The following is a 144,179-nucleotide window of genomic DNA, read 5'->3' on the forward strand; positions in this document are numbered from 1 at the left end:
AAGAAAGGAAGCAAATGGGGAGATGCACTTTGCAGGGGAGTTTTTTGCAGTTCGCCATTTGTATATTATAAAACCAAAATTGACCAGATCTGAGGTTACTTAAATCCTGCATGATACCACTAGACTTGGCTGCTAGCTACTGTTCAACGGCAGCCACCCTATGAAAGCCAGTGTGGTGTAGCATTTAGAGCAGGGGTAGGGAACCTGCGGCTCTCCAGATGTTCAGGAACTACAATTCCCATCAGCCCCAGCCAGCATGGCCAATTGGCCATGCTGACAGGGGCTGATGGGAATTGTAGTTCCTGAACATCTGGAGAGCCGCAGGTTCCCTACCCCTGATTTAGAGCTTCACAACAGCATCCTCAATGCCTGAGTTTAATCACCAGCTTGCTATGTGATGTTGTGCCTGTCACATACTTTCAGCCTAACCTACCTCAAAGGGTTGTTGTGAGTAAAAGAGGATGATATAAGCTGCTTTGCTGTTCCTGTGAAGAAAGGTGAGGTGTATGTGACATAAATAAATAATAACTATAGGTGGAGGTGGTAGGAAGATAAAAAATAATTTGGTCAGTGGTTATGAAGTAGAGGATGATGAATGGAAAGGGGAGAGGATATGAAGGTGGCCAAAGGAGGCAAAGGGGAAATAATATAGGAAGAAAGCTACCGAAGCTAAAGTGATGTGCCCCTCCACCAGAATCCTTGAAGATTCCTAGCATTCAATAGGACTTGACTCAATGGCTGATACCACACAACTGTGCCTTAGTTTTTTTTTTTTTTTTAGGTAGAGGCTGCTACAGGGTAGAAAGTTGGATACAGAGGGGCAGATAAGGTAGGTTTGCTGTTGGGTGAGAAGAAAATAAGGAATCAGGTGCCTCACACCTTGGGCATGGTTTGGTGTGCAGGAAAGTACAGAAACAGTATAATTAAGAAGCATAATTCAAGACACAATTTAGAATTTTTTAAAAATTGTAAAAATGTGTCTTTGTTAAACAGTGCATCTTCATCGATGGTGAAAATTATGCACAAGCATCTATCACAAAACAGAGTAGGGGCTTTGGAAGATATAATGGATGTTTATACGAGGCATTGGCCTTTTCCTCACAGATCTTAAAAACATTTTCAGGCAAGAAATAAAACATTTCCTCCATGGAGTTCTGCATTATCTTTCCCCCTTACATTCCAAAAATGTTTTATTTCCAGCCTGGAAATGTTTCATCTGAAAACCCTTTTACAATTATTCTTTTGTGGAAACATTTTCAAAACTTCTCCCCTTGCTTTGTGGGTATATTTAAAACATTTTAACTTTCCTGCTGCATTTTCCATGCCTCTGTGCCACGCCCAAACTTCCCCTCAATGCCATTTTACTGCATTCTTGAGCTCACTCTGTTCCCTTTCACCTCTTTATTTTTGTCAGTTCTAACTTTTTGGGGAAAAAAAACATCTTCAAAGCATTGATTACACACAGCAACAGAGAATGCATCAAGTCTTCGAAGTATCAATTCTACAAACAGCAAAAGAGAGAGGAAGATTGAGGGAGAAAACCTCTCATAGTGGCCATGGAACGTTTCGAGGGGTGAATGTGAACAAATGGGGGGGGGAATCAGAAACGTTTTACAAACATTCTCTAAACATTTTAGGTGACTTGTGCAGAAAGGGCCATTGTCTCTAAAATTCATTATACATTCTCCTGCCCCACCCCAGTCTTTATGTTATGGTCACATCCTTTCTATCTAAACTGATCCTTAAAAATTAAATTTCAATAAAATATTCACAGTATGCATAAATATGTAATGAGGAGATAAGTTGATGGCAACACTGTAGCTACCAATGCCTCTGAATACTGATAATGAATATGGCTCAGCATAATCTAAGTCTCATTATCACATTGTTTTGCAAAAACCAGAATGAAAAAATGGGAATAACAAAGAGTATTTTAGAGAAGGGCTATTTTATTAATCGAACCATATTTGCTTTTCATTAAAGGGACAAAGGTGAATAAATACAAAAGTCTAGCAAGAATTTCCCGCAATTTAGATTTTTAATTTGAGGATGGAGGACTCATTATCCTTTCACCTTTAGGTACCAAGAATATTAATCTTAAAGTGACAGTTCCTGCTTTAAACTCTGGTCAAGAGCCCTGCCTGGTGAAGGTTCTGCTCTTAGGCTGAATAACAAATTAAGTACAATTAATTTGCTAAAATGCAATTATAGGATGCAAATTCTAAACTGCCAAAATGCATTCTGCCTAGTCCATAATCATGCAAAAACCCAATCAGCTCCCAGTACACATGTATGTAAATTAAACAAGGTGATAGCAGCACTTCTTGAAAATAATTATATCTTCTGTATAGTATTTCTGTTAAAAATCAATTTCTTACCTTACAATCTTTTCAGTAACTAAATTTAGCTTTGCGTAATCATCATACATCTTTGCTGTTTAGTTAATATCGTAATAATAATAATATCGCTATCATCGCATTAACACACACAAAGTTGATGGCTTACTTAATGAAATGAAAATGGTTTGAGTTCACCAGAGGATTTCCACAAACAGAAAGGATTTTCATCAGCAGAACATTTCTATACCCAGTTCTCCATTACAGCCTAGTGTGTCTAAAATACAGTAATATGACAGTGTGTTAAATAATGCTAAATCAGTAGGTGTACTTCCATTTTTAGCAGTTTTTGACTATTTTTGAAAACCTCAAAAGCAGAATATTGTTTGCAGTAATCATTACAGATTACTTTTTCCTCTACTCCTTGTACTGAATTTTCACAACATGCTCCTATATATAATAACGAATATTTCCAATGTCACATCAGCTATCACATCCTCCACTGTACTTCAGTACAGTGGCTAAGACCCTGATTCAAATACCACTTCAGCCCTAAACTTCTTATGCGGAGCTAGGTAAACCATTCTCTCTATGTTCCTGCACATGAGAATAATAATGTTGACACACCTTAAAGGGTTGTTATCAAGTTCAGAACTGGAATTGATGATTCATAAATCCAAATCACATAAAAAAACCCAAAATGTTATATTGGCTTTTCTTGGGTTTTTCTTTTACCAATTGGAAAAAAAAACAGTTGGGTTCAAAAAGTTAAATAAACCTGAGCCCCCTCCGCACAGGCAGAATATGGCGCACTGGGGACGGCAAAAACGCCGTCCCCAGGGAGCCATTCACACAGGCTGCCATTTTCTGACCTCGCTTGGGAAGCGAGGTTTTTGGAAAACGGCGGCTTGGAGCCGCTGCCATGCGAATGGCAGTGGCTCCAAGGTGCCTTCCCTCCCCCCTCTCCACTGTTCACTTACCGTACTGTTCACTGCAGTCGCGCAGGGCGGGGGGGTCCCCAGGCCTTCGGCGATGCGCCAGATGGCCACGGACACGGCAGGTCGGCCGGGCGATGGCGCTCCGCGGCGCCATCTTCCCGGCTGTTTCTGGGACCATGTGTGCGAACGGTCCCAGGGGGGTTGGGTCGGCGTGGAATATGCCAACCCAAGCACGATCGTCGCCGTGCGGAAATGGCCCTGGAGCCAAAAAAGCCAGAAAATAATTGCCTTTTTGGAGTTTTTAAATCTCTCTTCCCTCCCCTACCATCTTCCTCAAGGACTTGGAAAGTGCTGGTGGGCCAGTTCTCCCCCTCCATGGTTTCCCAAGCCCCTCCACAGTTTCCCAGGGTCTTGGGAAATTGCAGACATGGGTAGAGAACTAAAAAAATACAGATCTGGCTTTTTAACCTGAATATTTTTAGTAACAGCCAAATAAAGCCAATGCTTATCAGTTTTATTTGACTTTACCAAAAATCTCTGGGTTAAAAAAAACCAAACCCAAAATTTATTAGTGCTCATGCCTATTCAGAACATGTATGTAAAGCACTTTGTATATTTTAAATTGCTATGTGAAAGCTCAAGGAGATTGTTGTGAAGAAAAAATGGAAGTTGGAAGAATGATGTTATAAGCCACTTAGGGTACAAATAAGATGATGTTATCATACCATAGATGTGCAATAGTATATTTGGGGGAAAAGGAATGTTTGGTGGAGAATGGTATATCAAAGACATAAGGAGGTACACACCCCACTCACCACACACACAACAGAAAAGACACTAACAAATTCAGGGATGACATCACTACACACTGAACCCCTGAGCGGCAGGTGGTACAGGATGTAGTAAGTATGGATGGCAGGAACATTCATCAGTGGGCAGAAGATGAGCATACAAGCTGGTGGGAGGGGCAGTGACTGGGTGGGTGGAAAGGTAAGAAAGGAAGAAGGTAGGACCTTCCAGGACCTCTCTGTCCAGAGCTTTTAAAAATCTGGAACTGCTCCTGAGAATATATGGAAGATAAATAGTGTAGCATCATGTAATTATAGTTGATGGTACCAACATCTACAATTCAGGGGTCTTGTCTAAGAATGTCAACTCGAATAGCACTGAAGTCCAACTCCAGTTCACAAGGAATCTGTCCCATGCTATCTTAGCTGCACCACTGCAGATTCTGCGTTTCTTTAACCTATTCCCCACTTGGCAGAAGCAAAAACAGTGGTAGCTTCCATTACTCATTGGCATCTGGACTACTGAAAAGCTACATCCCTACACCAGGGACCCTGATACATGTATCAGAATATTTAGTAGAGTTGGATGTCACTAGTTATGTTTTTTAAAGATCTAAAACAGGGAAAAAACAGTTACAGATCTTTTTCCCTTTACTTTCCACATTGGTCAAAAGTAAATTCTTGATTTTTGCAAATCTTTGAGAACTTTTTGGTATTCAAATAAACTGCAAGCGTTGACCTGCAGTACTACTGGGCAGAAGTCTATTGTACATTAGTTTTGGAATTGTAAATTAAACCATAATGGAAAGGATGGGATGAATTGTCTTTGCCCATTATTTTCTTCCCACAAAACTTCATGTCAAATGCTGAAGATTTCTCTTTCTTCCTGCCTTCCAGTTCTCCCCACATACAAATTTCAGTTAATATTCACAGATAGTCTCTTTCTCCCAATTCGTCCACTAATCTCATTCTATGTTCATACACTTTTACATCCTTCTAAGTCCACTAGTTTCCGTGGATTTGGAAGAATTAACTGTTCAATGCTAAGAGCACCTTCCTTAGAGTAATCTCCACTTGATTAGGTATTCTGACTCATAGACCTGCTTAGGATGGTGCTGTGCATCTCCAATCTAAATCTGAATAAACATTATAATCTGATATGATGAGTATGGTTGGATGAACTTGTTCAAAAACTGAACAAATGGGACACACCATGGAGGTGAAAAGAGAGAGAGAGAGAGAGTGAGTTGTGAATGTCTCTAGTCCTTACTATTCCCTTCATTTTCAAGGTAACAGGGGGGAAAAGAACTCTAGTGATAATACTGGATAGAGGTCTAATTGGCACCCATCACCCCATCAGTCTTTCTGCTCTATCTCAGACCAGTGATCTGTAGTCCATATGAGAACATAAGAACATAAGAACATAAGAACATAAGAACAAGCCAGCTGGATCAGACCAGAGTCCATCTAGTCCAGCTCTCTGCTACTCGCAGTGGCCCACCAGGTGCCCTTGGGAGTTCACATGCAGGATGTGAAAGCAATGGCCTTCTGTGGCTGTTGCCCTCGCAGCACCTGGATCAGTTAAGGCATTTTGCAATCTCAGATCAAAGAGGATCAAGATTGGTAGCCATAAATCGACTTCTCTCCTCCATAAATTCGTCCAAGCCCCTTTTAAAGCTATCCAGGTTAGTGGCCATCACCACCTCCTGTGGCAGCATATTCCAAACACCAATCACACGTTGCGTGAAGAAGTGTTTCCTTTTATTAGTTCTAATTCTTCCCCCCAGCATTTTCAATGAATGCCCCCTGGTTCTAGTATTGTGAGAAAGAGAGAAAAAATTCTCTCTGTCAACATTTTCTACCCCATGCATAATTTTATAGACTTCAAATCATATCCCCCCTCAGACGTCTCTCTCTCCAACCTAAAGAGTTCCAAACGCTGCAGTTTCTTCCTCAAGTAAGGAAGGTGCTGCAGTCCCTCGATCATCCTCGGCGCGCTTCTCTGCGCTTTTTCTATCTCTGCAACATCCTTGTTGAGATGTGTATTTACCAGAACCAAACACAGTACTCCAAGTGCGGTCACATTCAATAAAGCTTTATATATAAGGGCATGACAATCTTTGCAGTTTTATTCTCAATTCCTTTCCTAATCATCCCCAGCATAGAGCTTGCCTTTTTCACAGTTGCCATACATTGAGTTGACATTCCCATGGAACTATCAACTAAGACGCTCAGTCTCCTTTTCCTGGTCTGTGACTGATAGCACTGACCCCTGTAGCATGTATGTGAAGTTTGGATTTTTTGCCCCTATGTGCATCACTTTGCATTTTGCTACATTGAACTGCATTTGCCATTTCTTAGCCCACTCACCTAATTTATCAAGGTCCGCTTGGAGCTCCTCGCAATCCTTTGTGGTTCTCACCACCCTACATAATTTGGTATCATCTGCAAACTTGGCCACCACGCTACCCACCTCTACTTCCAGGTCATTTATGAATAGGTTAAAGAGCACTGGTCCCAATACGGATCCTTGGGGGACACCACTCCCTACATCTCTCCATTGTGAGAATTTCCCATTTACACCCACTCTTTGCTTCCTGTTTCTCAACCAGTTTTTAATCCATAGGAGGACTTCCCCTCTTATTCCTTCATTGCTGAGTTTTCTCAATAGTCTCTGGTGAGGAGAACAGTCTCTGGTGAGAATAGTCTCTGGTGAGTTTTCTCAATAGTCTCTGGTGAGGAGAACATTATGTTAAGGCATAAAACAATCTTCAGAGTTTTAAAAAACTCTGCTATATAAGAAAAAGGAACTTTTTGACTAGACAAGTGATGTAAACTCTTTATTGGAAATCAAAGTGTATCATTCTTCAGGAAAAAAAAGAAAGAAACTGTGCTGGTATAATTCTCTGTTTCTTCTTCTGTCAAATAGTTAAGATCCCATGACCATTATGCTTTGATCTTACTCATAGCTTTGCTATCTCTTTGAAGCAGCATGGCACAAACTCTGGGCACCAGCTTATTAAAGCACAAGTTATTGTTAAAAGCAAATTCCAGCTGAGTACAAGCTGATTCAAATAAGATCCCTTCAAATTGTTTACAAAGAGTACTGTTAAACTGGCAGGGGGAAAAAACTAAAAGAAAAGCTAGCCTGTAATTTGTTTTGGAATGGTTTTAGTCACTTATGAGAAAGTATTTGGCTTTTCTTTAAAATTATTTGGTTTTTCTTTTAAAAATGTTTTCAGTGGCTTGGAACGTATGCAATGAGAGCTCAGCAGTGCTGATAGGAGGGGCTTTTAAAAAACTGTTTCTTCTGTTCCAATCTGTACTTCACCTGAAATCCTGCCCTTGACAATGAGTAGACCCCTGCTAATAGAGAGGAAATGACATTGAGGTCTAGAATGGGAGGGAGGGACGTGAAAATTTGTTTCCTTTTTTTCCACTGGTATAACAGGCAGCAGGTATTGAACATACATCAATAACCCCTTTCTTCATTATTCTCATAGAGTTGCATACTATACATAGGAGACTTCTCAAAAATGATATCCCTTGCGTTGGATAAAGGTAAAGGTAGTTGCCTGTGCAAGCACTGGGTCATTATTGACCAATGTTACATCAAAACTTTTACTACGCAAACTTTGTTTACAGGATAGTTTGCCTTTGTCTTTCCCAGTCATCTACAGTTTACATCCAGTAATGTGTAGGATAATCAGTTACTATTTTTCTTTCACAAAATAGTTCTGAGAACATGTCTTGAGTCAAAGCCTATGTATGGACTTGTTTGGACTGTGTTACTTCAATTTCAACACAGGGTTTGACTCTGAAGACATGTTCTCAAAACCATTCTGTGACAGATAAATAGTAACTGATTATCCTACACATTATACAGCTGCACACCTGGAATTGCTGCCATGCACACTTGAAATCTCTCAGCAGAATGGTTTTTTTTGTTCAAGTATGTGGTAGGATTGTATACCAAACCTTTTTCTGGCTGGCTTCTTCAAACAGGCCTGCAGAGAAGGTGGTAGGTAGCACTGCAGAGAAGGCAGCAAGTCAGGAAATATACTCTGTTACACCTGCATATTACATCAATGGGCTGCCCTGTATCCTTTCTGCAGGTGTCGATTGCGAGTACTGGCACTTTAAAAACAAAACAAATCAGCATTGACACAGTGTGTAACAGACTTTTCTCTGTGATGCACCTCTGAAGATGCCAGCCACAGATCAGAGACGTAGCTAGGAAAAATGGAGCCTGGTGCAAAATCAGAGCTTTCTGCCCGCCCCCCCAACCCAGCATGGCCGGCTGCTGTGATGCTGGAATCCACCCCCAAAATAGAATCACTTTCAATGGTGTTTAGACTAGGGAGCCCAGTTTCTCCTTTTAAATCCACCTTAAAGGGAGAATCTGGGGCCCCTAGTTAAAACAACATTGAAAGTGATGTTGTTTGGGGTGGATTATTCCCCTCCCTGAAACAGCATCACTTTCAATGTTTAAACTGGGGACATCAGATTCTCCCTTTAAATCCATGCTGAAGGGGGTAGAATTTAAAAGGAAAATCTGGGAAAATTTGAAGGGTGCCTGCTGTCAGGGGTGCAATTGTTAAGGTAGCAGCACCAAACTTTCAGGATATCTTTAGAAGACTCTCCTGATGATACCACCCAAGTTTGGTAAAGTTTGGTTCAAGGGATCCAAAGTTATGGACCCTCAAAGGAGTAGCCCCCATCTCCTTTTAGCTCCCATTGGCAATAATGGGGGATGGGGCACCCCCTTTGGGAGTCCATAACTTTTGACTCCCTGGACCAAACCTCACCTAACTTGGGTGGTATCATCAGCAGAGTCTTTCAAAAAATCCCAGAAATTTTAGTGCTGCTAGTCTAAAAACATTGCCCCCTATGGGCCAAAAACTTAAAAAAACAGTAAAAATACAAAAAATCCACAAACCTGAATTTTTTGTGTGAACCCCCCAGGAGTGCACACAGTGCTATGTGCACCCCAAGATCCCCTGGTATCTACACCTCTGCCACAGATGCAGATTAGGACAAGATCTATCAGACCACAGCCACACAGCCCAGAAAACCCACCACAACCAAATCAGCATTGGTTTTTGTATATTGTTTTTTTGGTTAGTTCCATGTATTACTGAAGGAAACTCAGCCTCCTTCTGACCTCCATTCCATTCTGAGAAATTAGTATAGTAGGCTTGGGATTATGTATCTTTCTCTGTCACTGAAATTTCTAATGCCAGGTCCATAATAATAAGACTGCTACCCTGCAATATTACTTGGTAGCATGCAAAATGGGAGGGCAAACTGTTGTCTTAAAAGGATTCACTCCTCCAGGTTTCTTGATCCTCCACCAATCACAAAGGGCTGAGGGTGGTGGTAGAAATATTCATTCAGGAAACTTTCTCTTTTAGGACAATCCCTGTGTCAAGAATTTCTGGCATTGATTGTGTTGACCTGCTATGGGATACCATGGAGAGTTTGAGTGTTCTATTGATGTACTGGTCACCTAGTGCACTAGTGGGCAGCCTGTTGATACTGCTGGAGGTGGTTTGCAATTGGGCCTTGAGGTACCCTACACTTATAATTCTGGGGGATTCAATGCTAGAGCATCACAGCAGTATCACAAGCAGTGGATCTAGTGTTAGTCATGGCAGGACTCTCCCCTGATCACTATGGGATTCTCACCTCAAGAAGGTACATGCTAAATTTGATATTTGGAATGGGATTAAATGTGGTACTGACCTCTATAATAAAAATAGTGCCATGGTTGGATCACTTTGGCCTTAGAGCCTGGGTGAATGTGATTGTCCCCCTCTTTGTCTAGATAACAGGCTTATTAATGCCCACCTGCAGAGACACATAGATCCAATGGGTTTCTAGAATGCTCTGTGGGATACAACGCCTACTGGTGGTTCCCTTGATGAACTGTTGGAGGATTGGTCCTCTGAAGCAATCAAGGTGTTTGCTCCCCAATGCCTTCTAAGATCCTTAGTATGTTGATGGGTTGCAGCTGATGAAACAAGAGCTAAGATGGCTAGAGTGAGTTTGGTGAAGAACTCATGAAAAGGCTACTGGAGCATCCTATGACAGTCAAGGCAGCAAAGAAGGACTACTTTGCCCTTCTCAATTGCATCCACCAGCTCATGCCTTGCATAATTATTTACCATTATTCATTCTTTAACATCTCTGCCTATGTGATCCAAAACCAATGATTTGACTATTAGTTGTAAGGCATTTGTAAGCTTTTTCATAGATAAAGTCTGCCATGACCTTCTGCCAATCATTGATACAGTAAAAGAACTGGAGGGCCATCTTCTGGTCTAGTATTGCACCAAATCAGTCTGCTCTCAGAAGCTGATGTTGACAGAAAGCTAGCAGATGTGAGATCTACCTGCTGTTCTCTTGATCAGTGCTCCTCGTGGCTGGTGAAGGCCTGCTGTAAAGTGGTATAGTACCCCCTGTTGGATATCATACACCACTTCCTTGAATAAGGAGTGTTCCCATGGAGTTTGCAAGAGGTGGTGGTATACCCGCTCTTAAGAAGGCCATCTTCAGATTCTGCAGATTCAGCCAACTACAATACAGTTTTGAATCTGTCATTTGTGGGTAAGTTGGTTGAGAGAGTCATGGTGGATCAGCTACAGGCATTTGTGGATGACTCATTGACCTTCAATCCTTTCCAATCTGGTTTCAGTCCTGGCCATGGAATGGAGACTGTGCTGGTCACCATCACAGATGAGCTTCATTTACAGCTAGACTGAAACGAGTCAGCACTGCAGGTGCCATTAGACCTCACCGTAGCTTTTGACATGGTTGATCATGATCTTTTGACCCACTACTTTGCTGATGCTATGGCCCTGAAATGGCTGATCTCATTTCTTCAGGACCAGGAATAGATGATTGGGGAGGGGAGGGGGGGTTTACATCCCAGCAACAGCTACTAGTTTGGGGAGTGCCACAAGGGGCTATATACTTTCCTTGATTTTATTTAACATCTACACTTGGCCCTGGAACAACTGGTTTGGAACTTTGGGCTGGATTGTCATCACTATGCAGATGACACTCAGCTTTTTCTGGGGATAAAGGGCTGGCCAGCTATTGCTTCTATGGCCATGGCACAGTGGCTGGAAGCTGTGGCTGGCTGGATGAATCAGAGCTGACTGAAACTTAATCCATTGAAGATGAAGGTCCTGTGGCTAAGCCAAGGGAAGCAAGTGGAGGGTTTCCATCTACCATGCTTAGACAGAGTGACTCCAACACCTGCCACATCTGTCAAGAGCTTGGATGTGACCTTAAAGTCCACATTATCCATAGAGGTCCAGGTTGCACAAAAGTCATGTTTTTTCCACCTTTGCCAGGCCAGACAGTTGTCCCTTTACTTGTCCCAATCAGATCTGGCCACAGTGATCCATATGGCAGTCACCTCCAGGCTGGATTACTAACTCACTTTATGTAGGCCTGCCTTTGAAGTTGACCCAGAAATTAAGACTGATTTAATTTCCACACTGTTTCTCCAGTTAGAGCAGCCACAGCAGATGCTGCTCACCTCATCTCTCTGCCTGCCTTCTGCCTCCGCAAGAAAACTGTCCCAATGGAACTTATTTTCGAACAACGTTGTTTTGATAGATTCATGAGAAGGGATTGCAGGAGGCAAGATCTGCGAGATCAATCTCCAGCCTGATGTGAATGAGATTTCAGTGGGAGAGATTTGTAGCTAGAGACTAAGCATGTTTGGGTGGAATACAGTTGCACAACTTTTGCATGGCAGCAGCTTCTCTCCCTGTCTGTCTCATTCTTCCCTCACTTCTTTACATCCACCTGCCCTGGTCCAGGGAACTTCCCCTTGGGCAGGCCTTTCAGCCGCGCTTCTCCTTCTGAGGGTGACTGAGGGGCAGCTTTGCCTCCCAGGCTCCTCTTCCTCCTTGTTGCCCCCTTCTGGTTCTGCCCACTGAGCCTCAGCGGTGTCAAAAGGTCAAACCTGAACCCTGGTGAGCAACTGATTAACCCACCTGACTCAAGAGCACAAGGTCAGGAAGCCCCCCTTGCATGCTAGCCACTGATTTACCACCATGGCTGGGCCACCCCACTGGTCACCGAAATGGGCTCTTCACTGAGGAGGGGTGTCCCAGTTGGAGATAGAAAGCCCTGCATGAAAATTCCCGCCAGGCTCCTGTTTCCCACAGGCACTATGAGAGGCTTTTTTCAGTAGGCATTTTTAAACTGATATCCTGCTTTTCTCCTCAATAAAACTGCTCCTACTAAAACACGCACCTGACTTTCCTGACCTTTCCTCTCCCATCAGTTGCCATGCTACAGAGGGAGGGGGTGCAGTCCCAGGTGCATTTTACTTGATATCTACCCTTATTTTCCCATAATAATCTCAGGGGGATAGATAATTCTATTATACATTTCTATTATAAGCCTGTCTCAGAAAACGATGTTAGTAGGGTTGTATATTCCTCCACAAAACTTAACATGCCGGACCTTCTTTGTTGTAAAATGGTTCACCTGGGTACTAGTGCCCATAGAAGCATACTGCCTATAGGGGCATGGGGTCACCCATGTCTCCCGGTGCATGCCTTTCAGTCATGTGGGGGGTACCAGGCACAGGACCCTCCTTGACGAAATGATGTGTGCCCCAGCAAGCCCTGCCCCCTGCATGGAGGTGGGGGTGGAGCTCAGCGGTGGACTGCTGCAGTGCCCACCTGGGTTGCCAGCTGCCACTGAACCCCGCCCCCAGCCTCCGTGCAGGCTGTTTTTGACCTGGGGACAGCAGGAACCGGCCTGCAGAGAGGAGGGGTAGGGCTTGGTCTAATGTGGAAGCATACAATTTTCTCAACCTCAACTGGCCATACTAACATTTTTTTTCTGAGACAGAGTGTTGTTCTGTTCAAAATCCTTCATCTCAGTTCTAAATTGTCATCAATTGTGAGTGGCATCTGCAAACACTCAGGAAAGATTTTTTTTTGTTCTCAATTGGCTCATTTTGTTTCTCTTCCAATTGGCTCACTTTATGCATATGTGTTGCCATACTAGCAGAGCTGGGAAACCAGGAATCCCTTGCATGCCTCTAAACCCCTGACCATTGATGGTTCAGGTAATTGTAGAGTATTTCTTGAACAACTCCCTTACTTTCCAATACGCTTTCATCTGGTCCTGACCTCCAGGCAAGATCCCAACTCTCTTGGATACCTTCTACACTGATTAATATTTTGTCTTGGTACTACTGACTCTTTCTATCCTGGCTGATTCTGCCGACAACCTATGAATGGAAGAACACCATAAAATGTCACTATGCCAAAAATTTATATTGGCATGCTTGACAATTTTTGGGTCATGAAACAAATTTCCCCATACATGGTATATTTTCAAATTATACTTATGGTATTATTTTATAAAGTTCAAGCATGCACCCACCAAGAAAGCACTTCTTTTTAAAATTACTTTAGGGAATTAAGACTATGCAAGTGCAAAATGGACATATAAGCTGGTAACATTGTCAGCTTGCATTACAAGCCAAGATATGCCTCAAAATACAGTCTAACATGACAAGCTGGGTGAATTCATACACACAGATACAGGCAATTCTTTTTGAAATTCAGCAGCTTAATCTATTTTCACTCCTAAATAATCTACTTAAACTGTAATTTGTATAGTACTATTGAATTATTCTATTTGGACATCCAGGACAGAGACAGATATTTATAGACAGACTTTATACCAGAGATAGTCAAATATTTTCAGGCAGCTACAAGTGGCACTCTAAAACTCCTGTCCTCTAACAAAGCACAGTACAGTGTTTAAAATAGTAGGTATACCAATTATTTTGGATTTGTTTCCTGTCCTACTCAGAACCCATCTTGTATCCTTGCATACTTTTTTTTCCTCGTCTGATTTGTATTGGCTTTGTGAATATATTATTGATTTATGGGTCTGATTGCACACTTGCTACAGGTGTATGTAAAAACAGAGTTTATAAATATCACCAGGGTTTGATTTGTGAAAAACTCTTGATTAATACTCTAAAATAAACAGTTCAGACATCCTAGTCAGAAGCTGTTTTACAGCTTGCATGTTTGATATCCCACTAATTAATGTCCAGTTTTCAATTCCCTTTTTTCCCTCAACCAGCTACTCTAGGTTTGTGTTCTGCAAGCTGTTGGTCATTCTGATCATAGAAATAAACACCGATTATGAAAAGAAGCTAGCAATTCCCCAGTGCTAACACAGTATAATAAAATTATAACACAAGTCTTAATAGAAATACAATTATGATAAAGCTAAAGAAGGGGAAAGGAAAACAAGACCTGGTTTACATATTCATCTATGGAGATATCCTGCATAATTCACATAAAATAATGTAACACACAAGTACTTCTCATCCAGGCTTGTAAATGGAATTATACTATAACCTATTCTGTATAACCTAATAGTATAACCTAAATTATATAGGTTATGACCTTATATAACCTTATATAACCTTATATAACCTTTTCTTATATAACCTTATATAACCTTATATAACCTTATATAACCTTTTCTGTATAACCTTATAGTATAACCTAAATTATACTATAACCTATAACCTATACCTATAACCTATAACCTAAAATGGACACCTAATATCAAAAATGTCATTAAAAAAGCACAACAAAGAATGTTCTTTCTGCGCCAACTCAGGAAGCTCAAACTGCCCAAGGAGCTGCTGATACAGTTCTACAGAGGAATCATTGAGTCTGTTATCTGCACCTCTATAACTGTGTGGTTTGGTTCTGCAACCCAACAAGATCGACACAGACTTCAGAGAATAATCAGAACTGCAGAAAAAACAATTGCTGCTAACCTGCCTTCCATTGAGGACCTGTATACCGTAACGGTCAAAAAAAAGGCTGTGGTTATATTTACTGACCCCTCGCATCCTGGACATAAACTGTTTCAACTCTTACCCTCTAAACGTCGCTACAGAGCACTGCACACCAATACAACTAGACATAAGAACAGTTTTTTCCCGAATGCCATCACTCTGTTAAACAAATAATTCCCTCGATAATGTCAAACTATTTATTATATATTTATTATATAATTACTCCAGTACTTTTTTTTCATCATTCCTACACCCATCTCCTCCCAATTATGACCGTATGACTATAGCTCCAGCTGACATTTCATTTTATTTTATGATTTTACATTTTATGTTTTTATTACTATTGATTGTTTCCTGATTGCTTACTAGACCTATATGACAATCATTAAGTGCTGTACCTTATGATTCTTGACAAATGTATTTTCTTTTATGTACACTGAGAGCATATGCACCGGAGACAAATTCCTTGTGTGTCCAATCACACTTGGCCAATAAAGATTCTATTCTATCTATTCTATTCTATTCCTTGGAGAAAATGACGCAAATTTGATGACTATCTATTGTCGAAGGCTTTCACGGCCGGAATCACTTGGGTGCTGTGTGGTTTCCGGGCTGTATGGCCGTGTTCTAGCATAGGAGAGAATGCTGCTAGAACACGGCCATACAGCCCAGAAACCACACAGCACCCAATTGATGACTATCATTCCATATGTGACATGTCACATATTACCTTATTACAAGTAGAATGTTTGTGGACTTTTCACACTCTTATTTTTGTAATTTGTATGTCAGTATTGTGTCTTTTCCCCCTTTTCTGCATGTGTTTTGTTCACTCTAATGGTCACTTTGATGTTTAATCAATGTACCTTCAGCTTATTTCCCTGCACATTAAGTGTAGGGAAATAAGCCAGACATAAAATAATGTAATATCAAAGGAACCACTAGAGGAAGCAAAACACATGCAGAAAAGAAAAAAAATGGATGCAATATGAGGACAGAAGTGACAAAAATAAGTGTGGAAAAGCACAACTTTTTCAGGTTTTTCTTTTACCGATAACAACTTCACCACCCAGGTGTATTCACCTTTTCCAACACATATGGAGATGGAAAAAGGCTTTTTTTTGCTTTTCAAATCTCCCTCCCCCACAATTTTTCAAGCCCAAGTGGGCTTGAAAGCCAGTGGGAGGTGGAAGAGAGAAATCTTATGCAGTGCTGAGGAAACTCAGTGCCACATAAAGAATCTGTCCCCTGCCAGTGTTTTCAAGCCCTGCTGGGCTTGAGAAGTGTTGACAGGGAAAGAGTCTTCAACTGTCTGCATGCTTGGGAAATGGCGGAAGGGAAAACTGAAAATTTTCAGGTTTGGATTTTTTTTAAAAAAACCTGGATGTTGTCTTTATTCAGCTTTACCCAAAAATTCAGGGTTAAAAAAACTCGAATCCAAAATTTACCAATATTTTTAATGTTGCTCAAGCCTTTCCACAAACATTACCAGTGTTAGACAATTTACAGCCAGAAGTGCAATACAATATAGGTATATTGTGACTAAGACACATGTTACCACTTTTTCACTGTATAAATAAATCTCTGACTGAGTGGCTTTTTCAAATCATGAATTATATAAGGCCACAGTCGAATTAAGAGCCATTGGTGCAAGAATGTATGAGAAAGCATGAAGATAAACCACATGGTATAAATTTATTTATTTATTTATGACACTTAATGTTGTTTGGTTTAAAGTAAAATAACAGATAAATACCAACACTGCTGCTTCATAAAGCAGGAGAGAAGCCTCGCCTGCCAGAAGAGGGGAATTATATCGACTGTGTCTGGTGACAGACCTGGACTACTGCCTACTTGGTTTTTGCTTTTGTTTTGCTCAGCACTATTGGGATTGCTGGCAGCAAGAGGCAAGGTGCTCTTTGTTCTATGAAGGACTGTGGCTTTCAAGGCAGCTCTGCAATTAGCACCTGACCTCACAACACAGCTTGCTGGGATATAAAACAGGGGCTGCCTGTGGCAGGCTACCATAGGTGGCAGAACCACTGAAGGGGTGGCTACCCAAAGGTTACCCCTTTGAAAGAGCCACTTTGGGGTAGAGCGAAGGTGAAAACCACTCTCTTTGGTCCAGTTTCTTGGTTGGTGGGAGAGGTTGGACTGATAAGAAGGAGGAGGAGTTTGGATTTATATCTCCCCTTTCTCTCCTGTAAAGAGACTCAAAGGGGCTTACAATGTCCTTTCCCTTCCACCCCCACAACAAACACCCTATGGGGTGGGTGGGGCTGAGAGTGCTCCAAAGAACTGTGACTAGCCCAAGGTCACCCAGCTGGCATGTGGTGGAGTGCACAAGCTAATCTAGTTCACCAGATAAGCCTCCATAGCTCAAGTGGCAGAGTGGGGAATCAAACCCACTTCTCCAGATTAGAGTGCACCTGCTGTTAACCACTATACTACACTGGCTCCTTGAGTGTTGTTCTTAGCTTTTTTAATATAATCGTTAAGTTTTGGTGTGATTTATTTAGAGGTTTTTTCCCTTTTGGAGTTGGAATAATGTGCTTAGACAAGGTAGGAGGGAGGGAACAGTCATAGGGGGCCACCATTACTATGGTGACTGGCAGGGAGAGGTATGGCATTGGGAAACAAAGGAGAATGATTAAAAGGAGGAGTGTTACACATATTAAACCTAACACACCTTCTGGTCTGCCTCCCATCCAGGAGTATTTGGGGATGCCTCCTAGCTTGGACTGCCAGGTATATAAAGGAACACCTTCTCCCACATCAACCTGTTCATGCCCAAAGGTCAGTAGATGAACCCTTCTGGTGGTATCTCCACCTTCAGTGGTAAAAAAAGGTAAAGACCTGGGATATGACTTTTATACCAGTGGCCCTTGAGGTATATCAAGCATCTTTATTTTGCATTTAGTAAAGACACATCTATTTTCCCTGACCTTTGCCTGAAGAGATGGTTTTCTTCTTCTAGTAACAGGTATTTTTAAACAGGTTTTATGAATTTTTTTAAAATTAATTTTAATGAGTTTTATAAATTTTGAAATGTTTTAAGAGATTTTATGGAATTTAAATGAGTTTTATTGAGATGTTGTTATAGATTGCATTTGTTTTTAGGTTATCAGTATTTTATCATTTTTATCTTATGTTGTAACCTACCCTGTGACCTTTGGTATGGCGAAGGGTAAAAATACAAACAAACAAACAAACCAGGGTTGTGCACTGGTTAGAATGTCAGATTAGGATACTGGAGACTCAGTTTCTTCCATGGAAACTTGCTGGGCAACCTTGTGCCAGTCGCACACACTCTACCTAACCTACCTCACAGGGCTGACAGAATCCTTCCAGCTTTCCTGCATCCCCTTCGAACTAATGGTTTGTAAGGGGGATATTGGGTAATTGGAGTGGAATGGAGGCTAATAATCTGATTTCAAAGTAATCTCAGATGTAATTATAATCTTTTTTTCCAGTATTAATTTCGTACCTCTAGTGGAGTTTCACAGTGATATGCTGTGATTTAAGGGGTTCTTACTGTCAGCAAAATGTTTTTCCCATGTGACTGTTGTGGTTTTTTCTGGGCTGTGTGGCTTGTGAAAGCCTTCAACAATACGTTTTGTTTAAAGGACTACAATGTTAGTTAAGCTGATCCAGTCTCTAGTTCTCCTTTAAGATCACAGCAGGGACTGCAGTTGTTACAGCCTATATGTAATATACTCCCATATCATTATGAGAAGGGATAGGAAATGTCATCTTTCTCTTCCTTAGCTGGCTTTTTAAATATCACTTGGTTGGAGAAAAATAATCAATGAGCACTTTCAATTCCTCACTTGTTTAAAACACTATTTCTTTGCCAGTGAGATACCGGTGCCCTTCAGCAGGGCTACCAACCTCCTTTTCAAAATAATGAAGGTATCACTTCTGCAATATATCTTTTCTCAAGCAGTGTGCTGCCTAAAATTTTAGAGCAATATTAAGAGTAAAACCTGCAGTCTCTGTGTACCAACATGATGTGCTGCCACCAACTATGCTACTAAGGAAAAGCTATTAAGCTATTGCAGTGATCTGACAGCTAGTAATATTGAACTATATGTCCTGGGGTAGATCAGAGCTCAAATAGAACCTAGATTACCAAGGAGTATATTTGAATACAAAAACATAAGTGCCATCATTCAGCTTTGAAAATTAGTATGAACAGCAAGCTCTGAAGTTAAAGAGAAACAGCTGAAATAACATGACAATCACGTCCTCTAATTTCTAGCATTTTTAAAAGATGAATTGATAAAAATAAGAGATGTAAAGCAGAAGCACAGCAGAAGCCTAAATTCTAAACTGCAGCCTTTCTTATTAATTGCAACATAATTTTATGGTAGTTTTTACACATTTATTTTTCTTATTTATTTTAATTGGAGTATAGGAATGCATTTGTCATTGGAACAACATCTTTGACTTTTAGCTAAAGGCTATCAGAATAGAACTCGTATAGTTCTGAGACAGTTTTTGAACTTGGTTCCTGGAGCTACTTGAACAGTGTAAGCATTCAGTAAACATTAGCCATGAATGTACCTTATATTGGTCTATTAAGGTAAGCATTGTATGTTCTGACTGGAAGCATCTCTTCAGGATCTTGGGGACAGATCTAACTTTACCTAGTACCTATTGTATGTTTTATATTGGAAATGATGTGGGTTTCCCCGATAGACAAAATAGTATCTCCCAATTGTTTCAGACAAGGAAATTGTGCAGTGAGGCAAAATGAGAGGTCTTCTCAGTGCTCACCACAGTCATGTTTTTAATTGGTCACTATGGCCGTTTCCACACGGGCGGAATATGGCGGCCTGGGGACGGCAAAAACGCTGTCCCCAGGCCGCCATTCGCACAGGGGGGGCAGCTGCTTTGCAGCCACGGCGCCGAGCCGGCTTTTCCAGAGTGTGCTGGGAAGCGCACTTTTCTGGAAACGCCGGCTGGAAGCCGCTGCCGTGCAAATGGCAGCGGCTTCCCGGTGCTCCCCCCCCCACTCCCTCCCTGCACTTACCTTGTCCCCGGGCCTCTGGCACGTCGCCGAGGCCTGGGGACATGCCCCCCTGCCCTGAGACGCTGGAGTAGGTGCGCAGGGCCGGGGGGGCGTGTCCTCAGGCCTCGGCGACGCGCCGGAGGCCCGGGGGCCTGCCGGGTCGGTCGGGCGACGGCGCTCTGTGGTGCCGCTATCCCGGCTCTTTCTGGGGACCGCTTCATGGTCGGTCCTTACGTCGGGTTACGCCGAGTACGCCGACCCGGCCGCTTCCGCCTTCGTGCGGAAACGGCCTATGTGTATGCAAACTTAAAAGAACCTTCTATATGATTGTTATGCAGGGCACAAAGTGGGGTTTTTGGATCCAATACATGTCTTCCATAATCTGTGAAGTATTCTCTTCTGGTCAGGATCCATGAATTGTGCATTTGCTACTACCGTTCATGCACTTCTACTTGTACTTTCTCACAAAAGATGATCTTTTGAAAACGATCTTTAAGCACTACAGAAGCACCACGTGAGGAGCCTTTTTGTGAATCCATTCCATGATGGTCTTACAATGTATAAAGACTGGCAAGCACATCGGTGAACTGATCATATAGGTATTTCCCATGATCTTTTCTCCCACCCTGAGGTGTTCCAGTTCTGTGAACTAGTTTTTTAACCAGAACTTTTTTTAATTGAAAGAATTTTATATGAAATAAATAAATAAATAGATGACTCTTTTTTTAAAGATATGTGAACTTTTGATATAATTGTGGCTCTCTATAGTAGCACTATGGAATAAACTCATGGAGAAACATTTCCTATGGTGCTTAGTGTAACAGCACTAAGAGTAAGGTTCTTTTGTTTATGTGAAGACATCTGATTTTTCATATAAAGCTAGGAAAAAACATGTAACTTAAAAAAAAGTATGGTAAGGTTGAAAACAGGATCCAATAGGCACTTTTATGTTATTTCTTCACAGTTATTCTCATCCTTTCTAAACCACCCTAAACCTCAATTTATGGCTTTGTAACTAATGAAAGAGGGTCTATTCATTGAGCCATCTATGATGTGTTAGAACATATCTGCCCCAAGGTTCAACTGATGATATTGCAGCAAGATGAGGAACTACAACTGACATCAAAGTTTACGTGGCTGTTCGTTTTGAGCAATATATCTTTCAGAAGGGGAAAAAAAGATTAATTCTTCTGCTAGCAACTTTATAACCAACTTCAATCAACAGCTGTTGTAAGTGTGAGATGAGGAATACGAAATCATATGTGCTATAATGCTACCATTTTCCTTATGAGGTCATATACATTTCTTATCTGATGCAGACCCAATCTATAACAGTAACTAGCATTTCTAATCTCACTTTCTCTCCTCTGTCCAGAACATTCAGAGAAAATATCTGATTTTCATGGCCAGTTAGTATACTTTATGGAAGGGGACAATGAACAAATCCTCCTTTTTCTAGGCAGTCTTGCAGTGAATCTTGAAAAGAACACCAATTAAACCCAAGTTTTTCGGTATTCTTCTGAGGAATGTTCAAGCTTTGAAGTTTGCATTGATCATACTAGTAGCTGCTTTGCTGCACCCTTTCGCTTTTAGATGTGACTATGTAAATTATTGTGCACATTTTAAGCTGGTATGCAGTTTGAGGAATTGGGTCATTCTCAAATGACAAATATTTAGTTAACTGCTATTCCTTAAGATCCATAAGATCCCAGCTGGCTCAGAGTAGTGGTCCAGCTACCACAGTATCCTGTTTCATTGAGTGTTCAGTCTAAAAATCTAAGGCCAGCCAAGCCTGGAAAACGTGGACTGTATATACAGACGTAAGGCAACGTGGACTGTATATACAGACGTAAGGCAAATGAACTTATTGGTATATGCAATGGACATAAACCATTCGTAGAGATATATTGTTCAACCAGTTGCCTTGACAAGCTACATTACAGGACACAGAGGAACCTAACTCACCCACTACTCCAACTGTAGCAACAGAATCAGCTGAGTTACTTCTTAGGAACATTTGCTAAGCTAGAACAAAAAACTCAAGAACATAGGGCAGTGGTGGCGAACCTTTGGCACTCCAGATGTTATGGACTACAATTCCCATCAGCCCCTGCCAGCATGGCCAATTGGCCATGCTGGAAGGGGCTGATGGGAATTGTAGTCCATAACATCTGGAGTGCCAAAGGTTCGCCACCACGGACATAGGGCGAGCCCTCTTCTTGACCTTGCATCCTAGCACTGGTGTAACAAAATCCAAACAGGGTGGAGGATAGGATTTCCCCTTTCACAAGTTCCAAGTGCAGGGAGTTATTACCTCAGGAATTATTCCTTACTGATGTTAAGGATCTCCCTCAAAATCAGCACTAGAGCCTGTATTGCCTTACAGCTCCACAACAAAAGTTTTTATTTAAAATAAACAGTAACGTCAAACATTTATTTGGTAGGGTTGAGGAACACATCACATACACACACACACACATACACAAAGATCTATGTATAGTCATTCAAACTGTTTGTTAAGGCTCCCAGATGGTCCTGTGGCCAACAGTGAGTTGTTTGGGTCCCTGCTTAGAATCCCCGTGTCTACTGGCTTAAAGTAAGAAGGGTAACAGCTCTCTCCTCAGGAAGCTGATATTCCACTTCAAACTGAACAGTCTCCCTCAGGCATTTTCCTGCAGCCAAATCTAGGAGACGTCCCCTTAAGGAAGAGTAAACAAGCCCCAAAGACACGTTCCCAGTGTCACCCTAATTTTATATATTCAGTAGCCCTGACACGTTTTGGGCTCAGAACCCTTTTCTGGAGTCTCCTTCACTCCAACTCTACCCACAGAAAAAGAAAAAACAACAACCCAGAATTCCAGCTGACTCTTTTCTCCTCTCAGGAAATCCCCCCCCCCCCCCCCCCAGCCAATCTGGACCAGGCAGGACTTAACTATTTCAGTTTAGTCACTCACTGGAAACCACTTCCCAAATATGGGCATTTGTCACAACTGGCAATCAGAGGTTGTGGACAAGCCCTTGACCTTGCACCCTAGCACTGGCATTCAGAGGTTTATGGCATCTGAATATGGCTAGTAGCTCTTGATGGACATTTCCTTCATGAATTTTTCAAATGACCCTTTAAAGCCATCTATAAAATCCGTCTGTTTGCGTAATGGTGTGTGTTCTTTCATTTCAGTGGAATATCAGTTCTTTGCACTTTGTTGCTGCTTCAAATAATATTGCTGAAAATGTATCTGATTTTTTTTATAAAGGATGTGCTGTATTCCATGGTCTGCCAAATTCTAGCTCTACTGAAAGAAGCACAAACACCCTATTTTTTTTTGGGGGGGGGGTGTTCTAGCTTAGCAAAAGTTCCTAAGAAGTAACTTACCTGATTCTGTTGCTGCATTTGGTGTAATGGGTGAGTTAGGTTCCTTTGCTATTTAACTTGTTTTCGCTTGCCAATTTGGCATAGTTCCCCACCAGTCCCCCACCTCCACCCCAATTATGCCTGCTTGCCAGACAAATTCCACCAAATTCTCAAAGATATAATTAAAAGCTACATTTAGTTAAAGTAAATTAGGAGTTACAATAAAGTGGAAAGAACATGTGAAATGAATAATTAACATGGTATAGACTTCGGCATCATAATTAAGATTAACTACTGCATATATTCAAACTAGATTAGCACAACCATTGAAAGCAGCAATGAGCTCAGTGGGAAGAGTCTATACATTCACTAAATAATGTGTTATGAAGAGTGTTCCAAAAACATTAAGCATAAGGTTGTCATATATAAGATGATTAAAGTTTTACACAAAAGAAGCTGTAATTCCAGTAAATGAAGTAATTTCATTTCCCTGCTGCTTCCACCTTTAGGAATATACTGTAAATGGAAAGTGGCTCAATATGAAATCTTGCTAAATAGAATATGAATCCCCTTGTCTCTAGCTAATGAGTCTCGGATACCTGCACACACAAAAAAGTTCTGTGTATTTTAATCGCTGGTTGCACCATGATTTCCACAGGAGACCCACTTTTCATTTAAATTAACACTTCCATTGTCTTACAGTTAACTACATTAAATGTCAAAGTTTGATTCACCGTATCGTGTATCTCTCTTTTAAGAGAATGCAAAATATCAACCTGGCTTAGAAACAATAGCATATCTTCCTACTTTCTTTTAGGATCATATAGCATTTTAAAGCCCAGGAATAATTCCTTTGGTGTAAATAGTACTCATTTCTATATTTCTTGAGCTGGTATCAACAATGACTATATTCACATTGAGCCATAATGTGCAGAAATAGAGCTGCAATGATAGGCCTCTGAAAACTTTATGTTAGTGATATAGTGTTATGGTATATACAGAACATGTGACTGAGATACTACTAACACAATCAGGAAAGTCACTATGCAGTGTAGAGCCCAGGAAGACCACAGGAAGAAAAAAAATATGTTTAAATTTGAAAAAAACTCTGGAATAAAGTTACCTAAGGTTTATCTGTCTAGGATGGTAAAACATTATTTTCAGCAATCCCTTGGGGTGTAGATTTATATCCCTCTTTCTCTCATGTAGAAGACTCAAAAAGACTTACAATCTCCTTTCCCTTCCCTCCTCACAACAAACATCCTATGAGGTGGGTGGGCTGAGAAAGCTCTAAAGAACTGTGACTAGCCCAAGGTCACCCAGCTGGCATGTGTTGTGCACAGGCTAATCTGAATTTCACAGATAAGCCTCCATAGCTCAAGTGGCAGAGCTGGGAACCAAACCCGGTTCCTCCAGATTAGAATGCACCTGCTCTTAACCACTATGCCGCTGCTGTAGTGGTTAAGAGTGGAAGAGTCTGATCTGGAGAACTGGGTTTGATTCCCCATTCCTCGACATAAGCAGTGGAGTATAATCTGATGAACCAAGTTTTTTCCCCACTCCTACATATGAAGCCGACTGGATGACCTTAGGCTAGTCACAGTTCTCTCAGAACTCTCTTAGCCCCACCTACCTCACAAGATGTCTGTTGTGGGGGAAGGGAAGATTATTGTAAGCCACTCTGAGACTCCTTAAAGGTACAGAAAAGTGTGGTTTAAAATCCAACTCTTCTTCTATTCTCACTTATTAAAGTTTTAATATTAACATCTTTTATTAGAATTTCTTACATTCAAAGAACTTGTTGGAGTATTAAGTTTTGCATGTGTCACTTGAAACCAACATTTCAGAAGTCTAAAGTCTAGCAGAACCATAGCATTCAATACAAAATCCTAGCTGCATTCAGAAGAGCAACTGCATACATTCTTTTAAAAAAAATTGATTACAGAATTTCTTCCAAATCTTTGGCCCTTTCTGCACGAGCGGAATACAGCGCCCTAGGTATGGCAAAAACACCATCCCTGGGGAGCTGTTCACACAGCTGGCACTGCTGCATCGCAACAGCGCCGGCAGCACCATTCCCAAGTGGTGCAAAGGCACCGCTTTTAAATCTCGCTCATGGAGCGAGGTTTTCCAAAAGCGGTGCCTTCCTGCCGATGCAGTGCGAACCGCACTGGCAGGAGGGCGCTGCTTTTGGCCCCTGTGCTGTGCGACAGGAACTTACGTTGCCTTCTGTGAGCAGCTTGGGACGGCTGCAAAGACATGCCCATGCTGCCTTCTGACCTCTGGGGGTCGGAGGGCAGTGTGGGTGTGTCTTTGCAGCCATCCTGAGCTGCACACAGAAGGCAAGGTAAGTTCCTGTCGCACAGCAGAGGCATCTGGACTGCCTGCATGGATCCATGCGAGCAGTTCCCAATGCTCCACAGGCAGTTCCCAATGCTCCACAATGCTCCAGTGGAGAGCCACTGCCTTGGCCATGCGGAAACGGCCTTAGTTTCTTTTTTATGTGTCCAGATCCTTCAGCTTCCTTCCCAGAGCCTCAAAATCCCTTCTGATGTCCTGAAAGATACGTCTTGCTGTGTCATTTGTCTCCACATGGATCAAAAGGAAGGGGGAGTGGTCAGTGGGCTTAACAAGTCTTGTCAGCCTCTCAATGACATCACGGGTGTTTGCCCCAGGGAGACAGCATACCTCTCATGACATCTTATCAGGCCTGCAAATCGCTGCTTCTTTTTCCCTCAGCAGGGAGTCCCCAACCATGCCTACATGTCTCCTCTGATGTTTTGCAGGGGACATTCTATGGGCTGAACCATCTGTGACAATGGAGAATAGTTCTAAAATTGTATTTGATATTAAAGAATAAGGAATTTATATAACCAGAGATTCAAGACGGTTTTCTGTCTAGGCCAACTTGTCATGCAGGCAAGAAAAGATCACATCACTAAGAAAGATCTTGTCACTAAGGGCTAAGATGTGACAAAAGACATATCTTGTAGACCTGTTCGGCATAACTAGCTATATAAGATGGATTACATGAATAAACACAAGAATGAAGAGATCAAAGGTTAGAATAGAGATTAATCGGATCAGAAAATTGAAAATGTGTTTTTCTATATTTTAATGAACACTGAAATGATAACGAGCCGCTATCTTCTTCAGATAGATCCCTTATGAATTATGACGTGTGCATTCTTTGTATCTATAAGAGACAAGGTCTTTGGTTAGGTGTGACTCTCTTAGAGGCACCCTGTGTTCTGCATTTATTTATGTTTAAAGCCTGATTCTTTGGTATTATTTCCTTACTAGTCTTTATAAACATAACTGCGCAGGGCCAGATATGGGGTTTGGCCTGACACAACTGTCATTTGCACATTCTCGGAGGTCTGACTCAGTTGCTCCTGTGCACCTTCCTTATCCACGCTGAGAAGGGAGAGAACGTCAAATCAATTTTGTAGACTTAAGCTCAAAGAATGCTCCCTAGTCCCTCTACTTCTTTGTATCACATTTTTCCAATTGCTCACCTCCAGCCTTTAAGAGCTGCTATCTTCCTCAGATAGATCCCTGATGTGTTCCTTACCCAGTACTGTCAGCTACACCGTGTCGACAAAATCTTCCTTTTTCCTAATGTCTTGAAGCGTAGATACTTGTGCTTCAAGTTGCTGGACTTTCCCTTCTAAGAGAGCAACCAACTTACGCTTGCTGCAGGTGTAGCTATATACATCCTCAGGCAAAAAACAAACAAACATTTTACAGCTGTTGCAAGTAACTACAGCAACTTCCCCCACCAGCCATATTTACCAGTTAAGTAGTACAGGGCCTCCTGTAAGAATTACTCAACCAAAAAGTGCTCTCCTTACTTGTTTAGACAAGCCCCTGTTTACTGCACTCCAAGGACAAGACCTAATGGCTGGCCACTTGTCAAGACTCCAATGTACCTTTTTCTATCCCTCAAAAGATACATTATTACTGAGTAAAACAAAAACAAAACCAGAACTCATGTAGTGCTTTCTGTCCCACTCTTCTCCACTGCTACTCCTCTCCGCTGCTTCCAGAGAGTGAGCAACAGAGCTAATAGCAAGCCACACCTCTCAGCAAGTCCCACCTCTCAGAAGCCTGGGACAAGCACACAGCCAGAACAAAGAAAACAAAGAAAAAAACCCTGTTAAAAACACACTGTTAAAAGATTTGGCTTTAAGAAAAGCCCTAACATACAAACCACGTAACCCACTGGCAGCCAATTTAAGTGTGGTATTTCTTATTTGTATAATAAGGAACAATGCTCATAACATACAATAATATAATTCACTGTTGTATCATCACATGAATTATTTTTCTCTTTTTTCATTCAATAATCTAAACTAAACCTTTTCTCTTTTTTCATTCAATAGTCCTTTCAAAGGTGTATCCACATTCATATAAATCCAAATTCATATAAATCCAAGTTCTTGCAATTGATAACAAAGTTCAGTCATAAATATTGCAGTCTTCAATTCATTGCTGGCAGGAACGCATCGCACGAAATTGCGCTCTTCGGTGCCTTCATCAGTGCCATAAAAGAAAAGCCCTCCAAAAAGAAAACCAGTGCTCATCTAGTGCTTTCTGTCCAACTCCTCTTCTCCACTGCTGCTCCTCTCCACTGCTTCCAGAGAGTGAGCAACAGAGATAACAGCAAGCCAAACTTCTCAGCAAGCTCCACCTCTCAGAAGCCTAACACTTTCTGTTCCACTCCTTCACTGCTACTCGTCTCCACTACTTCCAGAGAGATGTATATGTGTATGTGTTCTTTTGTCCTCCATGCCTCACCCACCTCTCCTTGAACCTGCAAGCACTCATTTCCCAATTTATTTTACTTGCCCTCACTGATGGTATCAGACAAAACCAAACTGATTACATGGTATCATCCCATCATCACTTTACTGATTGATTTCCCATTTGGCTAAGAGAGTCTAGGTGACTTTTATCACCAGGAAGACTAGTAAGATGTGCCAAAAATAAAAGAAAACTCTCTTCATTTCTTTTCAGAAAACAATTCACCCTCCAAATAACCACTTCCACTCTGAAAATTGAAATGAAAGTACATTTGGCACAACCTTAGTTGTAACAGGTAGGTTGTTCAAGTCAGACCCACTATCCCTGGACATATATTGAGTGCTTATAAGCTGTAACATCCACAGGACATTTTCCTAATTCTATTATGAATAGTCATATTCTGTCCACATTCCTCTGGGAAATTCTATGCACTGAAAAAGTTCTTGAAAGCCTCTCCCTGGTCTATTACAACTGAACTATTCATTTTCCGGACATATAATTGTTGGCTCATAATTTTTTTAAAAAATGAGTGGCACATCTTTGTCTTCAGAATTAAACTGAAAATGTTCTCCTATTCTTCTTTTTCCGTGGTTGATTATGCAGTGTCCTTTGTATCATGTCGCTAGACAACTTCTACAGGTGGTTGCACAAGTGAAAGGAGACAGATCTTAATAATGCATTGTTTAATTTACTACACAATTTAGGATAAATGCTAAAAAGAACCTTGATTTTCATCTTCCCTCCCATATTCAGTATTTTTGTTAGCACCAATCCCCTGGTGTATCATAGCACAAAACATTCTTCTATTCATACATATATATACATGTGATCCTAAACTTATCTACCTTAAATCAGTCTCATAAGTCTCATACATTTCTTTTTGGAGTAAAAGTGGCGTTAGACTTAAGCTCTCTAGTGCACTTATGTACTTCTTTGGTTCTCTTGAAAGTAAGAATTTAGATGACAAGAAAACTCTGTATTAGTTTTCAGTTGCAATATTATAGTGTATCATATTATTCAAAAGTATATTATACAAACAATGGAATACATAAACCAAAACCTTGGAAAATATTGGAGTTTGGTGCATTTTATTATGTTAGTTCTGTAACCATTCCAGTTTGTGTTTTTACGAAATTTCTTTGTTTTATTCTTCATACAAATAATATCCTCCCAGAATAAAGCCTACTCCCAAACAGAAATTCACATGTACAGGACATAACACTTTTTTTTAAAAAAAAATCAGCTAGAACTGGAAATATGCTTGACAAGTAAATATGTTTTTTTCTATAAAAATACTAAGAAGGTCAAGTTAGTTCCCTGTGCAAGCATCAAGTCATTATGGACCCATGGGGTGGCATCACGGTTTTTACTAGGTAGACTATGGTCCCTTCCGCACATGCAGAATAATGCGTTTTCAATCCATTTTAACAACTGTTTGCAAGTGAATTTTGCTATTCCGCACAGCTTCAAAGCGCATTGAAAGCACATTATTCTACATGGGCAGAAAGGGCCTATGTTTATGGGCGAGAGACCACAGTCCCAAAATAAAGCACGCTGTAGTTTTTCTTCTAAAAACATAAGACTTTATTGAGAACTGAAGCATGTGAGGGATAGACGATTTCTGAGGAATATAGAAAGAACCAGACCTTAAATCCCTGCTGCCCTTGGCCCGCCCCTTGCTGGGCCCAAGAACCACAGTTACAGCAATATAACAAAGGGAAGAATACCACCATTCAAATACAGAGTTACCATTACAAAAGACAGGGACCTGGCCACACCTTGGAGAGCTGTGGCTGCATTTTAAGTTTTGTTTCCTGGAAGGCTGGGAGGGGGGGATAAGCCCTGCCAGGGTGCCCATCCTGACATTCCACCCCCCAAAGGCCTCCCTCATGGATGCGGGCATTGCGGGTATGCTCTATGGAATGCCCATACCAAGTGTGGTGCGCTAACATGCCCAGCATCCACCCAATTATTCATCCCCTCTGGGAGATGGGTCCAGGCCACCAAGTACTGCAGTCTCTTCTGGTAGACCCCGGAGTCTAAGATGCTGCGCACCTCCTAGTGTAGTTCCCCTCCTACCCGTTCTGGTGGAGGAACCTCTTCTTGTGTGTGCCATTTGTCCGGGGAGGGGGTGCTGCCTTCAACAGGCTAATATGAAACACCGGGTGCACCCTCCGGAATCTCTTCAGCAACTCCAGTTCAGCCGTCACTGAATTAATCACTTTAATTACCTGGTATGGCCCCAAAAACTTCTGCTCTAGCTTCCGGCAAGCCCGGAGCCCCCAGAGGTTCTTTGTGGAGAGGTACACTCAATCGTTGCTTCTTATCTGCCTGCTCTTTATAGGCCCATTTCACCACTTCGCCTTCTGCATGGGGCCCCAAGCCTCCTGGATAGACTGCACCCACCCCTGAAGCTCTACTGGTGCTCCTGACATATCTGACAAGAATGGGAAGGGTTTGGGCTGCTGGCCCGACACTACCTCAAAGGGGTTTTTCCCAGTGCTGCTGTGCATGGCATTATTGTATGCGTACTCTGTGAATGGGAGCAGGTCGACCCAATTGTCCTGGTGGTATTTAATGTAATACCTTAAATACTGCTCTAGTGTCTGGTCCGTGCATTCTGTCTGGCCATCTGTGGGTGTGTGAAATGCCAAGGAAAGGGCCTGCTCTGTGCCTAACAGCTTTAGGAAGTGCCGCTAGAACTGAGAGACAAACTGACCACCCCTTGGCAGACAACTTCCTCGGTGCTTTTAAGGCCGCCAAGTTCTTATGGTCCATCCACACCTCAAACGGGAATTGAGCCCCCTTCAGCCAGTGGCGCCAAACACTCAGAGCCAGCTTAATCACCCCTGTCTCCTTGTCCTCTACTGTCCAGTTTAACTCCATGCCAGAAAACTTGCAAGACAAGATAGGCGCAGAGGTGCAAATGTCTGTCCTTCCCTTGTTGTATCAGAGCTGCCCCCATAGCCTTGTCCGAGGCATCTACATGCACTACAAAGCGTTGTGAGGGGTCACCGTGCCAGAGCACGGGCTCCGACCCCAGTTACCTACACTTTACCTCCAGCAAGTTTAGCACTTATTTTACCAACTTTAGAAAGATGGTAGGCTGAGTCAACCTTGAGCTGGCTGCTTGAAACCAACTTCCATCAGGATCTAGCTCAGTTTGTGAGCAGAGCTTGGACTGTAGTACTGCAGATTACCCCTCTTCACTATAAAGCTCCTTAAGCAAAATAGCAACATAATGTTATTCTGAAATAACCCAGAATACAGTAATAATAATCAACTATAATAAAATTAAAATGTAAATCAATAAAAAGGAATTATCAGGAAATAGAAAACCGTGCTGACCAATCAGCTCCAGAAACAAACAGATGGTGTGTTGACCAGTGCATGGATAAGCACCTCAGTCTACAACTCAGGTGCGACACTTTCCAGGACAGCTACAATTCACATGGTAAAGGGAATCAGAATCCATATGGAGATCTATACAAACAAGTTCAATTCAAGTGGTCCTTTCTCATAAAAACTGTGAATTAAAATTTGTACAAGTTGGCCATCAAAAATATAAATGCTTGTGTAAAGTGCTTGTTTTCGTTCTATTATCAGATTTGTGGTGAGCAGAAAGGACACATGTCCTTGGTGTAAACTTTACAGCTGGCCCAGCAAATATACAAACTAGATTTATGTGTATAGTCATCAGAGATTGGTCAAGGGATGCTGCTTGAAGCTACTATTCTAGCCACTACCTTCTGTCATCTTCTCGCTAGGCACTCTTATTACCCAGAGAGACTAATGCTCCTTTCCCTATCATTTTTGACATACAGTGCAGGAATCTGGGCATGCTCACTGGGGCTTTCTGAAGTCTTATGAAAGTGAGTTGAGATCCATGTTGAGATCCATGGAGATCCATGAAGATATCTTCTGAGATGCTGTATCTGTAGGGCAAAGATATTATGGAAGAAATACATTTTTGGAGGGTTGTTCATGTCTGATTTTTAAAATATTAATTCTGTAAGATAGCACAGGACATAGTTCAAAGAATCCTTGAATGAGTTCGAGAGGTAGGATACACATGTTTTAATAAACTGACTGACTGACTGACTGACTGACTGACTGACTGGTGTTTACATCTGAAGTCCTAAATGTTTTGTGGCCAGGGTAGTTTAAGGACTATCTCCTTCCTTATTGTCCAACTTATTAGTTAAGAGTTGCCTCACAATCCCCGGTCTCTGTGCCCCTGACTTTAGGTGGGTGGCAACCAGAGACAGGGATTTTTTTAGTAATGGCAGCTCATTTGTGGAATGCCCTCCCTTTTTGAGATCCTGCTAGCACCTATATTCATTTCTTGTAGGCACTAGGCCAAAATATTTTTCTTCACTCAGGGTGTGAATTAAAGGGTTGATTTTTTAAACACCATTTATACCTTGAAACAGTTTACTTTAATTGGATTTATACACCGCCCTACCCCAGCCAAAGGCTGGTTTCAGGGAAGCTTACATGTAGTCAGCATATAACATATACAGTCAATACATAATACTCACAATCTATGAATAATACATAGTACAATAAGCAATGTAAATAATTTAAATCAGTAAATAGTTAACATTTACAAAATATACACCTTTCATTTTCCATTTCAGGCTCCAATGGTGGATAAATTTACCCAGACAAAACTATAAATAAATCAAAAATAATAAATTAAGAGTTTCCACTAAGACCTACTAGGCCAGTGGTTCTCAACCTGGGGGTCGGGACCCCTTTGGGGGTCCAACGACCCTTTCACAGGGGTCGTCTAAGACTCTGCATCAGTGTTCTTCATCTGTAAAATGGATAAATGTTAGGGTTGGGGGTCACCACAACATGAGGAACTGTATTAAAGGGTTGTGGCATTAGGAAGGTTGAGAACCACTGTACTAGGCCCACCCATCCACCTCCCTTCTCCAAATATACCAAGTTAGACCAAAAACTAAAAGGAGGTGGCCACGCTGTTCCTCAACAGTCCCAAAATGGGCAGCAGCCAAAGAAGCTGCTGCCTTGGATTACTGTTGCTCCTTAAGTGGCTGCCCAGCCCCATTTCCTCAGATGTTAGGAACAGGGTGGGGTGGGACTCACAAGTCTTCTGGCTGCAATTCCACAGGTCTTGCAAGCAGGTCTTTTATGCAGGCAGCAAGATGGACCCATCTGGCAGGCAGGCAACAGGAATGGGAAACTAGCTGTACCGTAGTCCTCTCCCTCAGAATCAGCAAGGTCAGGGTCCAGCGACAGCGCCATCTTGGATCCCCTACTCTTTGGCTTCGCCGGTTTCGCAGTGGCTGGCTTACAGGTATGAGCTGGTTTCTGTAGAGGCTTGGCAGTGGGTTTAGCTGGACAATGCACTAACAGGTGACCAGGCAGAGTCCCAATCGATGACCAGACAGGTGACCAGACAGAGTCCCAATCGATGGCGACGAGCTGATAGAGATTCACTGGGAGCCGTCTGGGCAGATGCTGGCATTTTTCATGGTGCTGGCGGTGGCTGACCAGGGCGGCATTGGCCAGCTCGGTATTCGTAGGGCTTGAGGCTGCCAAGTTTTGCATCTACGTTACCAGCTTCCTCAATCCAATCCGCCAGGCACATGGGTTCCCCTCTCATTGTAGCCCATTTGCGTACTTCAGGGTTCAGGGCTTCTTTGAAAGCCATGACAAACATGGGATCAAGCCAATTGGAAATCTTACTTGCCAAGGCCCGAAAGCGGCTGGAGAATTCAGCAAACAGAGTTGTCCCCTGGTGTAAATGAAACAGGTCGCGTTTGGCCTGTTCACTCAGGTGTGGGTTCTGAAAGCGCTGGCGGAGTGCCGTAAGGAAGTCACATAAGGTGGCAAGTTCAACCGCTTCACGGTTAAACAGCTCCACATACCATTCTGCCGCATCTCCTTCCAGAGTGGCTGCCACGTCCCTAATCCTGGTTGCATCATCTTGATATAAGTGAATGTGATCATGCATATGAGCATCGACCTGGATCAGGAAGTATGGCAGCATCTGGGGTGAAGCATCAAAATGTACCACCAGTTTGGACCATGTTCCATAGGGCATGAAGGCAGGTACGGACGGCTGTTGCTGGTACAATGGCACAACCGGCGGTGGACCTGTGGGGACTGCATATGGCCCTGTGACAGGTGACTGCTGTGTGGACACCGCAATCGCTGGTGGGGCACTTGCAGCTGCATGGGAATTGGTGCCTGCTGCGACGGTTGAGAGGATTGCCGGAACACCTGAACAGGGTGGAATAGTGCAGAAAAAGTTGACTGGGAAATCTGTGATGGTGCAGGCGACCAAGAATGGGGCTGGACTTCAGGCCCACTGCTAGTCCGGCCGGTTCGAATTGCTGGTGTGGACACCACTAGTCCTGAGGCAGACGGTCTGCCCGACCACCATATAACACATCCTCCAATCTGTCTTCCACCTGCCGAGCTCTAAGACACATAGCTTCCATACAGTCCTGCATCAGCTGCAGACGAAGTTCCAAATCCTTGCTCCTGGAACCGGTCGAACAGGAATCCGACCCAGAGGATGAACGTGGGCAATCAGGGGTAGCAGGTTGAGGCAGCTTCTGAAGAACTGATGAAGTACTCTCATGCTGCACTCGTGGTACAGCCAACTCCTTCAGACAAGCCCCCAGTTGCCACTCCTTGGCTAGGTGGGAGCGCTCCTGGGAAATCGATCCCACTCCCCTGTGGACCAAGCCGGCAGGCGGGGCGGCACGGGCCACTCACTAGAGAAGCGGACACCAGTACGTTTGTATTCTGTAACCAGTTGAGGAGCAGCAGCACCACATTCCAACTAGTAGGCACCAGCACCCCTGAGCGAAGGATCCGATGATCCAGCTGGGGCCAGCCAGGTGGCACGTCCAAACCAGGGTCAGACCAAGTCAGTGGGAAACATCTGATGGAATCACGGCCGGGCTCCTGCAGCATCAGCTGTTGTGATTGTCCAAATTGCAGCCCTCTGACGACCCGTTCCGTTGGTTGAGGAGGTAGATGCGCAACAATGGACTGTTGGAATGGAGGTTCAATAGGGCACTCCGTTCCACCTGTCACACCCGCCATGTGCTCCAATACCTCATTATCAAAATCCAAAAGAGATTGATTGGATTCTTGAGCTTGTTCCAAGGGAGTGGGCTCCCCATTGTCAAGGGGCGCCCAGTCCACCCTTGATAAAAAGCAGTAAAAGCTGGCAACAGTTTAGCCGCCAGACTAGGAGAAAGCCATTCCTCCCCCATCGTTGGGGAAAATGCAACATGACCAAATCAAAAAGAAAAGAAACAAAATAAAAAGGAGATAAAGGAGAACTTTCCTAATGTCAAGAGAGGTTGAGGAAATTATCAGAAAAAAGAAAATGTCTTTTAGAAAATGGAAGTCCAGTTTGACTGATGAAGAATATGAGAAAGCCCCAAACAAGAGGCAGATATCATGGCATCCCACAGGCGAACAGGACTTGTTCCTGTGCAGCGGGCCTACCCGAAACAACTGAACACGTGCTCCTTCATTGCAAAGATTTGGCAGTCTATCGGTTGCTTTTTCTCGAGGCCATCTTGAAGAAAATTTTCAGTGAGATCAGCAGACAATGAAATAGTTTCACACTCCTGCTTTAGTTGACCATCATCCACACACTACTGAATCAGTTGCCAGGTTTTTAACAAAGGCACTTGGATCAAGAGTGAAACCTTTGTGTAAATTTTAGTCAATTGGTTTTAACATAATCTGTATTTTACCACTCTTTATATGCCATTAAAGGTTTTGTATTTGTATTTGTAATATGAGAAAGAACACAAATGGTGGCAAAAGAGAAGCAAGTTAGCTGTAAGGGAGGCAAAAAAGGATCATGAGGAACGCATGGCTGTGAACATCAAGACCAGCAACAAACAGTTCTTTAAGTACATCAAAAGCAGGAAGCCAGCAAGGGAAGCGGTAGGCCCATTAGATGACAATGGAACAAAGGGTGTGCTAAAAGATGGCAGGGAGATTGCAGAGAAGCTGAATGAATTCTTTGCATCTGTCTTCACCCAATAGGAGGTGAGGAACATTCCTGCACCTGAACCAAGCTTCTTAGGAGGCGAATCCGAGGAACTTGCGAAGATAGTGGTAGACAAGGAAGAAGTTCTGGCAGCCATTGATAAACTAAGTGTTACCAAATCCCCTGGCCCAGATTGCATTCACCCAAGAGTTCTTAAAGAGCTCAAGCATGAAATTGCTGATCTTCTCACTTTAATATGCAACTTATCCCTGAAATCCAGGCTCCATTCCCTGAAGACTGGTAAGATGGCCAATGTCACACCAATCTTTAAGAAAGGATCTAGGGGGGACCTGGGAAATTACAGGCCAGTCAGTTTGACATCTGTTCCTGAAGAGTAAATGTAGTAGAATCTATCATTAAAAGATAAAATTGCATAAAAGCAATGTAGAAAAGCAAGACCTGCTGTGAGAAAGAGTCCCAGCATGGCGATTTGTGCAGAGGCAAATCCTGTCTTTACCAAACTTACTAGAGTTCTTTGAAGGGTGTAAGAAAACAGGCATGTGGACAGGGGTGAACCCGGTGGACATTGTTCACTTGGATTTCCAAAAGTGCTTTTTGACAAAGTTCCTCACCAGAGACTGTTGGAGAAAACTCAGCAATGGAAGTAAGAATAAGAGGGGAAGTCCCTCCTATGGATTAAAAACTGGTTGAGAAACATAGGGAAACAAAGAGTGGAGTGTAAATGGGAAGTTCTCACAATGGAGAGATGTCGGAGTTGGTGTCCCCCAAGGATCCGCTTTCTTTGGGGACCAGCAGTGCTCTTTAACCCTATTCATAAAATGGGCACCTGGAAGTAGGGGTGGAGTAGCGTGGCGGCCTATAAGTTCTGCAGATGGATACTCAAATTATGTAGGGTGGTGAGAACCACAAAAGATTTCTCGCTTGTAAGAGCTCCAAGCGGACCTTGATAAATTAGGTGAGTGGGCTCCAGGAAAATGGCAAATGCAGTTCAATGTAGCAAAATGTAAAGTGATGCACATAGGGGCAAAAAATCCAAACTTCACATACGCTGACAGCAGGGTCAGTGCTTATCAGTCACAGACCAGGGAAAGTGGGATTTAAGCGCTCTTTAGTTGATAGTTCCAGCTGGGAATGTCAACTCATTGCACGTGGCAGCTGTAAAAAAAAAGGCAAACTCTATGCTGGGGATAATTAGGAAAGGAATTGGATAATAAAACTGCAAAGATTGTCATGCCCTTATATATAAAGTGCAGTGGTGCTAAGCACCATTGGAGTACTTGTGTCCAGTTCTGAGTCACAAGATCTCAAAAAAAAGGATATTGAGGAGATAGAAAAAAGTGCAGAGGAAGGGCAACAAGGGATGATTGAGGGACTGGAGCACCTTCCCTATGAGGGGAGAGGCTGCATGCCGTTTGGGACTCCCTTTAGTTTGGAGAGGAGGCGGCTGGAGGGGGGGATATGGATTGTGAAGTCTACAAAATCATATGCATGGGGTAGAAAATGTTGACAGAGTAGAATTTTTTCTCTCTTTCTCACAATACTAGAACCAGGGGCATTCATTGAAAAAATGCTGGGGAAAGTTAATTAGGACTAATAAAAGGAAACACTTCTTCTTCACGCGAACGATGTGATTGGTGTTTGGAATATGCTGCTTACCACAGGAGGTGGTGATGGCCACTAACCTGGATAGCTTTAAAAAAAGGGGCTTGGACAGATTTATGGAGGAGAAGTCGATTTATGGCTACCAATCTTGATCCTCCTTGATCTGAGATTGCAAATGCCTTAACAGACCAGGTGATCGGGAGCAACAGCCACAGAAGGCCATTGCGTTCACATCCTGCATGTGAGCTCCCAAAGGCACCTGGTGGGCCACTGCGAGTAGCAGAATGCTGGACTAGATGGACTTTGGTCTGATCCAGCTGGCTTGTTCTTATGTTCTTATGTTCTTACTCACTTGACTAGACAATAAGTAGACTTGTTTGAAACAAAGATTTCATTATTGAAGGCATAAGATGAATCAGAAACCACAGCAAGGAAAGTTCTGATTCCCAAATCAAACTTTTCACAGTATATTTCACACTCCCTTCACACACACACACACACACACACACACACACACACACACGAGTTAGCAGTTGCAACAGTTGTGAGAACAGCGAGCACTCGGCCTTCAGAAGCCAGACACAGAGAGATAAGCACCTGTGAGAAGAAACAGAAGAATTCATGCAGACAGTTACTACCTATCCCCCCTGAAACACAGTGTTCACACTTGGGTTGCTGATGCTCCTTAAATGACTACCCCGCCCTGCCCTCTTCAGGTGTTAAAAATGGGTTGGGGTGGGACTCCCAAGTCTTCTGGCTGCAGGCTACAGTTTCATAGATCTTATGAGCAGGTATTCCATGCAGACAGCAAAATGAGCTGGGCTTTTGAAATGCTGGATTTAAGTAATATCTTTTAATGTTTCATTTTTAATATTTTTATTTAGTAAGCCATATCTTTCAGGTTCCTGGAGATGCAGACTACAAATGTTTTAAATGAATGAATAAACACAAGGTGTTCATAGTTGTTTTTTTTTAAAGAGTGCTAAGTGGAAGCATTTCTCTAGATAGAAAACAGAGAGAGCAAAACTGATTTCAGGTACACTTCTAAAGTTTTTTATTGATGATTCTTCTGAATTGTTCATTATTTTTGTTCATGCATTAATAGTGACAGCAGTATCTTGCTCAGTTTATAAACAGTTCATTTTCAGATTCTAAAGCAAAGGATATACTTTTTAGCTAGAAAAGCCATCTACAGAATGCAGCACTGTAAATATGTTTCTGATCAGTTTGAAAATCTCAGTGACTTTCCGTGTTTAGTTTATCATCATATGCATCAAAAAACCCTCTTTCCGTCCCTAGGGAAGTGTTTAGAAGGTTTAAATAATATGCAGTCTGTTCTTGCAATGATATTTCCACCATCTGAAAATAGAAATGTCACAAACAGAAGAGAAACAGTGATGCAGGACCCTTCTAAATGGCACCCAGAAATAAACAAACATGTATATTACCAAATCCCAGCTGTTCTGCCTCTCACTGGTTGTGTAATGCCAGCAAATTAAATCCTACAACAGAGAGTGGCTTGAAAGTAACTACAATATTTTGCTTCACAAGTACTCTTTATTCACACTTTATTCACACTTCAAGTCTTCATTCTTGAGTCAGATGAGAGCGAGTATAACACTTATTGTACATTTTCCCCAGTTTTAACTAATTTCCAGAAGGAGAGCTCAGCTGGAAAGCTGCACCCGATAGCTACATCTGCAGGACAATTGCAGCTTAGTTGAACCAGGACATATTCATAAGTTAAATGTTACATGCCTAATTTGCAAGACTCAAGGAACATCTTACTTGCACCCACACAGTAAAAGGGGAATGGAAAAGCTGAAAAATGTTATCCTGTGCATTATAGATGCCTATCAATGTTCCCAAGGAGGCAATCTGTTCACCTATCTTCATAACTCCATAACACTGGAATGGCCTATTTCCTGGTTGATGCTTACTTTATAGTCTCCAAACACAGGGTAGAATGTATGTATGCAGGTTCTTTGGAAAACTGGAATTCTACAGATGGGGATTCTACAATGGAATTAAACCAAAGTTCAGAATTCTGGCATGTGGGGAGGAAAATATCCACTTTTCCCAGGCACTTGCTTTGGGACTTCCCAGCATATTGGAGTTTGATTGAAAGCTTCTCAGATCAGCAAGATTTGAATCAGGCTCCATATGCAAAGTGAAGAGAAAGGGGAGTGCTTCAATACAGAAAACAAGCTGAACCTGTGCTGACATAAGACTCGAAACACTGAATTCACCCTATGATCTTGCACGCTCATTCATACACTTGGGAGTCAACATGTCTAGTTTCATTACTAGTTTGTCACATTTCTTGAATGACTTGAAGCATCTTGATTGCTAGAAAATGGAAAATTTCTTCTTCACCCTTAAATCTAAGCCCAAAATGTATGCCAAAATGGTTCAGTTATTCCCACAGTGGCTAGAAAGTTCAAATTTGATAAATACATACCTTGAGACCTGAGTATATAAAAAAGGAGGTAATTTGTAAGCCTTCTGCTAGAAACTGGGAGGAAAGATTATATTACCAAGTGGCTAAATATTTCCAAGCCCTCAGAAAATGGAAAATTACTGTATACTGGCATATAAGACGACTTGGGTGCGTAAGACGCATCCCCCCCCCCATTTCTTCCAGTGCTGGGGTAAATATAGGATTTTAAGTGCACATACTTCCGCCGTAGGTGACTACTTTGCGGTGAGAGGCGGCGGCGACACCCTGTGTGGCCTCGGCCTCAGGAGAGGCAGGCCGATCGTCGCGGGAGCGGGACAGAGCCCCGGCAGCGGCAGCGGCACCCTGGGTGGCCTTCCTTGGCCTCGGCAGAGGCAGGCCGATTGTCGCGGGGGCGGGACAGAGCGGTGGCGGCGGCACTCCAGGTGGCCTTCCTTGGCCTTGGTGGAGGCCAGCCAATCATTGTGGTGGTGGGACAGAGCGGCAGCGGCAGTGGCGGCACCCTGGGCGGCCTTCCTTGGCCTTGGCGGAGGCCGGTCGATCATTGTGGAGGTGGGACAGAGTGGCAGCGGCAGCATCCCAGGTGGCCTTGGCCTCAATCGTCAAGGAGCGGGGCGAAGGAGTGAGGCTGTGATGGTGGCAACACTGGGATCCGCCCCAGCCGGAGGCCAGGTGCGACAGGGGCAGGACGCCTCCTAAGCTCCCTCCCCCTCACTCTCCCCATTGAGTCCCTCCAGCTCTTCACCAACTCCACGCGTGTTCTCCCAATCTTCTCCCCCTCTCTCTGTCCTCCATATGCCTTCCCTCTCAGCCACAACACCCACTCCTTTCCCCACCTTCCACCATACCATCTCGTCTCTTCCTTTTTTCCTCCTTTTATTCTCTCCTCTTCCCCCAGCTGCCCTAAAAGGAAATGTTTGCTCTGCAGGCTCAAATCCTGGGTGCCATTTCAGCCTAAAAAGTACATAGTTGTACTCAGTTGGTCCTGCTGATTCTGGCAATATTTTTTTTTGAGGAGCTATCTTTGTAGCTACACAGACACACATAAAAGACTGCTATGAATCACCACTGAAGTTGCCGATCGAAGTGGGCAAGGTAGAGTTTTCTTGTTTCGACTTCAATGAGGGTGGAAACAAGCAGATGACTATGTAACGACCCAAAGGACCCCCAGAATAATATTAGTAAATATATTTTGCTTTAAAACATATTGGCAAAAGCCAGTTGCCAAAAAGCACCCCTCTGGGTGTAGGTAGCTGCATGATCACTTTTACTCACCAAAGCCACAAAGGTCAGTGCAAACTACCTTTAACAAAAGTGTGTCACAGAGTTAGAGATAATGAGTTACTCCTGGTAAAACTGGAGGTTCCCTCATTTGAGTTAATAAAGCATGCTTGGATTACTCTCTACACTAATTCCTGCTATATAGGAACTGTGCTAAGGACAAAGGATATGGAAAGTTTCTCCACCCCTGCCAGCAGATACTGTATTCTTTATCTCTCTGGAAACACAGGTGGTGTCAGCAGCAAATACTTACTGCTCTGCATTTCCCTCTCCTTTTGTAATGGTTCTCCTAAAAGCCCCTTACCTCTCCCAGGTCCAAAGCTGTCTCCCAGCCAAAATCTGAATATCTTGGGCAGTGACAACACAGGAGTTAATTCCTGCATGGGAGCATTGCAGCCCCTCCCTTCATATTAGCTTGAACAAATGCGTAATTCTGGCCCTATTGTCGTCACGGGGTTAGCAGAAGATGAGCTGACTCATCAAGGTCAGCACCCCAAATCCAGCACAGATGTTGCAGAAATGAAACTTACTCTGATTGGTTCCCTTTCCTGCCAAAGAACGATCTACCCTATAAAGGTTTCATTCACCTGGAGCACTTTGCTCATTACTAGCCTGTACCTCCCTTGGTCTGGTCAGTGTTGAGACACAATATTGTCTTCACCGGGTTTCTGTACTGGCGCGGAATCCCTGCCTTCTACTTCGTCTACACTTAAGAATCGTTAGGTAACGTATTACCCTGCAAACCACCATTCCTTCTCTATCCTCCCATCATATTTCAAACCTTTTTATATACTAGAACTTGAATGTGTGTGCTCTTGTGCCTTACTGTATGTATGTATTTTTGAACTAAATTTATATAAAACGTTTAAACTCAATTGGACTCTTGCGTTCCTCTGTGGAATATTCTTTGCCAGAATCCCTTCCCCTTATTATACAGTCTCAAAGATCCCCTCGGCCAACCTCTCACTGCCAACATGAGTTTTTATTCCCCTGTGCTACTTAAAAAACCTAAAAGTGTGCTGCTACACTCTTAGCAGCTGTTGGAGAATCCCTTTCCTAAAACCCCTTCCCCTGTTAAGGCCGTAACAGAATTGGTGGAGCAATGCGGGCAAGATCTGCTTTACCAAAAGAGCAAGTGCACAGCTTTGCTAGTGAGCAGACGTAGGGAAGTTTCTGGCATTGGAATTCCACAAGAGCGTTATTTAAACTGTGTGTGTGCATCTAGAGACGAAAAACGGGAAATTTTGGGTGGTTTTTCTTTCATCTCCTGATCTGCCTCATCAAGACACCCACAACTGGCCACTAGCTCCATCAGTGAGCCAGTCTGTATTGCAAGTGGGTGAGGTTAAGGTCGTATCCTGGCAATCTCTGCCGTGGGAGGTAGAAAATCATACTTTTAGTCTAGGGGATTGCGCGGGGCAGGGACAATCATACTGTTAGGGACCCTCTTTTGTGTGTTAAAGCTAGCTTCTCTTCTCCTTCCCCTCCCCATTTTGAGAAAGGTACCAGTGCTCTATAGTTCAGTTTAATTTCCGCCCACCTGGCGAGGTACTCAGGTTCGATATAGTTCAGTTTCCGCCTGCTTGATTAATAAAGGATGGCTATGGTCAATTTATTCACCCCAGCCCAAAAATGTGGTCAGTCCACAGACGGCAGGTCTACCCAGTTCGTTTTAATGGAAGGTAAAGCAGTCCTCCAATATTCTCTTATGTAAGTATGTATGTGTAACTATGAAGACAGCTTCTTGATTTTTTTGAAAAAGGAAAGCTATATATTGCAGGAATCGGTAGGACAAGCTATATACAACTATGTACTTTTGGGCTGAAAAGGGGCCCAGGATTGGAGGCTGCAGAGCAAACATCCTAGAGCAACCTTCAGCAAATGAAGGCAGGGACAATCCCTTCACTAGCACACAAAATGTTGGGGGCAAGCAGAGGGTGAAACTACCAGAGAGTGAAATAATTGAGCAGGAAAAGGCTTCTTTTCCCCTGACACTTTTGTTGTCTGGAACCAAACAGGCATAAATATTAATTTAAAAGTACACTTGCAAAAAACTGCCATCATCAATCCAAACAACTCTATATTTTAAAGTGTCAATATGGTCTTTGGCTGAATAAAACAGTATGGTCCATAACCTTACAGATTCATGTAATACAAATTTCAGGTCTCAAACTGAGTGCTAGAGACCATTACTGTTAACTATAAATTTTAGTTTATAGAAATATAATTGCCGGTTTTAAGGCTAGGTAATATTAATAGCCTTATCAATTACAGTGTCATAAACATACTTTACAGAGATATAAATATTGACATTAATGTAATTCAAGCATTAGTAGCAGTAATTTACACTTTTGAGGCTGATTCAGCTAGTTGCACTCACTGCTTGACTTTAAAACTGCTGTCAGTATGGATTCCAAAATATAATAATTTCATGTGCAATTCTAATCACATTGTAATAATGAGGGAGATAAATAAGATTTAATAAATTGAGATATTTGAGGTGGAAGCAGTTTTCATCTTGCAAAGCATACTCATTAAAATCAAACCCATTTATACAGGGATAGTATTGAGATTAAATATTAATTTTGCACTTAAAGCAACAATCTCAGTGACCCTTAACTCTAACATCAATATAAACTCCTAGCACAGAACAGTATGGAAAACTATAATTTCCTCCTCTTATATCCAGTGAAGGTGACATTTGAATTAACACTTGTCTTTATGCTTTAAAAACCATGAACCATATGAACTCAGTTGGAACACTAAACTAGATGGAGATTTGTTAAGAATGAAAATTTACCAAACATGCATTCCTGTTCACTTAACACGCACATGCAGTCATGGCAATCTGTTGAAGCAAAGTGAAATGTAAATCAAATGATATCTGTAAGATTAACCAAATTTATTCCAGCATAAGCTTTTGTTAGTCAGAGCTCAGTTCATCAGATGTGTAATCTTCAAGGTGCCACTTGATTTCTGTTTCAATTTGTTGTATAAATGATATCTTCTTCTTCATAGCAAACAGAAATTTAATAGGCACAGTTTACCTATTCTGAGGGTTGTCAACTCTGGTTGGGAAATACCTGGAGATATTGCGGATAGAATCTGACGAGGGCAGAGTTTGGGGATTGCAGGTCTTCAATGGAGTAAAATGTCTTACAGTCCACCTTCCAAAATGACCATGGTTGCTTGCATTGTATGTGGGTGGGCTTTTTTCAGTCCAGGGAGTGATTCACATTTGCATTCCTCATGTAGTCTGACATAGTAACCTTCTGAGTTGTCCAGAATTTCAGTGTTTTCAAATAAAATGTTATGTCCAGTTTTGTGTAGAGCATGTTCTGCTACTGCAGATTTTCCGGAATGGTTAAGCTGACAGTGTCTTTCATGCTCCTTAATATGAGTCTGAATGCTGCGTTTTGTGGTTCCAATGTAGACCTTTCCACAGCTGCAAGTTATGCGATAGACTCCTGAAGAAATGAGGGGGGTCTCTTTTGTCCTTTGCTGAGCGTAGCATCTACTGTATTTTTCTGGTAGGTTTGAAGATTGTGGGTTATGTTTTTTTCATCAGTTTCCCTATTTGATCTGTGATTCCCTTGATGTGTGGTAAAAATATTTTTCCTGTGGGGGGCTGTTTCTCCTCAGTCCTCTGAGTTTTTCTTGGTCTTAAAGCTCTTCTGATTTCTGTTGTGGAGTAGCCATTAGCCTGTAGCCCAGTCTAGATGGTTGATTTCATCATCACAAATTCATTTTGCACAATCTGTCAAAGTTTTGATTATACCCCTTTTTTGTTGCAGGTGGTGGTTGGAGCTTTTATGTAGATACTGGTCTGTATGTGTAGGTTTTCTGTATATTGTGTGGCCCAGTTGATGGTTTGGTTTGCAAAAGACAAAGGCCATTTCCGCACGAAGGCGGAAACGGCCGGGTGCGGGCGCTGCTTCCTCGATGCGCTCGACTTTGATCGACCGCTGGGACCGTCTCGCATCGGATCGGTCCTTACCAGGAACAGCTGTTGGCGCCCGGCCGACCCGGCATGTCCCCGACTACCGGCGCGTTGCCGAGGCCTGGGGACATGCCCCTGGCCTGGCAGCGCTACTGCTCCAGCGGCGCAGGGCAGGTGCATGTCCCCAGGTATTCCTCGCGCATGACGCGGCCGGGAGGCCCGGGGACATTGAGGTAAGTGAATACCGAGGTGTCGGAGGCGCTGCGTGAAGCTGCTGCCGTTCGCTTGGCAGCGGCTTCACGGCGGCGTTTCCCCAAAAAGAGCGCTGGGAAGCACTCTGGGGAAACGCCGGCTTCAGGCTGGAGCGAGCCGATGGGCGGTCTCGTGGCTGGGCGTTGCAGGCTGCGCCCTGTAAGCGAAATGGATAACAGCCTGGAGACGGCGTTTTTACCGTCTCCAGGCCGCCATTTAATGCCTGTGCGGAAACGGCCTAAGACATCTAAAAAGGCAGTTTTCCTTCTTTTTCAGTTTCCATGGTAAATTGGATGTTTGGGTGGATGCCGTTAAGATGGTCCAGAAAAATTCAGAAGTTCTTCCTTGCCATTACTCCGGATTGTAAAAGTGTCATCCACAAATCAGAACCAAGTTGTGGGTTTTCTGGGTGCTGTTTCGAGGGCTTGTTTCTCAAAATGTTCCATGTAAAAATTGGCTATCACTGGGCTGAGGGGCTTCCCATGGCTACCCCATCTGTCTGCTCATAGTAATCATTGTCCCATTGTAAGTAGCTGGTTGTTAGGCAGTATTGAAACAAAGCTGTGATGTTGGGAAAAATCTGGCCGATGAGTACAAGTATGTATTTCATGGGAACTTTGGTGAACAGTGAGACAACATCAAAGCTGATAAGTCTGTCACTAGGGTTGAGATGGAGATTGCTAATTTTTTCAATGAAGTGGCTGAGTCTTTAATTTAATGCATTGTGTGTCCAATGTGGCTTTGTAATTGTGAAGTCAAGAATTTTGCCAGTTCATATGTGGGAGAACAAATTGCACTAACAATAGGTCTGAGTGGGATGGAGTCCTTGTGAATTTTTGGGAGTTCATATAACTGGGGTGGAAGAGCTTTTGACTTGCAAAGTTGTTAGTGTGTGTCTGGTTGAATGGAGGAGTTCTTAATCAGTGAGATAGTTTGGTGAGTGATTTTCTTGACTGAGTCTTGTTTCAGTTTTCTGTAAGTTATGGGATTCAGGAATTCTCTGATTTTTTTATTTATATTGTTCAGTTTTCATGATTACTGTGGCATTTCCCTCATCTACTGGAAGTATGATGATTTCTGGATCTGAGCTGAGATTCCTAATGGCATTTCTTTCCTTTTGTGTAATATTGCTGTAGAGAAGTTTTGCTTTTCATAATATCCTTACTGTTTCTCCTCTTAGTTCCTCTACTTCCTCTTCTGGAAGATGCTGAATGGCTGATTCTACATTAGCAATGATGTATTTTCCTTTTCGTGACATCAAGACAGGATAATTGCTGAATCCCCCTTCTTCAGTAGATTCCCCAAATACACACCAATTTAGCATGCTGGTTATGTGGGCATAATCATGAGGTTAGCAAAACTCCATTTCAAGGACCAAAACTGGTTGTATTGACTGATAGAAGAGTAGATCTTCGATGAGATACCAGGTTTGTTCAGAGATTGGTCCTAAGCTCCAAAATTTTATAATGTTACTCTAGCAAAAGGATAGAAAGCATTAAACTGTCCAGTTACAATAAATTGAGAGTAACCAGCTGTTGTGGGTTTTCTGGCTGTGTGGCTGTGATCTGGTAGTATCAGCTCATAACATTTTGCCTGCATCTATGGCTGGCATCTTTAGTAACATTTCATGGTTAGATGTGTTTTTCTCAATTATGCCATGGAGAAAAAGAAATCTTACTGAAGATGTCAGCCATAGATGCAGGCAAAATGTTAGAAGCTAAAACTTTCAGACCATGACTGCACAGCCCAGAAAATGCACAATATCCAGTTGATTCCAGCCATGAAAGCCTTTGACAATAAATTTAGAGTCAAAATGCTTGTCCCACTCCTGTGCACTCTTGCCATCAAGCCAAGAAGCAAATGGTTCTTTTTTTCCACTAGAGATTTCAAAAAGCAATGAGCACACTGATACAAGAAGAAAAGCAGTTTTATTATTCACAAACAATAAGCATAAACAGAGAATAACAGAAAAGTATACCCATGCCCATTTCAGCCTGTGGAACCCTGACAGTGGCAGTAGGTGGATTTCTGGGTGTCGAGCAAAGTACTCAGCAGCATTCCATGGCTTGGTCTGAACTAAGGTTCGAAGGAAAAGCACCCCCCTCAACAAGAGAGAGAGAGAGAGAGAGAGAGAGAGAGAGAGAGAGAGAGAGAGAGAGAGAGAGATATTCTAATACCTAGTTCCTAGCCTTGGAGGGGAGTTCACTCCAAGGCTGAGACATAAGACAGTATGATATAGCATCTGCTACAGCAAATCCCCATATTCCAGTGCCAGGTGTATAACTCTCCTCTCTATATAACCCATTACCAAATGTGAATTAGCTACAGATAAGAAAAAAATGATATATTTTTGAGGGAGAAGCTCAGCATCAGTGAACCCTTCCAGTCTGAAGCTGTCACAGCGCAATCCCTGGAACAGAAGGAGAAACCTGTAATTCACTACCACCTCCTTGACACTACAATAATCTTCTGTGATATGCCACTACAGCTTCCCTCTTTCCCTCACCGTCTTGAAGATGTGGAACTAGCTTTTGTTTACTTATGTAAGGCCAAGCAGCATAGTTTCCATCCATTAACACTTCAAGGAACTTAAGGCTATCAGAAAGAGTAGGACCATGCCTAAATTAATATTATTTTTGAGGAGAAAATAGCCAAGAATCTATCTTGTATCAAGCAATCACACAAGACCTCTTCAGTTGTGAAGTTCATTTGAACTAGGAACTGAGAAAGTCAGGATCCAGTTCAAGTGTATGGAAGCTGAAGACATATGAAAAAAAATGTTCACAATGCCTAATTCACATGAATGGTGACTGTGCATATCCAATGTATTATATTGCCCAAGCATGCAGATGGCAGGCTCTCACTTTACATGAATGTAATGCCTATAGAGGACTACTGCTTCAACTTTCATTTGGTTCAGCTTCGTGGTCTCAGGAACTCTGGTAGTTGCCTAAAGGGTAGCATATATTGTCAGCTGCTATAATAATAAAGTTCTGCTTAAAGAGGAAGATGTGCACAATTGGTGATTGCGCTGTTGGTATTACTGCTTATTTTAAATGCACCTTCATCATTCAGTAGATGGAAATAGCTCTAAAGGCTATGTGATGCCACTAGAGGTACATGTACCATTGTTTAAAAGCTATTGTTTTCCAGCTATGTATTTCAGATAGATAGATAGAAGTGTGCCAGGTAATTAATGTTAACTCACAACTAAGGTTAAGTACTGCAACAAAAGTATGTGTTGTTCACCTTGGAGAATGTGATTCAATTCCAACATAATCTTCAAATTAAAAAGTTAAACATGTTAGCATCAGCTCTGCTCCTCATCATAGAAGTTCACAATGTCCCAAAGCACCCCATAGGGCCTCTTCTTGGATAAGCCATTAAAATTACTCTCACTTGTATATTAATCTAGCATGGCTGAAAATAGGTTAACAGAATAAAATGGTTGCAATAAAGGCCCTAATTAAAGGCAGCACAATTACCAGAAAAGATCAGGGTGCATGTGTTAAGTATATCCAAATACTCTAAGGAAAACAGTATCGTTCCATTATTTCCCCTTTTATTTTGCATGAAGCTGAAGCCATGGCATCTTAAAGATGTGAGGCCATCACATGTGGCTGATATTTGTTGAAAGTCCAAGGGCTAATTCTGGAAGTCTTGTGTTTGGCTGGAATAATGTATTTGGAAAGTCTACTTTTTTTTTTTCTGCCGGGGCTGTTATTTAGAATTAGCAGGAACATATCAAAGGATATTCAGACAGTTTTGAAAAAGAATGAAGGCGAAAAATCTCCCTTAATAATACTGCTGGAGTGAATATTTACATAAGCTGTCTTGCTGAAGTTAAGCAGTCGAATGGGAGAGGAACAGTTTGAAGCCAAAGCTCTTTGTATTTTAATTAGTCCAGCCTGCAAAATCTTTCTGTTGCCAAACCAAAATCAAAAAGGGAAAATAGCTATCTCCTCCTAGGTAAACAGCTCCTAGAGAAAGCATATCTTCAGCATGGGAGTCAAACTATTTAGACAGGATTGGCAGAACATTTGCATCAACAGTGCCTTAAAATGGTGATTCCAAAGATGCAAAGGCAGAGGGTGTCTGTCTAAAATGAACAGTTCATGCTGGACTGTAATGTTTAAATGGTTAGAGAACAACCTGGTCAGTCCACAAACACTGCTCTTCACATAGCATTGGACAGAGTTATGTTTTTAGTATGATTAGTTATAAGATCTTTGGAAATAGCTTATATTTAGCTTATGGACATTGACCACGCTGTTCATAATTACATTGCACCTGTTAAATATGGGCAGCTTCATTTTATGTCACTGGGAATCGTTTGCTACACAAGTGGGATAAAGCTATAAAGAATGAGGGAGAGTCTGCAATGTGAATTTGAAAAAAACATACTCCCCACACTGTCAATGGGCGTTTTCCATTGGATTTAATCCATTTCCATGATAGGAGTACCACAGAAGCATGACTGATACATTTAATAAATGTGTAACACATATCATAATGCATAATCACATAAATACATAAGTCTACAGACATTCACAGTTGATCACATAATCTTCCTCCTCCTCTGCCTCCTCCTCTCATGGGCACCCCCTTGTTGTGGGGAAGGGGCTTGCATGCTTGAAAGCTATGCAGTAGGGGCTCCCAAGTCAGACAGGTCTCAACTGAGAAACCAGACTAAGAGTGTCTACCAACCCATTCAATCTATATATATATAAAGCTAACTGTGAGTTTGTTACTCATGCCCTAACGCCGAAACACCTGGACCGACATCTCCCAAATTTGACAACAGCAACCCTTCCTGTGGTGAGCAGGTTTTCCGACCTTCATCAGGTTTGCAGGTCACACCTGAGCCCAGCAAAATCCATGTTTCCCCAAACCCATGCCAGATCAATCAGGGCCTGCCAGTCTGGGGAAGGGGCATGGCTTGCCCATCTTCACCATGGCATGAGCGTGCATGCCACATGACACCGCTTGCTGCTGCCCACAAGGAAAGGAAGAAGGAGTGTTCTTAGCCCTGCCGCTGGAGAAACCCAGTTGGCCTCTCCCCTTCCTCCTCCCTTCCCTTCCTAACCCCCCCCAGGGTGAGCCACAATGAAGTGTGGCTGCCCCAGCCAACCCCATGCCACTTGCAGGGAATCAGCCACAGGGGACCAGGTGGTGCAGGACGGGGGGCCACCCAGAGAGAGACCCGGGATCATGAAGCAGTGACACCAAGCTGGTGGGGGGTGCCAAGGGGGGATTCACTGTTTCCTGCCAGGCCACCCATCTGCAACACGCACACCCACGCCAGCCCTTGCACAGGACCCTCCACATGCGTGCCAGCAGCAAGCCCTGATGGCCCTCGCATACACCCTTGATCCTCAGCCCAGCCGCCCAGTGAGCCCTGCCGCCCTTCCTAACCCCACCCCATGGTGAGCCACAGTGAAGCATGGCTGGGCCCGCTAGTATGGTAATACAAATGAAAAAACAATTCCATACTACATCAGTCGTCATGTGGGTTAACAAATGGGTTAACATCGCATGCTGGGGGCCCTGGGTATGCTTTGACAAGTCGGTTACAAGTGGACCAACCATCCAAAAGGAAAAAGTATAGTGGTTTGTTACTACAACAAACATCATGGTTTGTTACTACAACTCAGAGCCAGAAAAAAGAGGATACTTGAAGCAGATGTACAAACTGTGAAAACAACACTACCCAGATTTAATATCACTGAGCAAAGACTGGCAGATCAAAGGCAATTCATCAAATGGAATAAAGGATTACAGAGATGGAACTGGAAGAAATCCAGAAAAAATTGTGAAAAGAAATCAACTGTAACACCAGAAGAAAGAACAGTACATACTCCAGAAAAAACAGGAGAGATAATAGTAGAACTGCTAGATGAAAACACCAGTACAAGAGGGGAAATAATAGTATAACCACCAGAGGAAGTCCCCATGGAAAAACTGATAGGCTGATAGAAAGACAAAAACAACTAAGGGAAAGAAACATCCTGTATGGACAATAAAATGAAAAAAAGACAACTGTTACCAGCATTGAAAATGGTGCCCAAAAAAGACCTGGCAACCATAATGTGAGATGTAAACATGGCACTGATAACAATTGAAACAACTTCTGTCAAACAAACCAATCAGTTCATGTACACTTGCTGAAGTTAAGCAGTCTAATGGGAATGGTCACAAGAGAACTGGGCATTGAAATATCTAAACCCAAGATAAATCAATCATCAAAACCAAAGTGAAAAATTAGACAGGAACAGAAGATCAAAAAACGAATATCAGATGCCTGTAATCTGAAAAACATGAAGGAGCAAATATGAAAGAATGGCAAGATCATGAAAGAACTAATTAGACACTAGAACAATTGAAGAAGCATTGGATATCACTAAACAACAAATAACAGCCTGCAAGAAAAATTGAAAGATATGAAGCAAGAAACATCCAGTACAGACAAAATTAGCAATTTTGTTCGGACCAAAGATATTTCTACCAAAGCCTCAACATAAAGATCAATGTTGAAAGCGAAAAAACAGAGAAAAATGCAACACTCTAGTTTTGGAAAGATTTATGGGAAAATGTGAAGCATTACAACAGGAAGGCGCAGTGGATAAAAGATTTTGAAAAATGTTGGCCAAAAACAGATTAAAGAACTGGAAATAGCAACTGATATAATAAAACATTGAAACAAGAAAGTGAAAAACTGGATGGCAAGAGGACATGATCAATTGCATGACTTCTGGCTCAAATATCAAACCAGTTTGCACCTGACAATAGCCAAGCAGTTCAATAAAACCATGGAAAATGGTGAAGTTGATGAATGGCTAACAACTTTGTTTGAAAAATAAGCTTGAAAAATAAACAAACAAACAAACAAACAAACAAACAAACTGGGAAGACATACTTGATTCAGAAAGATCCAGCTAAAGGAACAACACCTGGAAACTACAGGCCAATAACATGTTTGCCCACAATATTCAAACTACTCACTGGCATAATAGCAGATAACATCATGGACTACTTGGAAGTGAATAATACCCTGCTGGTAGAGAAAAAAGGGGACCAAAAAGATGCCACTAGATAGCACGATTTAAAAATCGAGCTTCAGCATCTATGGCACAAACTAGCTGAGGTCACCCCAGTGGTAATTGGCATGCTGGGCATCAGTTTGAATACACTAGGGCAGCACTTGAAACTTCTTCAATTCGACAAAATTAACATCTGTCAGATTCAGAAGGCAGCCCGCACCAATACTACGCCGATACATTATAACTTCCTAGGCCTTTGGGTGAGGCTCAATTTGTAATGAAGGCTAACAACGAACTGGCAGCTGTGAAATCAACCAATTATAATAATGAAAGTCAAAAACAGGCAATGATTGAAGAACAGACATTTGCTGAAGAAGTAGAAAACCAAACAAGAATACAGAAAAAATGTGATTAAAATGAGACACAAGAAAGCACTGCATGGCCAATTTCTGGAGAAGATCAAAGACAAGATAGACAATGAAAAGACCTGATTGTGGTTAAGAACTGGAATTCTGAACAAGGAAACTGCTCAACAGCAAGCCATTAGAACAAATTCACTCAAGGCCAGAATCTAAAAATCCTCGGATGATGCAAAGTGCAGATTGTGTAAAGAAGCTGATAAAACTGTAGATCATGTCCTCAGCTACTGCAAAAAAATTGAACACAGAGGCAAAACTCAGTGACCAAAATGATCCACTGGAATTTATACAAGAATTACAACATAAAAACAGCTAAAAACTGCTGGGAATATTGTCCAGAGAAAGTAACAAAAAATGAGAAGGTCAAGATCCTGTGGCACTTTTGAATCCAAATGGACAAAATGTTGAAACATAATTCACCAGACATCACAGTGATAGAGGAAAAGAAAGTGATCATCATCAACATAACACTAGCTGGTGACAGTAGGATCATTGAAAAAGAACATGAGAAGGTCAGTAAATACCATGATTTGAAAATTGATCTGCTGTGTCTATGGCACAAACCAGCTGAGGTCATCCCAGTGGTAATCGACACACTGGGCACCGTCCTAAAAACACTAGGGCAGCACTGGAATATCTTCAAATCGACAAAATTAACATCTTTCAGATTCAGAAGGCTGGGATCCGCACAAATACTACACCAATATATTACAACTTCCTAGCCTCTGCGTGAGGCTCAAATTGTAATGAAAGGCCAATAACCAACTAAAGAAATGGCAGCTGTGAAATCAACCATAAGAATGGAACATTTGATGCAGAAATAATACAGAAAATACCCAAAGACCAAACATGTCATCAACAGAGGAAATTACAACCCTTCAAAAACCTGGATCCTTATGCCAGATTGTGCAATTGCCACCCACAGTCCAGCAAAGAATAGATTCAGACCACAAGTTATTCAAATTAAATCATAATACATACAAGGCATTCTTTGTCATGTGGAAGTGTCATGTTGAAGGTATCAGACATGGCAAGTAACTCAAAGTGTGCAGATCTATGCGTTGCAAAAGCAAAGTAATCCTGGGGATGTATTATAACTTATAGGTTTAAGCTCTGGTGTTATACATTTTGTTCTGCTGTGGCATGCTTTGAAGTTTTTAATGAGGAGATGGCTGACGTTTCCTGCAGTGTAAATCAATTTTTACCTACCCTACCAAAAAAATATAAAATAAAAAGAAGAAGCTAATCCCCCCTCAGGAGGCAGAGGAGTAATTGGTGAACAGTATAAAGAAACTTTCATTATGACTGCGGGCTTGCTGCACTGTATAACAATAGCCAGTGGACAAAAGACATACCATCTATGAACAACCAGGAAGTTTTGTAGGTGCAGTAATTATATGGCAGAGATATTAAGCTGGCAAGTTAGCTCAGCTTGATACTGTCATGACTTTTAGCAACTAAAACAAGCTTATAAGTGACAACTCTTGTGTTTGAAATGTTTATAGTTCACGATAGATTTGCTATTTGTGTTCCAGACAACAAATGAAGCTAAATCATATTTATATGATTTAATAGATAATTATATGAACTTAAATTATTAATGCAAATATAATCCCAGGAAAATCTTAATAATTAATGATGTACTTATAAATAATTTGCATTAGCGAAATAGATTGAGAAAATGATTTGTTCTTAACAGTAGGCTAATAAATATTTAACAGCAACCAGCAGTGTAGTTTAGAGACACAAAAAATATCCTAATGCTGTAGGCCACTTATGACACTGGCAGTGCACTCCTGAGGTGGGGGGTAGTTGCATCATGGCTGGGGATGGCGCAGCTATGCCACCTCCGAAGAGGTTTGCCGGCAGGAAGCTGAAAGTGATGCTGCCCCTTCCCTGTGAAAGTGGCTTATACAACTCAGTGTGGTTTGCCACTGATTTTGCCAGTGTAAATGGGCATTTGCAAATGGGAGTGTTCCCAGCCCAAAAGGGCACAGGACACTGACTAAAGCCGCTCCTACTGATGGGAACGCCTCCTTTGGAGCCAGGACAGACTCCTGTCCTGGAGGAGCACTAATGCTGTTGCTGCACTGGTGCTCGGGTGTCGTGTTGCTGTACAGCTCCCAAACACTAGCCTCTGTGCCAGCATAAATCCCATTACACTGGTGCAAGTGGCATTTGTGTTGGCACCAGGGTCACACTGCTTCCTGAATGGTTTTGGCTCTTCCGCTGCAGGATTACACTGAGAGTGTGGCTATTATATGACAGTTAAACACAGTAATACACTGACATACTAACAAGGAGTTTGAACCTTGTTTTGTTTGTTGGCAAAAACTTGTCAATCTAAGGTTGCATTCTCCATGAGCTTATTTGGAAACAAGTTGCCATGAAATCCATGGGACTTGCTTGAAAGAATATGTCTATGAGATTTGTATGTTAGAGCTATTTCTGATGGATGAGCATTTTATAACTTGCAAGCCATATGCAAGCATACTGAAAATGAGCATATTAAGTAGAAGGATGCACTACAAGCATCTCTCTTACATTTTCAATCTGTTTTAGCTAGTAGATTGTTATATGGACATCATTTATATCTCCAGCATGAAACAGAACATTTCAGCAAAAGACACATCAAAAGAAGCATTTCCGTTATAGTGTACCAAGTTCAAGTCACAGCTGATTTATGGTGACCCCATAGAGTTTTCAAGGCAAGAGACATTCAGAGTGGCTTTCCCTTGCCTGCCTCGGCATAGTGACCCTGAACTTCCTCAGTGATCTCCCAACAAAATGAGACCATCCTTCTTAGCTTTGAAGACCTTATGAGATCAGGCTTACCTTGGTATCTTGTGAGGGAGGTTTGGGAAAATGGATGATGTAATATGGATGAGCACATTCCCAAATAAGTACATGTCATGGGGTAAAAGGTAATACAGTTTCCATTATTTTAGTGGCAGTGTTTGTCACCATGTTTGCACACAGAGAACTATGAAATGGTCAAACTGGACTAAAGAGTCAAGAAAAATCCCTGTATGTTTGCTGGTAAGCTGAACTAAGATCATATAGTTGAGTTTTAAAATTCATTATCTGTTTTTATTCAACAGTACTGATCAAGTACCTAGAAGCGGCACAGTGGTTTTGTAGTTTATAGACAGTGCCTCTCCTGTGGACACAATGAAAGGGACATGCAGATGCTCAAGAACATAATTACTGTGCTCATTGTCATGGTAACCATATCCCTATAGAACAGGTAGGCTCTTTAGAGAATGATAACCTTTCTTTCGCATTTAGAAACTGTCATAGAAATGCTTGTCTGTTTCACAAATAGAAGCTGCTCAGTTCTGAAAGTCTGTTCAAAAATCTTGTAAAAAGGACATTTCCGATTTTTTTAAACAAAGGTTTTAAAGTATGTTATTTGTGCAGGCCTGTTTTATTTTTATTCCTTTTAACACTACTTGGCACCCCAATAATAGTGACAGGCAACTTAAAAACCTTGGTGTAGCACTGAGTGAAAATGTACATAGTTTCTGTTAGAGTAGTGATGGAGTCTGGGGAATATACATGGGCCATGCTGATAATTTAAAATCTCGTTTAACTAAAATGATACTTGTATTTATAGCCAGAGGGTCACCTTTCCTGACGACACCTGTCAGAACTGTAATCTTAGGAAGAATTCCACTGCTACTACATTAATTCAAACAATAGCAGGAGGCCAGCTGCCAAAAGCATTCCTGACCACTTGCAGACCTGCCCAGCTGTTAAAATTGCATACAGATTTATATCAGCTCTTTTTTTCATTAAGCACAGCAATTAAATTTTTATTCTTGTAAGATAAATATATTCAGTGTTTACTACTGATTAACACTAATATATTTTATGGATACACCCCTCTTTCTATAAAAAAGTTTTGAGTTTAAAGACAAAATGAGTTTTGTATAGTACTATGCACCTGTACTATAGAGTACTATAGAACTTCCCATTGATAGATATTAAAGAAAGGCCGATTACACATATTGTGCTTGCTGCGTGATGGGGCCAAATGTCAGTTGTGTGGACCTGTTTCCTTTAGCCCTACTTTCACTTTTCATTCTCCCTACAGCAAGCAAGTCCACTTTAGCATGACTTTTAATTTGTTTAATGATTTTAATTTCCAAAGTAGGGAGATTTGCCAGTTAGGATAGCTTTGCCCCAAAGATTTTCCCTCTGCCCATGGTCAGCCTTCCCTCTCCTTTGCACCACTTTGCATGCTCCCCCCTTCCATGTTGCTGGCTGCTTCAAGTAACAAAAAAAGCTCACTCACACAACACCAAATTCTAATTCTCTTGATATTTTGAGATATCAGTATAAAGAAAGCTTGGAAATAACAAGCTTCTGTCCTCCTCCTCCTCCTCCTCCTTCAGCAGCAGCAGCAGCAGCAGCAGCAGCAGCAGCAGCAGCAGCAGCAGCAGGAAGTGTTGTGTGGAGATGGGCCAGAATGTATAAAATTTGTATTTAATCAAGGAGGATTAATTCACATGAACCAAAGATTTAAAGAATCAAAATGGAAGCTTCTGTATACAGACCAGCAGGCCTGCATGTTACTAGCTTCTCAGTGAAAATGCAGGCAACTACAGATAACATCTTTAGAATCTTGTAACTACAGGTTACTATATGACAGAAGCCATATAAATTTTATTACCTTGTTTTTGTGGGTTAGGACCAGCAATAGGGGATAGCTAAATCAATGTGATTAATTAAATAAGGAAAAAGTGTTTTTCTATTTATGTTGAATGAACACAGAAATGAAAGATTCACATGTATTAGTATTTGATCATAATTCTATTGTCTTAGAATCGAAGGCATAATTGTTGTTAGAATCAATATTTGTTAATAGGTAAAATCATTGTATTAGAATCGAAGGAAGGGTTATGATCCTACAGTATGTTAGCCTGCATGCCCTAAAGGTATAGCTCTCTCTGGGAGCAAACCAAGAATAACAAGTTATTCTTGAAGACAACAAGCTAGCTTTATGGCTGTCCTTTGTATATGCACACAGAGAGAGTACGCACTAACAGCATGCAGCGTTTGACGTAGAATAAGAGGATGTCTTACTGTGAACAGGAGACAGATCTGATCCAATGGGGTTTGAACACACATGGTAGCACGTGAAAGAGGTATGGACTATGATGATTGTGTGACGTTTGTATTTTTGCGTCTATAAAAATTGGTCCCTTTGTATCAAGGGTGTGTGCCTCTTATCCTTAAGGGGACACCCTGGTCAGATACTTATGCTGTCCAGTAAACTTATCTTTTGTTTCAAAACTGCTTCTTGGGTGTCTTTCTAACTTAGTCTTAAAACTAATTCAGCTGTGTAGGACCAGAGACGCGGTTCTGGCCCCACAATTGTATGGAAGAAAGGAGAGGGAAGGGAAGGGGAACATAATATTTGTTCTAGGACAGCTCCTTTTTTAGCAGCCTGTGGTCCAGGGAACCATAGAATCAAAGAGTTGGAAGAGACCACAAGGGCCATCAAGTCCAACCCCCTGCAATGCAGGAACACATAATCAAAGCATTCCTGACAGATGGCCATCCAGCCTCTGTTTAAAAACCTCCAAAGGAGACTCCATCACACTCTGAGATAGTACATTCCACTGTCGAACAGCCCTTACTGTGAGGAAGTTTTTCCTGATATTTAGGTGGAATCTCTTTTCCTTCACCTTGAACCCATGACTCCTGGTCCTAGTCTTTGGAGCCGCAGAAAACAAGCTTACTCCCTCACCAACATGACATCCCTACCAATATCTAAACATTCTTATCATGTCACCTCTTAACCTTCTCTTCATCAAACTAAACATCCCCAGCTCCCTAAGTCTCTCCTCATAGGGCATGGATTCCAGACCTTTTACCAGGTTAGTTGCCCTCCTCTGGATCTGTTCCAGCTTGTCAATATCCTTCTTGAATTGCAATGCTCAGAACTGTACACAATATTCTAGGTGATGTCCAACCAATGCAGAATACAGAGGTGCAATTTCATCCTTCAGTCTAGACACTATACTCCTATTGATACAGCCCAGAATCGCATTGGCTTTCTTGGTTGCCTTCTTGGTCACTGCTGATTCATATTCAGTTTGTGGGCTAATAAGACTCCCAGATCTCTTTCACATGTAGTGTTGTCAAGCCATCCTATATCTATGGATTTCATTTTTTTCTGCCTAAGTGTAGTATCTTGCAGTTATTTCTGTTGAAATTTATTTTGTTTGTTTTGGCCCAGCTCTCTAATCTGTCCAGGTCATTTTGAATTCTGACTCTGTCCTCTGGGATATTAGCTACCCCACCTATTTTGGTGTCATCTGCAAATTTGATTAGCATGCCCTCTATTCCATCATACAAGTCATTGACAAAAATATTGAATAGCACTGGGCCCAGGACAGAACTCTGTGGCACACTGCTAGTCACTTATCTCCAGGATGAAGATGAGTCATTAATGAGCACCCTTTGAGTTCGGTCAGTCAACCAATTAGAAATCCATCTGATAGTAGCACTGTCAAGTTCACATTTTACTAGCTTACTTGAAAGAATATTATGGAGCATCTTGTCAAAAGCTTTACTAAAATCAAGGTATGCTAAGTCCACAGCATTCCCTTGATCTACCAAGCATGTCACTCTATCAAAAAAAGAGATAAGATTGGCATGCCTTGTTTTTGCAGAAACCGATACTGACTTTTTGTGATCACAGTATTCCCCTCTAAGTGCTGGCAGACCATCTGTTTAATGATCTGCTCCAGAATCTTCCCTGGTATTGATGTCATGCTGACTGGATGGAAATTATTCAGGTCCTCTTTTCCTCACTTTTTAATAGATGGGGATAACATTAGCCCTCCTCCAGTTCACTGGGACTTTTTCTCCTGTTCTCCAGGAGTTCTCAAAGAGTACCTCTGTCAGTTCTTTTAATACCCTGGAATGAAGCTCATCAGGGCCTGGAGATTTGAATTCATTTAAAGTAGTCAAATGTTCCTGCACTACCTCTTTATTTATTCTGTGCTGAATTTCTCCTTCTGTATCATCTGCTTCATTTTTCCCTGGATGAGAACCGTTTCCTTTTTGGGAAAAGATTGAGGCAAATAAGGTGTTGAGTAGTTCTGCTTTTTCTCTATCAGCATTTTGCCATTTTCTCCATGCAGTGACTCTATCCTATCTTTTTTCTTTCTTTTACTATGGATATAACCAAAAAAGCCTCTCTTTTTTGTTTTTAACCTCTCTGGCAAGCTTCAGCTCTTTAGACTTTCTGATTTTCTCCCTACACATCCTGGTTATTCGTCTGAATTCCTCTTTGGTGATTTCCTCTCTTTTCCATGTCTTGTACATGTCCTTTAAAAATCTTTACACAGTTGAAAGTTCTTTAGGCAGCCATCCTGCTTTCCTTAGACACTTCCCATTTTTTCCTCCTCATTGGAACTGTTTGAAATTATGCCCTCAAGATCTCACTTTTAAGAAACTCGCAGCTTTGCCTTTTTCAACTGATGGGAGAGGGGAGCTTACTTTTGGAATAGTAATATCAACATAAGTGCAGCTTAAAGTGCTAAATGTCATGGGCCCAGAGTCAGCCAGTCAGGACTTCTTGGGCAAGGAGTACTGGCAGAGTGAGCCAGTTGTACCAGAGCCCCAGTTGGTTGAGTCTCAAAAGCAGCCACAAGTCTCATGGCTAGCTTGTAGTAAACCAAGCTAGCTTGTAGTAAACCAAGAATCAAAGGTCAAAGTGCTTGCAGTATCACCTCCAGCCACTGAGGACAGAACTAACAGTTCCCCCAGCTCACCTTGTTAAGGCAGCATGACTGGTAGGAACTGAATTGTTAAGGCAGCATGACTGGTAGGAACTGTACTCTAAGGCCGTTTCTGCACGGCCCAAATACGACGGCCTGGGGGCGGTAAAAACGCCGCCCCCAGGCCGCCGTTCGCACAGGCGCCGCTGCTGCAACGCAGCAGCGGCAACCTGAATGCGCTTCCCTCCCCGCAGGGCGGCCTCAGGCTGCCCTAAACAACAACCCTTTAAAGGGTTGTTGTTGGGGAGGGAGCGTCTTCCCTGCGGCGCGGTGCGAACCGGGCCGCAGGGAAGACGCTGTTCTCCTCCCACTTACCGTGTCGTCCAGCATTCGCCTGCGGGCGTCGCGAATCTCCGCCCACACTGTCCTCCGACCTCCAGGGGTCGGAGGGCAGCGCAAGGCTGCGACGCCCCGCAGGCGACGAGGACGACACGGTAAGTGGGAGGGAGGAGGGGGAACAGGCGGCTCCGTGCGGAGCCGCCTGCCTTCTGCCGGCCTCCCCCTCGCCTGCTTGCACGCTTCCGTGCGAGCAGGCTCCCGCCCCCACGCCGGCGAAACTCTCGCCGGCGTGGGGGCGACCGGAGGCCGTGCATAAACGGCCTAAGATTCAATGCATGCTTGGAGGCCTAAAGGTGTCACAGAGAATGTTGTGAGTCATCTCAGGATGAAGATTGAGTCACAGCACTGACAGCTTGGGGAAGTAGAAGTTGCAGGACCAACACTGTTGAAAGCCTGACAGCTTTTTGCTGCACCTGCTCACAGACTGATCACTTAGAACTCAGACTGGATTGCCAGACCTGATCTATCTTTGACCCTTGACTGCCTCTTCTCAGACCTGCTGTGGACTTGTTTCTCTGGATTCAGAGTGAGACTACTCTTTCCCTCTCTCACATCTGTGCCTGCTAACAACTGTAATCTGGCTTTCTGCGAGCTCAGCAGGCCAGGACACTAAGCCAGCAGTCTTGACTACTGGGTGTAAAGGGTGGCCATGAATCAGCGTGGCTGCAGTTGCTGCTCGGGACAGGCAGGAAGGAGTCCCCAGCTTCAGCTCTTGTAAGGGCAGAAGTGGGCTCTTAGCCATGCCCAGGCAAGGCAGGCAGGTGTTGAGGCACTTACCCTGTGACGTCACCAGAAAAGAGGCTGGCCAGAACCTATACTAAGCCAGGACAGCCTTTGTGCCAGCCATGTGCTTAGGATGGCCAAAGACTTGCCCGCCCACCTCTCCCCATAGAGTTTTGGATTTTGTTAATGCATGCTTCTTTGTCATAGCCATTCTTGGTTTGGTGCATGGGTATTGATCTGAAAGGGCCAGGGGAGGGGAGCTAGGGAGCTACCCCCTCTCCTGTTGGTAGGGAATGCTACAGCAAGAGGCCGACCATCCAGCTGAGCATTACAACAGGGGGATGCTCCAGCAAGAGGCCGACCGCCCAGCAGGGGCATAATGAGGCAAACTGTAGCCCTGGGCAAAACCTGAGTTGGATGCCCCCCCATGGGTGGCCACTCCACCACAACCAAATTTTTTTTTGCACCAGGACCTTGGTGCGTGCAGGGGGTGCATTTTTAGACGTATCAGCACCAAAATTTCAGTGTATTATCAGGAGACTGTCCTTATGCTACCCCCAAGTTTGGTGAGGTTTGGTTCAAGGAGTCCAAAGTTATGGACTCCCAAAGGGGGTGCCCCATCCCCCATAGTTTCCAATGGGAGCTGATCCCCAAATTGCAGCCCTTTGTCTGGAGTTAGGTCAAAACTCCTTGGAATCAGCCGCTTAGCTGAGGGCTTTTAGATTATGGCTGTGAATTCATTTTCTCTCGGACTGTAATTCCCTGGTCCACCGTCTGCTCTCTGAAACCCATTCCAACCCCTGGTTTTCCATAATTGAAGAAAAAATGGCCTCTATTGGACTGTCAGTGGATTCACTTTGCCCTTTGTCCTATTCAGAAGCTCATAGAAAATTAAAAGGTCAACTATTGGATAGAGAGTTCTCTACCCTAATCACCGCAGCCAAGAAAACATGCTCCCCCCTGTATTTTTCTCTCCCATTTGAATGGGGCCACTTGGCACACTACCTGTATTGCTTAATAAACCCTGCTCAAAGGAGAACCATAATGCTTGCCAGGTTTAATGTTATGCCTTCTGCCTTGTTACATGGCAGATTTAATAAGCAAGAAAAGGCTAAAAGATTGTGTCCATGTAATGATGGCTCAGTTGAATCTCTGGCCCACCACTTACTACACTGTCTCAGATTCAAGGAAATCAGATTTATGGGCATTTCCCCACTCTCCACGATCCCCGCTATGCTGCGCGCTGCTCTCAGCGCGTGGCATCCCTTGAGCGCACTCGGGCGTCCCCACAACCAGCGTCCCCGCAGAGTGCGGGGCATCCCCACGACCAGGCATCCCCGCAGAGTGCAGGGTCATCACAAGGAGATGTTTACAAGACTGCCAGGGATGCCGGGCGCTGAGGGGGCATGACAGCGGCAGCGTTGGGGCGGCTGCGCTGTCGCCACCCCTGTCGTGGGGAGTGCTGGGGGACACCACGCTACTTGAGGAGAGTAGCGTGGGGCTTAAGGTAAGTGGGGAAAGGCCCCAAGTATGTGAATCTTACTCCTTTACATATACCAGACACTACTTGTTGGACAATCCTGATCCTTCTCTCTGTATGATAGTGGCAGACTTTCTCCTGTAAATTACTAAATGCCGGTAGATTTCCTTTGACCCAACATTTATTGCCTGTATTGTATATGCTTTTTAATCCGCTTTTATTATTTTTGTACAGTTGTCTATGCCAATAAAGGCTTGCAATGGGAGCTAATAGGAGATGGGGGCTACAGTTTTGAGGGTCCATAACTTTAGCCCCCCCCCCGAACCAGACTGCACCAAACCTGGGGGGTATCATCAGGGCAGTCTCCTGATGAGACCCTGAAAGTTTTGAGACTGCCTTCAGAAATGTGCCCCACCCCCAGCCTGCAACCCCCATTGACAGCAATACAGAAAACTCAATGCAGAAGATTCTTGGGCAAATTTCTGGGATGTTCCTGAAGGGGGGCACATTTTTGGATGTATCAGCACCAAAATGTCAGGGTATCATCTGGAAACTGTCCTGATGGGAACCCCCCCCCATGTTTGGTGCAGTTTGGTTTAGGGGGTCCAAAGTTATGGACCCTCAAAGGGGTACCCCATTCCACATTCTTTGCTAAGGAGATGGGGCTACCCTTTTGAGGGTCCATAACTTTGGACCCCCTGAACCAAACTGCACCAAACCTTGGGGGTGCCATCATGACAGTCTCCAGATGAGACCCTGAATTTTTGGTGCTGATACGTCCAAAAATGTCCTCCCTGCAAGAACATCCCAAAATTTGCCCAGGAATCTTTGTTATGAATTGAGTTTTCTGCATTGCTGTCAATGGGGGTTGCACTCCGGGGGGGGGGGGACATTTCTGAAGGAACAGTCTGAAAACTTTCAGGGTCTCATCATGAGACTGGGGAATGGGGGCACCCATTTTGGGAGTTCATAACTTTGGACTCCCTGAACCAAACCTCACCAAACTTGGGGGGTAGCATAAGGACAGTCTCCTGATGACACGCTGAGATTTTGGTGCCTAAAAACTGTGCCCCCTGCAGACCAAAAATGGAAAACCACTAAAAAACCCCCAAAAACGAACCCAGCATTTTGATGCCCCCCAAAAGGTGATGCCCTGGGCAGCTGCCCACCTTGCCCAATGGACATTATGCCAGTGCCACCCAGGAAGACACCACAGCAGGGCAGAGCTCCAGTAAGAGGCCAACCACCTGCTGGAGCTCCACGGCAACATCACAGAGCAGATCAAAATCCCATGCTGCACTTCACACTTCAGATTGTATAATAAATGGTGGTTATGGCCAAATAATTTACCCCAGCCAAGAGTGTTGTGTGGTTATTGGATCAAAGGGCTGTGACCAAAGGTGGACCCGTCCTCGGATGGCAATGAGATCTATATGTTTAAGAATCACTTGATGGGTGGAGTTAAGCGACCGAGGTCTGCAGGAAATCTCTGGGGAAAAGGAGGGAGTGTTTCCTAGCATGTAACCGGAGAAACATGAAGAGAGCCCTCTGCAGGCCCACTGCACAGAGAAGAGTCATGAGGAAAGTGTTCCATGTATAATGGGCTACATTTTCTTGCTCTTCTATCTCTGAAAATTCCAAGCTCTTCCAGAATTCTGATCAACTGTATACAGTTCCTATTAATATTACATGCTATGGAATGAATATAGTCAACTACACCCATGCATTTTCCCCCTTTGCTTGCAGCACTACATGGAGTTTGAAAAAGAAAGCAGGATAAGTACTAATTGAACGAGCTGATAATTACACTTTTCTCTCTCCATTACATATTCTCCTTGCATTGCATCGTTAACTGCTCATGTGCTAAATGCCATTGTACACTTAAGCTATGAGGTAAGTTTTCCTGTCTCTGGGTTAATTAATGGCATTTTAGCTGGTTACTTTCATTTTTGTGCAAGTTATGAGCTTTTTATAAGCTTGTTCTTATACTATGGTGTTTGGGTAATCAGTTTGTCAGAGTATATTAATTTCACATTAGTGTGATCATTCTTATTTCAGCTTTCTTAATCATATTCTCTTTGGCAATTATTCCACAACTGCTGTATTCTTGACTAAGCATTTGACAACAGAATACTTAAGACATATGCATTTCTTTTGTTATTAATTATAACAATTATGAAAATGGGGCATTTCATAATCATAATAATTATTATGAAAACAAAACAGCCCATACTATAAACATTATTGTCTTTAATTTTTTTATGGTTTCTTTTGCTATTACAATCTCAGACTCTATTGGTTTCAGTTTAACAAGGCAAGCAGCATTTTCTCTAATAAGGGCATAAGAAGAATACAGGATTCTTTACAGCCTGAAGGGAGAGAAACTTTGGGGTGTCTTGATAAACTCCAAGCTATAGCCACTAGAATTACATATATTATTAACATAAATAAAACAAAAGTGATGGCATGTGAAAAGTGCCCTCCCAAAAGATCTCGGTCGATGAACGGAAACATATTAGAAGAAGTTGACAAATTTAATTATCTAGGAGTTGTAGTTCAAGCTTATGGGAGCCATATTATTTTATTTTTTATTTATTTTTTATTTCATTTTTATACCGCCCTCCCCCGGAGGGCTCAGGGGAGGGAGAGGGGACCTGGCACAACACTGGCAAACAAATAAAAGCGAAAAATACAAAGTTAAGAATTAAAATGCAGCATACAATTATCAAACCCAAGTAAATTTAAAATAGATGGCATCCGGCTACTAAAACTCCTCTTAAGAGGGGGGGACAGTGGGTCTCAGAGTGTTTCTTAGAATGTTTCGGGCACCCACATCAGCAGCTGGTCTCCCCAAAGGCCCAGTGGAATAGCTCAGTCTTACAGGCCCTGCGGAACTCGTTAAGGTCCCGCAGGGCCCGGACAGCTGGAGGGAGAGCATTCCACCAGGCAGGGGCCAGAGCTGTAAAAGCCCTGGCCCTAGTGGAGGCCAGCTGCATCATAGAGGGGGCAGGGATCACCAGCAGATTGGCCTCTGCTGAACGCAGGGACCGACGTGGGACATATGGGGCCAGACGGTCTCGTAGGTACGAGGGTCCCAGGCCGTGCAAGGCCTTGAAGGTTAAAACCAATACCTTGAAGTCGATCCGGCACTCAACTGGGAGCCAGTGCAGGCATCGCAACACGGGCATGATATGGTCTCTAAAGGCACCGCCCGTGAGCAAGCGTGCCGCCGCATGCTGTAACATGATAACAAAGCATTTAGAAAAGACAATATATAAAGTGTTGAAGTTTTTCTGTGCTAAAGGGGGTTTCTATGTAGCGGCAGCATTAAAACTATATCAAGTTAAAATATTGACATCATTTTAAAATTGATCTTATCCAGAGGATTAAAGATGTATCATGACAGTATGACAATTTGGCAAGATATTCAGATTTTACTCTCTCCCCTATACAAAAAGATATCACTGCCCCTGCTCCTTAACTTACCTGGATAACGAAGATCTAAGGAGAGCTTTTACTCTTGCAAGAAGTGCACATTTACCTTTCGCTGTTTTAGAAAGGAAATATCAAAAGGTACCTTATGCTACAAGGTTATGTTCTTGTTCCCTGAATTCTGTAGAAACTATAGAACATATGCTATTAAAATGCCCCCTCTATGAGGAGGAAACAAGGGGAAAATGCCTGTCATATCTGCTACATAATATGATGTATTGTTCTGATAAAGTTTGTTGTGCTGAATTACCATATGTACTCGCATATAAGTTGAATTTTTCAGCACATTTTTGTGCTGAAAAAGCCCCCCTTGACGCGAGTCAGGTGTATTTTAGAAAAATATTTTAGGGTTTTTATTTGTCGGCTGCCAGGGGGCACAGTAATTAGGCTAGCGGCACCAAAATTTCAGGGATTTCAGGGATTTTTCAAGAGACTCTGCTGATGATAGCACCCAAGTTTGTTACAGTTTGGCTCAGGGGGTCCAAAGTTATGGACCCCCAAAGTGGGTGTCCCCATCCCCCATAGTTTCCAATGGGAGCTAATAATAGATGGGGCTACATTTTGAGGGTCCATAACTTTGGACCCCTTGAACCAAACTTCACCAAACCTGGGTGGCATCATCAGGATAATCTCTTGCTGATATCAGCCAGTTTTGGTGATGTTTGGTTTTGGGGGTCAAAAGTTGTGGACCCCCTTTGGGGGTGCCCCATCCCCCATTGTTTGCAAAGGGAGCTAATAGTAGATGGGGCTACATTTTGAGGGTCCATAACTTTGGACACCCTGAACCAAACTTCACCAAACCTGGATGATGCCTCAATTGCCAGAAATTGGTTGCCAGAAGTGGCATGGCTAGTTCTTCTCCTGTTCTTTTTCCCTGATAATTTAGTCCCCAATGGAAAACTCAGTAACAATGTCCTTTTTAAAATGTGGTTTACACATTGAAAGCAACAGAGAACAAAAAAGTTTGCAAAGAGTAGATTTTTAAAATCAAATGCATGAATATTCTCATTAAGGGTAGAGCATTGTGCTCTGCCTGAAGAAAGCACAGACTACACTTCAAACAAGATGTGTAAAATGGTCACCACTGGTGAGCTTTATAGGTACTTGGAGCTGGAGACTATGTATACATTTTGATGTAGATAGGGAGGGGGGTGGAGGGGTGCCATGCGAGGGAAGAGGAGGGAGCAGTGTTGGGATTCAGCAGGTTCACACTGGTTCAGCAGAAACGGTTATTAAAATGGTGCTTGTAAACAACCAGTTGTTAAATTATTTGAATCCCACCACCGGAACTGGTTGTTAAATTATTTGAATCCCACCACTGGGAGTGAGTGGGGGGAGTGCCATGCAAGGGAGGGGAGGGAGAGGGGACCTGGCATCTGGACATGGCCCACCCACCCTAGGGGGGAGGGGGAGGAGAGGAAGGGGTGCCATGAAAGGGAAGGGGATTGAGTGAGAAAGTGAGGGGTGGCATGAAAGGGAGGGAGGGGGTAACAATGTCCTTTTAAAAATTATTCTTATACTTTCCAACTGCTTATTTCTATTCCCTATTATTTCTATTCTGTCAAAGTTCTTTTATTCTGACTTGTAATTTGTAGTCAGGGTCATATTACATCAGTGTTCAATTTGGTGCCCGGTATGTTTTCAAATGGTGACATTAAAATGTATAAATTGGCAGAGAGTTGCTGATTTGCTGAAGACTGAAGGTCATGAATTGGATGGTAACCTTTTAGAGGCCAATAGATGTCACTTTACCAATACTTCTTTAATTGTAATTTATAATAAACTTTTTATGTGAGCCACTTTGAGACTTTTTAGAACAGAAAAGCATCACAAAATTTTAAAAGGTAAATTAAATAAATTCCACAATTTAATATAGCTATTTTCAAGCAATAACATAAAATTACATATTCTTATACATTTCACAGCAAGGGGGAAGCAGGAAGCAGTTGTGCTATTCTGTTTTAATTTCATGAATCAAAGTTGCAAAAGGCAGTGTGAGTGGTAGATCAGTTTATGCTATTCTTTGTGTGAGTTGAGGTGTGCACTGAATTTCTGAAGATGCAGTTGAGTGCAAGGAGCACACACATCCCCCCTCCATGGAAGGGCGAAGGCACCAATGACTGGCCACCCCTTAGTTCTGTGGCAGCAAAACTCAGAAGTCCAGGCTGCCATGAAGCCATGCTGGCATCTGATTGGAGGTTGGCACAGGGGTGGGGGCGGGCTGGAGCATTCCCAGGGTGGAGCCAATGTTAGTCAGCTTTCACCCTGGGTTTGAGAGCTGTTGCACCATGGCCTGGGGCTTTGACTTACACCACCCTTATGGGTGACATTACTCCATTAAGCCTTACGGCGGGCTTTCTAGAAGCTGGGTGAAGGTGTGCATTTGGGGTTTTCTGTCTCCCTGCATTGACGGAAAGCCCTGTGGAGGTGACAGGGTGGCACTACAGCAGCGGCATCCCCAGCTGCCTCTTGCTGAGGATGAGCTGTAACTAGATTTAGAATTTATTACTAAGGTTTTAATCATTAAAAGGTCTTGGATTTTGCTGAAAAACCAAAACAAGAACAGATTAATAGTTTCAACTGACTGGTTTACCTTTATCTGCATTAACCCTGTGATCTGACATTTCACTATTTATCTAATTATTCATTATTTCACATATGACATGTATATAGAACTGTACTGGTAAATTGCAGCTCCTTCAAAATATTTATTTTAAAAGGTGCTTAACTGTTTTTCTGAAATTTAGGAAAGGTTTTGCAATGTTCTTTAAAAATATTGAATATTTATATCCTTTTACTTTGAATTTTCATTCTTGTTATTTTTCATTCAAACCCCCTATTTCAATTTTGACTCTCTTGTCCAAATTAAATTTCTGATTAATGTTGCACTATTGTAAAGTGTTTTTCAATTCCATTTGTGTATCAGTAAACTATATTTGTACATTTTATGTCTATTGCATATACATGCTAGGCATTGTACATGTAAATACCACATAAATTCCATACAAATCTCTATGAGTATACAATATATGAGTCAACGTGTAAAAACAAGAACCAACAGCTTAGAACCTACAATAATTGACAAAAAATATAAATGAATATAAAAAGAAAAACAACAGGGAGCACTTTCTCATTTTGAGTTGAAGTCAGAATGTGATCAGAAAAACTAAAATGTGGTGTATTAGGACTGCCATTATCTTTGCAAAATACTTAAATAATCTATTCAAATCTCAAATAATCATGCTGTTCCTTTGTTATATTATATTGAATACCAGGTCTATTTCGGCATGGTCTCAACATATACAAGCTACCATCATATGCAAAAACTGACAGCATGTACATTTTCAGGGTATCAGAGAACAGGTAGAAGACCTTTAACCAGCAGAATTCTCTGAAGACTGATCCTAGTCATATTTATCCAGGCATGGATGCTCAATTATTCACTAGTTTAGCTTACATCTTCTTGTAGCAGTCACAGAAACCATATAGTTGGATGTTGGTCTGCAACTAAATGGCTTAAACATATATGACTGTGGGGAAAGATGATTGTGCAAGTACAATTACATGCTGCTTCCTCATAGCTGCCATGATCTACTCATGCCTCCAACTTAAAAAAACACACTGTGAAAAAGAAATCCTTTTAGTCACCATTGCTTGTACCTTTCTTCCATTAATCTGTTGTCTATGCCTGTGGCCATCACTTTATCCTCTAGCAGCAAATCCCTTATTTTACTCACTCGTGGTGTAAACAAGCATTTCCTTTAAAAATATTTTTGTTGAGATTTACTCCTTTGGTATCGTAGTGTATCTTATCATTACAGGTTAATTTAGCATCCATTGATAACTGTCTAAATCACAGATCATTCACACATTCATGTATTTGCAAGCCTCAGGGGTGTTATTTTTGTCCCTCACGGTCCCCCCATATTCCTAAAAACTTAAACTGAAAAACATCTTTTAAATAAGAAAAACTCCCTGATACATGGCAACTCACTGACAACTATCTAATACAGGGGTAGGGAACCTGCGGCTCTCCAGATGTTCAGGAACTACAATTCCCATCAGCCTCTGTCAGCATGGCCAATTGGCCATGCTGGTAGGGGCTGATGGGAATTGTAGTTCCTGAACATCTGGAGAGCCGCAGGTTCCCTACCCCTGATCTAATAGAATAGGTGCGAAAACCCTGTACCATGGCAGCTATTGTCCTGTTCAGGGTTGGGGCAAGGTCGTTCAGGAAGAGATTAAACAGTACAGGGGCTAACACCAAACTTTGCATAGAAATGAGTAGTTCAGTCAAGATAAATTCAACTAACGATCACGTTCATGTCAAAGTTCTAAGGAGTTCTAGTTTCAGTTGACATTCTTCTCTCATATAAGAGGACTTGTAGTGCTTTAGTGACTTTAAACATACTGGAGTTTGGGTGCAAAATCTTGATATATCATTTTAAACATTTCTCTGGTATATTTGCACACATGCATCACAGGGGCCAGAAGGAAGGAAGGATAACATCCAGGAAGGATATGTCTGGCAAAAAATAATAATAATTGAATTGAAGGTTGCTTAAGAGCCCATGGAAAATCATCAGGTTTGGAGGGAAAGTATTATACTCTTTATCAGGCTTACTGTCAGGAGAGTGACTGGGGACAGGCAAATATATACCAAAATAGTAATGGTTGCTAATACAGCACTACCCTGGCAAAGAGAAAACATGAAATTGTGGCTCCTCTTTGGCTAGGTAAATCTGTCTGCAGCACAAAACTATCACTTGGCAATGATAATCAGCAGAGAACCTATTTAATAAATCATCCCATATGGAAGTCATGCTTGTGTCACAGCTGGTCCCATGCAATACTGTCTTCCAGTGAGAGAAACATGCAGGATGCTCACCAGGTGGGCATTCAGGCACAATTTCCCCCTTTCTATGGGTTACTCTGCTAGCATATGGACTGAGCATGTATAGCATAAACTGTAAGAACTCAGTACTTTTTACAGGAAAAGGTGTGACACAAACTGACACAAGGTAAGCAGTTCAAGGCTAAGCCTGACATACTGCCAAGAACCCATGCTGTGCTGCTGTCACAAATGGATGGAGCTAGAGATATGATGTTAGCCCAAATGTCGACTTCCCTGATTCCCTGCGTTTCATTTATCCACTGTTAGCCAGCTCAGGGCTGCCCCTGCAGAAGCATTCAAAGTCAGTCCCTCCACATCCATAAAACACATGAAGAAAGTAGCCATAATACATTTGCTCTCCTTTTTTGAAAAGTATTATTGCCTGGCAGCAGACTTTTGTTTGCTATCAATAGATAGACAGAGCCCTTGATAAAGTACATATAAATTTCCAAGTTGTTTATTTATCTCTTGGTTGTTGCTAGGATCAACAAAAGATAGCAGAATTATTTTGGTGGCTGAGGATTATACATGGATATCCTATATTTTCTATATTTTCATCCATCTCTCTCTAAAATGGAATATGGTAAACATTTACAATGATAGCTCAGAACTGCCTATTTCCACCTTCTTTCTCACATAGCTAGGCTCCCCTGGATTCTGTCCTATGGCCAAGAACAGGGACAATAGTGAAAAAAATCTTTACTGCACTATTGTTCCCAGAACTGATCAAACTTTGCTAAAGTTCCTGAAGCTGAACATTACAAAATGAGTAAAATCATGTCAAACTCATACTTCGTTAACACAAACTTGGAGGTTTCTGACACTTCTACTGCCTTACAATCAGGAAACAAGACACAGGCTTAAATATTAGGTTAAGTTAGTGACAACTTCATTAACTGCTGATTTACAGCAAGACAACCTAATAAGAAAATCGACCCCAGTGTGATTGTCCTTACAGCTAGGTAGCTCATGTGATTATTTCTCCCATGATGTCAAAGGTCCAGGCTACCAGATTTAAAGACTTCACTGGAAACAATTTTGGCAGGTGGACATATTGTCTTTGGCAGTTGTGATCATTTGCAAGCCAAATCTTGGATTTGCTCACAGCTTAGTAGCTGCACAGTAACTGTAATGGCATAATTTGATTCCTTCCTTGTTGTGGTTGAGATGAAGGTGATTTCACTTCTTTGAAATGAAGCTAATTTTTCTTTATGTGAAATCTGTTCTCACTCAAGGTTACAGCTGGTTGGGACATGTAATTAAATGACATGAGACGTGATACAAGACCTATACCTCTCATAACGTGAAAACATGCATGTATCAAATGATATTAACACCAAACACAAAATAGTAACACTTTAAAACATGTGTGTTTAATTCTTTGCTGAGAAACCAATATGCTCAATATTTATATATATATTTGACCTCAAAGTGGTGTACAGTAATGACAGGTTTGTGGGGAAAAGGTGTCTGTATAAGAATATGTGTGAAACTGCTGTGAAACTGCATGTGTGAAACTGCTAATTGTTTACTGTTTTTACTGTATACTGTACTTTTGTATACAGTACTGTACACTTTTGTATACTTTTCTATACAAAAGTAGCATAACAAACAGGCTCAAACTGCTTAAAAACTGCCAAATGATATATGAAAAATTGGTTGTTTGCAACTGCCGACCAGGGCATGCGCAGAACCAGTGGGTGTTCAAGGATCTGGGCAGCCCCATTCAAGTAGCCAGGTGGTTGGCTATCCAAGCCACCCTGCCACTCCCATAGAGGCTTCTGTGTCTGTGGCGTGAAGAGGCTTGCAAAGCAAAAAAGTCTCTTTACCACTGAGAAGCTCCCATGGGACTTTTGCCACCTTTTCAGTGGCTTCAGTGTGAAGTACTGACTGCTGGTGTAAGGTGGCAAATGGCTGGGAGAAAGATGATTAAAACGGCTCCTCTGCAGGCCATGCCCCCACCCCAGGCATTGTAAGGGTGGTGGTGGGGGCACTGGGATGCTGACGCTGCATCTGGCGCCGTATCCCAGCACCAGGGAGGGTCATGGTGGCTTTATACTGGTGAATTCGCCCCTCCAATGGGGTAAGTGCCCCAGGAAGGCAAATCCTCTGGTGTGGCGATGCACTATTCCCACAGGTGGATTTGCCCCTCCCCTTTGGATGGGGTCACTAATCACACACATGCTCCAAGCTTAGCAAAGCCTATATCTGTGCTTCACCTTTCACTGTCACCCATAAACAGATGTGCCAAACAGAACTGAGAAGCTTGCCCTTCCCACCAGACCAGATAATTTTTAACTATGAAGCCCCAAGAATGAAATCTGTTAAGCTTAGTCAGCCATAAATGTTTAACTTATGTAAATTTCTCTTAAACCTCAGGGTAATTACTATTTACCCTATCCTCTCTTTCATAGCCTGTACAATCCCTGCAACCATGGATACATTATTAGAGTCTTACCAACCAAATTTATGACCTGACCAATTAAAAACCTCTCTTGAGTGCAGTGAAGAAGAACAGTCCATTGGATACTTACTGTGAAAGGTTCTTTTCTACTGAAGACAGGAGGACATCTTGCAGTTGGGTGATTCCCAGCCCTTTCAATAGGAAGGCCGGAATAATTTTCTTCAATTTCCTGTTTCCTGTCAGGAGTCACCCTCCTCAATTTGATGACTTCCAATTCAGTAATATATTCTTAACTATCACTTAACAAGTATAAAACGTGTAATATTTAACAGGATATGAAAGAATAATAGGGCATTGAAAACACTCAGAGATTTAAGTTGTTATCTTCAGAAAATACCTACAGATCTATATGTATGGAACAATAGAAGATGATCAGGGAGGGCTAAGATGTTCTCTTGTCTTCAGTGGAGAAGGACCCTTCACAGTGAGTATCCAACAGACTGTTCTCCACTGAATCAGGAGGACACCTCGCAGGTGGGACCTCCTGAGCAGTGGGTCATAATCTATTGTTCCACTAGGTGGGTCATAATCTATTGTTCCAACACATACTGCAGCATGAGGAGTAAGAGTGTAACTTACAGTGTTTCACAAAGGTAGAGGTAGTGGCCCATACAGATTTCTTCCACTGATGCATGATTATTCATGTCAGCATTCATCGCAGAACTTCTAATTGAATGTGTAGTGATACCAGGTGGTATCACTACACACTCAGTTAGAAGTTCTACGATGAATGCTGACATGGTGGTATCTGTAATTTCTGTACTTTATAAGCCTCTAGGATGCAGGCCTTCAAGATGGAACAGATGACAGTCATCCTGAGGTTAAGATGCATAAAGGATTTAGAAGGCATCATCATTCTGATAGCTCCCTACTGGCCTCACAGGCCTTGGTTCTCCACCCTGAAGGAGATATCAAATGCACCCCTTCTCAGCTTACCAACAGACCTGGAACTTTTCCCTCAGGGCCCTATCCTGCAGTCTCAACCTCACTGCTATCATCTAACTGCCTGGAAATTGAGTGGTCAAAGCTACTGCATGTTAGATATTCCCTAGAGGTGGTGAACACTATCCTGGCTGCCAGATGCCTGGCTACCATCATAACTCAATGGGGAAGGCATTCACCAAATGGTGCTCTAGGAAATACTTAGATCCAAAAAGGCTGAATATTGCCTCTATTCTGCAATTGCTACAGGAGGTCTGCACCACAGTGCTGAAATCATCCACCTTAAGAAGATAGGTTGCTGTCTTACCAGCCTATAAAGGCAACCATATCACTCAGCACCCACACATCTTGACGTTCCTGAAGGGAGTTGCATGGCTAAACCTGACATAATCCCATGGATTTTCAATCGGGAAACTTCAAACCTTGCTCTCAGCCTTAACCAAACCATCATTTGAGTCAATCAAACAGATCTCCTTAAAGTGGCTGAAAATGAAGACCTTGTTCTTGGTGGCCATCACCTCAAAGCATGGCATTTTTGAGATAGGAGCCCTGTCAATTCAACCAGAGTGCTGTCTCCTCCGCAAGGACATGGTTGTATTACGCACAGAACCAACCTTCAAAGATAAAGTTGCCAGCAGGTTCCATTTAGCTCAAGAGCTTTCCTTACCTTCCTTCTGTCCTTACCCTAAGGTGAAGGTATGGCACACCCTGGATGTCAGGAGAACCATCAAGGTTTTTCTTAGGATAAGAGCTTAGAAAATTGCAATTCTTATTCACTTTTTAGTCCACCTAATGAGGGGGGACATGTCCAAGGCCTCCATCTGTTCCATCTTCAAGGCCTGGCATCGGAGGGAAGGTGCACAGAATGCTGGTGCCCGTGAAGCTTCCAAGGAGTTGGTCGCTTCACCTTGTGATTGGAGAACCTGGAATAAAACCTGCTCACCTGTCCATTTTTGTGGGACTAGAGTCCCAAGTTGTCTGAAAATCATCTGAAAGACCTCCCTCTTCAGTGTCTACTCCACAGGACCTGATGACTCAACCAGTCTGCTATATATTGAGGGAGCCTTTGATGTGCTCAGCACAAATTTAGACACAGTTGCATTCCACCCATATCAGAATTGTGAGGACTTTTCATGTATCTTTGGCAATCTGGAACCTCCTTGATGGTTGATGTAAATTTTGGCCAATACATTGTTGGTCCTGATGAGCAAGTGAAGAATGGGAACTAAAATGAGAGGCTGTGTTTCCTCTGGGACAGGATTTCCCTAATATAATCCCTTAAATCTGCAGGATAGCATTTCCCCGGTTGTTTATGCATGAGTTGGCCTTCTTCAGGCTCCAATTCCAACTCCTCACAAGTAAAACCAAGATTTCTAGCTTTCAGTAGAGGTTCCTGTCCTTTTCTTGGGTGATTTAAAGTAGTGTCCACTGTCTCCATGGATAAAATGGTGGGGGCCTCTCCCTCTTCCAATTCGGGAGATACTCTGCACCACTTCTTGGTGTCTTCAGCTTCAGGGCTAGGTCTTCCCACTCTGCGGGTTGACTGATGATGTGGTTCCCAGATGGTAGGATGAGCTTTGCAACTCTCCACCACACAGAGCAGAAGTCGATGGGGGAGCAGATTAGGCTGCAAGGGAGCCGATTCTTGCATTTTTCTTTATGCTAGAATAATGAGGGAAGGTTGAGATCTTCCCCAAAGTTGCCCTCAAGAAAAAGATATTAAGCAAGAGAAATAGAAGGTATATCAAAGAAGCAAGTAGGAAGGTAGAAAAATAAGTGCAGGCAATAAAAATAACAAGGACAGAGCTTAGCCCTAACATTGCTCTCTCTATCTGGGGCAGGAAAAAAACTGGGGAGGGTGCTTCCCACCAGGAGACAAGACGTTGAAGAAAATTCTTCCTGCCTCCCTATTGGATGGGTTGGGAATCACCCACCTGCAGGATTTTCTCTTGATTCAGTGGAGAAAATCACTTCTAAAGTAGGCAGATTCCTGCCTAGTGCTTCAATTGTGCTCCAAAACCTCCTATTAAAGAGGAAATGGTTGTATGTCTCATCAGCAAAAGCCAAATGCTGGATGTGGGGCTCACATTTACAGGCCACTCCAATGTCTTTTGCAATTAACTGGGCACACCAGGAAAATCCTCAGACTTTGCCAGCCAAGTGTGACATTCCCTTCCTTCAAGAAGATGAGGGCAAAATTGACTGCACCCATAAATATGGAGAGTAGAGTTAAAAGAAATATTGCTTATTTAGCATGAAGAAGCCAGAAGCAATGGTTCCTTCCTTCCTGAGTAAACTGGAAAAAAGCACCTATGGGTGGCCTGACTCTCAGGTTAATAAATGAAGAAAGACTGTCAATTAGAAACCTGCATTCATTCCAGAAGGATGCCAAATGAATTTTGGTATGTTTCATTTTATGAATATATTATCACACCCCAGGCCTATTGGTTTAATGCCTATTTAAATGTGTTTTGACCCCACAAAGCATAATGGATTTTATACCATTCTGTTTCAATTTTTTGCTTTCTATCCTTGGTTAGTGATCTGATAAAACACTGGCTTTCTAGTGCCATTATAATCTATCATGTTAATCTTGCAACCATGAGCTTTAAATGGTCTATTAAAATTGTACCAGGCATGGTCAAAGGGGGAGGAACCCCTAACTGTTTTCTGATTAATGTTTTCTCCACTGTCCAGTTCCCATAAAACATTAAAGCACTAACCCATCCACAAACTAATTGGCATTACATTTACAGGCTGTAAATTATTTTCATCTACAACAATGCATAAACAAATATCACTAACTTTTGTCCCTTCTTCTAGTTCTCCCTGTTCTATACAACATTGTTACAAGCAATCTAAGGTGCTATACTTTGCCTTCTGTCCTTCAACTGTGCTAGTCTTTTGTAAGGAAAGTATTTGTAATTATTGGTATGATACATTGTGAAATATGCTCAGTAGAACATTTTATACAGTCAATTTATAGGACGTTAAAAAGCTAGCATCTTGTTCCTAGTTATCTATGATAGCCATATTCCTATGTAACCCTGACCTTCATCCCCTGCCTTATGAAATATTGGATTTTCATATTACTCCTTGCACTGTGTGCTACAAAATGCCAGTTTCTATGTTTGTATGTTTAGGTAGCAAAGTGCCTTTTGCCTAAAAACAGGCAAAAGGCAAAAGGTCTGTTTGCAAAACTAAATCAATGCATGAGTTACTCCAGGCAATAGAATCCGGAAGCCTCATTGACTATGGGCATATCTTGATTACCACACCCCACTAAACTGTTGTGATACAATGGATCCCAGAGAACTCCCTGGTACGACGTTATATCTGATGTGCTTTTGAGAAACCATTTCCTCAAACAATTGCTCCTTCCCTGCATTTCCTCTACCTCTAGATACGATCTCCCTAACAATCAATCCCTTCCTGATCCAATCAAAGCCTCAGCCAAATTGAATACTCCAGGAACTCCAAGGGGTTACTCTGCATAAAGCCTTTCAGAGCTTCCGATGTAATCACAGAACAATTGGCTCAACTGTCCCGGCATTTAGAAGACAATAGATGAGCCATTGATTAGCTCAGCCCAGCAAATCCCAGCATGAAAACCCAGAAAATACAGGAATAGAAACTAGCTCCTGCCCCAAACAGCTCACAGGGGTATAAAAATACAGTGCACCCCAAGTTCCACGTTCTTAATGCTGCTGAGGCTGGCTCTTTACTCTAGCACTAGCTGGCTCCTAGCGAGCTTGCTGGCCTGCTCCAGCTCCTTATTAGAAGTTGGTTCTTAATGCTGGCTCAAGTTCTCAATGCTGGCTCTCAATGCTGCCTCAAGCCCTCCAGGCTGGCTTCAGCTGCTGCTGGCTCCAGCTGCTGCTGGCCCCCATTTTCCATGCTGGTGTAGGAATCCCTGCCTTCTTCCAGACTTCTTCAGCTGAATTTAGGTAATGCATAAGTTCCCTGCTCCCCCTCCTACTCTATCATCCAAACCTATCCTTTTCCTCCCTGCTTATATCACTTAGGAACTGCGTGTATGCTTCTCCATGTCTTACTGTGTGATTGTTTGCAACCAAAATTTATATAAAAATATTTAAAACTACAATTTGGTCTCTTTTGCATTCTCTGTAGAATGTTTCAAAAGCCAATTCTGGTATAGCTGTCTAAAATATCCCACCTAGCCTGCCTCTCGCACTGCCAAGCTGAGTTATTCCCCATTGCTACTTTGAAAAATATAATCATAACTGTTAAGCTAGGTAACACCTGTGTATTTGGCCTATGGCAATATTTGTGGACACCTTGTTTGTATGTCAAGGCAACATTTTCCTTTGCCTCTTCCCCTTTTCCATGTAAGGCATTAACATTTGTTAACTTGAGCTGGCTTGCAGATGCAGAGGATGCTATACAAAACCATCTTGTGTTGTTTGCTGCCCGAGGACAGAACCCACTCCTTCTCAGAGCTCCTTGGCCCAATAACCACACCACACTCCTGGTTGTGGTAAATTACTTGGCCATAGCCAACCGTTTATTGTGCAGTAAGAAGTGTGAGGTGCAGCATGGGATTTTGATCTGATTTGTAACACTGGGCAGCCCCTCCTCAGGGGTGCCTCCTGGGTAACCTGCTCTTCCCACTGCCCTGGTGGCTGAACATATGCCACTGCCACAGAGCTCCAGCGGGTGGTCAGCCTCTTACTGGAGCTTCGCTGTGATGCTCAGCTGGGCAGTTGGCCTCTTGCTATAGCATTCCATACCCAAATGGGGGGGGGGGGGTAGCTCCTCTCAGACCAATTCCCATGCGGCAAACCACTCAATGGTTATGACAAACATGCATTAACACATCACCAAACCATAAAGGGGAGAGGTGAGTGGGCAAGTTGCTGGCCAGCCCAGAGCACATGGTCAGCACAAAGGCCGGCCTGGCCTTTTGTAGGCTCTGGTTGGCCTCCCCCAGGTGACGTCGCGGTAGTGCCTGCCATCAAGGGACATGGCTGGGAGCCCCCCCCCATCTGCCCTTACTAGGGCGGATGCCCGGGGCTTCCTCCTGCCCTTCCTGAGCAGCAACTGTGGCTGTGGTGATTCATGGCCGCTCTTTTCTTTAAGGCCAAGCTGGGAGCTGAACTAACTAAAATCCCAGAAGAATGCATTCCTTTGTGTATGTATGTGGAGGAAAAGACTTGGTGGATGCTACATCTAGGGAGAGAGAATCTGGATTAGGCATGAAGTCTCTGGAGGTCTCTGTTGCTGGGGCTAAGTCATTGGTCCAGCAGGTCATCTGGCTGGAAGCAGATATGCTATAATTGATTATAATTTATGGCTAGGATGTTTTTTTTCTTGTTGTTAACTGGCCTCCCAGTGACCATCTTGCTATCAACTGATGCTTTGATGTTTTGCTGGGGACATGACTTGTTAACTGATTAAAACTGTAAGAAAAACTATCTATGTTGTAAGTCAGTTCTAAGTCAGTTCTAAGGAGACCTGGTTAGTTTTAATGCTATTGTACTTAGATATGGCACTTGCTTAGTCTTATTCTGTTCTTTCCATGTACCTTAATACAACTTTAACATTTTAAGGAGCCCCCACCCACCCACAGCAACTACCCTGGCCCCAAACAAGACCTCCCTGCCTCCCCCCATCCCCTGCAGCCACCTTGGCCCCAACCAAGCTTTCCCCATCTCTCCACACCCACACCAACCACCCCAGCCCCAACCAAGATTCCCCACTTTGTCATCAAAGTATTTAAGTAGTATATACATTATACAAAAAGAAAAACTGAATCGTTAAAAAGTTAACAAGAGTTCTGCAGACCAAATCCCAAGATATCTTGCACACAACCTCCCAGTATATAATTAGGTGTTGTTACACATACAATTTATGAAAATATCAAATGATCAATAAAACCATATACATTTTGACCCTTATGACCTTCCTCAGTAGTCAGTAACATAATACATTGAAAACATACATCAACAGTTGATGCAAAATTCCTAACTAAGAGCTGCTTTCTCACCTTGTTGTGCAATTGATAAAGATTTAAGAAGTGGACCTAAGGCATTCTATATTAGTTGCACAGACAACTGGAATCTTCAAAAATAATTGAAATCTGATATTGGATTGCCAGTGTCTCTGAATATGTATACCATCAGCTGTAAATTGTATATAACATTCCATCCTGCAGATGTACCTCCAGTGGAAAGACTTTGAGTCTGTTTAGGCAGAAGAGAATGATACCACCAAATGGCTATACCTTTAACACCAATTCAGGATTCAAGCTGAAGAATAAGAATAGAGTGGTCAACTGTGTCAAAAGCCTCTGAAAGATCAAGCAGTATCAACAGGAAAGATTCCATGCCCAACCAAAAATGAAGATCATCCACCAGTGCAACTAAAGCTGTTGTTAGACCATATCTGAGCCTGAAACCAGACTAAAACATGTCAGTTGCAGTTGTATAATCCAGGAAGCCCTGGAGCTGCTGTACCACCACATTCCCTATCATCTTCCCTAGAAACAATAAATTGGAGACTGACCCATAATTGGCCACCTCATCCCTAGACAGTGTAGGATTTTTGAGCAGATGTGTAATAACTGTCTTCTCCAAAGGCCTGAGAGTTCCTTCAGAAAAAAAAGATCATTTTCATTAATAATTTTTCTGAAATATTTTAAACCTCAGGATGGGCATGGGTCTTCACTCAGAGTAAAGGTGGTGGTCCTCTCATTTTCAAGCAAGAACAATCTGAAACTATCAATAACAAAAGGACAAGTCTGTGCTTCTGACATGTCATATACTGGATCTGTTCTCAGCATGGCCTCCAAATAGGAATGGAGAGATTTTGTCAGCAAAGAGTCTTGGAAAAATAGGACAGTTAGGGGTCATATTTTCATTGCTGGCAATATCAGACATGGTGTTACCAAGTCGTATACTACTTTGAACAACAGAGTTGAGCAAGATTCTACATTACTACTACTACTACTACTACTACTACTACTACTACTACTACTACTACTACTACTACTACTAGGTGGTAATTCTTCATTTAATTAGAAACTAATTCCAAATTCATTACTGGGGTGTGTGTGGCTGGATTTCAGGGCGAAACTGGGTAAAGAGGAATCAAGGAATCTCTCTTAACAGTGCTAGACCAAGCAAAGCCACTAAGTTTGCAGTGGTTTGTCTCAAACATTAAGACTGCCTCAACTGTGAAAAGAAAGGGATAAAAGAAATTGATATTACAGCTCAGATCATTCACTACAGCTTCAGTTTGAAAAGACCAACCCTGCTTTGGGCCTGCTTTGATTACTCAATTTGAAGAATATATAATATGATGATGCTAGGTGCTAACAAGTCTGCTGTATTGAATTACTGTTTCAATTCATTCTCCTTTCTTTGTATTTAAATTTTCGTACCACTCTTAAACACCTCTGCACCAGTGGGCTAGGCAGACTAAATGTCTTGCTGAGTGCAGAATGGAGGGGCCACTTTACTGAAACTACATTTTCAGGTAGTTTTTTTTTTTTTACTATTGTGCTTCAAATGCAATTGAGACCATATATAATCCTTTTTTATATTGTGATCAATGGGTTTTATTTCAAGATTTCTCAGTTATGTTTATTTTGAACAAATATCAGCTTTCTGTTGAATTTTTGGTGGCCTCTTTTTTGGTTGCAGATGTTGATTCAACTCAGTCTGCTGCCAATTTTTAGGAAGTTGTTTAAGGCAATCTTACCATGGATTTTAATTTATTTTATTTTGAATAACTTTTAAACACTTATTTTAATGCTTAATTTGCTATATTAGTATTCTTTCATTTTCTTTTATTGATTTTGCTCAAGGCTTTTGGTTGAAAAAGCTTATTAATAAAGGAAAGGAGAACAGTCTCCTCCAATTTCCCTGCTTTTTTACTTCATCTCAAAGGCTGAATATACCCATCAGTTCTCTCTATGGCTCTCATCGCCCTATTCTATACCCCATAAATTTTTTAAATTATGCCAAGGCCAAGAGCAGAATAAAAAAAAATCTACAAGAGATCCTTGATCTTTTATTTTTCCTATTTCCATTATACTGGCTACAACAAAGTATCAGTCTCTATTTGTGTCTGTTTTTACATGAAATGCTCCTATTTCCCTTAAATTGGGACTTTGACATCTGGAAATACCAGAGGTCTTTCCATTCTAATATACAGTGATTTCTAGTGACTAGGAAATACCAGAGGTCACACCTCACTAATAGACAATCATTTTCAATGACGTTGAAATTATCTGCAAACATAGAATGAAGTGGTGCTGCATATTTAAGACTGAAAAAAATCTTCCAAATTGCTGGCTTCTCTAGTTATGTGTGTCATGAAGAATAGAACTATTACAGACATTGCTATTGGGTTCTTTAACAAAAGTCACATCTCCAGCTCCAGCAATAAATTATACTTTATAATGTTTTCATAATTTTTGCATGCTAAAGTAGTACATTCTGTGAATCACATTGAGTTACACAGCCTGTTGCTTTGCATTAATTGCACCAACCACTGATCACTGTATTTTAAGAAACCAAAGTATATTTGGAATGGATACATTTAAAAAGTTATTTATGAGATTAAACCTAATAGGAATTATCTTTGAAGTCAAAAGTTAATCAATATATGCAATGTTGTATGTGAATCTTATCATAAATGTTTAGTACTGCATTTGATAAAGATTGTTTTATAAAGATCAAAACCAATTTTGGGTTGTTATTAAAATAGGCAGATTGCTTTTCTTAACTCACAGAATTCTCCTAAACATGTTACACAAAAGTCAATGGCATGGTCAACCTTTTATCTAACAATTAAAACTAGAATTTTAGGTATGTTGACTACATTTTCCAGAGGGTATCCATGACTACTGTTTCATTTAAAATATTGTCTAGATATCATTGATATCTGAAATTTTCATTCCCATCTGGAATCTAGCGTGCAGTCAGCATATCTGTCACAGGTAGATCTATCTGTTCTTCAAGCAATCTACATTCCCACAGCATGGGCCCTTCTTCTCCCTTGAAAGCATTTACTGGACATAAAAGGACTGCACTTCTTATGAGCAATAGATTCTGTCTAGGTGATTGTTTCTCAGTATGATACCCTCCTGCCTTTGGGTTTTTGTAATTTGCAACAACATAGGAGTGTACTTTTCTATAAAGTTTCACATGGATTCTCATATTTCCCTACCCACCCATCCTTAGCCTTCAGGAAATGCACATCATTCACAACAGTTAGGAATGTGTTGCATCAGAATTCACCCACATTTTCAATCTGTCATGCACATTGTTATATATATAACAGCTGGTGAATAAATGCATCATCCACCACCCATCTTTTGAACTCCAACTTGTATTACGTGCAGATGTGCAGAGGTTCGCTCCATTGACCACTGACACATTATTTAGTTAGAATAGGAAATCTGCCGCAGCCTATTTATTAATAACAACATAGGAAGCTGGGCGAACTTAAGGGGCACATTCTGGCCCCCAGGCAGCAAATGTTGAATTTGGCATATGGGCAGCCACAGCTGTCCTCTGGGCACCTTGGGCAGCAACTACTGCCCAGCAACATTCCCCCAAGGGGATTGGAACAGAAAGTTACTAGGTGCCACTTGCGTGTGTACGTACTTAGTGACACCCCTTCCTGCCGGGTAGCGAGCTCAGCTTCCCGAGCTTGGAGCCACCAGCCTATTGCATGCCACTTAGCCACTGCAACAGAGCCTGACTTATGGCAAGTAGCCAAATGGCCATGTCCCTCTCGGGCAGGTGAACTCCGTCTGGCCGAAAATGCACCTCCTGTGCATGGGCTATCTCAGACTGCAGGACAACCTCAGTCAACACTGTGTCCAACAACCTCAGTCCCATACCAGCCAGGCTGCGGCCTTGCATATCTCACTTCTGAAGATCATAGCCACTGCAATAATCTGTGCTTCATGATATGTCACCACACCTCTCTGGCCGACTCAGATAGGTGTGCGTCAACAAGGCAAAATTACACCACCTGATAATGGGAAATTTCAGCCTGCGGGATAACCTCATCACTTGACTTCCATGCCACTTGGCTGCGTCCTTGCATATTATATACCTGGCCCAGTTTAAGGTTATTGACTGAGAACCAGGGCCTTCCCAGCTTAGCACCAGAGAGCTAGTGGGATCGAGCTAGAATGCACTCTTGTAATAGTCTCCACTTTACTAGGGCTGATAGCACTCCGCCATGACCGCCTATGTGATAGGCATAACCAATTATTCTGGCCAACGGGATCCGCTGATGCAGCTCTCCAAGCTGTAGACAACCAGCCTTACAGTCAATGCCCCTCTGAGCAGGGATGACGATCCCCCTGACTGTGGAACTGTGTGTGTGGTGAGCCACATCAGAAAACTGCATCATAGACCAGTGGCTGCAGCGCATCCCATTGCAAACCATGGTGTCCGAGCCAGCTAGGGTAATGATGGAGTCCCAACCGAGGCTCCACCCCATCTGGATTGAGCAATAAACCAAATGGCCCAATTGTCTGAGATGTGTCCAACAATCCATACAACAATCCCCTCCCTCCCCACCCTTGCATGCCACCCCTCACTCCATCACCTCCCTCCCTCACTCCGCTCCCCTCCCCTCCCTTGCATGCCACCCCTCATTCCCTCCTCTTCTTTGCATGCCAACCTTCCCTCCCCCTCCCCTCCCCCTCCCTCTGCTAGGGTGGGTGGGCCATGTCCAGATGCCAGGCCCCCTCCCTTTCCCTTCCTTGCATGCCACCCCTCACTCCCTCCCCTCCCCTCCCCCTCCCTCTGCTAGGGTGGGTGGGCCATGTCCAGATGTTGGGCCCCCTCCTGTTCCCTCCCGTCCCTTGCATGCCACCCCTCCCTCCCCTCACCCTCCCTCCATTAGGGTGGGTGGGCCATGTCCATGTCATCAATAGACAAGATAGAGCTATCTGCAAACTTGAGAAAATATCCCAGGGTTGGCATAAAAATCTGAAACGTTTTGAAAAGGAAAAAAAATACACCAGGGGTTAAAACCCCCAAAATAATAGATGTTGCCAGACTGACCTGTGGAGGAGAACCTGTTTTTAATAATAGACAGTGGTACCACCTCAGCCAACTTTGAGATGCCCAGCAGCAGTGCCAGAATAGAGAAACTTGTTTTGGGCAGCCTAGAAGGAAAAACAGCTTTGTCTGGATTTGTATCCCTCCAAAGCAACTTGCATAAAGAGCAGCCGTGATTGACCATTGCTGGTGAGGAAGGGACAGCCTCCGTGATGCTGCCTTGTAGTGCATGAGACATGGGCCGGGCAGGCCGCAGGGCACCAAGCAATGACGCAGGGCGCCCTGGCTCCAAGGTTCCCACGGACTGCGGCAACCTCAAGTTTGCCAGGGACCTACCCCAGGTGGTTGCGGTAAAGATTCGCAAGGAACTGCAGGCCAGAAGGATTGCTGGCCCTTTCTCTTCCCCTCCCCTGCCCAATCTCAGGGTGTCCCCTTTGGGTGTAATACCAAAGAAGACACCAGGGGAGTTTCGCATTTCATCACCTGTCTTATCCCAAAGGCTCTTTGGTGAATGACTGCATCGACCCAGAGGTCAGCTAGGTCAAGTATGCCTCCCTAGATCAAGCAGTAGCCCTCATCCGTTCTTGCGACCCTGGAGCGCAGCTAGCAAAATGTGACATTCAGTCTGCTTTTTGCTTGTTGCCCATACATCCCAATGATTTCTGTTTACTGGGTTTTAAGTTTCAGGGCCAATGGTTAGTGGACAAAGCCATGCCAATGGGCTGCTCTGTGGCATGCACTGCCTTTGAGATGTTTAGTACATTTGTGGAATGGGCAGCCAAGGGCTGGCATCATCCCCTCATATAACACACTATTTGGATGATTTTTTGATCATAGGATGGGCTGGTACCATAAAATGCGCTGACCGCCTGCGAGCCTTCAAGAATCTAGCAGCTGACTTGGGTATACCTTTAGCAGAGGAGAAGACTGAGGGGCCCACTCCTTCTCTGGTCTTTGTAGGAATCACTTTGGTCACAGTGAAGGACACCTCCAGCCTGCTTCCTGACAAAGCTCAGCAAACTGCTCTCCCTACTACAGTATTTTCTGCAACATAGCAAATGCACTCTCAAAGAGATGTAGGTGGTCCTGGGGCACCTGAACTTTGCATGCCGGGTGGTGTCACCGGGCCGCCCATTCTGCGCCCGCTTGTTGCAGGCAATGAGAGGGGTTACAGCCTCATCATTACATCTGTTTAACCAAGGGCATCAAGGCGGATTTGTCAGTTTGGGTGGAGTTTTGGAAACACTTTAATGGTATATCCTTATGGCAGTCCCCTCTTTCTGCACACTCTGACTTGTAGGTGCACTCCGATGCTTTCGGGAGTCTGGGATTTGGAGTCTTTTTTTGAAGGACACTGGTGCGCCCAGCACTGGCTGGAAGAATGGGCAGCTATGGGAATCCTGCGTGATTTAACTTTCTTGGAATTCTTTCCAATCCTAGTGGCAGTGCAGTTATTGAGGCGGCAAAGTTATTGAGGTTCAGTGATTGCAAAGTTCTCTTTTGGTGCGACAACGCAGCGGTGGTCCGGGTTATCAACAAGCAGTCCTCTCGCTCTGAGCGGGTCATGCGCTTGGTGCAGAGGTTTGTGGCCACCTGTTTGCTTTACAACATTTTCCTAGGTCAAAACTCCTTGGAACCAGCTGCTTGACTGAGGGCTTTTAGATTCTGGCTGTGAATTCATTTTATCTCGGACTGTAATTCCCTGGTCCACCGTCTGCTCTCTGACACCCATTCCAACCCCTGGTTTTCCATAATCGAAGAAAAATGGCCTCTATTGGACTGTCAGTGGATTCACTTTGCCCTTTGTCCTACTCAGAAGCTTATATGCCCCATATGCCCCTACTCGCCCTCTGCGTTCGGCAGAGGCAAATTTACTGGTGGTCCCCGGCCCCTCTGTGATTCAGCTGGCCTCCACTCAGGCCAGGACCTTTACAACCCTGGCCCTGGCCTGGTGGAACACTCTTCCACCAGCTGTCCGGGCCCTGCAGGATCTCGGTAAATTCTGCAGGGCCTGTAAGACCAAGTTGTTCCGCCGGGCCTTTGGAGCAACCAGCCGCTGAGTATGGCACCCCTGTTCGATTACATCAAGATTACATCCTCCTATGGAGGAGTCCGGTCGCTCCCTAGGGGAGGGTTTTAAAGAAAGGATTTACCGGGTGCCTTTTATTATGATATTACTGCTGTTGTAATGCAATTTTGTATATTTTAATGTTGGAGCTTTATGGGTCGTTGTTGTTTTAATTGCATGGTTTGCCTTCTTATTTGTTTGTATTAATTTGTTGTTCACCTCCCGGAGCCCCTTGGGAATGGGGTGGTATAGAAATATAGATAGATAGATAGATGGATGGATGGATGGATGGATGGATGGATGGATGGATGGATGGATGGATGGATGGATGGATGGATGGATGGATGGATGGATGGATGGATGGATGGATGGATGGATGGATGGATGGATGGATGGATGGATGGATGGATGGATGGATAGATGGATGGATGGATGGATGGATGGATGGATGGATGGATGGATGGATGGATGGATGGATGGATGGATGGATGGATGGATGGATGGATGGATGGATGGATGGATGGATGGATGGATGGATGGATGGATGGATGGATGGATGGATGGATGGATGGATGGATGGATGGATGGATGATGGTGGAGGATGGAGGGATGGAGGGATGGATGGATGGATGGATAGATAGATAGATAGATAGATAGATAGATAGATAGATAGATAGATAGATAGATAGATAGATAGATAGATAGATAGATAGATAGATAGATAGATAGATAGATAGATAGATAGATAGATAGATAGATAGATAGATAAACAGAAAATGAAAAGGTCAACTATTGGATAGAGAGTTCTCTACCCTAATCACCGCAGCCAAGAAAACATGCTCCCCCCTGTATTTTTCTCTCCCATTTGAACAGGGCCACTTGGCACACTACCTGTATTGCTTAATAAACCCTGCTCAAAGGAGAGCCATAATGGTTGCCAGGTTTAATGTTATGTCTTCTACCTTGTTACATGGCAGATTTAACAAGCAAGAAAAGGCTAATAGATTGTGCCCACGTAATGATGGCTCAGTTGAATCTCTGGCCCACCAATTACTACACTGTTTCAGATTTAAGGAAATCAGATCCTTAATTTCCCCTGGCAACAAAGAGTCTTCAGAAAGTGGTGACCGCCCATCTGGAATCTCACAGCTGCTCCAGTGTGCGTGATAATTCTTTATCACCAGGTGTGCTGAGAAAAAATTAGGTGTCTGGGGGACAGCACATGTGCTGCCCAGTACACAGACCAGAACATCAGACCCCCATGCTGTGCCTAACGCTTTTGTTTACCTTGAACCAATTTCGTTAATAAAATGTTTTTTACCACACACAAATGTTTGTTGTATTTACAATTTCTCTCAAAAGGTAGGAGGGTATTAGCTTATTCCCTCAGGCAGCAATGTTTTCTCACACTCTTCCTGACAGCAGTGTTTTCAATGGTGCAGGGAAGCAGAAGAACTTTTTTAAAAAGCACAGTACCAGAAAGCCTGGGCTTAATGGACTTATTAATGGATTTGCCCTCTTCAAGACACTTGTAGTGTAGGGACAACCATGCTGGCAGACAGAATGCAGTGCTGAATGCCATCCATGGGGCTTAATGGAGTTATATTGCCAAGTCCACACTGCAAGCAGCAAAGTAACTGTCCACACTCAAGGTGGCAAACTAGCTCCACACCATGCACACCTCTGGCATGCCCCTGCTGTGCCAATGAGGCCAGCGGCAGTGCAGGAATGCTTAAATGGCATTCCTTCTGCCAGCATGGTTGTCCCTACACTGAGGTAAGTGCCTTGAAGTGGGCAAATCCACTAGCCCGGACCTATACCACCTCCACAAGTGGATCCCCTCTGCCAGATTGGGTCATAACACTGGAGTACCTCTGCATAGCATCACACTACAGGACAATCAGTGCTTATTCTGATCCGTATTAAATGTTGCTAGAACATTTGGGATGATGACTTCATGCATGATTTTTAAAGGGGGCTTTATCTGATTGGATAGAAGATATTACTTTTTTATTTAATTTTATAAAGGCCAACAAATTTAACACTCTGTGGAGTATTTAGGGGTTATATGGAGGTACAAAATGGTGGCTGGCAAAAGGGATACATTCGGTCTTTTTTCTACCATTTCTTCCCTTTCAATAGAGGGTTAGCATAATGAACCATGAACAGAGTGTCACCAGCTGCTCGCCATTATTTCCTTTGGAGGGGAGAAAACAAACAAAACAAACCCTCTAAACCAGGGGTGTCAATTGTGTTCCTGGGGCTGGATCCAGCCCCTTGAGAGGGCTTATCAGGCCTGCAACCCAGCTAACACAACTCCACTTTCTCCCAATCTGGCCAGCAAAACTCACCATAAACAATGCTTGGCAGTTCAGGAACCCACTCCACACTGCTGCAGGCTTGTCAGCCCAGACACCCAGCCAACCTGCTCCCAATCTGGTCAGATCAACACTGGGCTGTGCATGGTTGTGTCAGCTGTTGAGTCCACAGTGGACTTGCCCATCCAGACAGCCACTGCATCCCTGCTGTGAGCTCACCAGCTGTGCCCAGGCCAGGCCAGGCAGCCACCCTCCTCCGTGCCAACTGGGCTGGTGAATCTGCTGGGAGTTTACAGATGTGCCCCTCCCCCAGGCCTGGTCTGACCAAGTCACATTATGTCATATCCAGTTCTCATAAGAAATGCGTTTAATACCCCTGCTCTAAACTGCTTCCAGGACAAAAGACATGCTTTAGAAGTTTAATCACAGGTCATATATCTCTAATGGAGGAACCAACAAGCGCAACAGAACCATTGTAGAACCCTAGTAATATCAGTAGAACCACAAGCCAGTGTGCAAAGCCCAACTCAACCAAAGTCAAACAAAAGAATACCTACAGTACAAACTTTTATAAATCCAGCAGAACCAATTGCAATGTACAAAATGCTCAGCAGAACCCAGTGCCACTGTGGGAGTGCAAGTTGAACAGAACTCATGTCGAATGGGAGGATCACAACCAACTCCAAATGTGTGGGGAGGAAAGGGTTCCAAGCCCAACAGAAAAATGGCAATGTACAAAATGCCTGGCAGAACTCAGTCCCAGTGCGACAGTACAAGCTGAAGTGAAACAATAGCTGGACAAATCCAAGTTTTGGGGGGGATTTTGCAAGCACTGTACAACACTTCAAAAACCCACAAAACAGACGCAAAGCAACTCCAGCAAAGAAGGGAAAAACTCTCTTGAAACTGCCAAACACAGGACATTGTTTCAAGCAACTTGCAAGCCCTTAGGAACTCCTGAGACAAAGAAACAAAGGAAAATGTGGAGGAGGGGGAAAATAGGAATGTCTGGCAAGGCAGTGGGTAAGAGTGACTAAGATTTCTGGCAATGTTGAAAATATGGAAGAATCAATGCATTTCCTGCGTTAATAAAATTAACTGGCCAAAATACTTTTGTTTCTCTGAAATTTTGATTTAAAATGGGGGCCATGAACTCCATTTTATAAAGGTGTTTTGGGGAAAAAATTAGATAATTGCCTGAGTTAACATAAAACTATCATAAGAATTTTTAAATATTTTGTCATACCTATATCAAGTTCAGCTTTTTAATAGTGCTTGGTACTCATGGGCTGATCTGGAAGAAAATTACCAACAAGATATGTATGACTCCAGTCATCTGTTCCCGTTTAAATAATTCAGAATCTCTGATGCTAACACATACCTTATATGTACACTCTTCCCAGAGATGAGTGTTCCATATCCTCTCCCCTTCCTAGAACATAACCCCTCCTACACACACTTTATCCTTGAGATGTTTCATATGTTCACCCTTTCACTTCTGTTTTCCACAAAGTTAATCAATGCCAACACTAATTTCTCTATGAAGTTTTTATTTTATTATGGCTTGGTGTTCAAATCAAAGCAGCTGTGATAGAGTGGCAGAATTCTTACAGCTTGCTCAGATTTTTTATTCAGTTTCTCCTTTTGCATATGTTGCTTACCCATACTCTAAAGATAACATTTAATAGATAAGAAACACAGAATAGACTGTGGATTTAATCTAAACTATATCCTGTGTAGCACATTGTATTACACATACTAGCATTACAACCAATATGGCAGAAGTCACATCTTGGCATACTTTTAACATGGTAGAATAGTAGAAAAATCCAGGTACTGAAATGAGGCCAGAATCATGACAAACATTAAGCAGAACAAGTTGGCCATTCTAGATATGAGGCCTCAGCTGGAATTGCTTTGGGCCAGGCTTGATTTCCATGGTGTTGTGGCTTACTTGACCAGATGGCCAGAAGGACATATCACTTGAAGCAGCAAAACAGATCAAAAAATTGATGTACAATCTGGCTTGTTCAGGAAACTTGCAAGAAATATATAGTTATTTATTAGAATGAAAGGACATTAAAATAAAACATTTCCCAATACATATACCATAGTATATTAGCAATAATTTTTTTTAAAAAATCAGAACATTAAACAACAGTTTGGGTGATTACACTCCTTGAAGCTACATTATGTTCCTAGCTGCCAGGGCAAACAATGACATTCTATGGCTGATTACACACAGCTGTCTCTGCCCCGCCCTTGCCCACTTTGGTGCAAAAGGTGTGCCAGAAATGCTCTCACTTTCCATAGTGAAAGCTAGAAGCATATGCGGAGCAAGAAGAAGCGCATCAAGACAATAAATATTGTCCTGATGCACTTCTTCTCTTGGCATGCTGCAGGCAGGAAGTGTGTCACAACAAGATTTTTTGCCCCAATGTGCTTCCACTCCCTGCATGTGTCAGGGAGGCAGCACATCAGGACAAAATTTCTTGCCCCGATGCCCTCCAGCAGCCATCGCATGGCACCTGCCTCATGGATAATCGCCTATGAGTGACACAAGGATCAGTATCATGAAGAGATTTTGAATAATTTCTAAACTAGAAAGAGTATCTTCTTTCCATCCCCACACTTCAATCCCATACAGCAGGTGAGGGATGACCTTACTTTTAAAAAGCTTTAAATCAGGACCTATATGAAAAAAAAACTATCTTTGTATAGTAAAATCTCTCCTTGAAGTCCCCATTATCCTTAAAACAGAGGACTTGATAGCCACAGATGCAGGAGAAACGTTAGGAACAAAACCCACCAGACCATGGCCACACAACCCGGAAAACCCACCAGAACCAGTTGAATCCAGCTGTGAAAGCCTTTGACAATACAGAGGACTTGATAGTTGTCAAGTACATATTCCAATTTAGGATCTCTCTAAATGTGACTCCCAAATATTTGAAGGAGCTTCACTGTTAATTGAATCTCCACATATGTTCCAAGAACATTAATGAGGCATTTCCTGATGACCATTACTTTAGTTTTCTCATAATTAATATTAAGAGCCTCTTCTTTGCAATATGTTCCTACTTGGTATTGAAACCTTCCTAAACAAATTTTAATAAGGGAGATTAAGATTGTGTCATTTCCATACAGCAGAATTGAGGGGGTTTTGCTGCCCAATAGAGGGTGGAACAAATTGTGGGACAGAAAGCTTCTCAATGATGTTGTTTATACATGAGTTATTAATTAGAAAGAGAGAAAAGCATGACACACCTTGAGAAGAACATGGGACCTCTGTCAGAGAGTTCAACTTGATTTATAAAACTCCCAATACAGAAAGCATAGGACAAAAGCATCTAGAAATAGATTTTTAAAAAATTTAGAAGATTCTAGCTTTCCACTAGCATAATTCTCAAGTTAAATACCAGGAAATAGTTAAAAGAGAAACAAACAAAATATAACGTAGTAACGCCATATAGAACAGACAATGGTAACCTAAAATATGAAATATAAAAAAACTATGATAAAAAGTCCAGACAGCCTGGAAAGCCCACAACAACCAGCTTAGCGGTTTGATGGATAAGGTTGGGAATACAAAATATTGGTTGTTTATAGCAAGGGATAACAGAAGTTTAGCTTTAAAACAGGTAACATTTCACACACCTACAGCTTAAGTGAAAAGACAGATTGATTCCATGAGAGATCAAGAGAGAGTGTGTATGTGAGAGAGATTTCACTTGAAACTCTACCCTAAACCCAAAAATCTTACCATATGGAAATGGGGTTAGCATGTTTCATGGGATATTTCCCACAATTGTACTTATTTAATTATTTTAAATATTTATCTTCTCAACATTGATTTCTTGAAACCCTCACAAGTAATTAACTCACTATTTTCCCAAGGTACAAGAAACCTGTACTATTCCCGCCTCTCTACCAGGTACCTAGATGTCTGAGTTCTTTTCCTTAATTGGGTAAAGCTTAACTATCTATCTAATTTTTTGGTAATTTTTTTCCTGTTTCTCCATCACTTCTTCAAGTGGAAGAGGAAGCATCTCCCTCTGCAATGGGCTTTACTGGGTTTGCAGCGCTCTCCCTGCTCCCAGCATGATGGTTACCTGGGTCTGGGTCTGCAACTCAGGGGGGAGATTGGCAGGTGTGGCTTGGGAAGTTCAAAATATGATAATAGGGAGAGGGGAGTAGTGGCTTGGGGTGGGGGAGGACATAAAGGAGTGGGTTGGGGTGGCTGGAGGGTTGAAACACGTGGCTAGGGGTAGGGAGGGTGGCAAGGTGAGGCTTAAGGTGATGGGAATATGGAAAGGTGAGGCTTGGAGTGGGAGAAAGATGGAATGTGTGGCTAGGGATGGGGGAGGGTGGGAAGTCGAGGCTTGGGGTGAGGGAGGGTAGAATGGTAAGTATTGGGATAGTGGAGGGCGTAGTTTAGGATGGGGTGAGGATGGAATTGGGATGGTTGGGCAGGAGGCAGGAGGGTTTTTCTGGGCCCATAAAGCAGCAGCTCTGTGGGCTGGGCTGATTGTTGGGAGTGCAGGTGTGTGGAGGCAGGAGGGTATGTGCGGCCCATTGATCAGCTGATCCGTGGCTGATCCCTGGCCTAGGGTGGTTGTTGGGGAAGGAGCCAGGAGGGCTTTGCTGGGCCTCTGGAGCAGGTGCTGCCTTGTTTTGGGGGGTGGGGGTGGCAGGAGGACTTGTGTGACCAATGGATCAGCTGATCCACAGGCTGGGGTGGTTGTTGGGAGGTGGAGGCAGGAGGGCCAATTATTTATGGGAAGATAGTTAAACCAGTGTTAACAAATATGTACACCAAGTACAGTTTTGTTTTAAAATATTAGTTCTGGTAAAGAACCAAATATTTGAAAATGTAATGGACTACTTTTTGGTGTCCAAGGGGGCTTCAACAGATGATGTGAATAATGCATGCTTAGCGCAGAATGATAGTTCTGCTTTTTACTGAGTAGAGTACTTCAGGCTGACTTTGATACAGTTCAGATTTTCCTTGTGAAGTTGGGCATGGTCGTGCATTTGGTAAATCATAGGAAGTCTGATACTTCTAGGACAACACTGCTTCCATTATTGAGGCTTAGAACACTCCATAAAAACAGACCTACTCTAAACTTGCAGTAGAATAAGATAAGTGATAGAAGGGAGGAGTGATGACGACATTGTTTACTATTCCTGTTCTCCCTCACAAAATCTATGCAAGTTTTTAAAAAATCCACAAGTTTTAAAAAGTGCACCATTTAATTATATGGTTTTCCTCACATGTTAAAATCCTGGGCTCCACCACCTAATTCCTTTTGTATTCTGTTGCACATGTTGACCAGGCTTAAGATAATACTTCAACACTCTTGTACGTAGCTCATGAACTACTATAACAAATCTATCATATCGCTTTCTTTTTCTTTTTTGTGTCAAAACCTTACCATATCTTTAACAGAACCTTGCTTTGCATTTAGCAGTATTTCTGCTTTACCTTTCTGTTGTGGGCTATCTTTTTCAGTCAGACACTAGTTGTTGAGAATACAATTTATCAGAGGAAAAAACTAATTAAAAGAAAACGCTAATGATAAGAATTTTAATTACTTCTCACTAAAGATGTAATTATAAACAGATAACTTCCAATTACAGCTATGGTAGAGGAACAGAACAAGAACAGCAATTACTTCTTCCTTTGACTGTATGAAGACTGTATTATTTAATATCCTGTGAAGCAAGACTAGTATGGAAAGACGTAGACTCTGAGAGAGGGTTGGAGAAATGAGAGTACTAATTTGTACAGAAGGTTTGATGCAGGCAGTATCTAAAAGGTCATGCAAACTCTGAATTTCTGTTAAAAATCTATTTCCATCTGTTATCACCAGAATGTTTAAATTTTTCACATGGAGCTGGGTTTTTTTTTTAAATTTAAATGTGAAACCAGTTGAATCCTATGTGAATGAGTTTTGGGGAGAAAAGAAACAAGAACATCTCAATGTATGATTATAGACCATAGTGAGATCATAATTATCAAGCGCTAAGGCATCAAATATTGGATAGTTGTCTTCTGTGTAGAGTTCCTTTGCAGAGATTATGCAAATTGTGCTTGCGTTAAGCTACATGCTATTGACATTTGCTTTAGCATCAAAAAGGGGTTGCCAAAGAACTGATCAATGGGGGTAACTGGCCATATCATTACATTATATTCAACTCTGGTTGAATTTTCTTACAGCTTGTGCATCTGAAAAGGGCATTATATACATTAACAACACAGCTTAAATTGCAAATTGTCTTTCTACATTTAAAAATAAAAACAGTGTTGCTTACCTGTAGCTGTTTGTTCATCTAGTAGTTTCTCTGTGCAGACCCACATGGGGACAGTGATCCAGTTGGTCAATCACAATTAATTTAGCTTAAAAGAGCTTTCTAGCCATAGAATGAGTGCTCCCCTTTTCCTCAGTCATGAGCCCAGGCTATCCAATCTTCCTGTCCAGAACCGCATGACCAAGAGGGGGGGGGTGCATCTCCTCCTTTCAGATCTCCCTTTGCTGCTGTGAGAAGTCATCAAATGACAAGCCAGAGTGGTAAAAAATAGGAGGGTTGTGTGCCTGCACAGAGAAGTCAATAGATGAACAAACAGTTACAGGTAAGCAACACTGTTTTTCATTGTCGTAGCCTCTGTGCAGTCCCATGTGAGAGAATGGCAAGCTTACTTGCTGTGGAAGTGGGTATGGCAGAGGCTTAGCTACAATGGGGACATCCAGGGACAAATGTCCCGGGCGCCCACCATTGGGGGCGCAGAAGAATTTGGGCTCATTTTTATTTTTTAATTTTTAAAGGGTTTTTATTTGTTGACCAGAAGGGGGCGCAGTTTTTAGGCTAGTGGCACCAAAATTTCAGGCTATCGTAAAGTGACACTTCTGATTATACTAGCCTAGTTTGGTGAAGTTTGGTTCAGGGGGTCCAAAGTTATGGACCTCCAAAGGGGTACCCCTATCCTAAATTGTTTCCAATGTGAGCTAATAGTAAATGGGGGTCCATAACTTTGGACCCCCTGAATCAAACTTCACTAAATCTAGGTGGTATCATAAGGATAGTCTCCTGCTGATACCATCCAGGTTTGCTGAAGGTTGGTTCAGGGAGTTCAAAGTTATGGACCCCCAAATGGTGTGCCTCTACCCCCCACTGTTTCCAATGGAAGCTAATAGTAGATGGGGCTACTAGACATGTAGTTTTTCCTTTTTTGTTTTGTTCTGTTCTGAGTGAGATGCCTGAGAAGCTGCAATTACACAGTACAATAATCTACGATATGTACATATTTGTGTAATCATAGCTTTGCAGACATCTCCCTCAAACCTCCCCCCCCCCAAAAAAAAATGACACACGATTGCCAGGAAAAACAAGCTTCATTCATTTCTTTTTATTTCCCTTTTGTGATTCTTTTTTAAAAATGCAGAGGGAGGTATTGGGTTTTGCACACTGTCCATTTTGGGGTAGTATTCACTACCTCCTCTCAACATTCCACAGGTTTAAAGATGTTGGGTACCTCAATCAAGATAGAAAAGAGAATATTAGTGTTTTAAAATTGCTTTAAGATTACATAGTGCTTTTTTCTGTTTTAGCTGTTAGATTATTGGAATCCTTTGCAATCCTGTATAGTTCCTCACCAGCACAGATATTATCCGTAAACATCACAGCTTCCTAACAAGGTACTCCAACAATTGTTCAAATTCTTCTCATTCCTGCAGTTCCTTAAAGAATAGTGATTCAGTTCTCACAGGCTCTCTGTAAATCAAAGGCTGAACACAAACTATTCTTTAGACCAGTCTTTCAATGCACATTTCTTAGACAAATGAACAACCAACTAGGTCCACGCTCTGGCAGTCCTTGGTACACTCTTTCAAATGTTGATTTGTTAATTCCGTTCAATTTTTGTTTGGTGGTTTTACTTACACTTTTCATTCAAGAGCCATTTCCATTTAAATTCCTACTTAAGTGAACTTTGCAATTACCTCTATGGTAAAAGTTGGGTAACAAGTAGACCTTCCACCTGATTCAAATCTGTTCCATCCTTTTCATTCTGATGGAGCCAAGACATCCTCATTTTCTTCATACAACTATTAATATTGCTTGTATTTGTCTATTATGTTTTCGTATTCATATTAGATTTTGTGACAATAACACCTCTAGATAATTAGCATGCGTGTTTGTAAATACATGTTTTTGTAACAAATATTTTATTTGTTTTATTTGCTGCAAATCAAATGAGACACAAATGACAACAAATACATTTCCTGATTAACTAAAAAACTACTCTTACACTTATAGGACTTTTTATGTTTTCAGAGTATCAAACAATAATTGAAACAGACCTATAGGTTCTTTGACAGGCAGAAAGAGGTCCATTTTCTTTAACTTAAAACAACAACAATACTACCACTAACCAATGTAATTTAATTCATTAGATTTCATCTATCAGTATGATTTATTGAAGGAAAATTTTTCCTGCACTACAATAGTTTTAAAAGACCCCACCCCACCCCAAAAGAAAGTTGCAAGCATGAACAATGATCATCATAATAGGCCTGTACATAGCTAATAATAATAATTTGGAAATTCTTTAGAGGTTGGTCAGAAAAGCTAATAAATTACAGTTCTCCCTGCCCTGAGTTGAAAAAGAGGAGGAGGAAGTTTTAATACCCTGCATTTTCTCTACCTTAAAAGAGTTTCAGAATGACTTACAAACTCCTTCCCTTCCTCTTCCCATAACAGACACCTTGTGAGTAGGTCTGACAGAATTCTGAGATAATTGTGACTAACCCAAGAGCATCAAGCAGGCATTTTGTGAGGAGTGGGGAATCAAACCCAGTTCTGCAAATTAGAATCTGCCATTCATGTGAAGAATCAAACCCAGTCTTCCAGATTAGAGACTGCCACACTTAACCAGTGCACAACACTGACATTAGAACTGCTTTGGTCTTCCACAGAATTCCTGCAGACTTCCAACCAAATTAGATAAGATATTGGGCATTTTATTTTTAATGAAAGCAAAAAAAAAAAAACAGCCATCCATCTGCCTCTTTAAAAAAATGCTTCTAAGAAGCTCAGGGTTATATAAATATATAGGAATGGCATATCAATCAGTCATGGGATTGCTAGTTTTGGATTGAGAAATACCTGGAGATTTTAGGAATGGAACCTGAGTGTTACCCAAAGTGGTGGGAAGTCTCTCCGTTTTGGAGTAAGGGAATTAGTTGGATCAGACTCTTGGGCCCTTTCCGCACGGACCGTATATAGCACCTTAGGGACGGCAAAAACGCCGTCCCTAGGGAGCTGTTCGCATGGGGGGCACAGCTGCTTCACAGCCACACCACCCTTGCTCCTCCCCAGTGGTCCGAAGCCACCATTTTCCCACCTTGCTCCCTGAGCGAGGTTTTTGGAAAATGGCAGCTTCCAGCTGCTGCCATGCGAACAGCAGCGGCTGGAAGGCACCATCCCTCCCCCCTTTCCCGATCGACTTACCTTCCCTGTGGCCGTCTGGCGCATCGCCGAGGCCTGGGGACATGCTACCTGCCCTGCAACTCTGGAGCGGTCGTGCAGGGCAGGGGGGCGTGTCCCCTGGCCTCAGCGACGTGCCAGAGGGTCGCAGGGAAGATATGTCAATCGGGCGATGGCGCAGCGCGGCGCAGTCTTCCCTGTCGTTCCCGGGACCATTCATGCAAATGGTCCCGGGGGGGTTGGGTCAGCGTCATGTACGCCAACCCAACCCCCAGCGTGGCTGTGCAGAAGCAGCCTTGACTTAGTAAACAGCTGAGCAACACCAGACCTTGATTTCCTATGTATGCAAGAGTCAGCTTTTGCAAGGAACTCACAGGAGAGAGAATAAAGTTTAGCAATTTTTATTAAGGGATATTGGGGGTGCACAAGTACATAATAAAGCAGCAGGACACACAAACACAGTCCTAGGATATAGAGAGTTTTGAGGGGATTCATCTGGAATAGGGGAAAGAGAAGAGGGGAAAGAGAAGTCACCTGATCTTGGAGCAAAATGTTCTGGATGAACAGTGCTGTGGAACAGTATCACAAACAGAGAGATGTCGAGAGATTCTGAACACTAGCTATTGGGAGAGTGGGCTTCTTATAGGGAAAAAGAAACCCTTGGGGTTATGCAGAGTGATGCTTAATCTCCCAGGACAAAGAGATTTCCTGTCTTTCCTGGAAGGACAAGAGACAGACATCAACCTTAATGTTTAGGTCATTGGCCTTATGGTTGAGACATCAGCCTGATGTTTTAGGCTCAGGAGTGTCTCCAAGGGGGAAATTAGCTGATGAAATTACAGATGTAATACAATGACAGTGCAAATAAGGTGGCTGTTAAAAGTATTAGTTAGAGAAAGAAACATTAGTTAGTACAATACTGAGCAGGTAAGCACATTAATACATCTATTGTCTTAAGCAGGTCATATGGTCTAGATCTGGAGAGGGGATCTCTCTCCAGAGCAAGGTCTTTGTGTTGACTTAATCCTGTCAGGAAGCATGTGAGAGAAGCATTGTGAAAGTTGATTTGGAGGGTGACAAGTTCAGACATAATTCTTTCTCCTAGGGTGCACTGAGTGCAAGGAATGGGCTCCCCATTGTGGCACTGCACTGCTAGGTACCTCAAGGGTTGGCTGAGGTGGTGGAGATGCCACTGTCTTCCAAACAGGGTCCCCTTGGTACACCATAAGTTGGTATGGCAACATGAGGAGGGCAGTGTTTTGGGAGAGAAGGGACTTTGATGGTTATAATGCCATAGAGTCTGCCTTCCAAAGCAGCCATTTTCTCTACGGGAACACATCTCTATTGCCTGAAGATCAGTTGTAATCCCAGGAAATTTGATCTGTCACCTGGAGGTTAGCAACTCTTGTCAGTAACTCTCATCTTGAGCCTAGATGAACAGTGGCCACCTGTTCTTCAAATTAATTTCAGGGCAAATGACTAAATTTTGTAATACTTATATTTAGATACTTTGTCTTTTTAAATTTTCTTAAAATGCACCCCCATTACTGTCCTATGGAACAGCATTTCTGGTTGTAGTTCACAAAGCATCTGAGATATTTTCATTTTAAAAAACCCCCAAAGGCCTATTACTCAGGAAATGATAGAACACCATGTAAATACTTTTCTTGTCTATTATCCACGTGTGTTCTTGATTTATTTGGAAAAAATCAGGACAAAAGCCTATTAAACAGTTTCTGATTTTCAGTTTCTACTCCTCAACTCCTTTCATGATCTCATAAATGATTTACTAAATTAGACTAGCAAAAAGAATACAAAATGTACCAACTTACAAAGAATGGTAGCAAGCAACTTGCTAGTCAAAGAATGGTAGCAAGCATGGTAAGAATGGTAGCAAGCAACTTGCTAGTCAAAGGACTCCATATTGTCCTTACAGTGCAATTTGAAGCAAAGATGCAAACTTCTTAATTTGCTGAAGTCAATAGATCTAGAAAGTGTAATTCTGTTTAGGATTGCACTGATCAAATTGGACTACTTAAATTAACATTAGGGGTGGGCATCTAAAGCTGAACAGGGTTTCTTTTTTTGGGGAGGGGGTTGCCTCCAAAAAGGCAAAAGAAATGGGAGCAAAAAAAAGTAGATCCCCAAAAATGACTTTTTTGGCATTTTTTCAGGCTTGTTTGGCCTATTGCATTGTTAAAAAGACAAACCCTCCAGATTGGGCTGGAAATATATTGTTATCATGCAAGTCCTTAAGATTTACTGAGCTAGTCCTTTGAATAAATTGTTTTACTCATTGGTAGAAAAAAATGTGAAACTGATTTCCAGGCAAATATTTATATATCTATTACTATATGGAAAAAGTAAACATAGAAAGAATACATTTTACCCTGGTAATTCTAAGCATTGTTAGCAGCAGCACACTGTATATACTGGTTTATTTTCAAGTGTTCTTCTGTCCTTGGGCATGAAGTACATTCTCTGAGTTATTTTCAAAGAGCTTGTACATAGATACAGATAAGAAGCATTTAGTTTCTGTATCTGAGCAGCTATTGTGAGGCTTTCCATGCTTCCTATAAATAGTGGGTTTGCTGTCCTCTTTATAGACAATGGGACTAAAGTAAGTCACATGTATCTGGAGAGGCTGAGAGCACAGTACACAGTACAGATAGTGGGGGATTCTGACTTACACTTGGAAATGCTTCCTGTGAGCAGAATGAAAATTCAATACAAAAATGTGTTCAGGCTTTAATAATAAAAGCAACTGAACCAGAGACAATAGGTAAACACTGCTGGCAGTACTTTAACCTTTTTGCACCCCATATTATCATGCTAACCTTGAACCTGAATTTTCGCTTAGCTTTCCATAGAATTGTCCACTCAAAACAAACCACCACAAAAAAGATATAAAGGAGATGAGATTTTAGTACTTTAAATGAAAATGTTTTGTGCCATTAAAATATGCAGGAAAGCACTGAGGAAAAAAGGGTGTATTTTGGTAGGTCTATATTTTAAAAAGGATTCAAAAGAAAGGTATAAAATGGACCAAAAAGTGTGTTATAAAATTCCAAATATATTAGATTATAAAATGATAAACTAAAATACAAATCAGATCATACAATAGTGTCTTCTTTATGTTACAAAAATCTATTAAAAGTGTTTACTCCCCCCTGCCCCACTCCAATTGATGAGCATCTCAATTCCCTGTGCTCACACCTTCTGGTTTGACTTGCTATTGTAGAATATGACTGTTTACTTATTTGCCTATGTATTATTTATGGTTTTGTGAGGATGGACCATAGGCCTAAAAAAATTGAAAACAATCATGCATACCACGCTCCGTGGCAATGCAGTGGCGCAAAAACATGCTTCAAAAACATAAATCCTCATGATTTTTGCACTAAGTAGCCCCTAAAACACAATCACATCACAGTGCAAGGCTTTAGACACATGTCTGCACAAAACAATCACAGATCCCATGCTCCATGGCAATACAGTGGAACATGCTTCTAAAACATGGATCCTCATGGATCCTCCCTGTTTTTGGCTATAATGGAGAGAAGTCACTCAGAGCACAGAATTTTCTGGGTGTGCCTTCAGAGGGCACATTTTTAGATGTATCAGTACCACATTTTAGGGTATCATCTGGAGACTGTCCTGATGACATCCCCCAAGATTTGTGCAGTTTGGTTCATGAGGGCCAAAGTTATGGACCCTCAAAGGGGTAGCCCCTACCTTCTATTAGCTCCCACTGAAAACAATGGGGAATGGGCCACCCCCTTTGGGAGTCTCCTGATGATACCCTGAAATGTTGGTGCCAATATGTCTAAAAATGCGCCCCCTGCAAGCACCCCCAGAAATTTGCCCAAGATTCTTTCTCCTGCAGTGACTTCTGCATTGCTGTCAACAGGGAATTTCTGGTGGAGGGCTGTGGGGTGCACATTTCTCAAGGTACAGTCACAAAACTTTCCAGGTATCTTCAGGAGAGTCTCTGGATGACACCATCCAGGTTTGGGGAACTTTGCTTATGGAGGCAGTGGGAGATGGACCCTACCCTTCTGGGGGCCCATAACATTGAACCCCCTGAAGCAATGGTCACCAAACCTGGATGGTGTCATCCAGAGACTCTCCTGAAGACACCCTGAAAGTTTTGTGGGTTTACCATGAGAAATGTGCACTCCACAGCCCTCCCACAAAAATTTCCCTTTGGCTGCAATGGAGCCAGCCAGCCACTGCAGAGCACAGAATCTGGGGAAATTTCTCTGGGTGACTGTGAGGGGCGAAGTTTTAGAGCTACTGTCACCAAAATTTCAGGATATCATACAAGGACTGTCCTTATGATACTCCCCAAGATTGGTGAAGTTTGGTTCAGGGGGATTTGAACAATTTGTTTGGTAATTGGAAATTTTTGATAAAATATATAGAGAGAAAAAAAGAGAAAAGTGAACTTATGAATAGTGGTTTCAAAGTCTGATATATTTTAAAATTAAGACTTAATAAAGAAAAGTATGATGGTTATCAATTTATTAGTAATGCTTTTAGAGATATAATTTTATTTATTTATTTATTTATTTATTTATTTATTTATTTATTTATTTATTTATTTATTTATTTATATATTTGTAGACCGCCCCATCCCCTAAGGGCTCTTATGAACAATTATGAATTGTTATGAACAATTGTTATGAACAATTAAGAGGTATATGTTTTTGGAATTCATATAAAATGCAGATAAATTAGAAGTCTACAAACCTATTTATATTTGTAATCTCTTAATAAAAATTCTAGATCACCAAAAAGTAAGGAGAACTCTAAGAGATACACAGATGAACCATGACACAGTGGGGAAGCAGAAAAAAACGCCCACACTTTCCTACTACATTTCATCTAGGTCAGATAATGAATGGACACTTTTGCTTTAAAGCACTGTCTGGTTTCTTTTTTTTTTTCCTTTGAGACAAACTGAGTGTCTTTAGTGCAGAAGTTCCTTTTATTTGGATTGGTTTAATTGTTAATAGCAAACTGAAAATGGCTTGTTTATTGATTATGAAATCACAGAAAAACCCCTTGCAAATATTCTTAATGTCCCCCCCCCCCCATGTTATACACTGTTACTGTTGATTTTAAACTATATATTTCTATGTACTTCCTCAAAAGGGAAGGGAAAGTGGCATGGCATATAGCATAACCTTATCAGATCTTGGAAGCTTACCAGGGTGAGTACTTGCAAGGGTAATCACCAAGGAAGTCTATGCAGAGGAAGGCAATGGCAAACCACCTCTGCTTATCATTTGCTTTGAAAGCCGCTTGCTAGGGGTCACCATAGGTCCACTGCAACTTTACAACACTTTACACATGTAGAATAAGAAGAAGAGGAGGGTTTTTTTGGGATTTATACCCCTATCTTTCTCTCCTGTAAGGAGACTCAAGGTGGCCTCCAAGCTTCTGTCCCATCCTATCACCAGAACAGACACCTTGAGGGGTAGGTGGGGCTGAGAGAGTTCGGAAGAACTGTTACTAGCCCAAGGTCACTCAGCAGGGATGTTGGAGTGCAGAAATACATCTGATAAGCCTTTGCTACTCAGGTGGAGGAGTGTGGAATCAATCCCAGTTCTACAGATTAGAATCCACCTGCTCTTAACCACTACACCACGGAGACTCTTCCTGAAAGCAGCATATTTGCACTATGATGAAACTGTACATTTAGTCAAAGTACCATTAATTGTATATTCACATAGACTTGATTTTTAAGTTGTTTGTGTAAGTTTCACAGGTCTGTGGAACATGCTTTCTATATGGTTTTAAGTGATTTGGTGAAAGTGTAAGGCAAGGCTAAGGATTAAACCAGTGCATGGCTTGTAGTATATGCCATAAAATGCCCTAATGTTCTTAAAAATGCATGTTAATATTAAATCATTTACATGGATAGCAAAGTAATTTTTTTTTCATCTGCTAAACAGCCAGATAATTCAACAAAAGTATCACACTCCAGTAATATTGCTACCACTTACATGTAGGTATCAATTTCATGCAGCTCCCCCAACATGTAAACAACCGTGTGCCAAATCATGATAATACAGTGAGACACCCATTTTTCCAAACAGCTTGCAAACACTTAAGGTGTGGCCCTTGAAAATGTTGAACTATTAGCATATGCTACTTTTAATCTGGTGAATCTGGCACTGGTGTAAGATTGTCTAGTATCAGGGACGTAAGTATAGATTTTTTATGGGGGGGCTCGGGGGTGGGGCCACACCGCACCCACCCCCAGGGCATGGCCACACCTCCCCAAGCCCCGCCCCTGGCCTAGCGCTTATAAAAGCAGCTCTCCAAAGTCAGGGATGGCAGACTCCCCTGCCCTCCCCTGCCCTCCCCTGCCCCTCCCCTCTGGGCAGAGGCATAGAGGGAAAATGGAGCCTGGTGCAAAATCTGAGTTTTGCGCCCCCTCTCCCGGGCAGCCGCTGTGATGCTGGAATCCACCCCTAAACAGCGTCACTTTCAATGGTGTTTAAACTAGAGAGCCCAAATTCTCCTTTTAAATCAACCTTAAAGGGAGAATCTGGGGTCCCTAGTTAAACAACATTGAAAGTGATGCTGTTTGGGGGTGGATTATCCCCCACCCTGAAACAGCATCACTTTCAATGTGGCGTAGTGGTTAAGAGCAGGTGCATTCTAATCTGGAGGAACCGGGTTTGATTCCCTGCTCTGCCACTTGAGGCTTATCTGGAGAATTCAGATTAGCCTGTGCACTCCCACACACACCAGCTGGGTGACCTTGGGCTAGTCACAGCTTTTCGGAGCTCTCTCAGCCCCACCCACCTGACAGGGTGTTTGTTATGAGGGCAAGGAGATTGTAAGCCCCTTTGAGTCTGCTACAGGAGAGAAAGGGGAGGATATAAATCCAAACTCTTCTTCTTCTTCTAAACTGAGGACCTCAGATTCTCCCTTTAAATTCATGCCGAAGGGGGTGGATTTAAAAGGAGAATCTGGGGACATTTGGGGGGTGCCTACTGTCAGGGGTGCAATTTTTAAGCTAGCAGCACCAAACTTTCAGGGTATCTTTAGGAGTCTCTCCTAATGATACCACCCAGGTTTGGTGAAGTTTGGTTCAGGGGGTCCAAAGTTATGGAGATGTAGGAGATGTAGCCCCGTCTCCTATTAGCTCCCATTGGAAACAATGGGGGATGGGGTCACCCCCTTTGGGAGTCCATAGCTTTGGACTCCCTGGACCAAACTTCACAAAACCTGGGTGGTATCAATAAGAGACTTTCTTGATAATACATCCCAGGCTTGGTGAAGTTTGGTTCAGGGGGTCCAAAGTTATGTACCCTCAAAGGTGTAGCCCCCATCTTCTATTAGCTCCCATTGGAAACAATGGAGGATGGGGCAACCCCTTTGGGAGTCCATAACTTTGGACCCCCTGAACCGAACCTCACCAAACCTGGGTAGTACCATCAGGAGAGTCCCCCAAATAATCCCTGAAAGTTTGGTGCTGCTAGCCCAAACAATGCACCACCTGCAGGCAAAAAACTGAAAAAGCACTAAAATGTTTTAAAAACCCACAAATGGGTGGGCGGAGCTTCGGACATGAATGGGGGGGTGTTCAAACCCGAGAACCCCCCCTTACCTACGTCCATGTCTAGTATTCCACTGAGAACTTTCACTAATCTTATCAAACCTGTTCTAGAGTCTGCCAAAATGGCTATGATGGTTCATCTGAGAAGGAAGCTTGAAATTTTCAGAAATTGATGAGACTTTTTGTTAGTAATCAGCCTACCAAAAAGAATTTTATCTTAATTTTTATACAATACGTTGCTGTTAAAATTAAAATGGCAGAGACATTTAAAAAGCTGGTAACTCAAACAGCATGTCTAGAAGAGCATGCATAGAGATGTAGATATGTAATCCAGTGGTTTTTGATTTATGAAAGAACCTAGCCAAGCTGAAGTCAGCAAAGCAAAACTATCACAGCTGAAAAGAATGGAACACTTTAAACATTTTTAAAACAGAGATTAACTGGCTGAAGAGGCTCAGATTTTATTATTATAACAAAACACTATAAAGCCAGAAGAATGTTGTGAGCTTTGCTCTTTGAAATCAGCTTATTTCTATTCATATTTTCTTTTCCTTGATCAATTCATGAATTGCTTTGTGAATATCACAACCATTCACTGGAATAAAAAGATAGGGAGGAAGTAAGAAGTTTGCAGCGAGGGGGGGGGGCAACCCATGTAGTTTTGCTTTAGCATGAACATCCAAGGGTGAGTAAAGGGTGGGTGGGTGGAATAAAACCATACCCTTTTCTCATCAGCTATTTCTATCCTTCTTGGGATTTAAAACAATTTGAAGCATGAATTATTTAATTCAGCCTTGCCAAAATGGAAGGTTACTGATTGTAGATCTTCTTGCATTAGTAATAGAAGTTTGTGCACTGGAAAGTGTCTTTGAAAGGAACCTGAAACAAGTTAAATGGCAGGTAAGTTTGCTCTGCAAGGGCTTCTGACAGCTTGTCAAAGTTCCACTTTTCTCACATTCAATCAACTTCTCTTTTCTAAAGAAAAACACAAAATAATATGTCAAAATGACAACTACTGAAACCCAGCACAGCAACAGAAACTAGCCAGCTCTCAGACCGTAGGAGAAAGATACCACTGTAAACTGCTAAGGAGTATAATTTCTTTGGTCAAGTAGTGGCACAATTAGAGACCAATGAAGACTTGGGGTCTTGCAATTAACTTTCTGTGTCTGATCGCAACTGAGGTTCAGGAAAGAGAAGAGGAACAATGCTTCAAAGAGATGTGCACCTTACAATTTATTGCTAACAGTTCCCCACAATTAATTTGCAACTGCACTGACTGCAATTAATTTGAAAGCAAACTCAGCAAAGAAAATGCTGTAATTACAAGGGATTTTAGACCACTACGTTGGGTCGATATAGCTATAATTAACAAAGGAGGTAGAAAAATAAATAAAATTGTTTATTTGCTTAAAGCCCTAATGTCATCATTAACCATTTTACCAGAGCTTTGTAGTGGCCAATGAAAAGCTAGCAATACTAATGTCAGTTATGGTTGCCCAAGTTGCAATGTAGAATGTCTCATTTCATTTCATTTGAAATATTTGAGTATAGCAATGACTTTAACTGTGGCATTCCCCCATCAGTGCACCCATATCTTTCTGTCCCATCTGAGGTAACATAAGGTTACAATTTTACCCCACAATAAGGAGAGGAAGATAGTGGAACCACACAATCCATGGTTGCCACAAGGTAACAAGGAATCAATAGAGCCACCTCCATCACCTAACTACAAAATCACATACTTTACTAGCATCTTATATATGTACTGGAAAATAAGATGGAAGTTTAAAGATTGTTGGGAAAGCCATTAAAATATATTATTGGAAGGAATAATATAGTGTTTACTCTCCCAATGGTGCCATGCATGTTCCCTGTTTCCAGTACTCTGGCTTGATGGAAAGAGAACCCCAGTTCCTCAAACAAATACCATTAGAGATTACTTGCTTCTTGTCATTGCTACAGGATCACTCTCTGGTCACTAGTCACTCTGGTCACCAGAACAGACCTGTTTCATGTTGCATCCTCATTAGCATACTTCAATATTTCAAATTTACGATGCTGTTGTGTTGTAAACTGGCCCCAACTCAAGCTTCTTAAATGGATTTAAACAACAATACATGCACTGCAAAGCTGGTGTCAGATGAGGACTAGGGAGACTTAAGGATGAACTAGAGACATGAGGGGATTTCACCCTCAAGGATGAACTTGAGGGGATTTTTCCTCCAAAATTCCAACTGTCACATATGCTTTGCCTGAGTAGCCCTTTGGTCTGTTAATATTGTAGTGCAGTACCATGAATGTGGTGATTTTACTTTATTTTTTTTACTTTGTGTTTTCCCACCTTTACAATTATAATAAACCACAAAAATGCTCTTCAGCTGCTCAGCTTGGAACACCTCTCTGTTAGACAGAGAAACCGCTCAGAGGGGGCACCTTTCCTTCTGTCAGAAAATAAAAAGCAGGCACCAGAGGCTTTATAAAGTTTTTATTTACATGAACAAAGTGTTAGATTTCATTTAGAGTCATGGATGTGCCCAGTAGTGTGTGTGAATGCAGTTTGTAGAAACTTCTCCAGAGACATAAATGTAAAAGGTAAAACTTACATTTATTCAATCATCTTCAGTTCACAACTTTGTTCCAAGAAAAGGTAGATAGAAAGAACCCTAGACTAAAGAGATTACTTTCCCTATGATGACAAATTATGGGCACAACTAGCAGCATGGCATGCAACGTTGTGTGGAAATGAGTGGATGCTGCAGTGGGAAAGGCCCCACTGAGCAGGCTGCCATTGACCATGCGCTCGGTTCAAAGGCTAGAGCAGAAGTGAAGCTAGCATGGGGAAGAAAGGAAGTTAGTGGGCGGTCTCCTGGCCCAGACAAGGAGGGCAAACAAGAGAGGCAACATCACAGTTAGAGTGATATACAGCACCCCCCAGTGTCCAGGCATGCAGAAGTCGCTTATTCCAACACAAAGTACAATGATCCTCTGAAGATGCCAGCCACAGATGCAGGCGAAACGTCAGGAGAGAATGCTGCTAGAACACGGCCATACAGCCCGGAAACCACACAGCACCCAAAGTACAATGATGTTGGCAAAGGAACAAATATTAATAAACAAGAGGCTGGCAATGAGTGGTTCTTCAATACATGTAATTTAATGTTTGGCTCAGGTCACTAGTTTTGTGCCTTCAAGATGTTACATTCAATTTAATTAAAACTTCTATAAACACCCCATTATAGGTGACACAGTATTCATTTTGTATTTAGATTTATTTGAAAGACCTCCCTTTTACCCTCAGGTAAGAATTTCAAAACAATTCCTTAAAACACTAACTTCTAGACAATCCTCTCAATTAGATATGTTTAGCCCACATTGTTTCAAAGAGCAGGAATTCCAGTTATCCCTCAGGAAGCCAAATCCCATGCTCTTTACTGCTTAATATCTGAGTGGGGTTTCCCTCAGTGTAAAACAAACAAGCAGCCCATGTGTTTATTTAGTGTCACTGTTTTTGTTTTCATCAGGGACATATTATAGAGTCTCCTTATAATCTGACCTTCCAGTTTCTCAGAGTAGCTTAATCAACTTAGAATGGAGCCCAGTCAGCACGCATTCATACACTCTGACACTCTGATTAGAACTCTCCTTCGAAATCTCCTCAGACAGCATTTAGAATTCTGCCTTTCACAGTCAGCCAATCACAAGCAGTCCCGACTTAACTCCTTGTGGCCTGCATTTCATTTGCGGAAAATAAGTCTTAGTGTTGGTAATTGTCACACCCTCCCAAGCCCAGGGACAAAGCACTGGAGCTGAAAACTGGGGTGGAAGTTGACTAACATTGGCTGCACCCCTGGGAACACCTCCACCATGCCTCTACTATGCTGATGAGGCTGATGGTGGCATAGGACTTGGTGCTGGGTGCCATGCCCAAGCATCCTGGGCAATTGTGACAACTGCCTGCTGGCATATTTGTCCCTCTGCCAGGATAAGTGCCCCAGGGAGGGTAAATCTGCTGGCATGGGCTTGCACCAGCTCCAGGAGTTGTTTTGCCTCCCCCTCCCCTTGAATTTGCCCATTAATATTGGATAGCCTCAGTCTACCTGTATCTAGTTGCTACTAGGAAGCAGCCCCATGACTGGCAGCTAGCTTGGAAGCATCCACTGTGATATCAGTTGAAGGTTGAGATGCATATTTAGAGTTTAATTAGGATTGCTGAGAACTTGCTAGTAAATATGCTTAGGAGTAAAAAGCCTTGGATCAAATTTTCTTGACTTTATTGTTTACTGCTTGACTTGGCCACCAAACTGAACAACTTTTGGGTTGTATAGTAGCTATGGAAGATCACTTTTGTGTATTTATGACTTGCAGTCATGGCCACAGCACCAATATTTTCATTCATTATGTTAATGAGCTATAAAAAACTGGAATTAAGGTTTGCTTTGGAGGTCATGCTTATATGTACACAAACCCTTATGACTTTAACTTCTCTAGTTGTTTTGTCTTTGCAGACCATCCTGATTTGTACTTGTAGTTTTCAGGGGGGAGAAATCTCTGCAGAAAAACAAATTAAATGGGTTGGCTTTTTTCTTGCTGAAGTGCTGACTTGTATCATTTTAAACTTTATAACAAACCAGACTACATATAATCTATACTCCATAACAGACATATAGTCTGTTAACCTTAGAAAATTTCACACCAAAGAACTTAAAAGTGTTCAGCCACCATAGAATTTAATTTACACCTCAAAAATGGGAGCAAGGTAGTATCTATAAAAATAGACCTTTCTGTGCAGAATGGTAGATTGAGTGACCCTTATGATTTGTGAAGAAAAGAAATACTTTTATTCTCTTTTATATACATAAGACATTTGATGTGATGTTGACCAGTCTTCCTATTTTATTAGAATGAAGTTTACTTTGCATTCCTATTTTATTCCTTAGATTGATTCTAATGTATAAAATGTTACACATTATATGATTGATTCAAGTGGGAACAAAGGGACACATTTGAACAGATCTGGTGATCTATGATCAGAGGTTTTGTTACCTGAAGTGGTGGGAAGTCTCTCCCTTTTAGAGTGGGGAATTAGCAGGAGCTCTAAACTAATGTACCTGCACTTAGTTAAGGCTGAGGGCACGACTGGAATCCCTTCCCAAGCCACCCAATACTTCCCATAACTGTGACCTGAATCCTCATCTGAGGAGCACTCACTAGACAAACTCTCCTCCTGGCAGCATGAATCCCTGCGGCACAATGACTTCTTACTCCTCTTCCTCAGGCAAGATACAGAGGGCTGATCATCCTCAGTGCCGTGCTCCACCTACAAAATCAGGATCATTGTTGTCCTCCTGTGGAGAAAGCAAAGACACATCCCTCCCTTGGGATCCCCCCGATGTGGGGATGCTGGGGCCTGGGGCATTAGACATGGACCGCTGGGGTGTGGTTTGGAGCCAACTATTGTTTTGAGACAGTTGCATGAAGGATCTAGCCATGCCCTGAATCATGTTGCCCAGCCATGTGTTTTTAGGTGGAGGTATGGCCTGGTGAAGAAAATACAGATTAGCCAACAGCAGCACACATTAGCCCAATAAACCCCCTGAGCAAACTGGCAAAAAAGGGGTCATGAAGTGCCCCTCCCACCTTGGAATTAGGCTGGATGGAACCTCTCCAGATGCCTTGGACTTTGAGCACCACCCATCCATGAAACCCACCACCAAGCACTTTCGCACAAACCAATATCTGGAAAGGGTTAACAATGACCCCCTTTTTACCAGGTTGGAGTTTGCTGCATGTGAAGGAGCAGGATCCAAACCTGGCTTCCCCGATAAAATATACCATGCTTAACCACTGCCCCCCACAGGCCTTTGATCCATTAGTGGAGGCCTATGGAACCTGTGAAGTGATTTGCCAATGGAGCCCTAGCCCCACAGCAGTGTGCCCGGTTATGAAATCCATAAGAACATAAGAACATAAGAACAAGCCAGCTGGATCAGACCAGAGTCCATCTAGTCCAGCTCTCTGCTACTCGCAGTGGCCCACCAGGTGCCATTGGGAGTTCACATGCAGGATGTAAAAGCAATGGCCTTCTGCGGCTATTGCTCCCGAGCACCTGGTCTGTTAGCAAGGGGGGAAAGCACCCAGTACAAGGGGGGAAAGCGCCCAGTGCAAGGGGGGAAAGCGCCTGGTGCACCGGTGCATCCTCCACCCCGTCCCCTTGGAGCTACGCCTCTGGCAATAACCCTCTGAGGTTGGTTAAGCTGAAAATAAGTGACTGGCCCAAGGTCAACAAGCAAAATTCCATTGCAGATCAGGAATCCACAGCTGGTTCCCCCAGATCTTAGTCCATCACTCTGACCACCGCAGCTGACCAGTGAAGCCCCACCTAGCTTGTCCCAAGAACTGAACCACCTTCGGTGAAAACTTCTGCAAACTCCCGACCATGCGCCTGGCCGCCCCCTTCTGAATTACCCCTTTTGAAAGCCTACTTGTGAAGAACACATGTCCTGTGAACCTGACTAGCGATGCCTCTGGATCTGATGTGTCCGGTGCCGCAGTTGGAATGAGGGCCCTGCCTGCCTGCCCCGGCTTATAAAAATGAGCAGGTCCACCCTCCCTGGGTGAAGTCACTGTGCCGCATTATGCCGTGACGCCATCAAGCGTGTGTGGTGGCATGTAAGAGTCTTAGGGACCAAGCGCAGAAGGCCCACAAAGAATCCTAGGGGGAGGGAGCGGTGAGCATGTGTGCCACCCTTCCCTGGCTGGCAATGGGGGCCAAGATGGTTCTCGGCCACTTTTTTATTACAGCTATTTCAAAAATCACATGAAGCACAGGACATTACAAGTAGGGCTGGTAATCATCTAATCAATGAGGAGGATAGTTTGGAGGCCTTTAAAAAGGAACTCTGCTTTTCCCAGTGGAGAGTGGGTTTTAGTTGTGAATCAGGGTAGAGAGAAGAATACAAAAGATAAGGTTGACCAGAACAAAAAGTGTGCATGAACAGAAAAAAGTAAAACCATGAAACAAAGAGGAGGCAAAAAGTAGAGGAGGAGTATCTAACAAAAAAAAGAGATAAGAAAACTATATTTGAAAACTTCACCATGGCACAAGTTTAGTCTTTGGGAATGATTTTTTTTCTTAGTTCCTAAAAATGTTTAAGGAAAAGACTACATGATTATTTTAAGTTTTGGAAGATGAAACAATATTGGATAGACAGTATTAAAGACCAAGGTGTTTGAGATGCCTCTATAGGGAGCTTGCTGATCAGCATTTGAATCTCTAGTGAACAGATTGCCACAGCTTTGATAGTAATAATAGCAGATGGGTTAATTAGGAGGATGTCAGCTTTTCAGTCCAACTAACATTTTCCCCTCTAAACACAGCATACCAATGTTAATAAAACACAAAAAATAAGGTCTGTAAAAGTACTTTATGGATATATAGGTGTCAGATGCTTAGGATTAATTAATTGTACCTCCCCAGGGATGCATGTCATAGTTATCTTCAGAATACAGTCCGATTTTTAGTCATTAAGAAAAAGAGAATCATATGAAAAGAGTCCTAGGGCATTTTCTTGAACCCCCCCCCCCCCCCCCCCGCCCCATTTTTGGTAGCAATTGAGGCAAATAAGTTTTCTCCCTTGATATGTAAATTACCGTTACTGTAACAAAACAAGAATACCAGGATGACAGAAGCAGACTGAGAGCAGCATATAAAATTTAAGGTTCCATTCCACTGGTGCAGCAGAAGCTGCTCTAACAAAACAATCTGTCTGCTTGCTGAGGAGGAAGAGTTTTTTTTTTTCAATTTCCTCCTCTTTCTATTGTCTCCCAAACTATTCCTACGATCCATTGATCCAAAGGAGCACAATTTATGGGGGACAAAAAGTTCAGTGCAAGTATAGTTCATGTGATTGCAGACTTGTGCAGGCAAGAAAATGTAATAAAGGAAAGTCAAACGACTCTGAAAGAGGTACATCATCCTTTCTTGGAATTTTAGTAAGGCTTTTGCAGCATAAGCCAGTGCTTGTGCTGTAACAGCTCCAGCAGGGGTTAGGATCAGGCTGTAAGTGTTATTCCTGTTTGTCTGTGAAAATCACATATTTGAGAAAGTGCCACTAAAAACTCTTCACAAATTCTCCATCTTTTAAAGCATTTCCTATGTGCTGAAAATAGGAAAAAGATAAAATATCTCACTTATTTTGCCCTTCAAGAATGAGTGCAAAACCATAGAGGATTAAAATGAGCACTGACACATGTTGGGGTGGGGAGGGGGGAATCAACCTTTTCCTAGCCAAGTCCCCTTGGTCTGAGGTGCCAATGTGAATGTGTAACAACTTGCACTCCTCAGAAGAGAGAAAAGTTGTAAAAAGACTTAGTATGACAGAGGCTGTTCATTGTTGCTGTGATGTTTCTATCTTGTCAACATTATTGTTTCTGTCACATTCTTCTAATAATTATATTACTTGACACATTGTATTCATCAATATGTGTACACAGGCCTCTTCACAAATTCACACTGAAAATACTTGCATTATGCCTAACAGTAACTGACATAGCTGTCTGTATAATTGTGTGGCCATCCTTGTGATATTTGCGTACTTGGCAGTCAGCATAGATTTCCATCTTTTTAGTGCACAACTGAAATAGAGAAATACTTTGTGCAGTAAAAAAATGCGTAAGTAGTAGTACTGTTAAATGCTCTGCATGTTGTCTCTGAATCCATGATTTATTATCATACCTCTCTTAACCTTTTCTGTGAAAAGGCTTCCTAAAATGAAAAGATTGTTTAGAATACATATTGTGTATACAGAACTGGTTTCCATAAAATGTGTTGATATCTGTGAGATCTGTCTTCCTTTGCAAAATTGTCAAGGTCTTTGAATTTTGCTTCTACCTGGAAAATAATGATAGCAGCCAAATTCAAAAATGGTGTGAACATATGAATTTACCCTACAGACATATCTGCCACTAAAATAGACTACAGTTTAAAATACAAATTATGTGCGTCATGTGCTGTCAAGCTGCTTCTGACTTATTTTGACCCTATGAACTAATGTACTCCAAAATGTCCTATTCAAATTAGCATAGTTTTTTTTCAGATTTATGTGATGATTTTGTGTTTAGGTGTTCTTTACAGCCCAATCCAGAGAGGGAGACTCAGAAGTAGGCGCAGCCCTGTGCCAATGTGAGTTCCCACCCTGTTAGCTTCAATGGGCAAATGCACTGGTGGAGGGGGAGATAGGCAGGTGGGCAAGTAACGTGTGGGTCTGCGGTGCCAAACCCCAGAAGCCACCATCATTCCACAGCACACTGGCATTGCTAGGGCATTCTGGAGGTATTCCATGGGATGAAGCCAGTCGTAGTTACCTTCTACTGCCCTCTCAGCCCCCACACTTTTACAAGGCTGGCCTTAGACATATGCCAATTTTTTGGGACATCCATTATCCTCTGAGGGGATTTTAGCCAGCGGGTGCTTTTATTTGGGGAGGGGGCTTCCACATAGCAGAGAAGTCCTTTGGATGCAGTGGGGTGCTATCTCTGCCTGCCAGAGAGATTTGGATTAGGCTCTAAGTCTTCAATGTGCTTTTTTTAGGAGGCACCTACCTACTGCTGGGCAGGGCCACATTCATTAATTGTTGAAACTGAAGAATGTACAAAACTCCTTGCTTCTGTGAGTCTTGACTTTAAAAAAATCAGTGGATCTGGGAATGTCATATACTCAGCAATGGCAGATGCACATAATCTCTAAAAACATAAATGCAACAGTAGCATAAGTTTTAAAAAATAATGCTTCACAAAGAAAAAACAGGCCCATAATTTTGAAAATTAATATACTAACAAAACTATGTCAAAATGCCTGGCAAATGTTACCATTACATTGTTACCTAGATAATGCTTTGCCTTTTCCGCCTACCCACATAATTCCCAAGAGGTACTGGATGAAGAGACAGGAAAAAACCCTATTCATAACTCTCAATAAAACATTAAGTGCCCCACCTCCTCAAGCACTTGCAGATATCCTTAACTCTTTTTTAAAAATCCATTTATAATTTGACCTTTGGGAAACTGTAACCATCACAAGTAGAAAAGTTGAGTGGAAAACTGTGGTACTGTTGATCTGGGGTCCATTAAAATTTTCCACTGATTTGGACCCTGAAGTGGTTTATTAATCACAGAAGAAAATTGCTAACTTGGGGGGGGGGGGAGGAGGGATCAGGTAATCTAGACATTCCTGTAGACAACCTAACTGCATACTAAATGCTTGTTAACTAATATTCCTGGAGATCAAGTTTGATTATCCATAACATTTACTCCTTAGCTGACCCATCAAGCTGATTTGTATTTTCAGTACTTTAAGATTATGACTCACTAACAGTTAATAGTCACCCTCCCAGCTGAACCAGCTATTCTCAGATCAATGATAATGATGCCATGCATCCTCCCCATTACTGCGCTTCAACCTCAGATATGATTTGTTTATTCATGCAAGGGCATTTCTGAAACAGAGGCCACAGAAACCCTTAGCAAAACCAGGGGCTTTTGATTCACCCCTGTTACATTGCAGGATAAATGACCATGTAACAACAACTGGGTCATTGCCTTAAGATACAACTCCAGTGTACAGAGGTGGGCGGAGTGCAAACTAATTATATCAGCATAAATAGATTTTCTTTTATGCTCATGCCTGGAATATATAGAATGGGCTATTATAAAAATAATGTTGATACCCAGCAACCCACAAAACAAAACAGGAATCACCTGAGAGAGAGAGAGAGAGAGAGAGAGAGAGAGAGAGAGAGAGAGAGAGAGAGAGAGAGAGAGAGAGAGAGAGAGTATATGTTTTGTGATATTTACACAAATTGTGCAAAGGAAGATGTAGTCTGCTGCTGGATATTAAGAAATAAAGTTGTTCTGCTGTGTGACTTGATTCATTTCAGCATTCTATTGGTTTAACTTTAAAAGGGCAACAAGTTCAAAACTTCCTAAACTCCCACTTTAATTCATGAATTAAATTCCTGATTCTGTGTGCACAATAGTAATGTAACCACAATAGCAATATTCCCATTCCATACAATAATATAAATTTTGTAGAGTTTACAAATTCAAGCTGGATTCTCACAATAGTCCATTGCAGCAATAACAAGAATCCTATTGGCACTCAAAAGGCTTTCAAATATATGTTAGCATAAGTATTTCTGAGCTAGAGTTAACCTCACTTTATACCACACACCTGATGAAGTGGACTGTAGCCTATGAAAGGTCACAATAAATATTTCACAAGCAGCCCAAATAACGTCGATCAGATTAGATTTGCTTTCATGGTTATGGGAAATTCTCCTTTTAAATAACCATACATTACTTTTAGAGATGTATGAACCTCTGCTCATTCAGGTTGCATACAGGTGACCAATTTCTTGACAGGCTGTGCTGCTGCTCATGGGAAACCTGATTCTGTTTATCGGGACATTCCTAGAGTTGGCAACTGGTGGGAAGATTGTGTGGGACAGAAAGAAGAAGAAGAATGAATAAAAAGGTCTCATCTACTTTCAGAAAGTTCTTACCACAAATTCCTGGTGATTACCAGAGCTACCAAGAAGTGACAACAAATAGTTCTAGGGTTCTTTGGCAACATTAGGGTAAAACTGGCATTTTTCACCATAGAGTTTTTGGTGATTCCTAGAACTATACATTGTCACTTCTGGGTGTCACTAGGAATTACCAAGAACTCTATGGTAAGAACTTCCTGTAAATAGATGAGACCTTGTTTTTCTTTTTCAATATTATTCCACTGCTTCTAGCAAAGATCACTATATCACGCTGCAACCTGACAAAACTGTGGCCTGACAAAAATTGCAGGCTGTTTGGCTGCTCCACATGCTTGGCCTCTTTCATGAAGTTGCCACTAGTGCCAGAACTTGACAGGCACCTCCTGTAACTCCCACTATCACCATGGACTATTCACTACTGCAGCTTGACAGGCCATTCTATGCCTCCTATACCCGATGGAACCGTCCAAGCCCAATAGCTATCCCTGGTCTCTCACCTCTTGCATGGGCCTGCTGTTACCACCACATGTTAACAGGCACTCCCACATTCTCCCTGTCTCCTGGATCTGCTGCTGTAACAGCTCAATTGGGCTTTCCTTCTACCTCCCCATGGACCTGTACTACTGCAGCCTTGATTTCTGCTTCAGACCAGTTGTCACAGCAGTCAAGCATAATATACTTTCCTGCCAAACCATACTTTTCTGGCCAATTATACACTGGTGCTCTGATCCACAATGAGGGTACATCTCCTTCAGGGCAAAGTTTTGATTGCAGACAAGGTCTCACTTGGCACTGCAGATCCCGAAAGCCCCATAGTTCCTCAGAGGGGGCAAATCCCAGTATTTTTTCTGGCTACAGGGTTTCTATTCCTTTCAGTCTTTCTCCTCCCTCTCCTTGCAGGCATTTCTGAAGAACTGACAGCTGACTTTTTAAAAGAAAAACCAAAAATTAACAGTAATGAGCCAGCACAATGGTGATATAAAAAATAAGGGGAATTTTTTTTACAAAGGAGTCAATCTTTCAACTAACCAGTAGTGATCCGGAAGTGAGGTCAGGCAAACCATTTAGCAGGCAGCGGAGAACTTCCTTGCATGTGAACAGATATATGTGAGGCAACCCTGCTGTGACCCCACTGTGATTTCAAGGAAAGTACTCTATGCATAAAAAGACTAAGTATCCTTTGAGATTATAAGCAGAGCAAACAATATATACCATAATATATCATAATCTCTCAGTCATTTGTTAGTATTGCTATATGAAAGGAGAAAAGGAAACCAAAATTGGGAGAGTGTGATGTTTCTTAAAACTGGAAAGTTGTTTGTATTGATAGTCTTCTAACTATCTGTACTGTAGGAAACAAGATAGTTGTTTCCCATACCAAGTGGAGTAGCTTGGGGAAAATGGGGGGAATGGGGAGCTGGAGCCCTGGATGCCACTTTCTGGGGTGCATTTTAGGATTGGTCACCCCGCCTTGAAACTGTGCCCTGGTTGAGAACTCCATAGGGAGTTCTGGACATGGGCACAGTTGGACACTGTGGAGATCAGAGAGGCAAAGGTCCATTTGATCCTGGCCAGAGCCAGGCTTGGGTTCAGCTTTAAACTGCAGGCTTCCACCTGTAGTTGGCTCTGACCCCAAACTCCACTTGTCTGGAGATGGAGCTTGGGGACAGAGTCTACAGTATAAAGCTAGAAGTAGACAGTCTGTGTGCTTAGTCTGCACCTGGCCATGTGGAGATCAGAGAGGCAAAAGTCCATTTGATCCTGCCTCAGCCAGGCTTGGATTGAGCTGTAAGCTTCAGACTGGAAGCCAGCAGTTCAAAACTGGATCAAAGCCTGGCTGAGGCCAGGATCTAACAGGCTCTTGCCACTCCAATCTCCATGTGGAGATTGAGACAGGGCAAGCCCAGCTTGCTGACATTCAACTGTGCCCCACTCCTGAACATGACAGGGGTGCAGCTGTGTGTGTGTGTGCGTGCGTGCGCGCACGCGGGGCGGGGGATTTTATGTAGCCACGCCCCAGTCCATACACTGTCATCAGAACTAGGATTGATAAATTTCCTCAGACAATGAAGAGGGAAGCACTATTCCCAGTCATAAGAATCAGTGCAATCCTAAACAGAAGTTGTGTTCACAAGTTACAGTGAATGCACATTCAGTCATTTTACAGTGTAATTTGACTGATCTTTGTATGTGTATTGAGAATGTCTCAAATTACAGTCAACACATGTACAGTTGAACATATGTTACAAACCCCACATTAATCCAGGCACTAGTCCCTTATGCCATTCCTGTAGGGTTTTCAAGAAAACAAAGATTTAAGAAGATTTGCTATTGCCTACCTCCATGAGATTTGCTTTTGCCTGCCCCCCAATATTCAAGGCTGAAAGTGTATGGCTGGCCCAAGGTCACCCAGCAAGTTCCCATGGCATGAGTGGGGATTTGAACCTGCATTTCCCAGATTCTAATCTGACACCTTAAAACATTGTACCACACTGGATCCCAAACTCATAGTTGAAATGTGTACATTTGCTTAGTGTGGCAGCATTAGCACTTTGTTGGCTAGCTTCAGATCTTCCACGTCCTACGGCTTCCACTTTATCAGCCCCTCTGACTGCAGCTGTCCTACACAGAAAGAAGAATGAAGCAGCTGACTCCTGAAGAGAAGGTGAGACATGCCATTTTCTAACATTTTCCCATATAAAAACTCCTTGCAAGTAAAACAAATAATACAACTAGAGACCTTTCCCCACTTACCTTAAGCCCCGCGCTACTTGAGGAGAGTAGCACGGGGTCCCCCAGCACTCCCTACGACAGGGGCGGCTACAGCGCAGCCACCCCAATGCTGCCGCTGTCGCACCCCTCAGCGCGCGGCATCCCAGGTGCTCTTCTTAAGGGCGCCTTTTGATGACTCTGCGCGGGGTCGTGGGGACCCCGAAGTGCGCGCCTGGGATGCTGCGCGCTGAGAGCAGCGCGCGGCATGGGGGGGATGGAAAAGAGTGTGGAAAGGCCCTAGCAGAAAAAGGAAAAGGGATCTAAGCTACCCTTGTTGTGCTAGATTTCCATTGGCAGGAAGTCCTTTTTTAATATAGATAGGCACATGTGAAAATATGTTCCCTGCCTCCACCCTCTAACGGTGCAGTCTGCCCCTTTATTTCACCCTCATTCTGCAGCACCTGAAGAACGTCATTGCATATATACAATTCTGCCAATTAAAAAAAACCATTTCTTTAGCATAATGTGTGTATGTGAGTGAGAGAAAGAGTAGTCATTTACCTTGCTCTTCATCTATTACAACAGATGCTCAAGACTGAGCAAATATTTTGATCAACACTGTTTTCTTGATGCAGCAGAATATTTAAATCTTAATCTCCTGTGGGAGAGAGGGAAGTATCTCTTTTTCTTCTCTTGCTTCTCAAACCCAGTGCTAGAGAAGAAACTTGGTGCCTAAACCAGTGGAAAATGTGTTTTTTCCTCAGTGCATCTGCTATGCTTAGGGCGAGAGGAACTATATATTTGCTATGAAGATTGATGCCTGGCTTATTGTTGTGGTGTTATTCTAGATGTGGAGAGAGAGAGAGAAAAGAAATATCAGACTGATCTATGGTGGACCAATGGACCCTGTTTTTTAAGACAGTGGCACCTCTACTACCTCAGCCAAACCTTGTGTGCTTAGCAGTACAGTGCCCTAAAATGTGGGAGCCTATTTTGGGCATTGGCTCAATGTACTTACAAGGAAAAAGACCTTTGTTTGGATTTGTCTCCCTCTGAAGCAACTTGCATAATGTTCTGTCACACCCTTCCTGACAGGATTAAGTCTACACAAAAGACTTTGCCCTAGAGAGAGTTCCCAACTCCAGCCCTGGACCATACACCCGGGTGAAGACAATAAATGTATTAATGTGCTTGTCTGCCCTGTATTGTACTAACTAATGTTTCTTTCTCTGAGTAATACCTTGAACAATCACCTTACTTTGCATTGTCACTGTTTCACAGCTGTAATATTTTCAGCTAATTTCTGTGGGTAGGACAGGCTGATGTCTCAACCCATTCGACTGATGACTCACCATTAAGGTTGATGCCTGTCTCTTGTCCTTCCCAGGAAGGGCAGGAAATTCCTTTGTCTTGGGAGATTTAGGATCACTGCATAACCATGAGGGTCCATTTCTCCCTATAACAAACCTACTCTCCCAATAGACAATGTTCAGTATCTCTGGACAACCCTCTGTCTGTGATACTGTTCCACAGCACTGGTTCTTCCAGAGCTAAGTGCGGGTTGCTCAGTTCTGTTTCTTGGACTAGTCCCCTCCGAGATCAGGTGACTATAACTTATTGCCCCTCCACATTTATTCCTCATCTATCCCAGACCTATCCTCTCACAACTGTCTATATCCTAGGATTGTGTGTGTGTTCTGCTGTTTTATTGTATGCTTGTGTACCTTCATTTTTATCCCTTAATAAAAATGGTTAAACTTTACTCCACTCTCCTGCCTGTTTCTATGTAAAAGCTGGCTTGTATAAATAGGCTGTCAAGACCCCTCGTTGTCCAATGCCAATGCTGGCATCTTCAGAGGTAAGATGTGTTTCTCTCCACATGGATTTACAAAAGCCACATCCTTGGACACTGCTTTATGCAGATGATGTGGCTCTTGCTAATGGGGGGGGGGGGGTGGGGGGGGGGGGGGGTGGGGGGGGGGGGGGGTGGGGGGGGGGGGGGGTGGGGGGGGGGGGGGGTGGGGGGGGGGGGGGGTGGGGGGGGGGGGGGGTGGGGGGGGGGGGGGGTGGGGGGGGGGGGGGGTGGGGGGGGGGGGGGGTGGGGGGGGGGGGGGGTGGGGGGGGGGGGGGGTGGGGGGGGGGGGGGGTGGGGGGGGGGGGGGGTGGGGGGGGGGGGGGGTGGGGGGGGGGGGGGGTGGGGGGGGGGGGGGGTGGGGGGGGGGGGGGGTGGGGGGGGGGGGGGGTGGGGGGGGGGGGGGGTGGGGGGGGGGGGGGGTGGGGGGGGGGGGGGGTGGGGGGGGGGGGGGGTGGGGGGGGGGGGGGGTGGGGGGGGGGGGGGGTGGGGGGGGGGGGGGGTGGGGGGGGGGGGGGGTGGGGGGGGGGGGGGGTGGGGGGGGGGGGGGGTGGGGGGGGGGGGGGGTGGGGGGGGGGGGGGGTGGGGGGGGGGGGGGGTGGGGGGGGGGGGGGGTGGGGGGGGGGGGGGGTGGGGGGGGGGGGGGGTGGGGGGGGGGGGGGGTGGGGGGGGGGGGGGGTGGGGGGGGGGGGGGGTGGGGGGGGGGGGGGGTGGGGGGGGGGGGGGGTGGGGGGGGGGGGGGGTGGGGGGGGGGGGGGGTGGGGGGGGGGGGGGGTGGGGGGGGGGGGGGGTGGGGGGGGGGGGGGGTGGGGGGGGGGGGGGGTGGGGGGGGGGGGGGGTGGGGGGGGGGGGGGGTGGGGGGGGGGGGGGGTGGGGGGGGGGGGGGGTGGGGGGGGGGGGGGGTGGGGGGGGGGGGGGGTGGGGGGGGGGGGGGGTGGGGGGGGGGGGGGGTGGGGGGGGGGGGGGGTGGGGGGGGGGGGGGGTGGGGGGGGGGGGGGGTGGGGGGGGGGGGGGGTGGGGGGGGGGGGGGGTGGGGGGGGGGGGGGGTGGGGGGGGGGGGGGGTGGGGGGGGGGGGGGGTGGGGGGGGGGGGGGGTGGGGGGGGGGGGGGGTGGGGGGGGGGGGGGGTGGGGGGGGGGGGGGGTGGGGGGGGGGGGGGGTGGGGGGGGGGGGGGGTGGGGGGGGGGGGGGGTGGGGGGGGGGGGGGGTGGGGGGGGGGGGGGGTGGGGGGGGGGGGGGGTGGGGGGGGGGGGGGGTGGGGGGGGGGGGGGGTGGGGGGGGGGGGGGGTGGGGGGGGGGGGGGGTGGGGGGGGGGGGGGGTGGGGGGGGGGGGGGGTGGGGGGGGGGGGGGGTGGGGGGGGGGGGGGGTGGGGGGGGGGGGGGGTGGGGGGGGGGGGGGGTGGGGGGGGGGGGGGGTGGGGGGGGGGGGGGGTGGGGGGGGGGGGGGGTGGGGGGGGGGGGGGGTGGGGGGGGGGGGGGGTGGGGGGGGGGGGGGGTGGGGGGGGGGGGGGGTGGGGGGGGGGGGGGGTGGGGGGGGGGGGGGGTGGGGGGGGGGGGGGGTGGGGGGGGGGGGGGGTGGGGGGGGGGGGGGGTGGGGGGGGGGGGGGGTGGGGGGGGGGGGGGGTGGGGGGGGGGGGGGGTGGGGGGGGGGGGGGGTGGGGGGGGGGGGGGGTGGGGGGGGGGGGGGGTGGGGGGGGGGGGGGGTGGGGGGGGGGGGGGGTGGGGGGGGGGGGGGGTGGGGGGGGGGGGGGGTGGGGGGGGGGGGGGGTGGGGGGGGGGGGGGGTGGGGGGGGGGGGGGGTGGGGGGGGGGGGGGGTGGGGGGGGGGGGGGGTGGGGGGGGGGGGGGGTGGGGGGGGGGGGGGGTGGGGGGGGGGGGGGGTGGGGGGGGGGGGGGGTGGGGGGGGGGGGGGGTGGGGGGGGGGGGGGGTGGGGGGGGGGGGGGGTGGGGGGGGGGGGGGGTGGGGGGGGGGGGGGGTGGGGGGGGGGGGGGGTGGGGGGGGGGGGGGGTGGGGGGGGGGGGGGGTGGGGGGGGGGGGGGGTGGGGGGGGGGGGGGGTGGGGGGGGGGGGGGGTGGGGGGGGGGGGGGGTGGGGGGGGGGGGGGGTGGGGGGGGGGGGGGGTGGGGGGGGGGGGGGGTGGGGGGGGGGGGGGGTGGGGGGGGGGGGGGGTGGGGGGGGGGGGGGGTGGGGGGGGGGGGGGGTGGGGGGGGGGGGGGGTGGGGGGGGGGGGGGGTGGGGGGGGGGGGGGGTGGGGGGGGGGGGGGGTGGGGGGGGGGGGGGGTGGGGGGGGGGGGGGGTGGGGGGGGGGGGGGGTGGGGGGGGGGGGGGGTGGGGGGGGGGGGGGGTGGGGGGGGGGGGGGGTGGGGGGGGGGGGGGGTGGGGGGGGGGGGGGGTGGGGGGGGGGGGGGGTGGGGGGGGGGGGGGGTGGGGGGGGGGGGGGGTGGGGGGGGGGGGGGGTGGGGGGGGGGGGGGGTGGGGGGGGGGGGGGGTGGGGGGGGGGGGGGGTGGGGGGGGGGGGGGGTGGGGGGGGGGGGGGGTGGGGGGGGGGGGGGGTGGGGGGGGGGGGGGGTGGGGGGGGGGGGGGGTGGGGGGGGGGGGGGGTGGGGGGGGGGGGGGGTGGGGGGGGGGGGGGGTGGGGGGGGGGGGGGGTGGGGGGGGGGGGGGGTGGGGGGGGGGGGGGGTGGGGGGGGGGGGGGGTGGGGGGGGGGGGGGGTGGGGGGGGGGGGGGGTGGGGGGGGGGGGGGGTGGGGGGGGGGGGGGGTGGGGGGGGGGGGGGGTGGGGGGGGGGGGGGGTGGGGGGGGGGGGGGGTGGGGGGGGGGGGGGGTGGGGGGGGGGGGGGGTGGGGGGGGGGGGGGGTGGGGGGGGGGGGGGGTGGGGGGGGGGGGGGGTGGGGGGGGGGGGGGGTGGGGGGGGGGGGGGGTGGGGGGGGGGGGGGGTGGGGGGGGGGGGGGGTGGGGGGGGGGGGGGGTGGGGGGGGGGGGGGGTGGGGGGGGGGGGGGGTGGGGGGGGGGGGGGGTGGGGGGGGGGGGGGGTGGGGGGGGGGGGGGGTGGGGGGGGGGGGGGGTGGGGGGGGGGGGGGGTGGGGGGGGGGGGGGGTGGGGGGGGGGGGGGGTGGGGGGGGGGGGGGGTGGGGGGGGGGGGGGGTGGGGGGGGGGGGGGGTGGGGGGGGGGGGGGGTGGGGGGGGGGGGGGGTGGGGGGGGGGGGGGGTGGGGGGGGGGGGGGGTGGGGGGGGGGGGGGGTGGGGGGGGGGGGGGGTGGGGGGGGGGGGGGGTGGGGGGGGGGGGGGGTGGGGGGGGGGGGGGGTGGGGGGGGGGGGGGGTGGGGGGGGGGGGGGGTGGGGGGGGGGGGGGGTGGGGGGGGGGGGGGGTGGGGGGGGGGGGGGGTGGGGGGGGGGGGGGGTGGGGGGGGGGGGGGGTGGGGGGGGGGGGGGGTGGGGGGGGGGGGGGGTGGGGGGGGGGGGGGGTGGGGGGGGGGGGGGGTGGGGGGGGGGGGGGGTGGGGGGGGGGGGGGGTGGGGGGGGGGGGGGGTGGGGGGGGGGGGGGGTGGGGGGGGGGGGGGGTGGGGGGGGGGGGGGGTGGGGGGGGGGGGGGGTGGGGGGGGGGGGGGGTGGGGGGGGGGGGGGGTGGGGGGGGGGGGGGGTGGGGGGGGGGGGGGGTGGGGGGGGGGGGGGGTGGGGGGGGGGGGGGGTGGGGGGGGGGGGGGGTGGGGGGGGGGGGGGGTGGGGGGGGGGGGGGGTGGGGGGGGGGGGGGGTGGGGGGGGGGGGGGGTGGGGGGGGGGGGGGGTGGGGGGGGGGGGGGGTGGGGGGGGGGGGGGGTGGGGGGGGGGGGGGGTGGGGGGGGGGGGGGGTGGGGGGGGGGGGGGGTGGGGGGGGGGGGGGGTGGGGGGGGGGGGGGGTGGGGGGGGGGGGGGGTGGGGGGGGGGGGGGGTGGGGGGGGGGGGGGGTGGGGGGGGGGGGGGGTGGGGGGGGGGGGGGGTGGGGGGGGGGGGGGGTGGGGGGGGGGGGGGGTGGGGGGGGGGGGGGGTGGGGGGGGGGGGGGGTGGGGGGGGGGGGGGGTGGGGGGGGGGGGGGGTGGGGGGGGGGGGGGGTGGGGGGGGGGGGGGGTGGGGGGGGGGGGGGGTGGGGGGGGGGGGGGGTGGGGGGGGGGGGGGGTGGGGGGGGGGGGGGGTGGGGGGGGGGGGGGGTGGGGGGGGGGGGGGGTGGGGGGGGGGGGGGGTGGGGGGGGGGGGGGGTGGGGGGGGGGGGGGGTGGGGGGGGGGGGGGGTGGGGGGGGGGGGGGGTGGGGGGGGGGGGGGGTGGGGGGGGGGGGGGGTGGGGGGGGGGGGGGGTGGGGGGGGGGGGGGGTGGGGGGGGGGGGGGGTGGGGGGGGGGGGGGGTGGGGGGGGGGGGGGGTGGGGGGGGGGGGGGGTGGGGGGGGGGGGGGGTGGGGGGGGGGGGGGGTGGGGGGGGGGGGGGGTGGGGGGGGGGGGGGGTGGGGGGGGGGGGGGGTGGGGGGGGGGGGGGGTGGGGGGGGGGGGGGGTGGGGGGGGGGGGGGGTGGGGGGGGGGGGGGGTGGGGGGGGGGGGGGGTGGGGGGGGGGGGGGGTGGGGGGGGGGGGGGGTGGGGGGGGGGGGGGGTGGGGGGGGGGGGGGGTGGGGGGGGGGGGGGGTGGGGGGGGGGGGGGGTGGGGGGGGGGGGGGGTGGGGGGGGGGGGGGGTGGGGGGGGGGGGGGGTGGGGGGGGGGGGGGGTGGGGGGGGGGGGGGGTGGGGGGGGGGGGGGGTGGGGGGGGGGGGGGGTGGGGGGGGGGGGGGGTGGGGGGGGGGGGGGGTGGGGGGGGGGGGGGGTGGGGGGGGGGGGGGGTGGGGGGGGGGGGGGGTGGGGGGGGGGGGGGGTGGGGGGGGGGGGGGGTGGGGGGGGGGGGGGGTGGGGGGGGGGGGGGGTGGGGGGGGGGGGGGGTGGGGGGGGGGGGGGGTGGGGGGGGGGGGGGGTGGGGGGGGGGGGGGGTGGGGGGGGGGGGGGGTGGGGGGGGGGGGGGGTGGGGGGGGGGGGGGGTGGGGGGGGGGGGGGGTGGGGGGGGGGGGGGGTGGGGGGGGGGGGGGGTGGGGGGGGGGGGGGGTGGGGGGGGGGGGGGGTGGGGGGGGGGGGGGGTGGGGGGGGGGGGGGGTGGGGGGGGGGGGGGGTGGGGGGGGGGGGGGGTGGGGGGGGGGGGGGGTGGGGGGGGGGGGGGGTGGGGGGGGGGGGGGGTGGGGGGGGGGGGGGGTGGGGGGGGGGGGGGGTGGGGGGGGGGGGGGGTGGGGGGGGGGGGGGGTGGGGGGGGGGGGGGGTGGGGGGGGGGGGGGGTGGGGGGGGGGGGGGGTGGGGGGGGGGGGGGGTGGGGGGGGGGGGGGGTGGGGGGGGGGGGGGGTGGGGGGGGGGGGGGGTGGGGGGGGGGGGGGGTGGGGGGGGGGGGGGGTGGGGGGGGGGGGGGGTGGGGGGGGGGGGGGGTGGGGGGGGGGGGGGGTGGGGGGGGGGGGGGGTGGGGGGGGGGGGGGGTGGGGGGGGGGGGGGGTGGGGGGGGGGGGGGGTGGGGGGGGGGGGGGGTGGGGGGGGGGGGGGGTGGGGGGGGGGGGGGGTGGGGGGGGGGGGGGGTGGGGGGGGGGGGGGGTGGGGGGGGGGGGGGGTGGGGGGGGGGGGGGGTGGGGGGGGGGGGGGGTGGGGGGGGGGGGGGGTGGGGGGGGGGGGGGGTGGGGGGGGGGGGGGGTGGGGGGGGGGGGGGGTGGGGGGGGGGGGGGGTGGGGGGGGGGGGGGGTGGGGGGGGGGGGGGGTGGGGGGGGGGGGGGGTGGGGGGGGGGGGGGGTGGGGGGGGGGGGGGGTGGGGGGGGGGGGGGGTGGGGGGGGGGGGGGGTGGGGGGGGGGGGGGGTGGGGGGGGGGGGGGGTGGGGGGGGGGGGGGGTGGGGGGGGGGGGGGGTGGGGGGGGGGGGGGGTGGGGGGGGGGGGGGGTGGGGGGGGGGGGGGGTGGGGGGGGGGGGGGGTGGGGGGGGGGGGGGGTGGGGGGGGGGGGGGGTGGGGGGGGGGGGGGGTGGGGGGGGGGGGGGGTGGGGGGGGGGGGGGGTGGGGGGGGGGGGGGGTGGGGGGGGGGGGGGGTGGGGGGGGGGGGGGGTGGGGGGGGGGGGGGGTGGGGGGGGGGGGGGGTGGGGGGGGGGGGGGGTGGGGGGGGGGGGGGGTGGGGGGGGGGGGGGGTGGGGGGGGGGGGGGGTGGGGGGGGGGGGGGGTGGGGGGGGGGGGGGGTGGGGGGGGGGGGGGGTGGGGGGGGGGGGGGGTGGGGGGGGGGGGGGGTGGGGGGGGGGGGGGGTGGGGGGGGGGGGGGGTGGGGGGGGGGGGGGGTGGGGGGGGGGGGGGGTGGGGGGGGGGGGGGGTGGGGGGGGGGGGGGGTGGGGGGGGGGGGGGGTGGGGGGGGGGGGGGGTGGGGGGGGGGGGGGGTGGGGGGGGGGGGGGGTGGGGGGGGGGGGGGGTGGGGGGGGGGGGGGGTGGGGGGGGGGGGGGGTGGGGGGGGGGGGGGGTGGGGGGGGGGGGGGGTGGGGGGGGGGGGGGGTGGGGGGGGGGGGGGGTGGGGGGGGGGGGGGGTGGGGGGGGGGGGGGGTGGGGGGGGGGGGGGGTGGGGGGGGGGGGGGGTGGGGGGGGGGGGGGGTGGGGGGGGGGGGGGGTGGGGGGGGGGGGGGGTGGGGGGGGGGGGGGGTGGGGGGGGGGGGGGGTGGGGGGGGGGGGGGGTGGGGGGGGGGGGGGGTGGGGGGGGGGGGGGGTGGGGGGGGGGGGGGGTGGGGGGGGGGGGGGGTGGGGGGGGGGGGGGGTGGGGGGGGGGGGGGGTGGGGGGGGGGGGGGGTGGGGGGGGGGGGGGGTGGGGGGGGGGGGGGGTGGGGGGGGGGGGGGGTGGGGGGGGGGGGGGGTGGGGGGGGGGGGGGGTGGGGGGGGGGGGGGGTGGGGGGGGGGGGGGGTGGGGGGGGGGGGGGGTGGGGGGGGGGGGGGGTGGGGGGGGGGGGGGGTGGGGGGGGGGGGGGGTGGGGGGGGGGGGGGGTGGGGGGGGGGGGGGGTGGGGGGGGGGGGGGGTGGGGGGGGGGGGGGGTGGGGGGGGGGGGGGGTGGGGGGGGGGGGGGGTGGGGGGGGGGGGGGGTGGGGGGGGGGGGGGGTGGGGGGGGGGGGGGGTGGGGGGGGGGGGGGGTGGGGGGGGGGGGGGGTGGGGGGGGGGGGGGGTGGGGGGGGGGGGGGGTGGGGGGGGGGGGGGGTGGGGGGGGGGGGGGGTGGGGGGGGGGGGGGGTGGGGGGGGGGGGGGGTGGGGGGGGGGGGGGGTGGGGGGGGGGGGGGGTGGGGGGGGGGGGGGGTGGGGGGGGGGGGGGGTGGGGGGGGGGGGGGGTGGGGGGGGGGGGGGGTGGGGGGGGGGGGGGGTGGGGGGGGGGGGGGGTGGGGGGGGGGGGGGGTGGGGGGGGGGGGGGGTGGGGGGGGGGGGGGGTGGGGGGGGGGGGGGGTGGGGGGGGGGGGGGGTGGGGGGGGGGGGGGGTGGGGGGGGGGGGGGGTGGGGGGGGGGGGGGGTGGGGGGGGGGGGGGGTGGGGGGGGGGGGGGGTGGGGGGGGGGGGGGGTGGGGGGGGGGGGGGGTGGGGGGGGGGGGGGGTGGGGGGGGGGGGGGGTGGGGGGGGGGGGGGGTGGGGGGGGGGGGGGGTGGGGGGGGGGGGGGGTGGGGGGGGGGGGGGGTGGGGGGGGGGGGGGGTGGGGGGGGGGGGGGGTGGGGGGGGGGGGGGGTGGGGGGGGGGGGGGGTGGGGGGGGGGGGGGGTGGGGGGGGGGGGGGGTGGGGGGGGGGGGGGGTGGGGGGGGGGGGGGGTGGGGGGGGGGGGGGGTGGGGGGGGGGGGGGGTGGGGGGGGGGGGGGGTGGGGGGGGGGGGGGGTGGGGGGGGGGGGGGGTGGGGGGGGGGGGGGGTGGGGGGGGGGGGGGGTGGGGGGGGGGGGGGGTGGGGGGGGGGGGGGGTGGGGGGGGGGGGGGGTGGGGGGGGGGGGGGGTGGGGGGGGGGGGGGGTGGGGGGGGGGGGGGGTGGGGGGGGGGGGGGGTGGGGGGGGGGGGGGGTGGGGGGGGGGGGGGGTGGGGGGGGGGGGGGGTGGGGGGGGGGGGGGGTGGGGGGGGGGGGGGGTGGGGGGGGGGGGGGGTGGGGGGGGGGGGGGGTGGGGGGGGGGGGGGGTGGGGGGGGGGGGGGGTGGGGGGGGGGGGGGGTGGGGGGGGGGGGGGGTGGGGGGGGGGGGGGGTGGGGGGGGGGGGGGGTGGGGGGGGGGGGGGGTGGGGGGGGGGGGGGGTGGGGGGGGGGGGGGGTGGGGGGGGGGGGGGGTGGGGGGGGGGGGGGGTGGGGGGGGGGGGGGGTGGGGGGGGGGGGGGGTGGGGGGGGGGGGGGGTGGGGGGGGGGGGGGGTGGGGGGGGGGGGGGGTGGGGGGGGGGGGGGGTGGGGGGGGGGGGGGGTGGGGGGGGGGGGGGGTGGGGGGGGGGGGGGGTGGGGGGGGGGGGGGGTGGGGGGGGGGGGGGGTGGGGGGGGGGGGGGGTGGGGGGGGGGGGGGGTGGGGGGGGGGGGGGGTGGGGGGGGGGGGGGGTGGGGGGGGGGGGGGGTGGGGGGGGGGGGGGGTGGGGGGGGGGGGGGGTGGGGGGGGGGGGGGGTGGGGGGGGGGGGGGGTGGGGGGGGGGGGGGGTGGGGGGGGGGGGGGGTGGGGGGGGGGGGGGGTGGGGGGGGGGGGGGGTGGGGGGGGGGGGGGGTGGGGGGGGGGGGGGGTGGGGGGGGGGGGGGGTGGGGGGGGGGGGGGGTGGGGGGGGGGGGGGGTGGGGGGGGGGGGGGGTGGGGGGGGGGGGGGGTGGGGGGGGGGGGGGGTGGGGGGGGGGGGGGGTGGGGGGGGGGGGGGGTGGGGGGGGGGGGGGGTGGGGGGGGGGGGGGGTGGGGGGGGGGGGGGGTGGGGGGGGGGGGGGGTGGGGGGGGGGGGGGGTGGGGGGGGGGGGGGGTGGGGGGGGGGGGGGGTGGGGGGGGGGGGGGGTGGGGGGGGGGGGGGGTGGGGGGGGGGGGGGGTGGGGGGGGGGGGGGGTGGGGGGGGGGGGGGGTGGGGGGGGGGGGGGGTGGGGGGGGGGGGGGGTGGGGGGGGGGGGGGGTGGGGGGGGGGGGGGGTGGGGGGGGGGGGGGGTGGGGGGGGGGGGGGGTGGGGGGGGGGGGGGGTGGGGGGGGGGGGGGGTGGGGGGGGGGGGGGGTGGGGGGGGGGGGGGGTGGGGGGGGGGGGGGGTGGGGGGGGGGGGGGGTGGGGGGGGGGGGGGGTGGGGGGGGGGGGGGGTGGGGGGGGGGGGGGGTGGGGGGGGGGGGGGGTGGGGGGGGGGGGGGGTGGGGGGGGGGGGGGGTGGGGGGGGGGGGGGGTGGGGGGGGGGGGGGGTGGGGGGGGGGGGGGGTGGGGGGGGGGGGGGGTGGGGGGGGGGGGGGGTGGGGGGGGGGGGGGGTGGGGGGGGGGGGGGGTGGGGGGGGGGGGGGGTGGGGGGGGGGGGGGGTGGGGGGGGGGGGGGGTGGGGGGGGGGGGGGGTGGGGGGGGGGGGGGGTGGGGGGGGGGGGGGGTGGGGGGGGGGGGGGGTGGGGGGGGGGGGGGGTGGGGGGGGGGGGGGGTGGGGGGGGGGGGGGGTGGGGGGGGGGGGGGGTGGGGGGGGGGGGGGGTGGGGGGGGGGGGGGGTGGGGGGGGGGGGGGGTGGGGGGGGGGGGGGGTGGGGGGGGGGGGGGGTGGGGGGGGGGGGGGGTGGGGGGGGGGGGGGGTGGGGGGGGGGGGGGGTGGGGGGGGGGGGGGGTGGGGGGGGGGGGGGGTGGGGGGGGGGGGGGGTGGGGGGGGGGGGGGGTGGGGGGGGGGGGGGGTGGGGGGGGGGGGGGGTGGGGGGGGGGGGGGGTGGGGGGGGGGGGGGGTGGGGGGGGGGGGGGGTGGGGGGGGGGGGGGGTGGGGGTGTGGGGGGGGGGGGGGGGGGGGGGGGGGGGGGGGGGGGGGGGGGGGGGGGGGGGGGGGGGGGGGGGGGGGGGGGGGGGGGGGGGGGGGGGGGTGGGGGGGAGGGGGGGGGGTGGAGGGGGGGGGGGGGGGGGGGGGGGGGGGGTGAGAAAGCCGGCAGCTTCCCTGAAACCACACCTTAAACTTAGAGCCTGCAAAAAAGAAAGCGTGAGTTAGTGAGGGGGACGAGGCTTCGCGATGCATGAGTAAGTGCTGTGGCTCCACACGGGTGTGTGTGTGTGTGTGTGTGTGTGTGTGTGTGTGTGTGTGTGTGTGATCTGCGTATAAGCCGAGGGGGGGCATTTTTCAGCCTAAAAAAGGCTGAAAAATTCAGCTTATACGCGAGTATATACGGTAATCACAAAATTGGAGTGACCCTTGAAGATTGAGCTAAAAACTGTAAAATCTATAACAAAATAGTCATATTAGTTATATGGTGTACACAAAAGTTTGTTATATGGTGTACAAAGGGCCTGGAATACAGGCTACATTTTAAAGAAATCAGTATAAACTTGTAGACAGATATCAGGCATTGCTGATAATACAAACATTATAAATGACCAGTATAGGACCATATGAATTTTAGCTTATTCAGCCTTCCCCAGTGGTCATAAATAGAAAACAATATTATTAAAGAAAACACATTCAGGAATACATATTTACAAATATCCAAATATCCAAGCCCCTCCTGTTGTTTAAATAAAAATATAGGCATGGACATATTTATGATCCTGAACACTGAGCTTGTATGTCTTATCTGATTTGTCTTATCTCCTCCCCCAATTTTAACACACAGGTATTGTTTATTTATTCATTTATTTTGTTGGATTTATATTTTGCCCAATCCCCAAAGGGGATTGAGATGACCTAAGATGTGTTTCTAAATGTCTAGGAAGGACAAATGTAATATTATCCCCTCTGCCCCCATTTCCCAGTCTGCTGATTAGCCAATCTGTATGCCAACGAGAGCAGGAGAATTCTTCTGCTTCTGCCTTAATAGCATCATTGCTTGTTGATGGAGGGTACACGTAGCAATTGTCATATTATTCCTGATCTTTAGCACTGCTTGCCCGTATTTAGCAATTCTTATCTTTCCCTTCCTTCAAGCAGCTCAGAAGAATGACAAGCACAATTTCTACCTTCCATTTCATAATGTGAGGTAGGAAAGAGCATGACTGTCCTAAGGTCACTCAGCGAGTTCCATGGCTGAATGGAGATTTCCAGTCTTAAACATACATTCTACCCCAGTCTTAAACATGCATTCCAACTAGTACAGCTCACTGGCTTTCAGTACAAAAGTACATTTCTGTCTGTGACTAGCTTGCACATTAATGGAGATAGGAAGCAAACAGAAAACACTGTACTTGCATAGAATTAGATCAAAGTCTTTTCCAAGCCATTGAGTAGATTATGTCACTGTTAGCACTTGTGTAGTGGTCAGTCAACATAGCAGAGCCATAAAATTATTTTCTTCTTTGTTCTCCCCCACCCCCCAACAGGTTCTGCACCAACAAATTCACCAAACATTCAAGCTTTGGAATAAAATCATTTTAAGAGACATATTACATGCACAGAGAATGTCATGGGATCATGCTTCCATCTCAAAAGCATCGGTTTGAACTATATTAAAGTAAGATTTATGTGGGTAGTGTAGAAATGCTATTATCTTTTAGAGACTTTTACCTTTAAAATAATGCGTGTGACAATAGTGGTCCTGCATTTGTGAGAATTTATGGCACAGTTTGTTAGACTATACAAATTTCTTCCTTAGAATGACACATTTGGGATTATATGTATTTTTTTAAATGGTGAGGTTCAATCAAATTGTATCATATTTATTCCTTTGATTAAAGGTATGCAAGGATTTTCAATCCAAATATCAACATGTGGCTCGTTTGGTGGCTGGAGAATAAGAGAGCCAGACAGACAACCTACAATATTGATTTGTGTCCATCTTCTTTGAGGTCCAATAAATATTTCCCAAATGTGCATTTGCTGTTGCAACCAAACTAAATATTACAGTCGCTTTTTCTATCCTCCATTGATTATGTTAAATCTGAGCCTAGGCTGCTTCTTAAAGAGCAACCCTTCAGCTGGAGGCTATGATTTACAGTGTCAATCAACCTGAATTATTGGTTGGATATTTAAGTATTCCCACTGTTGTGCTTTCTCCCTCACAAAGACAGATAATATCTTTTAAATGGTATTGAACGTTCTTGGTTTCTTGAGTCTGGGTTGGAAGATCAAGGAGATTTAGAACTCTTATAAGAGGAAATTCACTTATGTGTTCCTGTCCTCATACAAAGAAAAACAAAAAGAGTCATCGTCATGGAAGGGAGCACAGTTTAGAGGGAAAGTACCTTTCAAAGCATGCATTCGTAGATAGCAGAGTCAGATCACGCATTACACTTATTTGAAAAGTGAAATTTAATCAAGACTGTGCTATAGAGCTGCACAGTCTCTCTTCAAAGGCAGTCACAACAACATCAAGGAGAGATTATGCTGATGAACCCCCCCCCCATGTTTGCAACATTCTTATGCGGGTTCAGGGCATGAACTCTTAAGCGGGGGGGGGGTCGGAAGCGGCTGTTGGCATGTCAGATAAAATTATAAAGGGTGGCGGGAAATATGTTTGGGAAGAATAATGAAATGATGCTGTACCTCTGATTTAGAAAAGTTAGAAAAGTGTGAGCTGTAACAACCACAGCTGTTTTTTTCCCTTGAGAAGCAAGGTGTGGATTATTGAGGAAAATACTGCTGTAGGAAGGATCCAACAAATCGAGTTTTATTCTAACATGTGTGTGTGTGCACATACACTTCAATTTGGTGTTGTAAATTGGCCAGAAATGTCTGGGTGCACTTCTGGAAGCAATTTTATCTAAACATTTGCTATTTCCTTAGTCACCTCTTATTTTAACTCAAGTTGGGTCTCTGATATTTGCCTTCTCTTGCTTTGCACTCTCCTGCGTTTAGAAAGCATTTTAAAGCTTATTAAAGGGAAGAGTGTTGATGTGCACTATCCCCCTTTTCCACTCTGATTTTTTTCTTTAAAAGCTTTTGCTTCCACTATCAAAACTGCTTCTTAAAGTTGTAAATCTCGTGGTTATGTGGAGCCTCTTCCCATATAGGTCTCTTGAAGAGAAATTTGGATTTGCATGTGAAGTGTTTGTGTAAATGTGCACATTTTCTGAATCATGGTCCAATAATGCTACAATTGGCTATCGTTATCTGTTAAGGGCTTGTCAAAATTCTGGATATTATGGCTCATTTTCTTTCCATTAGACACAGGGTTACATAAAGCATTTACACAAACACTACAGCACTTAGGGATAGTCACTGTAAATGGACAAGTTATTTGCTGAAAACAATTTTCTGGATGTATAAAGCATTTTTTCTTCCATTTGTGTATTTGCAATGAAATTGACTTACGACCTGCTGTTGCTACTGAAAATGTTGTGCTTGTTCAGGACCACAATGTTGTTCCTTTTGTGAATTTCACACAAACAAATGTGCTTGCAATACACCAAAACACTTTAGTACATCTTTACTTAGGTCTTCTAAAGTCACTGCATTTCAGAGCATGCAACATAGTGCAATCTATGCTTATTACAAATTCTTCTACTAAATGTTTAATTACTGATCAGTATTTGATATAGAAATTTTAATACATCTGGTATAATTTCTGCTTGAGACACAGAATTTTAAAGTATCATTTGCTTCCTATTTAAATAAAACAGACTCAGATTCACTCAACCACTGGATAAACCATTTTTAAACTATTTTTACATATTCTGCACATATGTTCTTTTTTATTTGAGAAACAATCATTATAAAATAATAATCAGTTCTTCATTTTCAATTTCTATCCTCCATTTCCTTTCATAACCCTATTATGAAACCTGTCTGACAAATAAGAATAAAAATGAACTAACTTAGAAAATGTTTGCATTAGCCCATAGGAACTAGGGGTGGCAATAACTGTGATTGGAATGAATTGGTTTAAGAAGCTGATAAGAATGGTGGCAAGTAAGTTGCCATTGAATGGGGAGCCATCATACCACCCTTACAGTATAATCCTAAGCAATACATTCTACGTTCTAAATACATTTAAGCCAAACTTTGCAATATTAACTCACTGGCGTAATGCCCATTGGGCAAGGTGGGCAGCTGCCCAGGGCATCACCTTGTGGGGGGCATCAAAATGCTGGGTTCGTTTTTGGGTATTTTTAGTGGTTTTCCATTTTTGGCCTGCAGGGGGCGCAGTTTTTAGGCTAGCGGCACCAATATTTCAGCGTATCATCAGGAGACTGTCCTTATGCTACCCCCCAAGTTTGGTGAGGTTTGGTTCAGGGAGTCCTAAGTTGTGGACTCCTGGGTGCTCCCCATTCCCCATTGTTTCCAATGGGAGCTAATAGGAGATGGGGGCTACAGTTTTGAGGGTCCATAACTTTGGCCCCCCTGAACCAAACTGCACCAAACCTGGGGGGTACCATCAGGGCAGTCTTTTGATGAGACCCTGAAAGCTTTGAGACTGTGCTCTGTGAAATGCCCCCCCCCCCCAGCCTGCAAACTCCATTGACAGCAATGCAGAAAACTCAAATGCATAGAACAAAAAGATTCTTGGGCAAAAATTGGGATGCTCTTGTAGAGTAAAGCATTCTGTAATGCATCAGTACCAAAATTTGTGGTATCATCTGGAGATTGTCATGATGGCACCCCCCCAAGGTTTTGGGTGCAGTTTGGTTCAGGGGGTCCAAAGTTATGGACACTCAAAAGGGTAGCCCCCCACCTCCTTAGTGCTAAAAGAATGTGGGGTGGGGCAAAACCTCTGAGGGTCCATAGCAACTTTGGACCCCCCTAAAACCAAACTGCAAATAAACTTTGGGGGCACCTATTAAAGATAGGCTTCAAGATGATGCAGATGGTGCTGATATGTCTAAAAATGCACCCCTTCAGGCACCAATGTCCTGGTGCAAAAAAAATTGGTTGTGGTGGAGTGGCCGCCCATGGGGGGGGCATCCAACTCAGGTTTTGCCCAGGGCTACAGTTTGCCCAGGGCTGCCTCGTTACGCCCCTGTATTAACTATTTAAATGGTACAACAGAATAGAGAACACATTCTTTATTTCAGGATTGAAAGGTTTTCAGGACAATGTTGAAATAGAACAGATAGAAATTGTAAAAATGAGAGATTGGTGGGCAACTCTTTTTTAAAAGTTCAAAAACATGTACAGGGCCAGAATGAGTTTTCTATACTATCACCATTCGTAGACCAGGGTTGTATAATTTAAATTGGTTAAAATAAGATAGCGAAAAAGCAACCAAATACAGTTGGTGTGAGCTGTTGTCTGGATTGCACCCCAGAGCCTAACATGACTCCTCATTATTAGTACAGAAGATCTCTCCTCCCACCTTGACTCCAACAGCTTGAATCGGACTGATTCCACACAGCATATTTATAACGATTTGCAGTCGTGATAAATGAATCAATTTTCCTGTTTACCTATTCACATGTGAACTGTGCAGGCAGCAATTGGAGCCCACAGAAACAATCTTTCATGCTTTGCACAGAGACACTTCTCTCTCTCTCTCTCTCTCTCTCTCTCTCTCTCTCTCTCTCTCTCTCTCTCTCTCATTTCTGGCAAAACGCACACAAGCAGAGATGAACCTGCACAGTCAGTGGCATAGTTGCCATGGGGACATGAGGGGACATGTGCCCCAGGTGCACACCAATTAGTCACATGGGGGTGCAAAATGCCCCCCCCACATGAGCAGCCTGGGAACAGGAAGCAGCATGGCCATGGCTGGAGTGCTCCAGCTGCAGCTGCACTGCTTCCCACTCTGAGCAGACTGCTCAGTCTCTGGCCAGCTGGAGTTCGAGCAGCCTGCTTGGGCTCCAGGAAGTGGAGTGGCTGTGGCTGGAGGTCAGCCACAGCCTCTGAGAAGCCTGCTCAGTCTCTCGGCTTAAAAAAAGTGCTGAGGCTGGAGCGCTCCTCTCAGAGTTGAGGAGCACCCAGCCCGGCCACAGCAGGCTGTTGCCAGACCATCCCACCCTGGGTGCCCTTTGGCCCCTCGGCTCACTGGGTGCCCCTCGGCCACCGGCTCAGGTAAGTGGGGTGAGGGGGCAGGCAGGTGGGGGCACCATTTTGCCATGGGCACCATCCCCCCCGCTTCGGGGGAGGGCAGTTTATAAATATAATAAATAATAATAATACGACTCTGCCCACAGCAATGCCAATTGTCCCATGATATGACCGGCTGCACCTGTGTAGCTACACAGATGCAACCAGAAAAAAAATTAAAAGAAAAAGGGGCCTCCCTGGAACAGCTGAGCAATAGCAGGTGACTTCTTCCTCGCTGTGGAGGGTCCGGTGGAAGGGAAGCAAATAAAGCACCTCCTGCCTGGTCATTTGCTCAGGACCAGCTCCAACCCAGAATCACTAGTTTTGTGATTTTCAAAAAACCCAGCTTGGAGGAAATAAAATGGGGCAGACTCATTCCGGGAATGGGACCTGTGCAGAGTCCCACCCAAAATGGTTTTTATAGCATCCTACAACCATGTTTGTTTGCCCATGCAAAATCAGGCATGGTTTCACAAGAACAATGGAACAAACTGGTACAATAACAAATAAAAGGAAACTAGCAGTTCTGTACCATCCTGAAGTTGGCTTCATGGTCCCATGGAGCAAAGACAGCAGGGCCAGTGGAAATATTTCCAAATTCTAACATAATTCAAAGATTGATGACGGGATGGGGGGAATGGTCCTTTACCTTTTTTTTCAGATGTGTCAAGATGGACCCATATGGAAACAACATGAGCAGTACTGGAACACCCTAACTGTGTCCCCTATGCTGTCCTCTGCCTTGAGGCAGGACAGCATCTTTTGGAAACCAAGGCATGGACCACCACATTCAAATTTGGGGTGTGCTTCTGTTTCCATTTTGACTCACATAGCCTGGTCCAACTTGTGATGTGTGAACTCCAGACCTCTGACTGGTGGCTATTAATAGAGGCTAAGATTTCCTCCTTGTGCCTTTCATGGGACTCCTTGCTCATGCTCACTGCCAAGATTCATCATCAATTAAAAAAATAAACTATTTGAGCTGGAATACCAATATCTTTTGAGCAAGGCACAGAGTTCCTGTTCACATATATACTTTGAGATTATTCCCTGGAAGCTCTGTGTTGCCCATTATCTAGACCAGCTTTTTAATCTCAAACTCAGATGGACATTTTCAAGAGCAAGATGCAATTCTTTTCCATCGTCACTACTTCAAGGCCAGTTCTCAAACATCCCTCGGCATGTTTGACACTGTTCTTTCTGCCCTTCTTATCTGACTCCCTTGAACACATCTTGCTCTTTTGTCCTAAGTACAACAGCTTTAGGTTTGGCTTCTCTGCCTTAACCTTGCTCAGGTTCTCGGACCTTCCTACCAATGCAAACATGACTTTTTTGCTCAACAATCCTGAGACTGAAATAACTGAAACTGTAGCCAAATTTCTGCTGTGCGCTTTAGATTAAGTTCCCTTGACTTCTGTTCACATTATTCACACTGTTCTTTACTGAATTTACTTCTGTTCTTTGTCCCTGTGCTGTATATGCCTAATAAAGGTCTGTAAATCTGAATCTTATTCTTATTTCAGTACTGGAACACAATAATTCTCCTGGCATATACTACCCCAGCTCCAAGTAGAGCCAGCATAATTTTGTGATTAAGAGTGGTGGACTTTAATCTGGAGAACTAGGTTTGATTTTCACTGATCTTGGGCTAGTCACAGTTCTCTTATGCGAACAGGAAAATCGGCTTGAATATTTTATTTGATATAAAAGAATAATGGATCTTTATAAACTGAAAATCAAGGAGTCTCTCAATAATTAAAGTAACTAGTCAACAAGTTACAAAGCAGGGAAGATCTTATCATATCATGAAGGAATTTATAACTAATCCTACAGAGTGAGACCAAAGATGCAGGATAGAGCATGTCTTATAGACTCCGGCAGCATCCTACAGCTAGATGGTAAGAGGGACTTTGCTAGCATATGACACATAAATGAAGATGTCAAAGATTAGATGAGAGATAAATCTGTTGAGATAATTAAAATGTGCTTTTTGTATATTTTAAGAACTCTGAAATGATACTGAAATATATGAAAGGTATGCATCGGATGTATTCTAGGGAAACCGCATATCATAAATAATTTTTACAAATCATGTTATTCTGGAGAAGTTTCTCTTTGGACATAGTACCCTTCAGGAATGTTGGAAACTGGTTATCTTGACTGAAACCAGGAAGGCTGGAATTAGTTTTATTGCTTATCTATGGAAATGACAAACAAGCTAAAGAACAGAGGAAAATTCCAGCTTTGTGTTAAAAAGTCAAACTAGCAAATTTGATTTTAAGGTGAAGGGTATGTATTTTAAGGTGAAGAGTATGGGTGTGACTCTCAGAGAGAGAGAGAGAGAGAGAGAGAGAGCGCACCCTGTGATAGATATTGGATCGACACAGTAAAATATATATTTTTTCTTAAAACCTGAGTCTTGGGTTCTTGGGTATTCTTTTCTTCATCCATCTTTTAAACCGTAACTGAGCTGGGCTAGATAGAGATTCTCGCTCCACACTCTCACAAATCTCTCAGCCTACCTATCTCCCAAGGACCTGGTGATGGTGGGAGCAGGGGCATGCAATTGCAAGCTGTTCTGAGACTCCTTATGGTAGAGAAAAACAGAATATAAGAACATGAAGAACATACAATAAACCTGTGCTGGATCAGATCAAGGCACAGCAAGTCCAGTAGCCTGTTCACACAGTACCAACCAGGTGCCTCAAGGAAGCCCACAAACAAGACAACTGCAACAGCATTATCTTGCCTAATATGTGTTATCCTGTGATGCTGGAGATAATAGGTACACAACATGACTAGTATTCATCCTCCATGAACATGCCCACTCCCTTCTTAAAGTTTTTCAAGTTGGCAGCCATTATCAAATCCTGGGGTAAGCAGTTCCACAATGTAACTATGCATTGCGGGGAAAAAAACCCTTCCTTTTGTCTGTTTCAAATCCATTTTTGACAATCCTACTGTTTATATTTTTTTTCTGAAAACTGAAAAAAGTGGATAACCTTTGGCAGTGTGGTTGCCTCTCCAGACCCTCCCTGGATCATTCCCAGAGGCTTGCTATCTCACATGGAGCTGGAAGGTGAGTCTGAAGTGGCCTGAATCACGTCCCCAAAATCAATATGAGCTAGGGGATCTGTTTTAGCTTCCTTTAAATTGCTGCCTTTGCAGGGGGGGGGGTGGTGGTGGTGGTGGTGGTGGTGGTGGTGGTGGTGGTGGTGGTGGTGGTGGTGTGTGTGTTTCAGTTTGGCTTCTGCCAAATACACTCCCCTAACAGTGGACTTTAATCCAAAGAACTAGGTTTGATTCCCTGCTGCTCCACATGAAGTGTGTGGGTGACCTTGGGCTAGTCTCTCAGAACTCTCTCAGCTCCACCTACCTCACAGAACTCTCTCAGCTCCACCTACCTCACAAAGTACCTGTTGTGGGGGAAGGGAAGATGATTGTAATCTGCTTTGAGACTTCTTACAGTGAAGTGGGGTATACAAATAAACACTAAACACTTCTTTTGTTCCTAACAGGTGCAGGCTGCGCCTGTTGCATCCTCCTCTGTGGTATTCCGGCTGAACTGTTCCTGAGAAAATGTTGATGAAACTTCCTCATATGCATCTGTGGCTAACCAGTGCTGAAATATTTCACAGCAATGCTGTCACTATCACTAAGACTATTCTAATTGATCACATACACTTTGTTAGGATTTGAATTTCACTTTTTTTTCATTATTATTTTGTTATTGTGTCATGACATTAAAAACTCTGCCTTCCTGCTATCATGCTACTATTGGCTGAAAGCTAAATATTTCCTATTTAAATTCTTATTTGTTATTCCTTATGGCTTGTATGACTCAGGAAAGAGATAGCTCTGCTCATCTATATGTATATGTATATATGTGTTTGTGTGTGTATAAAGCAAACCATCCGTTTGTGAGTAGTGCTCTAACTCCGAAACCACTGGACGGATTGCTTTCAAATTTTCACTCAACGTTCCTTTCCAATGTGGGCAGGTTTTTGGATATTCACATTGCTGAAATTCAATACTGGAGCCAGATAAAATGTCTTTTTGCTGGTGCACCAGGCCATGAAGCTGGTTGTGTTTAACTGTCACCCTTAGAATGTTTGTGCAGCATGTCTGTGGCCTGAGGGCTTGGTATGTTCTTACAATGTTCACACAGATGGCCAGATTTGAGCAAACAATAAATAAGTAATACTGGTAGATAATACGAGTGGAAG

Source organism: Sphaerodactylus townsendi, linkage group LG03 (assembly GCF_021028975.2).
Source record: "Sphaerodactylus townsendi isolate TG3544 linkage group LG03, MPM_Stown_v2.3, whole genome shotgun sequence".
Taxonomy (NCBI): Eukaryota; Metazoa; Chordata; class Lepidosauria; order Squamata; family Sphaerodactylidae; genus Sphaerodactylus; species Sphaerodactylus townsendi.